Source organism: Adiantum capillus-veneris, chromosome 2 (assembly GCF_014529385.1).
Source record: "Adiantum capillus-veneris isolate H3 chromosome 2, ASM1452938v2, whole genome shotgun sequence".
Lineage (NCBI taxonomy): Eukaryota > Viridiplantae > Streptophyta > Polypodiopsida > Polypodiales > Pteridaceae > Adiantum > Adiantum capillus-veneris.
The window spans coordinates 81,554,139-81,698,317 of record NC_140932.1 but is presented as its reverse complement, the minus strand read 5'-3'; the positions used below and the strand labels follow the sequence as shown (position 1 = coordinate 81,698,317).

Here is a 144,179-nt window from a genome sequence, read left to right as displayed (position 1 = left end):
CCTCTCCCCACCTAGGAAAAGACTAGTTTTAGGATTCCGAGGGTTGTACGTAACCGAATGGGGAGCTGTAAAGCACGGCACGTCCCTCTAACCAAGACACTTGTTTTGAGCTATCGCACGCCATATTTTGTGGCTTGGTTAAAAAAAAGGGACCATAAATACAAAAAATTGGGTTGTAAACACCTAAAAAACTAGGTGAGCGGCCTTCATAGGCACTCACCAACACCTCTAGAGTGTTGAAGTCACATGCACCTATGCTATGGTCGTGTGCTAGAGGACGAGCACATTGAGAGTGTCTCCGTTTAAGTGGGCACTCATTATTCCTCTACCTTAGACTCTAGGCCCTCAATGGGAACCCAAGGTAGTACCACTCAAGACCCACATATTGTGTCTAGTGATTCTTGACTATGACATCATGGAGGGTTACTTGATGCCTAATCCCCATAGCTCAAGCCAAAACATGCATGCCATGGGCACATAGTCTGGGCCAAGCGTGCTTAGCCGCTTGAAGGAAACCTTTAGTAGAGCCACTTGTTCCAAACACGGGGCTAATGATGTAAAAGAGGGGGGTGGGGGAGTAAATTCGCCATTCATAACCAACGTAGAACCCATGCTCCTGGAGAGTGTGCACATGAATACTCCATTCGCTACACCCCCTGACTCTTTAGAGCTATTCCCCTACGAGGTTATGTTACCTGATGGTAGAAGCCTAGCCGAAGTACAAGAAGTTGAGCGGTATATCATTGTCGCTAGGGAAAAGGAAATTGAGAGCTTACACAAGGTGCATCAATGAAGAGAGCTAAAAGTGAAAGTCCCTATGTCAACATCACTGCTAGGAGAGCAATCGAGTACTCCTGAATTAGCGACCACTAAGGGTCAACCCATAGAGAGCCACATTGTATCTAGTTCAAAGGACACCCCTTGCACCTCAATCCTAGATAGAGCGTTCCTAAATGAGAATTGGGAGTACGAACTACAAATGAAAACTCTAACCGACCTATACACAGGTCACACCTATCACATGGCTTGGTTAGATGTCCTACAATCCACAATGGGTGCTACTAGTGTGGAGGATCAACAACAAAGAGTTTGTGAGGTCATCCATAGGGTTATTGAGCTAGAGAGACAGAACAAGGGAATCCACATGCCTTCAACGGGTCTCATGAGATTCTTGGATACAGGGAAGGCTAAACAACCAACCTTATTGCAAATGGAGACTCCCTAGGTAAGTCCGATGGATCCTCCATATGTTGTTTCACCAAGGGTCTCACTGCCATTTAAGCCCACAAGCGATAGCTTTACTTTTCCAAGTGTAGCTCATCTTTCCCTTGATGACACCCTGGCTACCATGCCTACCTCAATGATGGACATGCCAAGAAACACGCCATGGACCTCATTTGTTAGTAAAGCACCGCTACATGGTAGCTCAATGCCGACAACAGCCCCTACAAGTGTGAATCAATCGTATGCACCTATGGGTTCTCATGCTCATATACTCCTACCCCTCCCATTGTTTCAACAACTTATGCTCCACAACCACAACATCCAAGCTCTTATTTCCATGGGACCATACTGGCTACCATCAGCATGTCACATCCGATGCCTGCTATGCCTAGGGGCACACATATGAACTTTGGGCCGCCACATGATGGCACAACACCGTACCAAACCTGGAACCCAAGGGCTTCCTATGCGCCAAGCCCAATGCCAATACCTACTCCACATGTAGTCTCTAGAGCGCCTTCACCCATGGTGCCTGCTCACTTAGGTGACCTAGCAACATTTGCTCAAGCTATCGGTCGATCTATTGCTGAGAACATGCATAACATCCTGATAGAGAACCTAGAAGTAAGGCAATACAAATAGCCAAGCTCACATAAAAATTTAGTGGAAACGGGGATGTGAGAAAGCTATCGAAGTTTTTGAACAAATATGCGATTCTCTAGGAGAAAACAATGACCTGCATAAGAGTAATGCTTTAAGCCTAACCTTAAGTGGGAAGGCAAGGGATTGGTATAGAACCCTAAGGGTAGAACAAAAAACGATTTACCCTACTCTTAGGAGACTATTCTTGAAAGAATACATACAAGAGGGAGTGATTTGGGGTGTAGCCTCCCAGCTCCGGAAAGCCCAACGAGAGGAAGAAGAGTTGGTGAGAGACTTTATTAGTCGCTTGAAGCATTTGAATTCTCGTTGTAATCCAAATGAGCGCTTCAATAATAATCAATTGCTTGATAGATTCATTAGGGGATTACGACATGAGGATATCTACAATGGCCTAGTTATTAGAGGTATCACCACCAATGCAATCCAATTGGAGGATAATTTAATGATTCAAAGAGAAAGAGTGTCTATTGAGCCTAAATCTACCTGCTCGCAAGCATCGGGGCATCAATCAATGACCCTAAAGTCTATTGCTAAGGAGCCAAAGATATCTGAGATGACTTTAGCAGATCTCACCAAGGCCATTCAAGAGAGTCTTAGAGACAATCGTGGTCCACAAAACAATCATATGTATCCAAGAAGGGAACAACAATGGTGCTCAGTATGCTATGGTCCACATAGTACCAGTGAATGCCCTACTTTAGAGTAAAAATTCAATGGGAATTGCAATGCTTGTGGGAGGTATGGTCATCAAGCTAAGGATTGCATAGTATTTAAGGGTGCGATCACCAATAGACCAAGCTTAGCATGGACATACACACCTCAAGTGCCTACATTGGTGCCGGCTCCACCTCTTGAACAAATGTCACCACACATGGTCCCTAGGGCCCAAAATGTTGTTCAAACAACACCCTTACCACCTCCAGTGCTAGGAGTGCAACCACCACATCCGAGAGTCACTTATGTGAATCAAGTGGGTTGTGAGTCATCTATTGCTTGTTTGGAAGGTTGTGAGGAAGATATAGACCCTTATATTGCCTATGGGATGGATGTGCTTAAAGCAATTCCACAATACTACATGGAGAACTATTGGGGACAAGTTAAACATGTCTATCAAGTAGCTGCTCTTGCTGCAAGAGGCCAAAATATCAATTACACTACTAAGAGACCACCTCTTCAATGCTATGAGTGTGGAGGTCCACATCGTGTAGCCAAGTGTCCTATTAGGCTACAAAAGAATGCCACACTAATGCAAACCAATCAAGCGAGCACGTCTACAATGCCAATAATTATGTGTAATTGATGTGGCATAGATCATTTGATTGCCCAATATCCAAATAATCCAAATGTGCCGAAGATCACGCCATTAAACTTGATTGGATTACCGAGGAGCCATCACAAAGTACACATGTGGTACCAATAAACGTACTCATACGAACAATGCTCCAAAAACAAAATTATATTCTTGAATAAAGAGACACGGCATCAATTGACTAATCTCAAAAGAAGAAGAAAACACGAAGGAAGAGATTGCAAAAAGCAGCGAAGTCAAACCCCAATTCAAAGACCAACATAGGGACTGGTGACGACCCCGTATATATGAACGACGCTGAAGAGGATTCTGATTCAGGTGAAACCGTGGAGACCAAAACAACCACTAAGAAAGAAACCAGCAAGGAAGATCGTCATGAGCCACAATGGCCAAGATCCAAGAAGAAGATAGGAACTTATCCAAACCCTACAGAGGAGATCGAGCGGGTCAAGCGATTAAGGAGTTTGGTAAAAGATACCCAAAGGGATCTAGAGCCAGCACCTAGGCAGATCCAAATTACAGACACAGTGTTCCCTACGCAACAACAACCTCAGAAATTCCATAGACCCCTAGCCATACCTAGTGTCATCCAAGAAGAAAGTGACTTAAAGTCATGGAAAAGTGGGCGTACTCACTTCTTGTTGGAAAAAATGTTTACAGAGGGACTACCTGACCCTATCGAAGAAATAGAGATCCCATCTTCCCCACTTCAAGGGAATGAAGCCCAAAAGGTGCCGTTAAATATTGCCAAGTTGATGGATCTCATGGCTTTAGAGGTTAGAACCACCATCATGTCCAAATTATATGGAGACCCTGAGCTATTCTTAGCTCTTCAAGCTTTCCTCAATGGAGAACTGAAGGTCGGGCTACTACAATTTACACAGATGGATGGAGTTAGGGAGATGCCAATAGAGGAGGAACACTTAGATCCACAACCCAACCTAGATGAGAACCCTATTGTAGAAATACATGTTAACAAGTTGGGACAATACTTTGAGGAAGATGAATCCAATGCAACCATACCAATCACTACCAAGGGATTAACTGTGAAGGGAATCCTTGATGGTGGCGTTGGGGTTAGCATTGTGACTAAAAATTGCTCAGAAACTATGGGAAGACCTCACTTTGGAACCACAACCATAGTAGTAAAGATGGCCAATGGGTCTATTTTTAAACATATTGGGATGCTAGAAGATCTCAAGATCAAGGTCTTTGGACATAAAATAAGAATTACCTTCATTGTTATGGATTTCTCCAAGCACACTATGGCATCTGAGATGATCTTAGGACGTCATTTCATGAGGGAAGAAAAAATGGTGCATGACTGGTCTAAAAACCATGTCTGCATGCAGTTCCAAGATTCTGCCATTCGAGTGGTGGTCAAGCACAACCTCTAGGAAACAGGTTTATAATTGATCATAGATCTGACACCACAGTTCACTCGGCTCCATTGTAGTATTGTTACACGTGTAAAGCGGACACTGATGTTGGGGAAGATTCTCCTTATATGGATGTACTACCTGGGATGACTGAGTCGGACAATGTGGACTGGGTCCACCTAGCAGCAACCATAGACACTTGGGAAAACAGGGGGACGACTTGGGCAACACCTGACGGGGATGAAATGCCACCACTCGTACCCTTAAATATGCTAGAAGCAATGCATATAGCTTCCGATGACCTACAAGATGAAGGTCTGACTAACATTAAAACCAGTAGAGTCTCACAAGACTATAGCCCACACGATTTGGGGTCAGAATCATCAATTGAAATTGACTCCGAGGATGAAGAACCTGAGTTAAATCTTAGTGCAAATGTGGGGACAAACCATTCAGGGTTCAGTGGTACCCTAGATGACAATCTATCCAAGGGAGCAAAAGACACAAGTAGCAATTCATCTAGTGACTCTTCACTAGAGATCGGCCGTAATTGAAAATTAGACAAGAAGAGTAAGAGATATAAGAGGCGACAATTTCAAGCAAATGTGCATGCTAGAATAAAGGAAAAGAAATCTACCACAGAATGGCTTAATTATATTGGGGCATTTGAAATCACAGTCCACAGAACAACAGAACCCCACAGACTTACACACTGCATCTGCACACTTCAAGTCCTATACCACAGAGGAATGTAAATTTGTATATACAAAGGCTCATAGAAAACCTATCGATGGAAGAAATGGAGTTTATGACAGTCCCGCGATAGTTAAGGAAATAGAGTTAGCAGACCTAGGAGAAGAGTCCAAACCTGTCTTCATTGCCCAAGATCTGACAGAGACTGGGGAGTGTGTACTTAAAGAACTTCTCAAGGAATTTAGGGATATATTGGCTTGGACATATCATGATATGAAAGGTGTTCCACCTTCCGTGGTGCAGCACACAATCCCCATGAATAGCATGGCTAAACCACTTCAGCAACGACCCTAGCCAATGAATCCTAAATATGCAAAGATCATTCAAGAAGAGATTGAATAGCTTGTGAAATGCGGATTCATATACCCTATTGAGCACTCAAAATGGGTGTCTCCAATAGTGACTGTACCAAAAAAGACTGGGAAACTCAGAGTGTGTGTGGATCTCAAGAAGGTCAATGCTGCCACTAGGAGGGACCATTACCCCTTGCCATATTCAAAACATGTGCTTGAAAGAGTTGCAAGAAAGAAAGCTTATAGCTTTTTAGATGGGTACTCTGGATACAATCAAATCACAATTGTGCTAGAAGACCAAGCTAAAACAGCCTTTATAACCAAATTTGGAGTGTTCGCATTTTGTATTATGGCTTTTGGCTTAACCAATGCCCCTGCTACCTTTCAAAGATTAATAAACACTGCTTTTAGAGAATATTTGAGGGAGTTTTGCGAAGCTTTCTTAAATGACCTTTGTGTTTAATCCTCTTGGAAAGAACATCTATCATGCTTACGAAAAGTGTTTGAGAAGTGCAAATTATATAGCATCTCCTTAAACCCTTTCAAATGCCAATTTTGGGTTAAATATGGAGTCATTTTAGGGCATATAGTGTCCAAAAATGGGATTTCCACAAATGAGAGCAAAATTAAAGCCATTGTTGAATTGCCACCACCTACAAACTATAAAGGAGTTCAAAGGTTCATGGCCATGTTGGTTATTACCGACGGTTTATTTTAAACTTTGCCGAGATAGCTCATCCTTTGTGCAAGCTTCTTATTGAGTTCCACTGGACCCCAAAGTGTGACCATGCTTATGAGTCATTGAAAAAGACCTTGACAAGCACTCCCATTTTACGAGTGCCCGATTGGAATATAATTTTTCATGTGCATATTAATGCATCAAACTTTGCTATTGGGTGTGTTCTAACTCAACCAGGAGAACATAAATTGGACTACCCCATTGACTTTGCAAGTCGTCAATTGAATGATGTCAAGAGAAAATACACCACTACGGAGCGAGAAGGTTTAGCTATGATTTACACAGTGAAAAAATTTCACTACTACCTTCTTGCCCACAAGTTTGTTTTTTATGTAGATCATCAAGCCTTATTGTATCTAATAAATAAACCTTGTTCCACGGAAAGAATTACACGATGGTTGTTAATTCTCCTTGAGTTTGATTTTACCGTTGTGGTGAGACCTAGTAAAGACATGTCATGGTGAAGCCTCTACTAGATTCGATGATGAATTGCCTGATACTTCTCTATTCCTAGTCGAAACCATACCTGAATGGACTAAGAAGATTGTGAACTTTCTAGTTAATGGTTTTCCACCCAAAGAGCTTCGTAAGGACATAGCCCGAAAACTGTTCAAAGAATGTTAACCTTATCCTCTCATTGTTGGAACTCTCTACAGGCTAGGGAAGGATGATATTCTTAGACGTTGTGCCCGTGAGGATGAGTATTTATACATACTGCAAGAAGCCCACATGGGTATAGCCGGAGGCCATTTCTCAGGGGAACGAACATCTAGAAAGGTGTTGCAAGCAGGCTATCGGTGGCCTACCTTATTCAAAGATGCATCACTTTTTGCAAAAGGATATGATGAATGCCAACATTACAAGATCACGCAACAAAAGGATAAGATGTCCTTACATCCTGTTAAAGTGACTCAACCATTTGAAAAATGGGGGTTAGACTTTGTAGGCCAAATTAGTCCGACAGCTTGTAGCACTCAATCTCGGTATATTATCATTGCCACTGACTATATGATAAAGTGGACGGAAGTCAGGGCGACACGTAAGGCTGATGCAAGGTCAACTGCCAAGTTTCTCTTTGAGAACATTATTACAAGATTTGGTTGTTCCTTTGAGATTGTGAGTGACAATGGCACTCATTTTATAAATGGAGTGATAAAAGAACTCACTACCAACTTCATGATAGCTCACCATAAGTCCACACCTTATTATCCACAAGCAAATGGCCAAGCTAGAGCAACAAAAAGACCTTAATCTCTATCTTAACCAAAACAGTGGAAGCTCATCGCACAGATTGGGATTTGAAGCTGACTTCAGCCCTATGAGCTTATCATACTTATTACAAAGTGGCTATTAATTGTACACCATTCAAAATGGTATATGGCCAAGAAGCAATTATGCTATGGGAGTTTGTAATTCCTAGTCTGCGTGTAGCTTCACAAGAAGGTTGGGATGGTAACCCTTTAGTTGAGTGCTTATATATCCTTGAAAAATTAGATGAAGAAAGGCAATTGGTTGTGCAAAACGAACTTGTGGAGAAAGATAGGAGGAAGAAATGGTTTGACCATCATCTAAAGAACACGGATATCAATGTTGGTGATAAAGTCCTTATGTATGGAGTGTGTAACAAAAAGAAAACGTTGAAATATATGGGAAAAGGACCATATAGAGTATGTGAAATCACCCCACAAGGGACCATTCATGTGGAGACTCTTGATGGAGTTGAAACCATTGGAGTTTTTGGACCTGCCTAGTTTAGACTCTTTTAAGTTTTCCTCTTCTTCAAGAATTGTGTCCAATAGATGTACATGCCAAGGTTTTCTTGGGGACTCTAGTGTTGCCACTACCTTGAATATCCCCATCTCCATCATGTGTCTAAGAGGAGTTGTCTATGTTATCAATCTCTTTACCCTCAACCTTTCCCTCGACTCCCACTTGTATGATAGGATTTTCACCATGTAGAATGCTATTTTTGCATCCATATGGACTAGCCCCATGTCCTCTTGGGCAATCAAAGCAAGAACTATCTGCAACTAGCAACAAATCATGCTCCCGCTTGTCCGAATGATGATCACCATGTAATCATGTTATCCTTACATCCACATGGACTAGCTCCATGTCCTACTAGGGCAATGAAAGCAAGAACTATCCACATAGTAGTCAGTTGACAACTAGCAACAAAAACTCCTTAAATTATATTTCATGCTTCTTCTTCAAAGTTGTGGCAACCAATCTAAACTTGTACTTAGGCTTTGCACCATTGATGTGATCTTTAGCTTATAGACCCATCTACATGGCAAAGAATTGCTTCCCTTTTGATAAAGATACTAAAATCCAAGTCATATAATTTTACAAAGAACCCATTTTCTATTTCATAGCACTCTCCGACCCAAAGCTTGTCATCTTGTAAGATAGCCTCATCATAGCAAGAGGGCACCACACAATCTATCAACATAATAAATCTACGCTTGGCACAAACTGTTCATGTAGCCTAGTAGTTGTAGCTGACCTTCTCAAAGTAGTAGGTTTGGTGTGAGAAATTATTTTTCCCACTGGCATCTTAGCTCTACTTGAGGAACATCCACTACTTTGTGCATGGTTATAGGTACTAGGAGCATCTCTTTGCATGATTTCTTCAACTTACGGTGCATGGATGACATTGTCTTTGCTTATGAGCCATGGCCCTCTAGTGTAACATCATAAAAGGTAACCTTTCTCATATTAAAACGTACTCTTTAAATTGAAAGGGTATGGTGTACCATGACATAGAATCCACACACAAGATTGACAATGGTGTTAAAGCATGGAGGCATCTTACAAGAAAGGGGGGGGGGAGAGAGAGAGAGAGAGAGAGAGAGAGAGAGAGAGATCTACTCGGTAATAGAGGAAATACCTACTAGAAGAGTAGAAGCTCAAGAATCCATGGAAGGATTGATCTCTTGCTTTCTCTTATCTATCTTTCTCAACCACACACACACACACACCAATTTTTGCTTCATTTACGAATATGGAAAGAAACCCCCCTTATTTTCAAGTTACCTTTCATTAAGGATTTTTGGTAGTGTACAATATGAAGTGGCACGAACTATCATGCAATTAAGAAGGGTGGAAAATTCAAGGTACCACCTTACATCAGTCCACTAACCCACTATCTTGGCTCAAGCCCTACGTGGCAGGAGCTATCACAAAAAACCTCTTGCAAATGCACCACCTTCCCCACCTCTTCCACCTCCCCCACTCCCTCACCATTCTGAGTACTACGTGCCATAATCATGCCTATACTCTCTCTCATGGAGCATCTTCAGATTTATATGAAGGTGGTGGTCTTTGATCCCGATGCCTTAAACTTACAAGACTTCCTCATTGGGCCATATTGCGCTAGCTAGTCCTACATGGACCTTTCCACTCAGGTTATGGCCAATAAGAGTGGTTTGCCTTTGATTTGTGTATAGCATATAGTGGACATCAATAACAAGTGCCCCACTTATGAGACATTTGCAGTCTATGAGTTAAGTACTAACTTGTCCTTGTCTCATAATGGATGTAGGTATCATGTGTGGAGCTTTCTATATTCTACGAACAAATTCTCTTAGAATTACTCTATTGTAATTGTCAAACCATAATGGAAGTATCTTTGGTTTGAAGAATTCCTTTACTGTACTTGTAATAATGTGATGATACATGCTCCCTATATTGAAAGCTACCTACACACACTAATGGTCTTGGAATCTCACAAGCTGACCAAGATCCTTTGCCTAACAAGATGAGCTTATAATACTTTGGGCTCTTATCATGCACGATATTGTTGCTATTTGGCATAAAGATCTCATCTAGCTGGGGTTTATGATCAATTACCTATTGTAGCCTCCTTCATACAAGGCTTGTTAGTATGCATTAGGGTCCCCATCTTCCACAACACATCAATGAGCATGACCTTGCATGTGTCAATGTTGGGGTAGGATTTGATACTCTACTCGTAGCCATCATGGATATACCTACGTGGATGTGTATTTATGCTCTAGCTCAAGAAAACCCCTCACAAGCCATTGAGAAGGTTCGGGACATCATTACCAGCATCCCAAGTAGTCTCAGCGGAAGACACTCGAGAAATCAAGGAATGGTTGGAAAATCCTCCCTCCATCATCAGGAGATTTATGGAGATGCATGGCAAAAAGCTCCAAAATGACCCTCTAATTAGACAGAGGAGCAAACGTATGTTGCAAGTGGCCCCTATGTTTTCTTTTTCCCCACCAGCAGATCCCATGAGTACCCTCATCCCAGTTGACTCAAAGATGATGAGCAAGAAGCAATCAAGGAGGATTTTTTTGTTTTAGGTGCTCTCCTGGATAAGATTGTTAAACCTATGGAGGCTTACATTGACCCCTTCATCCCACACCAGTGGTTAGAACCTATGTTGTAGGACACCCATCAAAAGGTTTGGGGCTTTGTGAACTATGCTTTGCTAGGTCCCATTAATGAGAAGTTTCTTCTCACCTTGCTAAATGACAAGAATAAAGAAGTAGCAAGAATTGGTCTATAACACATTCTTGGGACCAACTCTTCCAATATTTTTGAGTCCTATCTCATTGGGTTCCCATTTACTATGGTGCATTTTGAGACACAGAGATGTTTTACCAACTTGGGATGTGTTCTTGGGGTAAAAGGTGGCATATACCTCGCTGACTGACATTCTAGCTACACTACACAACTATTGAATATTCACAAACCTTTTATCAAGTGTGGCTATGAGTTTAATAGCGAAGGTGACCAGTGTTGTGATGGCAATGTGCTCTAGTTTGATCATGCTTTACGAATGATGATTTTTAAAGTCACCCCCTTTTTTCTTGAAATAGAGCACTCTCAAGTTTCGAAAGTGGGTTTTAACTGAAGGACAAGAAGATATAAAAACGCTTCTCATTCACTATATGTACAGGGAGAGGATAAAGGTATTCATCAAACAATCTACCATATTCCAACAATTACCCTTGGATGTTCAATCTAATGAATTGAATTCATTCCTCCAAAAAGCTGTTTTACCCACCAGAGAATCCAACTCTAGTTCTAGGCATGGAAAGAGGTCTAGTGGCGGTGAATGAGAGAAGAGGAAAGCAAAAGAAAAGTCAATACCCACGGTATTGACTCAGCCAGCTACTCCACCTTCATGGAACCCTGTATTCTCCCCTTCTGAATCCTCTACTAGTCACTCCACTATCAATCGTCCTGCTACACAGGTTGCAAGGCAATCACCTTCCAACTCTTGCTTCAATAAAAATCGTACACCCACCTCTGAAACGTGCTCTAGAATTACACTTGCTTGTGCTCCTAGTGCCAATTTTCTAAAGATATGTTGTACTTTTGAATGGTTGTAGGACATTATCAAGGATGAAATCAGTAGAATATTGCTCTCCCAAACTTAGCCACCTAAGAACCGCATTATCTTTCATCTTACCTATTTGAATGCTTTCATAGACTTAAGGTGTGTTCAAGCATTTTTTGGGATATTTTTTGTATGGACTTGGCATCAGAATTAAGGAGATTTCGGAAAGCGCTCGACATACCTTGCATAGGAGGGGTTGTCATCAAACGTGGCATGTGGTTTGGATGGCCATAGGGGGAAACCATATTGGATGCAGGTGCTAACCCTAGTTGAAGAGCAAGACCAAGACTTTGCTATATTTATTGCAATCCCTTTAGGTAGTAGCAATCCTTGTCCTCATGACCAGACTTTTCATAGCACACACATAGACACACACACACACACACATAGACTTTTCATAGCACACACATAGACACACACACACACACACACACACACACACACACACACACACGCAAAGACACATGTTGACATCAAGGGATGCTTGATCCCTTGGTATTGTGGGAAATCACGCGCGCACATGTGTGTGTGCAAGTCTGTGGGTGGGTGGGTGTGTGTGGGTGGAGCATTCATGCAATCACTACGGTAGAGGACGTTGTTGTCGAGGAGTGAGTAGCTAGCCTTGCAACTACACCACCGCAACAACAGGTCCAACAACTGCTGGTTGTTGTTGCATGTGCAAGGGAGTAGGGTGGGTTGTTGTGGAGCAGATTCCAGAGTGAGCACCAAGGCTCCAGTGCATGACATCACCACGAGCAGCAGGTCTAGCCATCTAACTGTTGCTTGCCCAAGGGAATTGGAGGGGTGGCCTGAGTGTGTAGGGCTGCAGGGGTGTGGAGGGCCACAACACATCGACAAGGGGAGCAACAAAATGCGTTCTCTCTCTCTCTCTCTCTCTCTCTCTCTCTCTCTCTCTCTCTCTCTCTCTCTCTCTCTCTCTCTCTCTCTCTCTCTCTCTCTCTCTCTCTCTCACATCTGGGTAATGGTCATTATTCACTGGACGATGCACTTGGAGTAGTTGCATAGTTGCAATGAACATGGAGAAAGATGGACTCCAGCATAGCAAGGACAAAGGGTCCATGAGAGGCCGATGTGGGGTGAGGCCATTTTCTCGCAGATCAGTAGAACTCTCTCTCTCTCTCTCTCTCTCTCTCTCTCTCTCTCTCTCTCTCTCTCTCTCTCTCTCTCTCTCTCTCTCTATCTCTCTCTCTGCGCATCCACACACACACACACACACACACACACACACGCACACATAGAGAATGAATGAAAAAGCTGAAAGACCCTCTCTTCTATTCCTTGCAATTAATGATATTCGAGCCATGGGTACAGGAGCTTGAGTACTTTTCTAAAGGGTAAAGAGAAGCAGCAACTAGGGCTTGAAGTGCCAAAGTACACCTAAAAATATTAACACCTAAAATTTGTTAGAATGGCTGACAATAGTAAAGAGAGTGAAATTAATGTTGATAGCTTTGATTTTGCTAATGAGCAGGCTACTAATGATGCCCCTATGCTTGTTAACTACCTTGTTTCTAAGCGTCAACAAGCCATGGGCAATCCATCCCTCCAAAGTGAAGTGCAACGGCAACTTCGTGCTCACGGGATTCTCCAAGCTCCTCACCATGACGAGAGAGTACCTAGGAAGCCTCCTTGTGAGACTTCCAAAAGAGGCCTTTCTCTGATTCGGGAAGAAGAAGAGGATCCATACGAAGGGCTCAAAAATTTGCTTCTCAATGATGCATCTCCTTCCCAAAGGAGAACTCAAGAGTCCCCCACCCAAGGAACGAAAAAGAAGTGAGTCTCCTGTCACCTTGGCGAAGATGGGTCCACAAAGACGGAGGGCAAAACGCTCTCCATCACCTCCTAAATGGAGAAGACCATTGCACACTTCTCCACACCATAATTCAAAGAGGGATGACAGAAAACAAGAGATGAAAAAGGCAAGAAAGAGGTCACCCTCTTCTCCATCTTCTTCATCCTCTTCCTCTTATGAAGAAAGTGATGGTGCAGACAAAGAGGATCAAGGCAAGAAAGAGATCACCCTCTTCTCCATCTTCTGAAGAAAGCGATGGTGCAACTTTTGAACCATAAAAAAGAAGAGGCCATAGGAAATCCTATGCCGCGTGGAAGAGGTCGTCCAAGCTCAAGAAGTTCAAAGAGGGAGAAAAGAGCATCTCTTTGCTTACCGACGATGGCAGCTTTGGTGCTACGGACAAAGTCTTGGCCTTTATCCAACAATTCGATGCGGCGTTTGGAGGTGAGGGCTTCACGGATCCCTCTAAAATATGCCATGTAGCTATGCATTTTCAAAAGTCCGCCAGGCAATGGTGATCTAGCCTATAGGCAAACGGTGAAGCCCCACAAACATGGAAAGCTTTAAGAGCTTCCATTATGAAGCAGTTTTTGGCCACTGATGCCAAAGACAAAGTACTCACCGAATGGCGAAGCTTGAAGCTCTCTCCCTACTAATCCATTCATAAATATGTAGACAAGTTTTGGGATTTACATCTCAAAGCCACTGTCTTCAAAAAGATGGATTTTGGAGAGCAAAAACAACAAATTGTGCGGGCTTAACTGAAGAAATAGCGGAGTATGTCAAGTCCCAAAGACCACGCACTATATCTGCGGTCATACACCATACTATGGTGGATTCAAGAATCAGTTTCCAAACAGGGGCTAAGAGAAATCCTAAGCCCACGGAAAACAAGGGTTCTAATGAGCCTAAGGGGAAGGACAATGTCCAAAAGTCTCCTAAGGACAATTCCAATAACAACAAAGCTAAGGAGAAGGGAGTTTACAAAGGCAAAAAAAAAAACTCTCTCCTGAAGAGCTTGAGCGTTATCGCAAGGATAACCGTTGTTCCTAATGCGATGAGCAAGGGCATGTGTACCATGCTTGCCCCCAAAAGAACACCCGCCATGAGCCTCCTAGAATTACCTCAGTCGAAATCCAAGAAGAGGCTATTTGGGATGCTGGTAATGATGTCCCGAACCTTCTCAATGGTTTGTGAGGGGTTTTCTTGAGCCAGAGCATAAATACACAGTCACGTAGGTATATCGAGGATGGCTACGAGTAGAGTATCAAATCTTACCCCAACATTGACACATGCAAGGTCACGCTCATTGATGTGTTGTGGAAGATGGGGTCCCTAATGCATACTAACAAGCCTTGTATGAAGGAGGCTACAATAGGTAATTGATCATAATACCCCAGCCAAATGAGATCTTGATGCCAAATAGCAACAATATCGTGCATAATATGAGCCCAAAGTATTATAAGCTCATCTTGTTAGGCAAAGGATCTTGGTCAACTTGTGAGATTCCAAGACCATTAGTGCGTGTAGGTAGCTTTCAATATAGGGAGCATGTATCATCACATTATTACAAGTACAGTAAAGGAATTCTTCAAACAAAAGATACTTCCATTATGGTTTGGCAATTACGACAGAGTACTTCTAAGAGAATTTGTGTGTAGAATATAGAAAGCTCCACACATGATACCTGCATCCATTATGAGACAAAGACAAGTTAGTACTTAACTCATAGACTGCAAATGTCTCATAAGTGGGGCACTTGTTATTGATGTCCACTATATGCTATACACAAATCAAAGGAAAAACACTCTTATTGCCCATAACCTGAGTGGAAAGGTCCATGTAGAACTAGCTAGCGTAGTATGGCCCAATGAGGAAGTCTTGTAAGTTGAAGGCATCGGGATCAAAGACCACCACCTTCATATAAATCTGAAGATGCTCCATGAGAGAGAGTATAGGCATGATTATGGCACTTAGTACTCAGAGTGGTGAGGGAGTGGGGGAGGTGGAAGAGGTGGGGAAGGCGGTGCGTTTGCAAGAGGTTTTTTTTATAGCTCCTGCCACGTAGGGGTTGAGCCAAGATAGTGGGTTAGTGGACTCGTGTAAGGTGGTACCTTGAATTTTCCACCCTTCTTATTTGCATGATAGTTCGGGCCACTTCATATTGTACACTGCCAAAAATCCTTAATGAAAGCTAACTTGAAAATAAGGGGGGTTTCCTTCCATATTCTCAAATGAAGCAAAAATTGGTGTGTGTGTGTGTGGTTGAGAAAGATAGATAAGAGAAAGCAAGAGATCAGTCCTTCCATGGCTTCTTGAGCTTCTACTCTTCTATCAGGTATTTCCTCTATTACCGATTAGATCTCTCTCTCTCTCTCTCTCTCTCTCTCTCTCTCTCTCTCTCTCTCTCTCTCTCTCTCTCTCTCTCTCTCTCTCTCTCTCTCTCCCCCTTCTTGTAAGATGCCTCCATGCTTTAACACCATTGTCAATCTTGTGTATGGATTATATGTCATGGTACAGCATACCATTTCAATTTAAAGAGTACGTTTTAATATGAGAAAGGTTACCTTTTATGATGTTACACTAGAGGGCCATGGCTCATAAGCAAAGACAATGTCATCCATGCACCGTAAGTTGAAGAAATCATGCAAAGAGATGCTCCTAGTACCTATACCCATGCACAAAGTAGTGGATGTTCCTCAAGTAGAGCTAAGATGCCAGTGGGAAAAATAATTTCTCACACCAAACCTGCTACTTTGAGAAGGTCAGCTACAACTACTAGGCTACATGACCAATTTGTGCCAAGCGTAGATTTATTATGTTGATAGATTTTGTGGTGCCCTCTTGCTATGATGAGGCTATCTTACAAGATGACAAGCTTTGGGTCGGAGAGTGCTATGGAATAGAGAATGGGTTCTTTGTAAAATTATATGGCTTGGAAAGGGAAGCAATTCTTTGCCATGTAGATGGGTCTACAAGCTAAAGATCACATCAATGGTGCAAAGCCTAAGTACAAGTTTAGATTGGTTGCCACAACTTTGAAGAAGAAGCATGAAATATAATTTAAGGAGTTTTTGTTGCTAGTTGTCAAATGACTACTATGTGGATAGTTCTTGCTTTCATTGCCCTAGTAGGACATGGAGCTAGTCCATGTGGATGTAAGGATAACATTCTTCCATGGTGATCATCATTCGGACAAGCGGGAGAATGATTTGTTGCTAGTTGCGGATAGTTCTTGCTTTGATTGCCCAAGAGGACATGGAGCTAGTCCATATGGATGCAAAATTAGCATTCTTACATGGTGAAAATCCTATCATACAAGTGGGAGTCGAGGGAAAGATTGAGGGTAAAGAGCGGCAAGGACCTTTCATATCCTTTAAAAGCTTCCCTAGCAGATGCATGTGTGGAACTTGGTTGCATTACTTGTACAAGAACCAACTCTCATATAACAAATCTCAAGTGATGGAGCTAAAATCTTGGTTGATAGATTATATGTACATTCAATGTAATGGAGGAACATATCGGCAAGTCAATGGCATTCCTATGGGACTAGCTTGTTCCTCAATTTGGTGTAATCTTTATCTTCATGCATTAGAATATAACTACATTAACTCGTCTAAAAGTGTAAGATCCCCAAAATTTGTGTCTCTTTTAAAAATATAAATAAAAAATTCCAATGACCACCAAATTTTGGTTTAAAATGCTTTTTTGACGGTATTGTAAGGTTCTAAAGTGAAAAGCAAAGTCGTTTTGCATTTCCAGTAGGTCAAATGGATGTTTGGTTCAGTTTTGGAAAAAGCCATTTTTAAAAATAGATTTTTCATGCTTTTTATGCTTTTAAGTGTTTTTTTGCAAAAAGCAGGGCCGGATCCTTAATTTATTAGTTTTGGGGAAGCTATGGTTCAATTTTATAAAAATATGATTTTCGAGCGCTTTTCATGCTATTTTTAGCTTTTTATGTTTTTTAGTGCTTATTAGCAAAAAGCGAGTCCGCTTTCTTATTTCAGTGAACGAGGGAAATCCGTGGTTCAATTTTAGTTTTTTTTTGTGCTTTTTACACTATTTTTAGCTTTTCGTGCTTTTCAACATTTTTGAAAAGCAATGTGCTTTTTAGGATGACCTAAACATAAAAATATTATTTTTAGTCTTCATCGGATTTTAAAATGACCACCCGGAGAATAAAGGAGATTAAACGGAATTTTTTAATATAAAAAGCAATACCGTAAATACGTCGGGGCAGTACGAGAAAGCCATAATTATGTAGGGGTGTCACGGTGCAGCATAGTGTAGTCTTGGTTTCATTAATTGCCGGGATACTAGCCGGTTCATTGATGTTTACTACAAAAATTGAATGGTAAGTGGAAAAGTTGACCACTAAAAGCCAAACCATACTTTTAGAAAAGTTTCAAAAAGCAGGAAGCTAATCCAGGTTGAGAAGGGGGTGTTAGCTACTGGCTTGGGACTCACTCCAGCTTTTTACAGTGTTTATAACATCACCTGTAAGCCTCAATTTCCAGTGCTGTCAGTTGCGTCTACCACGGGAAGGCAATACGTACCTATCATACGGAGTGGTGCAGGTTCTATATCATCATCTCCATAAGCTCTTCTCTCTCATTTACGGGAAGAAGAAAACAAGAAGAATACTCTCTCTCTACTTGCTTACTATCTCCTCTCTCGTTTCACGGTGTACGCGCTCTCCAAAGACTCTCCATTACGTAGGCTTTTAGTAGATCAAGAATTATTAGGTTAGCTATTTCACTTTGGCCATCCGTTTGCGGGTGATAGGCCAAAGAGAATTTTAGCCTTGTCCCTAAATTCTCAAAGAGACCCTTCTAGAAATCAGTGGTCATTCTAGGATCTCTATCCGACACTATGGACATTGGCAAGCCATGGTACTTGAAGATTTGTGATATGAAGAGGTTTGCCATTTGATGGGCTTTGATAGTCTTTTTGACAGGTATAAAATGAGCTTGTTTGCTGAACCTGTCTACTATCGTCCATAATCCTGTATTCCCATGGATAGACTTAGGCAATCCAAAGATAAAATCCATGGATATGCTCTCCCATGGTGAATTAGGGATTGGCAACAGTTAAAGAAATCTAGGTTGCTTCCCTCTATCAAACTTTGTCTTTTGGCATACCACACATTTAGAAACATACTCTTGTGTGTTTGCTTTCATGGTAGGCCAATAGAAATATGTTTCAATCCCTTTTAGGGTAGACTGAATCCCTCTATGCCCCGCATAAGGAGGAGCATGAGATTCATACATTACTTTCTCACGTAGTGAGTTAGTAACACATAGTCTATTGCCATAGAGAAGATAACCATCTTGTAAAGTAAATGGTTCCTCTTTCTTCCCTAGTGCAAGGGCTGAAATCACATCTCTAAAATTGAGATCAATAGCATACTCATCTATCTTAGAAGATAGATCATTGTGAGTTGCTATGGCAACCGCATTTACTCTCGGCCGTCTTGAGAGTGGATTGGCTACTTGATTATGCTTTCCAGCAATGTGAGCAATATGAAAATGAAATTGTGAAAGGAAATTTGCCCACCTCATATGTGTGTCGGAGAGCTTGGTCTGCGTCATGAAGTACTTAAGGCTTTGGTGATCCGTTCACAAAATGAAAGGAGTCCCCAATAAATAGTGCTTCCATGAGTCTAAGGCATGTAGAACTGCGAGGAGTTCCTTTTCATATATGCCTAGGGCTTGCTCAACAGGGTCCAACCTTTGACTTTCATAAGCTATGGCGTGCCCTTCTTGGAGCAAAACAGCTCCAAGGCAATCACCACAAGCGTCACATTGGACCTCAAATGGATTTCTCAAATGGATTTGAGAGATCTGGCAGTGTAAGCACAGGTTGAGAGATAAGCTTTTCTTTAAGCTTTTTGAAAGCATTGTTCTCCTTGGTAGTCCATGTATACCTAATGTTTTTCTTTGTTAGGTCATGTAATGGTCGTGCTATTAGTGAGAACTTTTCTATGAAGCGTCTATAGTATGCACACATACCTATAAAGCTTCTTAGTTCATGAAGATTCCTTGGATTAGGCCATCCTTTTATTACCTCTAACTTTGATGAATCTATTTGGATGCCATCTTGAGAGATAATGTGACCTAAATATTGAATCTGTTGTAAGAAAAACTCACTTTTCTTTCGGTTAACATAAAGTTTATTCTCTCTTAAGACTTAAAATATTACCTGGAGGTGTTGCTTGTGTTCGTCTAATGAATTAGAGTAGATGATAATATCATCAAAGAACACTCGAGTAAAGGTTCGGTGAGGCCTAAATAGCTTCTTCATCAAGCGGTTGAATGTGGCTGGTGCATTGGTCAAGCCAAAAGGCATGACAATGTATTCGTAAACACCAAACGTAGTGCAAAATGCGGTCTTTACAATGTCTTGATCAACTATCCTTATTTGATGGTAGACAGTTTTTAGGTCAATCCTACTGAAGAAAGTCTAGCCTTGCAGCTTATCAAATAGATCTTCTACTCGTGAAACGGGAAACCTATTTTTGATAGCGATCCTATTTAGTGCTCTATAGTCGACACACATACGATATGTACCGTCTTTCTTTTGCACTAATAACGCGGGTGAGCAGAATGGAGATGAGATAGCCCTAACCATGCCCTTCTCAACTAACTCTGTTGGAATTAGGGTTGCAGAGAAATGCACACAGCTTGGAGAAGACGAAGGAAGCTCAAGACACACAATAGAGAGTGTATTACTTAGTGTGCAATGGAAAGATAGATAGCCCTAGAGTGATGGGCGTATATAGAATGCTCGGGGGAAAAAACCTCCTAAAGAGGGAAAAAATGCCCCGGCGGTCCTAATGTGTTCACACACATCACTACCACATGTATATGGTAACAAATCCCCCCTGGAGTGATGCGGTGAACGAGAGCTGGCACATGAGTAAAGGGAAGTGCCATGCCCTGAGGACATGATCAGTCCACAAAGGGGAGTAAGCCCAAAGCTTTGCGGAAAGCTTCAAGCTTCTCACGAGACAATGCCTTTGTGAAAAGATCTGCAAGGTTGTCCTGTGTTGGCATATAAGCCAAGATGATATCTCCTGCTGAGAACCTCTCCCTGACATAATGGTAATGCACCTCAATGTGCTTTGTGCGAGCATGAAAAACTGGGTTCCTCGCAACTGCCAATGCGCTCTGACTGTCAGTGTAGATAGTGTTGGCAGTGTCCTGTCCAAGACCCAAATCAGCCATAATGCATCTGAGCCATACACACTCAACCGTAGCTGTGAAGAGTGCCCTGTACTCAGCCTCACAACTCGAAGTGGCCACAGTAGGTTGGTTCTTGCTCAACCATGATATACATGAACTGCCAAGCATGAAACAAAAACCACTTGTGGACACTCGCGTGTCAAAACAACCAGCCAAATATGAGTCCAAAAAAGCATGTAAGTCTGGTGGCAATGATCCCCCCTTGGGATAAAACAAGCCAAGATGTAAAGTGCCACTAAGGTAGCGGAAAATCCTCTTGACATCCTAGCAATGCTTAGACCCTGGGCTATGCATAAATATGCTGACCTGTGAGACTGCAAACTGAATATCCGGCCTCGTGTTGCATACATAAATGAGGCAGCCAACAACAGTTTGGTAAAGAGTGACATCAAGAGGATCGCCAACATCATGTAGACTCAACCTCAAACCTCTTTCCATGGGAGTGGCAATAGGTTTGCAATCCTCAAGTCCAAACTTACATAGCAATGTCTCTATGTAACTTTTCTGACACAAGGCAATACCACCATCACACTGCTTAAACTGTATACCCAAGTAATGATGCAATAGCCCCAAATCTTTCATCTTGAAAGCAGCATTCAAATCATCCTTAAATTCAGCAATATGTCTCTCATTTGGTCCAGAGATCAGCAAATCATCAACGTAAAGAACCACAATGAGAAGTACATCATCCTCACGCTTTACATACAATGTGCTTTCAGTTGGACTATTACGAAAGCCTCGTTTCACCAAATGAGTGTCAGCTTTCTCATACCAAGCACGAGGAGATTGATTCAACCCATACAAAGCCTTCTTACATCTGCACACTTTGTCCTCTTGTCCTTTTATGACAAAACCACGAGGTTGCGTTACATAAACTTCCTCAAATATGTCACCATTGAAGAAAGCAGTAACAATGTCTGATTGATGTACATCCCAACCAAAATGAGCTGCCAATGCACATAGAAAACGCACAATAGTCATACGACACGTGGGAGAAAAAGTCTCTTCATAATCTATGCCTTTTTGCTGTGCATAACCTTTTGCAACAAGTCGAGCCTTATGGCGATCAATCTCACCATCCGGCTTGTGTTTCAACTTGTAAACCCATTTCGTATCAATGGCCTTTTTGCCAGGAGGCAAATCACATAAAGTCCATGTGTCATTTTCTATGAGTGCATCGTATTCTGATTGCATGGCAGCCATCCATTTTCCGGAATTCTGTGCTTCATCAAAAGACAGAGGCTCCTCAACATCATGTAAGCTAGACACAACCAAAGCATAACAATCTGATGCATAAGATGCATGGCGAGAGCCTGAACGAGTACGACTAGACAAAGGTGCATCCAATTTGCTGTCACGCAAAGTGTGCACCAGCCATTTTGGCATACCTCTAGCCTGCTCATTTTCAGCCCTTTCCTCATCAAGTACATCATGTACATCTGCATTAATAATAGGCTGATCTACAACATTTTTAGAAACCCCCATAGGCTATACATTTGCCTCATTGGAAACTTAGAACGCTGCATCTTACCCAAAATACAGCCTTCACAAACATGTTTGACACGTGCTTCAAGAGGTGGCAAAGAAGCAACCATATCAGATTTCTGCAAACGCAGCAAACTGGAAAAATTCAGATGACCAAAACGTGCATGCCAAAGTTTTGTATCTGAAATAGCCCTTGAATCTGCAACAGCATTTGCATAATTTTGTCCACACTTGTCATACAAAGTGAGCTTATACTGCCCACGACACAAAAGGCCAGATGCAACAATTTAATCACCAAAACTGAGATCATGAACTGTACATTTGTCATCTACAAATTTGACTACAAGTCCAAGTCTAGCAAGTGCGGATACAGACAAGAGATTCTTCTTGATCCCAGGTACATAAAGTGCATCAACAAGTGTGAAAGAACTGCCATTAGCAGTAGTAAGCACAATCTTTCCAACTCCTTGAACTGAATAAGAGGCATTGTTGGCACAAGTGACTGAATTCCCATGAGGGACAGACTCGAGAGAGGTAAACAATTCACGATGTGAGGTAATGTGCTTTGTAGCACCACTTTCGAAATACCACACATGTGAATCTGCAGCAACTGACAAGCATGCATCATGGACAGTAGGATTGTAAGTGCACTCTTCGCTAAAAGCCCATTCTGCATCAACATCAGCATTACAGTCTCCTTTCACAGAAGACTCAACAATGGTTGCATTTGTAGTGGAACCAGCATTTGCAGTGGAACCACCCTCTTTCTTCTTAGCCTCTTTGGCCTTCAACTTAGGACACGACTTGATCAAGTGATCATTAGCTTTACAATAATGGCAATGCATCTTCTTTTTGCCCTTGTCACCAGAATTGCCAGACGAAGTGCTGCCAGCCGAAGCATTAGGAACAGTATTTTTGCCGCTCGCAGCAGAACCATAAGAAGTGGCTGCATTGCTATTACCACCCTTTCTTTGAGAAGCAGTAAAAGCCTGTTCAATTGCACATTGCCTAGTCCTATTTTTTCTGGAAAGTGACTTTTGCAACAGCAATGTGCATAATGCATCAAACTTGACAACTTCAGGATTTCCTTGGGTCATAAGTCTCCAAGTACTAGGCAAAGTCTGGTAAGAATCTGGTAAGGCATCAAGAACAGTCTGCATAAGGGAACTGTTTGAAATGACTTCACCTGCAGAAATAAGTTGCTCATTGATATCCTTGACACTAGCAAGGAAAGTGTCCATATCATCTTCCTCATGCATAATCTTCGACTCCAGCTCTTTACGCAGCAAAGCAATTTTAGCCTCATTGTTACTTGCATAAAGACCAGCCAATATATCCCAAGCCTGTTTTGCAGATTTTGGTGAATGGATGTGAGGAACAATGGTGCGCTTCACAGATAATGCAATCAATGCATGAGCCTGCGCATCCTTAACACCCCAACGAGCTTGTTCTGCCGTAGGCAAAACAACTCTAACAGCAGCAATCCTTGCAGCAAGACCTGCAACATCCTCAACATCGCCTACATCCTCAGAACCAGGACGTACATCAATGCCCTGCACAATGTTCCAGACGCCCTTTGACACAAAAACATGTTGCATCATATAAGCCCACATAGGGTAGTTGTCCCTATCCAACCTGTCCTTAGTAGCAAACATCTTGAACACATCTGTGTTGTTGTTGTCAGCCATGGTAAATGCTGCACCTGATGTGAAAACCGCCCAAAAATAGGAGAAAAAGAGCGAGAACAACACATGCTATATAGCACAAACCGCAGAAGACTATAGGACACCTGTTATTCAGAAAATGGCACTGACGGAAATTCTGCACAAAATTATGAAATTGCCTGTGCAGACCTGCCTGTAGTGGAAACGGAGGCCGAAATGAGCCCGAAGTATTTGTCGACCTGCGAGCGCTCGCCAAAGCTCACTGAAATCGGAGAAAGTGAGCAGGTGTGTACTGGAGCAGCTAGCGACTAAGCCCGAGAGGACGCAACCTGCTCTGATACCAATTGTTGGAATTAGGGTTGCAGAGAAAGGCACACAGCTTGGAGAAGACGAAGGAAGCTCAAGGCACACAATAGAGAGTGTATTACTTAGTGTGCAATGGAAAGATAGATAGCCCTAGAGTGATGGGCGTATATACAATGCTCGGGGGAAAAAACCTCCTAAAGAGGGAAAAAATGCCCGAGCGGTCCTAGTGTGTTCACACACATCACTACCACATGTATATGGTAACAAATTCATGCACTTGCCGCATAATCTCCTCTTGTTGATCTTGAGAAACTCTATAAGGAGGTTTATTAGGCGGTGAACTTCCTGGAAGAAGTTCAATTGCATGGTCATCATTGCCTCGTTTAGGAGGTAGTCACAAGGGATGTAGTCAATAAAAACATCTTGAAATCTCTTGAGAAAATTGGATAACTCTAAATCCTTGTGATTGTTTATAATTTTGTTTTGCTAAATCATTAAGTTCATTTTGAGAATCTTTAACAAAAATCATGTATACGGAAATAGAGCTCTTTATTGACTTATTGAAAGCTTGTTTATGTACAATGGGTATGGTGTTACCAATTTCTTTGGCATCTATGTACATATCTTTTCCCCTGTACTTAAAGTAGATTTTCCTTTTAGGAAATTTAACATTGGCAGCCATGAGATCAAACCATGGTGCCTCTAGGATTACATCCTCATGCTTGAGAGGAGAGATAAAGAAGTCCTCTTTGTCCACATAGCTTTGAAAATGGATCCTCAATTTTTCGATTAAGGGAGGGACTGAAGCTTCTTGCCCGTTGAAAGCACCATCTTCGGGTAGGACATCTCCCATCTCATAGGCTTGGATGCCTAGCTTGGTGGCCAACTCTGTGGATATGAAATTGTGAGTAGAACCAGGGTCAAGAACCAGGGTCAAAGAGAATAAAAGCATCATGTTCTCTTACCTTTCCCCAAGCATGGCATAGAGGAGATCCTTTGTGATAAAGCAAGGAATGGTTGGAAAATCCTCCCTCCATCATCAGGAGATTTATGGAGATGCATGGCAAAAAGCTCCAAAATGACCCTCTAATTAGACAGAGGAGAAAAAGTATGTTGCAAGTGGCCCCTATGTTTTTATTTTCCCCACTAGCAGATCCCATGAGTACCCTCATCCCAGTTGACTCAAAGATGATGAGCAAGAAGCAATCAAGGAGGATTTTTTTGTTCTAGGTGCTATCCTGGATAAGATTGTAAAACCTATGGAGGCTTACATTGACCCCTTCATCCCACACCAGTGGTCAGAACCTATGTTGTAGGACACCTATCAAAAGGTTTGGGGCTTTGTGAACTATGCTTTGCTAGCTCCCATTAATGAGAAGTTTCTTCTCACCTTGCTAAATGACAAGGATAAAGAAGTAGCAAGAATTGGTCTATAACACATTCTTGGGACCAATTCTTCCAATATTATTGAGTCCTATCTCATTGGGTCCCATTTACTATGGTGCATTTTGAGACACAGAGATGTTCTAGCTACACTACACAACTATGGAATATTCACAAACCTTTTATCAAGTGTGGCTATGAGTTTAATAGCGAAGGTGATCAGTGTTGTGATGGCAATGTCAAGTCTTAAGAGAGAATAAACTTTATGCTAACCGAAAGAAAAGTTAAATTTTCTTACAACAGATTCAATATTTAGGTCACATTATCTCTCAAGATGGCATCCAAATGGATTCATCAAAGTTAGAGGTAATAAAAGGATGGCCTAAATCAAGGAATCTTCATGAACTAAGAAGCTTTATAGGTATGTGTGCATACTATAGACGCTTCATAAAAAAGTCCTCACTAATAGCACGACCATTACATGACTTAACAAAGAAAAACGTTAGGTATACATGGACTACCAAGGAGAACAATGCTTTCAAAAAGCTTATCTCTTAACCTGTGCTTACACTACCGGATCTCTCAAATCCATTTGAGGTCCAATGTGACGCTTGTGGTGATTGCCTTGGAGCTGTTTTGCTCCAGGAAGGACACGCCATAGCCTATGAAAGTCAAAGGTTGGACCCTGTTGAGCAAGCTCTAGGCATATATGAAAAGGAACTCCTCATAGTTCTACATGCCTTAGACTCATGGAAGCACTATTTATTGGGAATTCCTTTCATTTTGTGAATGGATCACCAAAGCCTTAAGTACTTCATGACGCAGACCAAGCTCTCCTACAAACAAATGAGGTTGGCAAATCTCCTTTCACAATTTCATTTTCATATTGCTCACATTGCTGGCAAGCATAATCAAGTAGTCGATGCACTCTCAAGACGGCCGAAAGTAAATGCGGTTTCCATAGAAACTCACAATGATCTATCTTCTAAGATAGATGAGTATGCTATTGATCTCAATTTTAGAGATGCGATTTCAGCCCTTGCACTAGGGAAGAAATTGGAACCATTTACTTTACAAGATGGTTATCTTCTCTATGGCAATAGACTATGCGTTACTAACTCACTACGTGAGAAAGTAATGTATGAATCTCATGCTCCTCCTTATGCGGGGCATAGAGGGGATTCATCTACCCTAAAAGGGATTGAAACATATTTCTATTGGCCTACCATGAAAGCAAACACACAAGAGTATATTTCTAAATGTGTGGTATGCCAAAAGACGAAGTTTGATAGAGGGAAGCAACCTGGATTGCTTCAACCGTTGCCAATCCCTAATTCACCATGGGAGAGCAGATCCATGGATTTTATCTTTGGATTGCCTACGTCTATCCATGGGAATACGGGAACATGGACGATAGTAGACAGGTTCAACAAACAAGCTCATTTTATACCTGTCAAAAAGACTATCAAAGCCCATCAAATGGCAACCCTCTTCATATCACAAATCTTCAAGTACCATGGCTTGCCAATGTCCATAGTGTCGAATAGAGATCCTAGAATGACCACTGATTTCTAGAAGGGTCTCTTTGAGAATTTAGGGACAAGGCTAAACTTCTCTTCGGCCTATCACCCGCAAACAGATGGCCAAAGTGAAATAGCTAACCTAACAGTTCTTGATCTACTAAAAGCCTACGTAATGGAAGCAAACCAAAGGTCCCAATGAGAGAAGTACTTACCCTTAGTGGAGAATGCTTACAATAACATTGTACATACTTCCACGGGAAAATCACCTTTTGAGGTAATCGAGGGAAGATAAAAAAGTCCCCTGCTACTTAAGGTAAACGGGAAGATCTTTGCTGCTGCAGATGAGTATAGCCGATACCTACAAGAATTTTTTCAAAAGATTAAGGATGCTATCTCTATCTCACAGCAAAGGCAAAAGGCTGTTGATGCTGATATGCACAGAAGAGCCCAAGCCTTTAAAGAAAATGATTGGGTCTTACTTAAATTTCCCAAGGCTCAATTAAGGCACACCACGGGCAAGAATTCTACAGGACACCAAAAGTACTATGGTAAGTTAGCAAAAAGGTACTATGGTACCTTCCAAATTCTTAGACCAATCAATGAGATGGCCTATCAACTCGAGTTGCCCAGCCATTGGCTCATACACAATGCTTTCCATGTGAGCCTACTAAAGCCTTACAAAGGAGAGCCACCTCAAGAACCAACTATTGAAGACCCACCGGAGATCGAGGACCAAGAAGAGGTGTTGCAGCCTGAGTCCATTCTCCGACATGAAGGCAAGGTATTAAGAGGCGGTAAGACTGACAGACGGTATCTTGTTAAGTTTAAGAATTATCCTTTGAAGATGCTAGATGGATGCAAGGCATACAATTAAAGGATAACCTAAACCTTGTCAATGCTTACAATGCTTCCCTAGAGTAAGAAAATGTACAAATGTTTAAAATGAACAAATATTTTGTCTTATAAGGCTCTCTTTTTCTTATTGTGCACAAATGTTAAGTAGTATGCATGCTTAGAATCAAGTTTGCGGAGATGACGTCTCCCAAACACCAAGTAGAGCTTGTCACTCTACTATGGAAGATTGATAGGACTAATGTGCAGACATGCTTGCGGTAGCTTAGGCTCTCAAATGCCAAATGGATTAGTCATCCATTCTGGAAGGATGTCGTAGGGTAAGATAGGGATCCTCTACCCGCTAGAAAAAGGACTAATGAATAGGCTTTATCTTCTCTACCCCATAGTCGAGGACGACTATGATTTCAAGAGAGAGGTAATGTCATAATAACTTATATCTAATTCTCCTAAATGATTTTCTCATGTTAAAATGATCATTTAATATGGGGAAGTGCCAGGGGAGAAAAAGCTAGAATATTGGTTAAGCTGGCAGACCAGCCACAATAGGGATCCAAAGGAGGGAAAATAGGTATCCAAAGGAGGGTCCATCTGCAAAAGAGCAATGTGAAACAATGGGCTTTAAAGACCCTAAGGTTCAGCCCATTAAGACTTCCACAATGCTAAGGTTCCAAAATTCAAAGGTTGTGTCCAATGGTCAAGCTTAGTGAAATTGGATGCTTTGTGAGTGTACCAAAAAGACTTCAAGACTCCTACAGAGGAGGGGGCGAGCCCTACAAGTAGGGAATGAGAGAGAAACACACACACACACACACACACACACACACACACACACACACACACACACACTCACAGACTCCCTTTACAAAAAGGGAATAAGGGACATATGTCAGCTCCCTAGCCCAATTGCCCACAAGGTGCAATAAAATCCTATTAAATGGCCATAGAGGTGGACCAATGAGAATTAGGCTAGAGTAAATCTAGTTTAATTCATTTTAAAACACTTAATAAAAGAACCAATAAGAATTAAGCTCTCTAGAAGACTATTTGGCGAGTCTCCCAAGGGGTCCAATGAGCATTCAACAGCCGAATGGCTTGCCTGATTCCTATTGGCTAGAAGACAAAGGGGTCCAATGAGAGTTCAATTGCATTATTTAATTACCTAAAGCTCTTACAAAAGGGGAAAGGGGGGCACATGTCACAAGACTATCACTTATGCTTCTTAAATCCTATTGGCTAAGCTTGGAGAGGTCCAATGGGAATCCATCAAGAGGATTTAGCAAGAGGGGTCGACCAAGAGAGAGGAAGGGGGCTGATTTTTCAAGGGCATTATCACACACACACTCACAAAATCTCATGTGTGAAGCAAGAAGACTCTCTCTCTCCTTCTCAAGCTTTAATGGAAAGCTCATCACCTACTCCAAGCTTGTGAGAAGGGAGGCCTACACCAACAACTCTTGGCTTTGTGATGCAAATCCAACCAAGAGCCAAGCTTCAATGCATGCTCGTCTCCTCTACCATGCTAATTACTAAGCTATGCTAAGCTTTTATGAGTGATTATGTGAGGATATATACTTCTTTCTCCTAAGATTACTCCTTCGTCCTCTCAATCTACTCTCATACCCCGCTAGCTCTCACCATCTTTGAAGGTGTGTGAGGTATTGGGTCTGAGACCGTGAAGGAATTGATGTTGTGTTTTACAAGTGTTTGCTTAGTGCTTGAAGCTTCCTCTTCATTGCACTAGCTAGTTATTGAAGGAACACAAAGAATTGTATTGTAAAATGTCTCCCTTGATGGGGGGAAACCTATAATACAAATCCTTTTGGAGGAAGGACCAGCTCCATGTAAATCCAGTCCTCAACTGTTGTCAATAGCTTAATTTCTCTCTCTCTTTTGAAGTATTTTTTAAGTATGGAGCCTGATTTACCCTTGTAATTTTCTGTGGTAAAAGCGCACATTTGTAAGGCCCCCATTATGAGGAGAAGCCATCGTGCGTGAAGGAAAATCACTCACCGGAAACCAAAATTTTCACGGACAAGAATCAAGGGCAACTTTAAAGGCCTCGGGGGCGGAGGCCCCCGAGACTTTTTTTTTCGCCGGAATATTATGGCCGGACGGTGGCCGGAAAGTGGTCGGAAAACAACCGGTCGGTTGGACGGTGGCCGGTAGTCAATGGCCGATGGCCGGTGGTCGGATCGTCAATGGCCGGTGGCCGGTGGTCGGAAGTCAATGGCCAGTGGCCGGTGGCCGAATTCAAAAGCGGACTTGTCTTCTCAAGGGCGGCCACACATGGGCGGATTGGAGGGTCCAATTTGGACTTATTCGCACAAGGGCGGCTACACATGGCTGTCTCTCATAAGAGAGGGCAGCCCTTTTGGCCTATAAAAGGAGGCCATTTCTACACACATTTCATAGTGTGAAGTTGATGCAACAAGGTGAGTGTGAGGTGGTGAGAGTGAAGCAAGGCGGGAGCTCCATTAAGGGTATAATCCCTTTGTAAACTACTTCTTGTTTTGAAGTACTAAAGCCATTGAGTGGCTGCTTTCCCGTGGACGTAGCCCACATTGGGTGAACCACGTATATCGTGTGTACTCTCTCTCTCTCTCTACTCTACTCTATAATCTCGTGTATATAAATCTGTCTCTCTCCATTAAGTAATCTACTCAATTATCTATTTAGCTACGTCTTATTTCCTAACAGTATTGTTCATGCCTATCTAACTAGGTGTTATGCTTTTTGTTGCTCTCTCCATCCAAGCACTCTTGCTATGCTCATTAGGAATCTATTCTAATGAAATGCTCACTATGTCTATGCTATTTTCCGCTACACACAAGTTACTAGGCCGTTAAAAGTTACAGGTGACATATCCTGGACCCTTCTGGCACCCCTCAAAATTGGCCAGTCTTGATATGGAGCTGATGTGAGGATGTGCGTATCTGACCAATAGCACATCATATCCCATGAGATAAGTGTGTATTCATGCATGCAGGACTAGTCACAAAACCATCCTTCGTGAGTTGGAGAAGATGCTCTCTATAGAAGGCCATCTTCGTGCCCAACTCCTGTGTCGGTTGTATCCATGTGCTCCTGGTATCTAGCTCAATCAGATCTTGGCGTATGAGTCTCGTGATATTTGTTCATGTGAGAGACACGGAGGGTGCATCTAGGGAGTATTGAAACGAGGGCAATCTATCCATGTTGAAACCATGTGACTGAAACCATGCTGTCATCTGTCTACACCAACATGTTGTATCGCCTTGTTGTGCTAGTTGTCGAGATGACTCCAGGGGAAGCCGAGCGTATCTGTCCCTGGGGAGATCCCATAAACCGTGTATAAAGGATATTGATCTAGTCAGTGTCTCCACTACGGGGGGGGGGGGGGACTAGCTCGGCTTGGATAATTACATGCGTCACTGAGGCCTTAGCCCAAATCATCCAAGCGATGATAGAGACCAGAGGCCTCTCCATCCATCAGTGTTGCCAGATCTCCCATGATGGTCTACTGAGGGTCCCCATATCTGAACCCCATAGAGCAGAGTTGAAGTCACTAGAGTGTCAAAAATCCAGAGCTTTGTTCACGGTTCCTGAAACTGAACATGCGAACACATCGTCTCCAGTCCTCCCAAGGCTGCATATGCTCTCGTTAGTCTAGTCTATGATGCTTTCCTCGGTGAAAACACCGGTTCACCAAAGACTACCCCAAGATAAGTATATGCATCTATGTACTCCACAGTCTCCTGGCCATACGTAAATGGGAGTTCTGACCTCCTGACCCATTGTGGTGTGGTGTTGAACACCATAACCTTGGTTCTCCTCAGGTTGACAAACAATCCACTGTCACAAGCAAATGTATGCAAAGTATCTAAATGACGCTACATCCCCTCTGGAGAGTCAGGAATCAATACAATATCATCAGCATATAGTAACAACAAAATCCATGTCCGTGCTAGTTGAGCCCCTCTGTCTCCCTAATGCTCTACATAGTCTGAAAACTCATCCACATACATCCCAAAAAGAGTCGAAGATAGGGGGACATCCCTGCTTCACTCCAATAGTGGAGTGGACATGTTAGGCATTCTCTCAGTAGTGCTTACCCGCCCCATCACCGTCCTCTATAAAGCCAGAATACCCCATATCATCTCTGTAGGCACACCCATGTCCTGTAGTCTGCGTATAAGTTTGTCTCTCAGCACTGTGTCAAAAGCTGTGTGAAAATCCACAAAGCTACAATAGATCCTCTTGCCATGGTGTCTACCCTCCTCGATAATAGCTCTGAGTGTCAGAATACGGTCAAGAGTGGAGAAACCTCTCATGAATCCTGCTTGCCCTGGTGCTCGTATGCCCTCTCGCTCTGCCCATCTACTCAGCTCCTGCTCAAGAACGGATGCGTACAACCTAGCTAATGTGTGACCAACCATGATGGTGCGATAATTCCAGGGAATCATGGGATCTCTTGACTTGAAAATAGGCACAATTGTAGACATACTCCAAGTCTCAGGGAAGCCTTCATACATAGCTCGATTAAACATCATAGCAAGGAGCTCTGCAAGCATATCTCTTACATGGATGAAGTGCTCTTCTACCAGACCATCATGATCATGTGCTCTCCTTGTCTTCATCCTGTCAACGACTTTCCATACCCTCTCGAAAATAAAGAAAGAACATGTCTCCAGGCATGTCTCTAGTGGGTCCACAAAGGTGGTTGCCCTCATGCTGTATAGAGATATGTGTCATATTCCCCCCATGTCTCTGTGGAGGTGACGACCAGTGGTGGTGGTGAATGCTTGTGGAATAGCCTCCATGCTTCGCCTGAGTCTTGACTCATAAATAACTGATACAAATCCCGCTCTAGCTGAGATAGATAAGCCCTTTTCTTTCATTGCACTAGGTGGCGAAAGATAATCTGTGACTGTCTGTGTGTGGTAATACCCATGAGCACTTCCCTTTGTAATTTGATCCTCGTCTCACAACACTCCTCACCATACCAACTATTCCCAGATCATCTCTGTGTAGGCTGGCTATGGGGGGTTATGCCTCCAATGCTGCATCATGGAGCATCTCTGTCAGTATTTGAGTGAGTTCAGCTAGTGGCCGTCCCGGCTCCTGAGTGCATAGCCGCCTGTATATCTCATCCATATACAGAGAATCCGTCTCCCTGATGGAGGTATACCAAGTGTGTGTGGGGAACTCTCCTAATGGAGCTGTGCTGAGTTGAAACATGAGGGTGAAAGACAAGATAGCTTGATCAATTGCTACTCCAACTGGCCTAGTGCCCACCATGAAATCCTGAAAGAATGGAATGAGACCTGGTTTGGGCCATAACATAATCCACTGTGCTAGCACCATGTCGGTGTGGAAAGGAAGTAAAACCTCCAGCTGTCGAAAATCTTTGTAGGCCATTCAAAATGGCCATTCTATGTGCAGTTCCCATATCTATCAAGTATCTGCCATATTCAGTGTACTCCTCATCTTGTGATAGTCTGGATAGGCCCATCTATGTAACATCCAGCTCCCTAAGCATCTCCTCGCAAGTATCATAAAATATTGTTTGGTGATGGGCAGTCCTAGCATTGAAGTCCCCTAGTATGATAATATCACCATCCTTGGAAAACTCCCATATGTCATTATCTAGAATAGGAAAGGGGGATTGTCCTCTAGGTGATGCATATACTCACGTACTAGGAGGAAAGTAACAAATAGCAATGTAGAGGTATCTGGTCGTCTCTGCCTTGAGCCTCACCCACATGTACCTAGCATGTTCATCCTTGCGTGCTAGATATGTCAATGGCTGCAACTCCTCCCTAAATAAAACTACCACTCCCCCTGAGCCTCATCCTCGATGTTCCGATCTGGTCTCTTGTCTGCAGGTTGTCTCCCATATATCTCTACTCAGTTGTGGCATGGATTTCCTAGGGGCTTGATGCATTTCAGAGTAGAAAATGATGTCTCTCCCTGTGAAACTATCCTCAAAGGCACCTACATCAAGAGGGAGTGACCCATTACAATTCCAGGTTGCCATCTTTAGTGTGGTCCCATAGGTCTTGCACCGTCATGCGGAGCGTCGCTCCAATATCACCACCCTTCCATCCCTATAAAAAGCAATCTTCCCTTTCTGCCTTGGTGCTCTAATTTTCGGCATTACTTCTTGCATATGAGCAATATGCGAGAGGGTGAGGTCATCTCGAAGAAAGATGCCAGTCTTCTTTAGAGTCGGTCTCTTCTTCAAGAAGTCCTTCTTCGCTTCCATGGAGGGGAAATGGAGGATGAGTGCCCTTTCTTTTAAGGTTCCTCCGTTGCTCCCACTTTTCTTATTGCCCACTCTCCAAGCCCTCGTATGTGTCTGCTCGTTAACCCCCACTAGAGTCATGAGTTCTTTCACCCCTTCATCCACATTATCTTGGTCTGTGAGGCCACGTATCCTTACATGTAAGGCCCGCACACGTATCCTTTGCTCCTCTTCTAGTGTCAAGTTAATGATGGTTGGTGTGGGGGTTATTTCCTTGCCCTTTCCTTTCTAACAATCTCGATCCATTCTTTGGCCTTTCTACTTTTTGTTGGGTCTTGTGATGACATCTACTCACGAGGTCGTCATTTCGTTTTGTTGCTCCTCACCTTCTTTGATGGCCCGCACTTGTTCTTTAATCATGTTAAGGTCTTCAATTACTGAGGGTTGAAGCTCTCTATCTTCAAGGAAATTGTGCAATCGCACCTCTGCAAGCTCTTTCTTGAGTTGTGCGATTTCCTCATCTTGGGCCTTTACATGATCCTCAAGGGTATGTATCGTGCTTTCCTGTGCCACCACACGCTCGTTGAGTGCGTTAATAGTACCTACGAGGTGGCGATTGATCTTGTTGTAAACTCACTCATTTCTTCTTTGCATTTTTGAATGGCATCCTCCATAGGGTCATCCTTGCCATTTTGTTTCCTCATGACTGAAAGCCGCAAAAAAGGGGGAGGGGGGGGGGGAGAAGAATCACCTGGGTATCCACTTTTTTTTTCTCTCTCTCTAGGCGTGCAAGTTTTCTCTCTCTATGCATGCAATTTTTTATTTCTCTCTCTCTCTCTAGTGCGCAGGTTTTCTCTCTCTATGCGTGTAGGTTTTCTCTCTCTATGCTTTAATTTCCTTTCTCTCTACGCTTGGAAATTCTCAGCTTTCTCTCTCTACGCTTGAAAACTTTCAGCATTCTCTCTCTACGCAATGGGGGGGGGTGCAGAGGGGGAGAGCGCGAGGCAGCAGGGCAGAGGTAGCGGGTGCAGAGGGGGAAGAGCGCGAGGCTGCAGAGCACACACACACACACACACACACACAGAAGAAAAAGACCACAGAGAATGAAAAGAAAGGGGAGAGAGAGAGAGAGAGAGAGAGAGAGAGAGAGAGAGAGAGAGAGAGAGAGAGAGAGAGAGAGAGAGAGATGAAAATGATTTGAATTTGACCTATGAGTCCATACATTCCAAAACGTATACACATACATAAGCGTAGATTTTAACGTTATAGAAATGGTCTTCAGAGGCCTCGGGCTTGATGTAAATGCTTAGAGCAATTCCAGTAGACCTTAAAAATCTTAGCTTAGTCTTGAAAATCAAGGCATGATAACTCAAAAGACAATCCCGAGAGACCAATTCCAATAGACCTTAAATATTTTTGATGAGTCTTGAAAATCAAGGCATGATACTCAAAAGGCAATCCCAAGAGACCTTGCACATCTATTGTATGGGCCTTGAACTCAATATTTTCTTCAAGAGGGCACTCAAAGGGTGTTCGAGTCCACACACAATTCCATTCCAGAACGTATACACATACATAAGCTAGATTTTAACGTCATAGAAATGGTCTTTAGAGGCCTCAGGCTTGATGTAAATGCCTACAACAATTCTAGTAGACCTTAAAAATCTTAGCTTAGTCATGAAAATCAAGGCAGGATAACTCAAAAGGCAATCACGAGAGAGAAATTCTAGTAGACCTTAAAGATTTTTTATGAGCCTTGAAAATCAAGGCATGAACTCAAAAGGCAATCCCAAGAGACCTTGCACAACTATTGTATGGTCCTTGACCTCGATATTTTCTTCAAGAGTACACTCAAATATCCAAGCTACTAGTCTTTTATGGTTTATGTGAGTACAATCTACTACACATGGGTGTCTTAAGTATGGGAATAATTCGAGAAATCTAAGATGGGATTGGTAGTTTTCTTCTTAAAAACCTCCTCCGGCGGTAGAAAGGAAGAGGTTTTGAGTGTGTTAGGAAAGATCTATTTAATAATAGGGCTTGAACTCCAGGTATGCTATTCAAGTCACAATTAACATAACCAATCTCCCCCACATACACACTCATTCGGACATGAGAAGATATGGTTGTTAATTTCATACGAATAGTTTCAAAAGACCTCAAGGATGTAAGTACCATGACCTTGCCAAGACTAATTCCATTAGTTATAAAGCACTCTGATGAGTATTGATGATACTCAAGAGGGCATTGCAATAATCAACCTCCTATCTTTGACAATAACCACTACACTTGGGTGTTCTATACATCATGCCACTTGGGGTTGAACTTAAAAGCCTAAAACAATCCAACAAATCTAAAAGTCGTATTGGGTTTGATAATTTTTGTCTCGTGAGGGAGTTTCAAGCTCACGAGGAGATGATGTTAGCATCATAGAAAGAGTCCCAAGAGACCTTGCACATCTATCCTATGAATCTTGAACTCAACCTTTTATTTGAGAGGGAACTCAGAGATCCAAACCTCATGGTCAAACTCAAGGCATGCTACTCAAGAGTCAATTGAGAAATTCCACACTTAGGGCCTAGAAGCAAGTTAGGGGTCATTCTTATCTTGAGAAACCTCATACTCTATCCGGTAATTTCAAGAAAGACCTCACATTCAAGACGGAAGGAGATCAATCAAATTACCACATTTGCGTGATAGTGAGGTTGTGTGAGTACTGAAAGAATGGAGTGTTTAATGTTATCTTTTTATACAAGCACAATATAGCGGAAGAAGAAGCCTTGCCATGTGGTGTGAACTGTTAGCAAAAGTCTACAGACAAAAAAAGGAGCCATCGGGTGAGCGAAGAGCTCGCACGCATTAACAAAAATTTCAAATGATTACCTTCATCTTGGTGATGGTCATGTCAGTGCTTTCAAGCTCATTTTCAAACTTGAGGAATTTTAGTCAAGATTCAATTGAGATAATCCCACACTTAGGGCCTAGAAGGAAGCTAGGGGGTCACTCAAGCTGCTGACATGGGCATCTCTCCAAACACAATCACTTATGCTTGCATCTTGGAGGCATGTGCCACCACTCAAGATGATGACATGGGCAAAAGAATTCAGGATGAGATTCTTAAATGTAGTAGGAGTAGTCCTAAGGACCTCAAAGATCTATGTAAGGATAAAAAGACAATTTATATCAAATGTTTTTGTATCACCACAAATGTACAATGACGAAAAGGGAATGTACACATTAACGAAAGGGCAAATGTACATATTAACCCCCCCCCCCCCCCCCCCTCTCTCTCTCTCTCTCTCTCTCTCTCTCTCTCTCTCTCTCTCTCTCTCTCTCTCTCTCTCTCTCTCTCTCTCTCTCTCTCTCTCCGACTCTCCGAAGACGGAGTGGGACAAATTAGCATTTGAGCATGGGTAAACATATCCGTAAGTTATTGGTGATAGTGTCCATTGTGTGTGTATCACACACACACACACACACATAGATACATGTAATAGTGGCAAAAGCGCGCGAGACCCACAAATTAATGGGTCACCCAAGCTAGTATGTATAATGGATAATAAAATTTTATATTAAAACACAACAAAAAATTCATGTGATTATAAGCACTCACTAGTACGGCCGATCGCCTTCGGCGGCCTCTCTCCCTCTTTATCGCATGCACAATAGCTTCTCTCATTTTTGGAATTTCAAGTGGTTGGGATTTCAAGTACTCTGCCATATTCTTCAAGGTACCATCGATCTTGCAATGCCTATGGTGGTCTCCAACTGCCATGCATATTCTTCAAGGTACCAAGGATCTTGCAAAGCCTGTGGTGGTCTCCAACTACTTGCATCAAAACCTTGACACAAATAGCATTGTTGAAATTTTACAAATAGTGGGCCCATTTGCCACAACTCAAATCTACCATTGTCGTCATTTTTGCTCTAAAGCGACATTTGGAGTTGGTCATTTGATCTTGATGCAAAGACTTAATTCTCAAGATCTCTCATTGTCGAAGCCTAATTTGCAAGCGTTTTTTGTTTTCAGAGTATGTTATATTTTGGCTCTTTTCTACCTCTTTTTTTCCCCTTTGTGATCATTGAATCAAGGGTCTTTTTTCATTCCTTCGTGTATGCCAAAAGAGATGGCTTATCATTATTTTCTGGATGTATTCTCATGTGCTGTAAGTTACCTTTGTATTACATAAACTCACACTCATGTCATCTTGTATTTGGGTTTTCATATTTTTCCAAAGCTTAAGGTATTTGGAATTTGGAAAGATAGGTTCTGTGCATTAGCGGATCTTCTAGTGAGCACTGAGTATTCACATGAGAGAGTGAGAGAAAGAGAGAGAGATTTGTGGCCACTATTCGGGAAAAATATTTTTTTCAAACATACAAAATTCCTTTTCTTGAACTTGCCAAGAATAAGTTTTAGAAAATTAAGTTTTTTTTAAAACAATATTTTCCTCTAATTTGGGACGAACGACACAATATTAAGTTGAGACACATTTTTCCCCAAACACTAGTGGCATTAATATTTTGCTATTGCAAGAGATGCCGCGATTAGCAGTTTCTGTGGACACTACCACTCACAGACACTACCACTCAATATTCAGCAAGCAACTCAAAACATTTTGCTTATGAGCTAGTACTCCGCCCGCGGCCTGCCCATCTCCTCTCTCTCTCTCTCTCTGTGACTATCCATGGCCAGCGCCAGCAGCTTTAAGCTGCCTCGTAACAGTCCCGTGCTATCATTTCATCGGGACTATAACAAAAATAATGCACATGGAAACCTTCTTGTTAACCTTTCAGTAAATACTACAGTGAAAGTAAATGGCAGTAGATTTGCATTTGACCAGTCCAACTTCCATAGCAGATTTGCATTTGACCATTTGAGTGAGTGTGAGAGAGAGAGAGAGAGAGAGAGAGAGAGAGAGAGAGAGAGAGAGAGAGAGAGAGAGAGAGAGAGAGAGAGAGAGAGAGAGAGAGAGAGAGAGAGAGAAGGAAGCCCTGCAGGCTGAAAGACGGATTTGGTTAGACGAAGGGCAGACTGAAAAAGAGAGTGCGAAGGCACTGCGAGAGAGAGAGAGAGAGAGAGAGAGAGAGAGAGAGAGAGAGAGAGAGAGAGAGAGAGAGAGAGAGAGAGAGAGAGAGAGAGAGAGAGAGAGAGAGAGAGAGAGAGAGCTCTTACCTGCTGTAGAAATACCTAGTTGAAGGCTTTGGCATTCTTATGCGGAAGGGAAAGCAGACCCCAAAGCTTGCTTATATAGAGGGGGGCTCAATCGAGCACCCATATGGAGGTGAGAAACGGTGCATGCCTTGAAATGGGGGAAGATCCCATCGTTCAAGGGGTTGAATTTGTCGTTCAGCTGCATGCCTCAAGTGTTGACACCATTCAAGGGCCATGCACGCAAGTCAAGCTCGCAGTGCACTATGTTGAGGGCTTCTTTGTTGGCAATGCCCACAAATCAAGGCAATGTATTTTTGATAGCCACGTTCGCAGTTCAATAGCCACGTCCAAAGGTCACCACAGGCTTTCGCAATAAGAGGGTAGAGCCACATCAAAGGGGCAGGGCCAAGAGGGCAGAGGAAGGGAAAAAGGCCAGGGTTTGATCATTGTGGCTGCAAATGCTTGCAGTCACGTGGATCAGACTCTTGTCTTTACGTTCGCAGTTCAATAGCCACGTCCAAAGGTCAACACAGGCTTTCGCAATAAGAGGGTAGAGCCACATCAAAGGGGCAAGGCCAAGAGGGCAGAGTAAGGGAAAAAGGCCAGGGTTTGATCATTGTGGCTGCAAGCATTTGCAGCCACGTGGATCAAACTTTTGTCTTTTTAATATAGATATAGATATAGATAGAATATTGTAGAATACGCAGAGACTAGACAGTTAACTCCTAAACCCTCTGCTGGTGAGGTCGCTCTTCTCCTATTTATCTGTGCTTTGTACAAAGGCAAGAACCAGTACAAAGGCAAGAACTAGTCGGTTAGTCGCGGCCCCTTGACTGCTTGACTGTTGGGCTACGCCACACCTCCCCCCTAAAAACAGAGGATATGCCTATCCAATAGTGGGACTGGGGAGTGTGCATGGTTTGATCCTTGTTACATGTGCTGTAGTGATGGACTGATTGGACAAGCGTTGCAGACGATATGTGTTGGTGCGAAGGTGCTGGAGGACTTTGTATGGACCAACCCATCGATGAAGGAGAGATTCACTTAGACCTTTGCGATAGGTAGCGAGATCGTTGCCCGTCAACTCCACCAATGTAGAATACGCAGAGACTAGACAGTTAACTCCTAAACCCTCTGCTGGTGAGGTCGCTCTTCTCCTATTATCTGTGCTCTGTACAAAGGCAAGAACCAATACAACAGCAAGAACTAGTCGGTTAGTCGCGGTCCCTTGACTGCTTGACTGTAGGGCTACGCCACAATATAGATATAGATTTAAACTTACTTTCCAAAAGTCTCATTCCCCCTTAATTTAGCGGGCCTTCTTACCTCTCCACCTTGTTTAGGCTAACTGATGTCGTTGCGGAAAAAGTTTCAAGTTCGAGTTTTGAAATTCATGATACAGACAATTAATTAACTCTCGAGTCCAACGAAGCCTAGATAGACATCTGCACCTCTCTTCTTCAGTTTGTGTCTGCGACCGAAGCAGTCAGGCAGCCCAAGCTCTCAAGGTATAGTGTGCTTTTTGATCGGGCTACTCATTCTGCATGCGCACGTCTAAGAATCTATGCGTTCCCACCACAGAAGAGCTAAGAGAAAAAAGCAGTAAGTTTCGGTTCTGGGATAATGGACGCCTTGGTGAACAGCTCATTCATCATGCCCAAAATAGAGAATAGAGGCCCTTTCATGCAATCTTGCAGAGAAAGCTCGTGGCTATGTGGAAATCATTCTTTACCGTGGTCACTAGTGTGCAAGCAGGGATTAAGAAAAGCCAAGCAGTTTAAGGTACAGGCTATTGATGCTGCCCAGCTATTTGACTTTGAGGGTAAGAAGCTGCAAGAAATGCAGGATCAGAAGAAGCTCAAAATAGGGCTGGTTGGCTTTGGAAACTATGGGCAATTCCTTGCAGAGACAATGGTAAAACAAGGGCACACTGTCCTTGCTCATTCTAGGTCTGATTACTCTGCAATTGGGCGCAAGATGAGAGTGCATTTCTTCAGGTACAAATTTTTAAGTTGCCTATCATATGCAGAGGTCCAATTTGTTTTTAGTTAACCAGCTAATTGCATAAGTGAAATGTCTCTTGTCGTATTCAATCTGTTCTAACCGTTATCCAAGAGTTGTACCAACCTTGAACTCCAAGTCAACATCAAAGTGTAACACATCAACAAGATGCAAGCAATGTTACAGCAGGCTCCTCATGCAAGGAGGTTGTTTAGCTCACAGGACATGGCCATATGTGTTGCAATCAAATATGTTCCTTTGGTCAAAAGGAACCTCTACTTAGATCTCTCTAGTAGTAGAGGCCACCTCAAACGAGACACTCTAATTGAGCAATACTTATTGTTGTCACTCGTTAACTTATAGCAGAGCATATCTCAAGCGGGATGCTCTAACTGAGCAAACTTATTGCTCTCATTTCTCTACAATTGTTATAAATTCTACTCGTCTTTGTGTAAGGTGCAACGGATGTGAATGTTGAACTTTGCTCAAGATAGTGCTCCGAACTGTGCTCAAGGGTTCCTTTTAATTACAAAAGAGAGAGCCTTTTGTTCCTTTAGTGAGAGAATGCAAATGATCACAAACAAAGTGGAAAACATTGTGAATGAAGGTGCTGAGACTGAGAGATAGAGAGAGAAGAATACGACATCAGAATGTTGTCAAACCCTCCTCCGAAGGCCCCACTTTCTATGGCGAGAGCAGTCTACTATTAATTGCACAAATCTCTACAATGCAATGGACTTGCCGACATGTCGACGACGCTGAGGACGACGACGAGACGAGCTGAAATATGAAAACGCTAAGGGCTGAAATCTGCAAATCTTGTATCTGATGAATTCTGACTCTATGTCGGTGACGACGGCGATGACGATGATGACGACGATGCGACGGGGACGCGCTGAAAACGTAGATGCTGAAATTTGCGTTTTCGGCTTGAATCTGCACGTTGGTTGATCTGACCGTGCGGCGAGGATCTGCTGCGGGAAGGTGAGATTTGCGAGGTTGGGGACTTGATCTGCGGTGTCTAGATGTTGAAAACTGGAAACGATGATGTAGAGAAGGTTATGACGTCGGAAATCTATAAAAAGGCTAGGGTGAAATTCTGGTCCAAAAATGCTAGGATTGAATTTGTATTTGCAGCAAAAACGCTGTGGAGTCTGCTATCGCCAGGTTGATCTGCAACTGTTTAAAACGCTAATGCTTCTTCTGTTGTTGATGAAAAACGCTGGCTGATCTTGGGTGGCTGAAAACGCTATGTCTCTTTGCTGGTCTTGCTGAGAAGGTCCACTTCAGTTGTGGACTCCTGCCTCTTCTACCAGAAAGTGCTAGCGTTAGGTTTTCTTATATACATCCTTAGTCATTTTGCCCTACCTAGTTTTCCAACAAAGTCACTTAATAATAATAAGTGAAAAATGACTAAAATAGGGAAAGTAGTTTTTGTGCACTATAAAATGCTCTTGATGAAATCTGATGGTAATGCTGATGATCATGATGTGTGCAACCAGATGATATGCATCTACTCTAAGTGTCTAGACATGCATGGTCTGCGAACAGACTCACAAAGGTGTCATAACACTTCCTAAGCTACGTTGACTGAACCCTTGTCATGAAGTAGCTTGTCCACATGCACATAGGGTTAGATGTGCACATGACATCCCCTCCTTTTTAAAGTGAGGTATTGGTACCGATTTGCATGGCTCCTTGTAGGCTACCAACATTTCGGGATAATCTTTGAAAAACTCTTCATCAACCGACACTGCTTCGTGGGTTCCGCGATCCTTGAACTTCAAAAAGTACTAACTTGCTTCTTTGAACCATGGTAAAACCGATGCAACAACACTTGCTCCGACGCCATGACTTCAGCTTCATCGATGATCTCTGGTTCTTCTTCTTCTAAAATGTCCTTTGGAGGTGTTCGTGAAACACTTTCAACCAAGAAACATGGAAAACGTTGTGCATTGACCATGAGTTAGGCAATTGCAATTTCATTGAAACCTCATTTATCTTTTTAATAACAGGAAATGGACCATACATTCGAAAAGACAACTTTGGACACTTCTTTCCAACTTGTTTAAGACGTTGCTTTATGATTCTTAAATACACCCAATCCCCTTCCTTGATCGAAACATTGTGACGATGCTTATTAGCCTGCTGTGAGTAAGACTCTTGAGCCTTGCTTAGTCGAAGCTTCACACTCTCAGAATTCTCATCCAACGACTGACTTTCAACATTGGCATCAGGTATTTGATTGACCGAGCGAGTCAAAAGTGATTGGAACGGACGGCCAAAACCTCCCTCATACGGAGTTCGATCAATGGCAGAGGAAAAAGAGTCGTTCAAAATAGTCCGAACCAATGGGAGATAGAGCTCCCAATGAGATTGTTCATCATGCACATATGACTTTAAAACATCAAAAGCCAACTGATTGTATATCTCTGTCTGACCATCTGACTGTGGATGAAAAGCTGATGAGAAATTCAACTTAGTGCCAAAATTTTCGAGTGTGCGCGCCAAAAATTGTACGTGAACTTAACATTCCTATCTGAAACAATCAGTTTTGGCAAACCACAGAGGGGGTACCGATGCTTTATGAATAACCGTACTACATCTTGTGCGATGACTGTGGCCTTACAAGGAATCAACATGCAAAACTTGCTGAAACGATCAACAATTGTCAAACATTGAGTGTTCCTTGAATGCAAACTAGGTGGAAGGTTAGTCACAAAATCCATGGAAATATCTTGAAAAGGTCCGTCAGGAATAGGCAGCGGAGGCAAGAGGCCTTGCTGTACCCTGAGGAGCTTTTACCTTTTGACATACAGTGCACTGTGTGACATAACGAAACACATCTTTTCGCATTTTACGCCAATAAAAGAATCTCTCTATTTTTTCCAAAGTGGTGTTCATTCCCCTGTGCCCACCCGTGAGAGAGTCATATGCATCATCCAATATGGTTGGCTGAGAGAGGGCAACACACATAGACGTTGACGAAAATACAACAAACCATCACGAATGAGATAGTTGCTTGGCCCTTGGGAAGCAAGAGCTTGCAACCATTGCTTACCAAACTCGGAATCCGCATACTGGTTCTTCATGTTGTCAAAAGATACACCTTGAAGAGAAACTGTGGACCTTGACTCAAGAGTCAGGATTTGTCCTTTGCGACTTAACGCATCTGCACAACAGGGTTAGCTTTTCCAGGCACATACTCAATCAAACCTCCAAATTGCTTAAGAAATTGTGACTACCATGCTTGGCGATCACTCCAATGTGCACTAGGCATAGGCTGGAGCCTCTCGAGGGCTTGGTGATCTGTGCGAATTGTGAACTCTTTACCATACAGAAAATGCTTCCAATGCTTAAGAGAGCGAATGATAGACAAAAGTTCTTTATCATAAACTGAATAGTTCTTTTCTGCACTATTGAGCTTCCGACTAAGGAAAGCTACTTGGCGACCATGCTGCTGAAGCACAGCGCCTATAGCGACATTGCTTGTATCCGTCCATACTTCAAAGGGGTCATCCCAAGAGGCAAGGATAAGATATGACGCTTCTCTCACCGCAACCTTGAGAGCTGCGAAAGCCTCAATAACTGCCTTGGGTAAATCCACGCATTGTCGGCGAGTCTTTACCCCTTTCAAAACATCTGTCATAGGTGCGGCAATGCGTGCAAAATTCTCTATGTGCGAACTATATGCTTGACATAAACCAAGAAAAGAACGCACATCATATGCAGTTTTGGGCAAATCCCAATTACGTACCTGTTCCACCTTCGCTGGGTCTAGCTTGATGTCTTCTACAGAAATGATATAACCTAGATAAGTAACTTCAGTGAGAAAAAAACTTAGATTTCTTAGCTGCAATGTACAATTGACACTCATCTAAACGGGTCAATACCCGTTCTACATCCTTTTCATGTTGTTCCCACAATGCAGAAAAAATGAGAATATCATCGAGAAATATGAACACATACACCAACCATATCGCCAAAACGGCCTACCATGAGACGGTTAAATGTACCCATGACACTTGTCAATCGAAAAGGCATAACCATATACTCCCATTGCCCTCGCTCTGTGCGAAAAGCGGTCTTGAAGATGTCGCCTTTGAATACCCTTACCTGATGGTATTCACTTTTGAGATCGACCTTACTGAAGACCTTTGCCCCATTGAGCCTATCAAGGATATACTCAATCCCACCAAAAGTCACTTAAAATTAATAAGTGAAAAATGGAAAAAAGAGGAAAAATAGGTTTCCTGCACTGTAAAATGCTCTTGATGGAATCTGATGGTAATGCTGATGATCATGTTGTGTGCAATCAGAGGAATATGCATCTACTCTAAGTGCCTGGTCATGCACGGTCTGCGAATAGACTCACAAAAGTGCAAGAACACTTCCTAAGCCAGGCTAACTGAACCCTTGTCATGAAGTAGCTTATCTACGTACACATAGGGTTGGATGTGTACGTGACATCCCCTCCTTTTTAAAGTGAGGTACTGGTATCGATCTGCATGGCTTCCTTGTAGGTTGCCACCAACTCGGGATAATCTTTGAAAAACTCTTCATCAACCCACACTGCCTCATAAATTCCTCGATCCTCGAACTTCAAAAAGTATTGTCTCACTTGCTTCTTTGAACCATGGCGAAACCGATGCAACAACACTTGCTTCGGCTCCATGACTTCTTCTTCATCGATGATCTCGGGCTCTTCTTCTTCCGAAATGTCCTTTGGAGGTGTTCCCTAAAACACTTTCAACCAAGAAACATGGAAACGTTGTGCATTGACCATGAGTTAAGCAATTACAATTTCATCGAAATCTCATTTATCTTTTTAATGACAGGAAATGGACCATACATTCTAAAAGACAACTTTGGACACTTCTTCCTAACTTGCTTAAGACGTTGCTTCATGATTCTTAAATACACCAAATCCCCTTCCTTGATCGTAACATCCCGACGATGCTTATTACCCTGCCGTGAATAAGACTTCTGAGCCTTGCTTAGCCGAAGCTTCACACTCTCAGAAATCTCATCCAATGATTGACTTTCAGCATCGGCATCAAGCACTTGACTGACCGAGCGAGTCAAGAGTGATGGAACGAACAACCAAAAGCTGCCTCATACGGAGTTCGACCAATTAGAGAGGAATAAGAGTCATTCAAAATAGCCTGAACCAATGGGAGATAGAGCTCTCAATGAGACTGCTGATCATGCACATATGACTTCAAAACATCAAAAGCCAACTGATTGTAAATCTCTATCTGACCATCTGGCTGTGGATGAAAAGCCGATGAAAAATTCAACTTAATGCCAAAATTTTCAGAGAGTGGCGCCAAAAATTGGACGTGAACTTAACATCCCTATCTGAAAGAATCGATTTTGGAAAACCACAGAGGGGGTACCAATGCTTTATGAACAACCGTGCCACATCTTGTGCGGTGGTCGTGGCCTTACAAGGAATCAACATGCAAAACTTGTTGAAACGATCAACAACTGTCAAACATTGAGTGTTCCTTGAATGCAAACTAGGTGGAAGGTTAGTCACAAAATCCATGTAAATATCTTGAAATGGGCCATCGGGAATAGGCAGCGGAAGCAAGAGGCCTTGTTGCTTACCCCGAGGAGCTTTTACCTTTTGACATATAGTGCACTGTGTGACATAACGAAACACATCTTTTCACATTTTAGGCCAATAAAAGAATCTTTCTATTTTTTTCAAAGTGTTGTTCATTCCCCTGTGCCCACCCGTGAGAGTCATGTGCATCATGCAATATGGTTGTCGTGAGAGAGGGCAACACACATAACTGGATGAAAATACAACAAACCATCACGAATGAGATAGTGCTTGGCCCTTAGGAAGCAAGAGCCTGCAACCATTGCTTACCAACCTCGGAGTCTGCATACTGGTTCTTCATGTTGTCGAAAGACACCCCCTGAAGAGAAACTGTGGATCTTGACTCAAGAGCCAAAATCTGTCCTTTGCGACTTAATGCATCTGCAACAGGGTTAGCTTTTCCTAGCACATACTCAATCAAACCTCCAAATTGCTCAAAAAATTGTGACCTCCGTGCTTGGCGATCACTCCAATGTGCACTAGGCATAGACCGGAGTGCATAGACCGGAGCCACTCAAGGACTTGGTGGTCTGTGCGAATTGTGAACTGTCTACCATACAGAAAATGCTTCCAATGCTTAAGAGAGTGAATGATAGACAAAAGTTCTTTATCATAAACTGAATAGTTCTTTTCTGCACTATTGAGCTTCCGACTAAGGAAATCTACTAGATGACCATGCTGCTGAAGCACACCGCCTATGGCGACATTGCTCGTATCCGTCCATACCTCAAAGGGGTCATCCCAAGAGGCAAGGATAAGACACGGTGCTTCTGTCACCGCAACCTTGAGAGCTGCGAGAGCCTCAATGGCTACTACGGGCAAGTCTACGCGGTGACGGCGAGTCTTTCTTTACCCCTTTCAAAACATCAGTCACAGGTGCGGCAATGGGGGCAAAATTCTCTATGTGCGAACTATATGCTCGACATAAACCAAGAAAAGAACGCACATCATATGCAGTTTTGGGTAAATCCTAATTACGTACCTGTTCCACCTTCGTGGGGTCTAGCTTGACGCTTTCTGCAGAAATGATATAACCCAGATAAGTAACTTCAGTGAGAAAAAATTTAGATTTCTTAGCTGCAATGTACAATTTACACTCATCTAAACGGGTCGATACCCTTTCTACATCCTTTTCATGTTGTTCCCATAATGCAAAAAAAATGAGAATATCATCCAGAAAGATGAACACATACACCAACCATATCGCCAAAACAGCCTACCAGAAGACGGTTAAATGTATCTACCGATCCGCGTTTTTTTTTTCCGCGGCACCTATGGCTTCAGGCAATGATCAGTCGACTCCCTCTGCATCTGGAGATGCGAGCTGGGATCACAACGAAGATTCAGACAGAGAGTATGGCCCGCCTCGGCCTACTCAGGCGGAGCAACGAGAGATGAAACGTCGTCAATTGATTGGCGATGCAACAAAGATGATACTCAATTTTGCCAAGGACCCGAAGATGGCAAAATATATGAACCAGACCTCTTTGGAAGAGGTACAGATGGAGTGGCAAAGAACCACAACACCACTCCCGAAACCCGCTCTCAAGAAACCTTCTGCCTCCAAGAAAATATACGGAGAAGGAACTGGAGAACGTGGTTGATGCACGGGTTGCTCAGCTTTTTGACGCGCAAAACAAAGGCAAAAAGCACGGCAAAAAAGCAGAAGAAAGGCACTGACTTTCCGGGATATTTGGGTCATCGGTCGACATTTGACAAGGCAAAGAAATTGAAGAAGCGCGTCAAGTTTGAAGACCTACCCAGTTCTTCTTCTTCTTCTTCTGATAGTTCTTCTAGCTCTTCAGACTCGAGCGAAGAAGACAGGAAAAGCAAAAAGCGAAGCAAGAAACAATGTGGCAGAAAAGGCAGATAGAAAAGCAGAACTGGTACCACATGGCGTGGGAACTACACCGAATCTAATGAATGAAAGTACAAACTTTGCCGCTTTTGGGGCAAAGTGAAGGATCAGGAAGCTCTTTTGAAGGAGCCAAGGCGAACTTCTTTTCACTTGGAATTGGCGGCTCGATTTGGAATTACGCCCGATAGACTGACGCCACAGGCGGAGGTAGTTCGACTGGCACCCGGATGGGATGTTGCCATTACACCGAGCATTGGCAAACTTTGTTTGCAATGACAGGGGTGTTCAGGGCACGCGAGTGACGTTCTACTAAGGATCCCTTGGTACCACAAGAACTACGCTGTGGTTGACTACCGGGCCGAGAAAGCGACTTTGATAAATGAAGGGCTTAGAGATTGTACTTGATGAACTTCAGTTTCATACTCATTCTGTTGGGAGAGAATTGAACGATGGATAAAGGTTTAATATATTTTGACGTGATCAAAAGAACGCCAAGAGTTTTCTCCACACTCATGCCGATTGCTTTTCAGAGGGCTTGAAGATCATACCATTGATTTGATACCTGGAAGCACGCCACCGAATCGGCCACCTTATCGTGTGAGCCGAGTACAGAATGAAAAGATTATGAGCCCAGTGAAAGACCTCTTGGAAAAGGGTCTTGTCCAGCCTAGTACTTCATCGTATTGCTCTCCAGTGTTGGTTTTGAAGACAGACGGATCTTGGAGAATGCGCATCGATTATAGCACTCTCAACGAAATCACCAACAAGAACAGATTTCCGATTCCTAGGATCGATGATATACTCGACAGGTTACAAGGATCCTCGTGCTTTAGCAGGATTGACTTGAAGAGTGGATATCATCAGATCAGGATAGTACCTAGAGATGTCTACAAGACAGCTTTTCGGACGACTTTTGGGTTATTTGAGTTTTTGGTGATGCCTTTTGGCTTAACCAATGCTCCTGCTATTTAACCGGATGATGGACAGGATTTTTCGAGAGTACAGGCTATTTTTCGGGACTTTCTTTGACGACATCATTGTTTTCTCCAAGAATGAGGCAGAACACAGAGATCATCTGCTTCAAGTCTTTCAGGCATTACGATATCACACGTTAGTGATTAATGCAAAGAAAAGTGAATTTTTTCTACCAGAGATACACTTTTTGAGACACATTGTGTCAGCACAACAGGAGTGCAAATCGACCCGGCCAAGATAGAGACTATCCGTGATTGGCCCGATTTGAGGAATGTCCATGAAGTTAGAAGCTTCTTGGGACTTTGTTCGTACTACAGGCGGTTGATACGAAAGTTGGCAGAGGTTGCTTCCCCTTTGTATACCTTGACACAGAAAGGAGTACCTTTTTCGTGGGGACCCACAAAGGTGACTGCCTTTCGGACATTGAACGAGAAATTGACTACGGGACCTATTTTGACTTTGCCGGACTTACAGAAGTCATTTGAAGTATATTGTGATGCTTGTGGTCGTAGTCTTGGTGCGGTCTTGATGCAAGAAGGCCATGTCATAGCTTACGAGAGCCGTTTGTTCTCTAGGCCGGAGATGATAGCACAGATCTATGAGAAAGAGCTTTTGGCGGTTATCCATGCTCTTACTCAGTGGCGGCATTACCTACTCGGAGCGGATTTACTGTCTTTACAGACCATCAGAGTTTGCGCTACTTCTTGTCACAGAAGCAGCTTTCGGAAAAGCAGATGCGGTGGGCGAACATCTTGTCACAGTTCCACTTCCAGATTGTCCATGTGCAAGGACAGAAGAATGTGGTGACAGATGCTTTGTCTCGGAAGCCGTTGGTTCTGGCTATTTCCGCGATACATCGTAGGAGCTTCGAGGATATGGTCGATCAGTATGCCACAGATATAGATTTTGCAGATGTTTTCACACGGATACGAGATAGGGAAACAGTAGCTCGATACTCCCTTCGGGAAGGCTACTTGATGAGAAAGACTATGTTGTGCGTTGCACAACCGTTGAGGGAAAATGTTATGATTGAATGCCACTGTCCACCTTTTACCAGTCACCGCGGCATTGCTATCACCATGAAGGGGGGTAGAGAGATACTTTTTTTTGGCCGAGACTCAAAAACGATGTGGAAGAGTTTGTGCGCAGTTGCTTAGTATGCCAGAAGGTCAATTTTGACAGGCATAAGGCACAGGGATTGTTAAAGCCTTTACCCATACCCACCCGCCCCTGGAAAAGTATTGAAATGGATTTCATTTTTGATCTCCCAAGAACACAGAATGATCACGATGATTTTCCGATTACATGGCACGTCTGAGACGATTGTCTCCGACAGAGACCCCAGATTTATGAGTTTGTTTTGGAAGGCAATTTGGGAGAACATTGGCACGCGGTTGCAGTTCTCGTTATCGTTCCACTTGCAGACTGACGGGCAATCTGAGATTGCCAATTCAGTGATTTTAGATTTATTGAAGTCTTGTATCTCGGATCAGAAGACTCAATGGGAAAAGAACCTACCTTTGGTGGAATTTGCCTACAATAACACGATACACTCTTCGACGGGGAAGACGCCATGTGAGATTGTTGAAAGTGCTGCGAAGGTTCCATCCTTCCTGAGCACGAAAGATTAGATATTTGAAGCGGATGAATATTCGCGAGAGATTTGGATACGGCTTTTGCCAAGGTTCGCGAGACTTTGCAGGAGTCTCAAGAACGACAGAAAAAGACAGCGGATCGCCATCGTCGCGACATGATTTTGAAGGAGGATGATTGGGTGCTCTTACGTTTTGAGAAGGCACGCCTACGAAAGAAAAAGGGAAAGGAGAGGCTTTTTCCAAAGCTTAGTATGCGATACTACGGACCATTCCAAATCGCTGACAAGATAAATGATGTCTCCTTCCGATTGAAACTGCCAGATACTTGGATTCACAATGCATTGCATGTGAGTCTCTTGAAACCTGTTAAGGGTGATGTGCCTGATGAGCAACCCGAAGTGGAAGAAACGAGGAGATCCTTGTTCTTGAACAGATTTTGGCACATAATGATACGAAGAAAGGTAAAGTCCGAAGGCGGTTCTTGGTTAAGTTCAAGAACTTTCCTGCATTTGATGCGAAGTGGATGGAGGAGGACCACCTAGCAGATACTCCTCGGATTGTGAAACTTTACCTCGATGTTTTGGTTTAGCATAGTCTACTCCAAACGGAACCCAGAATTCAGCTTGGCCGGAGATATGGTGCAGTGGGATGCACAAGAGGGGAGTCACTCCGCTCCCTTGTCAACAGATGCCTCGATTTCGATACTAAAGTCACCGATGTCTCTTTGAGCTTCAGGGATACTGAGAGCTGACAGTATTCTGCTGGATGACTTTATGAAATGGAATTCCTGATAATGATACTGATTTGTTCTTGACTTCTTGTGAGTGCAGGAACTGATAGCCGAAATGACTGTAGCATTTTGGTCTGATTGATGTCGAATAGACATGGTTGCGTTAGTCAATCGGACATCGACGAGGTCCCGATTGGACCTAGATGTGATTGCTAGCTACATTGCCGATAAATCATGGTCTAAGATCTGAATGAATGTTGAATGTCATGTGATGTCCTGTGATGTCTGGTGATGTCGTGTGATGTGATTGTCGATTTTGTACATGTGCTAGATGTGTGTTCCTAGTACGTAGGTACTAATAGTCAGTGTCTGCTAAGACGGTTTATGGCTTTTGTCGGTTTTGCAGGCGTAATCGCGGTCGATTACAATGCTTTCAAGAGGGGGGTATGTCACAAAGTGATGACGTGGCGGACAACAGAAACCCTAAAATTCTTGCAAACCCTAATTTCTACCAGAAACCCTAATTTTTGGAAATCGCGGAGGCTGGATTTTTTTAAATTTTCTTTTTGAAAATGATGAGCGACGCGAATTTTGCTTTTAAAAAAAAAAAAAGAGAAAAGACTCTCTAAGAGAGAGAGAGAACTGATGCTTTTTATTTTAAAAGCTTTTGGGGCTCTGCTTTTGGGCATCCCTTGTACCTTTAAATTAGTAGTGAGAGCCTTAGTTCTCAGAGCATCTGGACGCAGAGTCTGAGAGTGATACCCTAGCCACTCTCTTGTACTTTGATGTGATTAATATAAAAAGAAATACCGAAAGGGGCGCCAGTCTTTGGGGCCAATATCTCTAGGCACGGAACTCCGCTGGGCCAGTGCAAATCTATTGTGATCTATGAATTGTTTTGAAGTGGTTATTTGGTGCTGTCGCGATTGATTTTTGACTTGGAGTGTCCAAGTCTGTTACAGTCGCCAGGCTGATCTATAACTGCTGAAAACGCTATGCTTCTGCTGTTGATGAAAAACGCTGGCTGATCTTGGGTGGCTGAAAACGCTATGTCTTCTTGCCCGACTTGCTGAGAAGGTGCACTTCGGTTGTGAACTGTTGCCTCTTCTGTTTTCTTATATACATCCTTAGTCATTTTGTCTTACCTAGTTTCCTGACAAAGTCACTTAATTTATAAGTGAAAAATGACTAAAATACGAAAAATAGGTTTTCTGCATTGTAAAATGCTCCTTATGGTAATGTTGATGATCATGCTGTGTGCAACCAGAGGATATGCATCAGTGTCTGGACATTCACGGTCTGCGAACAGAGTCACAAAGGTGTCAGAACACTTCCTAAGCTAGGCTGACTGTGAAGTAGCTTGTCCACATGCACATAGGGTTAGATGTGCACGTGACACTTTGATCATTTTTGGGAGGCTTACGCCATTACTTAGAAGGTGCAATGTACTTTTACAACTTACTCAAAAGTCTGGCAATACAAAGGATCACAAGCTACATGAAAAAGACGCTGGATGACAGCTTCTTGTAGTAGCAACAAACCCTCTAATACAAAGATTGGCGATGAATAGGAGACCTTGAAGGTTTGATGGTATTGTAGCAAGAAGTGTTGTTATTACCGGAAGTGTCCTCTGTATTTGACGAGTCTTTAGCAGTAGCAAGGCCCATGTCTTTGTATAGGAGGTGATGCCTAAGGATTCACATCTTACGACCAAGAAGGTGAGACCCTAGTACCTACTATAAATGTTCAAGAGTAGAGAATAGGATTTGGGTAGATGAGAGAGGAGAGAAACTTTGAGAATTACAGAATAGAGAGAATTGAACTTTCTTACTATTAGGAAGCAGGGTACAACTTCCATATCATCCCACTAGAGGGACGTGGTGTGCTCTTGGGGATGCCTTGGTATCACAAGAACAATGTGTTGATTGATTCTAGGGCTAGGAAACTCCAATTAAAGAATAGCAAGGGCAAAGATATGGTTATAGATGCTAAACTGAAGGAGGGCGACTCAGCCTCTGTTTTATTTTCCCAAAATTAATGAGATCAAGTCTTTTTGCTTCATCAGTGAATCTGAGGATCCAATCTGGTCAGAGTTAGAGTTAGAGCATTTGAGTTTCATTCAGACTCATTCCAATTGTTTCTCAGAGGGCTTGCTTGGTGAGTTACCTCTAGAGCAACGAGAAGATCACGCCGTTGAGTTGATATCAGGGAGTACCAACCACCTTACAGTGTAAGTAAAGCTCAATAGGAAGAGATCATGAGCCAAGTCAATGACCTTTTGGAAAAGGCTCGAGTCACGGATATATCCCTTACCTCATGGAAAGTTAAGACCAAAAGATCTGACACTCAAGTAGTTTGGAGGTTGAGTCACTTCTTGCTAATCATGCCCTTGGTACTATCGGGCATAGTAACAGGGAATGGCCGTTTTCAGGTCTCCGTTCCCCGTTCCCATTCCGAATACCCGTTCCGTGATTCAAACGTGAGTACCCGTAACAGGGAATGGCATTTTGTGGCAGTTGTCGTTCCGCGTTCCCTGTTTCGGTTTCCCGTTCCTGGTAACTATGCTATCAAGATCAAGCAAGACCACATACTCATTGTTACCATGACCATATCTTTCATGGGTTTATTAGGTAGTCCCTCTTGCTCATCTTTAGGGATTGGGTCTCAAAGTCAGCGTGAGATGGAGTAATGGGAAATGCATGAGTATGAAGGTCATCCTCACCATTCAAAGACTGCATGGGTATGTGACATATAAAAACAACTTTCTTTCTTAACATGAAGCTACATGAGAGAGCCGCCAAACTATATTGTACCAAGCTTGCTTGAGTGTAGACTCGATAGATTGCAGATCCTAGAAACTAGGTAGTGGGTATTAACGAGTGGACAAAACACAATTTGAGAGTGCAAAGTGCAAGAACCCATATGAAGCACTGGATGCTCCAAACTGAGGGCAAAGTATGCAGATTTCAGCCCATAGCGTTTTTTGACAGCAGATAAAAGATTGCAGATTTCAGCCCTTAGGTCGGTGTCGCCATCCCCATCGTCGACATAGCCTAGATTTGCATTAGTCACATGCATTCACTTTGTACCAGATTGTGCAATCATAAGTAGACCACTCTCGCCGACGAGAGTGGGGCCTTCGGAGGAGGGTTTTACAATGTCTCTGGTGTCGTATCTCTCTTCTCTCTCTATCTCTCAGTCTCATACACTTGCATGCTGAAACGAATGCGGAGAATGGATCTCCCGGCTACACAGATCGCCTACAGATACGCGTCGAACGAACCTCCCGACCATAGCCACCATCCGGCAGCTCCCGCATGCTGGGGCCAGCGTCCGAGGACGTAGGCGTGCACTTGTAAGACCGAGCGTCCCATACCACCCGGCCTCACCTCCTCGAGGTGACCTCGCGCACTCCTAGCCTCGCGGGCTAACCACTGGCACTCTGCCAGTGGGGGTCGATAACTGTAAATGAGGCCTTGGCCTCCCTTTTATAATAATGGCCGGCCACACTAGCCGCGTTCACACTACGTCTGCCCGGACACTGGACGCCCATCCCGACGGCATTTGGGCTAGATCCCCTCTCCTGTGAGCGGGACATAACATACTTCCCCCCTTAAGAACCATTGATGTCCTCATCAATGAAGTGGGGATACTGAGCCTTCAAAGCTCTAACAGGTTCCCAAGTAGCAAACCTTTCAGATTGACTCTTCCATTTAATTAAGTACTCGTCATAAGCCTTTTGGCGCGAATGACGGGTACGATGATCTAAAACTGCTTCTGGTTCTCGAGGAATATACTCAGTTTGCATATCTTGCCATACATTTTCCTCGATAGGCACAACAACGTCGGCTTCGCCCAATTTCACTCTAAGGCGGCTGACATGAAACACCGGATGTACACTAACATCCGAAGGACGAGCCAGTTTGTAGGCAACTTGGCCAATCTTCTTTGTGATGAAGAATGGACCACAATATCTAGCTGAAAGCTTATAATGCTTTCCTGTTCGCATAGTCTTGGAATCCTTGGGTATTTTCATATAGACCCATTGTCCCACATCTAGAGTCCTTGGAGACCTCTTTTGATTAGCATAAGTAGTGACTCGGTCACGAGCCGTTCTTATACTATCCTTAGCCAATTCAAGCATTTCCTGCATGTCATACATGAAATCACGAGCTTGGCGTTCCTTGACTTTCTCTAAGCCAATAGCAATTGGGGATTTAGGCTCAAATCCATACATCAGCATGAACGGGCTAAATCCAATAGCAGAATGCTTGCTACTATTATAGGCAAACTCTAACCGTGGAAGATACCTTTCCCACTCAGATTGCCTATGAGAGACATAGGCTCTCAACATGTCCTTTAACGTCTGATTCATCCTCTCAGTTTGTCCGTCGGACTCAGGATGGTCAGAAGACGACATACTCAACTTCGTCTGAAGGTGAGCAAAGATATCTCGCCAAAATTGGCCAGTGAACTTAGTATCACGGTCACTGACGATATCTTCTTGGAGACCATATAGCTTATAAAGCTGATCGACAAATAAAACCGCCAACTCATGGCTTTTTACTGTCGACTTCGTTGGTATAAACTTTGCCATTTTTGTGAGTCTATCGACCACAACCCAAATAGCGTCATTGCTCCGACTAGTATTTGGCAAACCAACGATGAAGTCCATGGAAATACTCTGCCACTTGGTATCAGGGATTTCCAATGGATGTAGCAGGCCAGCTTTCCTAAGGCGCTCTGTCTTACTGACCTGACACTGAGCGCTTCTCTTCACATAGCTCTCTATGTAAGAGCGCATTCTTGGCCAATAGAAATATCGTTTGACCAAAGCCAAAGTTCTCTGGATGCCTGGGTGCCCAGCGCTAGGAACATCGTGGCATTCACACAAAATCCTTTGTTGAATCTCATTGATTTCCGGCACGCAGACTTTACCATTTCTGAACAATAGTCCACCTCTAATGGAATATTGTCGCTGTCTCGTCTCTCCAGCACGACTCACTTGGGTCTCCGGACCACCCAAGCGTGTATGCGAGTCATGCCCCGCTTTGACCTCGTTCCATATCTTGCCAAAATGGCCATCGGAACGACATAGCCCTCGGAGAGAGAGATAGAAATCCGTCGAGATTTCAGCCATAGACAAGGCATTGACCTGAGGAATCCTGTTGAGCGCATCGGCAACTCGATTGCTGGATCCTTTTCTATAACGGATCTCAAAGTCAAACTCTTGCATAAGCTCAACCCATCTAGCCTTCCGGCCTCTGAGATCACCCTGATCACAGATATAGCGCAAGGAATGATGATCTGTCTATGCAACAAACGTAGACCCATACAAGTAGTGCCGCCATTTTCTCAGGGCGTGGACTACGGCGTAAAGCTCCTTTTCATACGTTGGATAACGGATCTCAGCGTCAAAAAGCTTCTTACTTTCAAACGCGACAGGACGTCCATCTTGGTATAATGCCGCACCAATAGCATAATCACTAGCATCCGTTTCAACCACAAACGGTTTGCTAGGATCCACAATGTGTAATATTGGCGCAGTAGTCACCAAGTGCTTTAGTGTTCGAAAGCTCTCGTCGAGACGATCATTCCAGACAACAGGGGGATTACCTTTACAATGAGGACCCGAAGTCTTCGGCCCTTTCACCCCTCCTTTTAAAAGTTGCGTAAGCGGAGCAATAACTTTAGAGTAATCCTTGATAAACTTGCGAAAGAATCCAGTAAAGCCTAAAAAGGACTTTACCTGGCGTACATTCTTCAGAATGGGCCAATTTCGCACTTTATCCAACTTTTCAAGGTCGACGCGAATTCCATCGCGAGTAATGATGTGACCCAAGTACAGAAGCTCTTTCTTAAAGAATTCACACTTAAAAGCCTTAGCATAAAGCTTCTCAGTTCTCAGTACTTCGAGAACAGTGCGTATATGCACTAGGTGCTCAGACAAACTTCGGCTGTAGATCAAGATATCATCGAGAAATACAACAACGAAGTTGCCTAAAAATGGTCTCAGCAGATCATTCATCATCTGCTGGAACGTAGCTGGAGCATTGGTCAATCGAAAGGCAAGACCAAAAACTCGTAGTGACCATAATGCGTATGGAAGCCTGTCTTAGGAATATCTTCCAGTTTGATCCGTATCTGATGATAGCCTGATTGCAGGTCTATCTTCATAAAATACAACGCTCCATGGAGCCGATCTATCAGATCGTCCATGCGCGGGAGCGGATACTTGTTCTTGACAGTGAGCTTATTCAACCCCTTGTAATCCACGCAGAAGCGCATAGTGTTATCCTTCTTTCGAGAAAGTAACACTGGCGCTCTCCACGAGGACTTACCTGGCCAAAACCCCTGTCGAGATAATCTTTCAGCTGCCGTTGAATCTCGGCCTCTTCGGTTTTACTAAACCGGTAGGGTTGCTTTGAGAAGGGTTGGCTTCCAGCCACCAACTCAATGCCATGATCTACTCCTCTCGAAGGCGGCAAACCAGGAGGTAGATCATCAAGAAAAACACCTTTGAAATCAGTCATAATTTCTCGGATAAGGTTGGATTCATCGGAATCCCCAAGTTCAACAGAAGAACATGAAACATTTTTACGAAATTCAGTGACCGAAGTACCAAGCACTAATGAATCAAACCAAGTAGATGGTACACATTGATAAAAGTCAACATCAGAAGACTTTATTTTTTTATACATTTCCAAAGCAGTAACAACTGGTATTGCAAAACCATTATTTATAGACTTCTGATTACAAAGCGACAGATACATGAGGCATGTTCTGCTTAACAAAAACAAGAGAGTGATGTACACAGTCTATATACAATGAGTTTTGTTTATCATAAAACCATGGAATTCCTAAAATAACATCTGCTCTGTCCAGGCGCATGATGTGGAAATCCAGGTTCTCTTTGTAATCAGCTAGCTCGAGCGACAAGTCTGGAACCATCCGATTCCATACATCCGTATCCACGCCACGAGCCATCTTCACGCGATACTCATGGTCACTGTCCCGCGTCCGCAGGTTTAGTTTTTGCACAAATTTTTGCATCCACAAAATTGTGTGAGCTTCCATTATCAAGGAGTATTGTCACGTCGTGACCATTGATCTTCCCGGGAAAACGGAGAAGATCGTGCTTACCAAACACTTTGGTGCTAAAAGTCCAATTAGTGCATGAACTGTACGCTAAATGATGGATTTCAACTTGAACAACATCAGAGTTACCTGAGATCTCGTGAATCTGAACCGAAGGACGGCCTTGCAGTTTCTGCGTCTTCTTCTTCTTGGGGCAATCCTTGATTTGGTGACCCGTCTTGCCACATCCGAAGCAAGCCCCTTTCTTCACTACATCAACAACTGAAGCATTTCTGGCTTTCTTCTTCTCCTGAGAAGATCTCGGTGGTGATTTGGACTTTTACTGGAATCGGGGTCGCTTCCTCGAAGCACCCTCACCGGATTGACGGTCTGCAGTTTTTTTTTTTCTCATAATTTGCTCCATTTATCAAATGGAACGTCCGGGCCTTTGCCACTGCATCCTCGACGTCACTCAGGGCTTTATCCTTAATTAAGGCCCAACGGTAATCCTCATGCAATCCCAACAGATACATGTGCAGAGCGTGCGTAGAATCCACCTTGCAGAAGGTGAGCGCCTCTTTGAAAGCTGTCGTATATTTATCAAAAGACAGAGTTTTCATCGAAAGACTCTGCAGTTTGGCATAAGCTTTCAAAGGGTCCATTTTAGCGAAATCCCTCTTGAATTTCACACAAAAGTCAGCCCACGTCGTAGGCTTCTCTGTCATGTCACTCCACCAGGTAAGCGCCTTATTGCGCAGATAGAGAGGAATCGTCTGAATCCTCCGTTCATCATGCTCCCCATGGAGATCAAAGTATGTGGTCCATTGGTGCAGCCAATTATTTACAGCCAGTTCTGTACACTCCTTCTCTTCACCTAAGAAATTGGTAGTTTTGTATGTACTACGGAATTGTGGCAGTCGGACCACCCTGCGAACGCCCAATAGCAGCAATCTGCATCCGCAATTGCTAGAGATGGGTTTCGCCCCCCTCGGAAATACGCGCAGTCGTCGACTGAGCCATATTTTCGAGAGTAGAAAGTCGGGAACTGAGCCCCTGTACTACCCCTTCAAGAGAGGCCAAGCGAAGGTTCGTCTGAACATTCGCGTTTTCAAGAGCGGTAACACGTTGGTCGAAACTTTGGAAAGTACTTGTAATCCATGTGTAGAGAGTATGCGTGAATGGAATTTGGATGTTACCTGGTGCGTCGTCACGCTGCACATCTGAGCTAGAGGAATCCATGGCGAAGTGTGTGAAAAACTGGAAGTTTCATGCGAAACCGGGCCTTTTCTGCACTTTTCGGTCACGAAAAGTTGAAGTACGAGGAGTTGCACGCGTTTGCAGACGAGCAGGCAATGTCGGTAGCGCGGGAGTGCGAGCAGATGAGAGAGAGTAGGCTTTCGAGAGGAGCAGGAGAACCAAATTGGAGTTTTCTGTAAGCTCTGCAGGTTTGTGTAAGTGACTTTTTAATAAATTGCAGGTTTCAGACCAATACTTTGCAAAAAAAATCAAAGTGTCCAAGCCCCCCCCTTTTTAAAACGACTCAAGTGACCTTGGCCATTTAAATAAAAGGCCAGCAAAATAAACAAGGCATCGTAAAAAAAGTCGAACGTTGGCCTTCTGCAGATGCCGCGTGGGCTAAAAGAAAGCGCTGCACGCGCGTTCCTGGGATGCGCACACCCGTGCCCCACACACGCCCAAGCGTGTGGTTGCTCGTGGCCAGCACGCACAAGAGGCGCCAATTTGGAGCCAACGTGGAGGGGTGGCCAGCGTGGAGGATGCGCTCCTTTGCAAGCTCAAACTGCGCAACCCCTTGCTTGCAAGAGTACCTGCGCACCCCCTTGCTTGCAAGAGAGAGGTTCTCTCTCTCTCTCTCTCTCTCTCTCAGAGGAGCATGACAGAGGGAGATGTGAAAGAATACACTATGCTGAATTTAGTCTAAATTCAGTAAATTAACGAGCAATTCTCTGATTTTCATCAAAATTCAGTAAAATTTATCAAAAATCTTTCAATTTCCAGCACTCCCATTTGTTAATTTGCTGTTTTTTAAATTAAAAATCAGCAAAAGAGCGCTAATGCTCACCTGCAAACATGCTTACGAGAAAGAAAACAAGTAATTTCAGCAATCAATTACTAAAGATCACGCGAAACTGAGGTTTTCCGACCCGAACCAATCCGTAGGTGTGCACACGGTCCTTCGTGCAGCCAAGCTGGCTCTGATACCATGAAACGAACGCGGAGAATGGATCTCCCGGCTACACAGACCGCCTACAGATACGCGTCTGACGAACCACCCGACCATAGCCACCATCCGGCAGCTCCCCCGTGCTGGGGCCAGCGTCCGAGGACGTAGGCGTGCACCTGTAAGACCGAGCGTCCCATACCACCCGGCCTCACCTCCTCGAGGTGACCTCGCGCACTCCTAGCCTCGCGGGCTAACCACTGGCACTCTGCTAGTGGGGGTCGATAACTGTAAATGAGGCCTTGCCCTCCCTTTTATAATAATGGCTGGCCACACTGGCCGGGTTCACATTACGTCCGCCTGGACACTCGACGCCCATCCCGACGGCATCTGGGCTAGATCCCCTCTCCTGTGAGCGAGACATAACACATGCACAGTGTCCATTCACTTTCTTGTGATCATAGCATTCTCTAATTAAGAACAAAGGCTCTCCCTTCCATAAGAACAACAAGGAACCTTGAGCACAGTTCGGAGCACTTATCTTGAGCAAAGTTCAAACATTCATTCCGTTGTACCTTACATTGGTATCAGAGCTTTGGGAGTGTTCTGTATTACTCAAGGAAAGAACCACAAGAATCACAAGGATTTTTTTGCTTGTTGCGGTCACACGAACCCAAGTTCACTTGGGCGTGTCGATTCCCAATCGTGTTTTTGCAGAGTGACAGGAATCCCAGGAAAGAAGGGCTTCTCCAGCCTCCCCTTGTGTCTCTTTTCACTCATTGAGAGTGGACTGTCACGGGGACGTGGAAACTGTTAACTATGTCACGAGGACGTGGCAACTGCTAACTTTAGTTGTTGGTTTCTTTCAAAGGGGTTTTGTTTTATTTTTGAGACCCTCTTCTTGAAGTAGCAAAGGGTCGGACATTGTATGGCCAATGTGAACGGTAGTTTCACCCGCAGATGGGTAGTGGTCGGCACTGGAATTCGTATGGTAAGAGGATTCTAGGCTCAGAGCAAGATCATATAGGTTCCCCCGTCGCACTTAGCAAGTTGGTGGATACTAGGAAGTGAACTCAATAAAGGCATAAAGTCAAGGTGGGACTACCAACAGAAAGTATCCGACAGTTGGGCCACATTGCACTTTTGGATGCGGTCCCAATGAGGATAGATGGTCAGATGACCACAGGGAGCCCAACGGAATCATTTCCTAAAATTTAGGGAACTGCTATTTTGGGCCGTGAAATGTGTTTGCGTCATTACCTCCGGTATGACTAGGGGAACACTTTACAACTCTGCCGCGAAGTCAATTGGGCAACCGGTCAGGAGATTTTTAAGCGGCAGACCCGAAATGGGAAAATGCTTGTCAATGCGCCAAGTGGCAAAATTTCATGAACTTTGCCTCTTCCAAAAAAATGGGCGTTGAATTTTTAAGCTGGGAAGAGCCTCCTTTTGCATTTTGTCACAGGTTAAGAGCTATGGAGTGCTTCCTTTCCCTCTTATGTACAGTGCGGTGTCAGGAGTGATGCCCTGCACGCTACACACTGCTCTCTTTCTCCCCTACGAGCAGTATGTTATGCCCCACTAGTGGGCTTTTTATTTGACCAATGTACAATTATGTGGGTTCATGCGCGATTGCCGAGGCAAGAGCCTCTTGCAGAGGTACTGGATTAGCTAGCGGCTAATCCCTTGCAGGTACAGGTGAATTCGGAGAGGTTTCATGCCAGAAATCTCGTCCGATTCTAAGGGCAAGTAGCCCTACAGGTGCGGGAGCTCGAGGTCTTGCTACAGATGCGACCGGCACACGAAACGGAGCCCAAAACAGGGAATTGCAGCCTGCTGTGTATTTTTGCAGGTTTAGGGTTTCGGCCCTAAACGGACCCTAATACCCCCAGGAGGTTCGGGGACGCGAGGGGACCATTACAGGTGAACTGACACATTTTCGGGGCAGAAAACAGAGAATTCAGCTTGCTGCAGATTCTCGCCAGGTATTGCAAAGTGTCCGTATGCGTCGGGAAAGTCACCTATTGCGTGGGGATACTGACCGTGAAGCGTCCTAGTACAGTTATGTTGCCGGAATCGGGCCAGAACAGGTGTTTCTTAGCCTAGATTGTGCGGGGCAGCTTGTAGGAGATCACAGGTTTTATTCCCTCTGTTAAAGAATAAAGAAATACCAAAAGGGGCGCCAATTTTGGGGCCTACAGGTTGTCGGTGTCTGCTCGGAGCATTCTAGCTTTCGAGCCGTGCGTGTACTTAGGTGTTAATCCCCGTTACAGGTTACCTTTGCAAAGTACTCTGTGTGTGTCTAAAGTAAAGAATTTCGGGTGAAAGCCAACGCCTACTGTCCCACGGGCCGGTTTCATGGTTCCATTGCCGGGATATCAATCACTTTTTTCTTAAAGAGTGAGCCCGGATTGTTTTGGGTAAAGAGACAGAGTGCAGGAACGCGGGATTACACTATGGCCGACAAGGGGAAGGGCATTATGGAAGAGGGTTCCTCTTCAAAGGACCGGCAGGAGATCCCTATGGTTTTCGAGATTGGCGAGAGCTCACGGCCATGTCAGTCTGCACCTCCTGTCAACGTGAATGTCCCTCCAGTAGTACAGGGCTTTATGACTGGGCAACTTGAGGATGATGCATTCAAGACTTAGTTAGTTGCCGCGGTGAATGTCTTTTCGTAGCTGGTGCAGAATCCAAGGTTTATGGAGTTCTTGCAAGCGCCACCAGTGCAACAGCAAAATAGGCAACCCACGCCGTGTACGGAGCTTGTTGATGCTCAAGCCTAGGTACTTCATGCGGCTCAAGAGGAAAGGGAACACTCGCATGTTGCGGAGTCAGGGGCTCCAAAACAGGTTCCTCTTGTGCTTGAACAGGTGGCTAGAACACCTATTCCACAGGTTATACCAGTTCAGCCCGCCACCTTTTAGAGCCAGCATGCTGTCTTGAATGGACAGGGAACTGGATACCAGGCTATGCACTCAGTTTTTCAACCACCCACGGTACATCCTGGGTATTTCAGGGGTGGATAGTGTTCCAAAGTATGGCTGGTTATGCGTTTGGAAGTCAGCCGTACATGCCAGGAACAGTGTTCGGGGGTATGCAAGGCATCATGCCAAACCCCATGTATGGTAGTATCGGCATGCAACAAGGTTTTCACTGCAACCAGGGCCATTTTGGGGTGCCACAGGGTCATTTTGGCATGGCTGGTTTTTCTGGACAGCAGCCAGATATTGCACTTCTGATGCAAAATGTGAATGGCCAAGATGTGCCGATCATGCCCACTACAGTGCCCATGTTGCAGACCATCCCTTATGACAACTTGGGAACACTAGAGAAGCCGAAGGCTTACAAAGAAGATGGTGCAACTGTAAAGTTCAGTACCTTCAATGGTTTCGAGGATAAGACAAAGGCTCTTACCTTCCTCTAGCAGTTTGATACAGCTTATGCGGGAGGGAATTTTACAGAGGCCTCGAAGGTCAGGAAAGCTGCCACTTTCTTAAAGGACAATGCGCTTACAAGGTGGACGACATTGTTAATGCAAGGACAGGCACCCGCCACTTGGGTTTACTTCAAGCAAATGTTTGCATCTGTTTGGCTATCAAATGAATTTGAAGCCGACGTCATGACAGATTGGCACCAGCTTACTTCAGCTTCGTGCAAGAGCTTGCTGGAGTACAATAGGAGGTTTTGTAAAGCGTTACTCTCAATGACCTCCTACAGATTTGTGCCATTGACAGAGCAGATAGAGAAGTACTGTTGTGGGTTGCCTAAAGGGCTTCGCGATTACTGTACAAAGAACAAAGTGGCTACCCTCACTCAGCTTATGGAAGTTGCGAACACTGGTCTTGCCTTTTTGAAAGGAGAGGACAGTGGATTTCCGAGCAACGAAAAAGGAGGGCAGCAAAAGAAAAATTCAGCGAAGAAGCCCTTTGTGAAAACGGCTCCTGATGCGTCAGAGGGGTCAGAAAAGGCCACCAATGACAAGGATTCAGCCGGGACTTTTGGAGCGCAGGCAAAGAAACAGAAAAGGAAGCCTTTTGTGCGCAAGTCGCTCGAGGAAAAGAAGGTCCTAATGGTTGAGAACAAATGCTTTATATGCGAGCAGCCTGGTCACTTTTCTATCAATTGCCCACAAAGGAAAAGACCAGTTGACTCAGAGGATAAAGAAGACCAAAACGGCAAGAAGCCTAAACCCATGGCAGGTTTAGTGCCAGACATGGTGGGTGACATGCCTAGCACAGATGCCAGTGAGTTATGCAGGGCATGGGGTAAAGTTAGGGATCAAACGGCACTCATCTTCTTTGATCCAGGTGCCAAAGCCAACTTTATCTCACCAGAGTTAGCTATGAAGCTGGGCATCAGAGCTGAAGAGATGGGGTACACAGCAGAGGCAGGGTTGGCATGTCCTGGCCACTCAGAGTGTGTTACTCCCATCACTGGAAAACTGCGTTTGCATATTCAGTCGTATGTGGACACAAAAGAGTTTTACATCATGCCGCTGGAAGGTTGTGACGCCTTGTTGGGGATCCCGTGGATGTTCCGAGTGCATGGAGTCTTGGATGCCTACAACAAAAAGATCACTTTATAGCATAGGGGCAAAACTCACATCTTGGATGTAAAGCTTAAAGGAGAGTCAATCCCTATTGTATCTGCTTCTGCTATCACTTCTGTAATAAAGAATGTTCTTTCTGTGTACTTGATTTTTGCACGTGATGTCTCAGATAGTGACCAGTCAAATTTATCTGTGTTAGATAAAGAAAGGTCAGCATTTTTGCAAAAGTTTAGTGACTGTTTTTCTGATTCATTACTGTCGCAATTGCCGCTAGAGAGACCTGAGGGCCATCGGATAGATTTGGTGCCAGGGTGTAGCCCACCAAATAGACCTCCCTACAGCAGAAAGAGATTATGGGCTAGGTTGAGGAGTTATTAGAGAAGGGGCTGATTCAGCGTAGTTCTTCACCCTTTTGCTCCCCAGTGCTCCTAGTGCAGAAGAAGGATGGCTCATGGCGCATGTGTATTGATTACCGTGCGTTGAATAAGCATACCATCAAGAATAGGTTCCCTATTCCTAGAATTGATGATATTCTCGATCGTTTAGAGGGTGCTGCAATTTTCAGCTGGATAGACCTTAAGAGTGCGTACCATCAGATTCGTATAAGGCCAGAGAATGTGCACAAGACTGCGTCTGCGTTTAGAACGACATTTGGTCTTTATGAGTTTCTAGTGATGCCGTTTGGGCTAACAAATACTCCTGCCACGTTCAACAGAATGATGGACCGGATTTTCCGCTCGCATCAACAGTTTGTTGGGATGTTCTTCGATGACATGATAGTGTATTTGAAGAATGAAGAGGAGCATAGGCGTCACTTGACCATTGTGTTCGAAGAGCTGTGCAGTCAACAGGTTACTTGTCAATCCTAAGAAAAGTGAATTCTTCCTCGAGGAGATCCACTTTCTGGGCCACATAGTCTCAACGGATGGTGTTAGAATGGATCCCGCAAAGATCGAAGCTATCAATACATGGCGAGACTTGAAGACTGTGCATGATGTCAGAAGCTTCTTTGGATTGTGTTCCTACTATAGAAGGTTTATCAGAAATTTTGCAGAGATAGCATCGCCTCTTCACGCTTTGCAAAAGAAAGAGGTCACTTTCAGATGGACCCAAAAAGAGATTTCAGCTTTTAGTCTCTTAAAGGAAAAGTTGACTTCATATCCAATTATTGTTTTGCCAGATCTCAGGAAGTCATTTGTGGTCCAGTGTGACGCGTGTGGCAGTAGCATCGGAGCAGTGCTAATGCAAGATGGATGGGTAGTAGCTTATGAAAGCCGAATTTTGCAAGGGCCAGAGAGGACTATGCAAGTCTATGAGAAAGAGCTCTTGGCCGTGATTCATGCGCTTTCTAGTTGGAAGCACTACCTCTTAGGTGCTGATTTTGTTGTCCAAACAGATCATCAGACCTTGCGATACTTCTTGACACAGTCAAAGTTATCCGAAAAGCATATGCGATGGGCAAACATTCTTTCCATGTTCCACTTCTAGATTATGCATGTGGAAGGCAAGAAGAATGTCGTGGCTGATGCGTTATCAAGAAAGCCACAAATTTCAACTGTGTCAATTCCTTATCATCATGAGTTAGATGGCATGAAGGATAGTATACTCCTGATGAAGATTTTGCAAGGATCTTTGAACAGTTACAAGAGGGGCAATATGACGAGCACTACCTCCTCAGAGATGGTTTTATGATGATGCATGGCAGACTTTGTGTCACTAGGCCATTGCGACATAAGGTCATGGAAGAGAGTCATGTCCCACCGTATGCAGGGCATCGTGGCATTGATGCAACGGTTAAAGCGGTAGAGACATTCTTCTATCGGCCTCCCTTGAGGAGAGATGTGGATGCCTTTATGCGAGCATGCATAGTTTGCCAAAAGGTCAAGTTTGACAGGCAAAAGGCACCAGGGTTGTTACAACCACTGCCGATTCCGGATAAGCCATGGGAAAGCATTGCTATGGACTTTATCTTTGATCTTCCAAGAACGCCAACAGGGAATGATGGTATATGGACCATTATTTGCAGGTTCAGCAAGCAGGCCCATTTTATCCCTGTCAGGAAGAAGATAAAATCCGATCAGATGGCACGCTTGTTCATGTACAATGTGTTTAAGTACCATGGTAAGCCACAATCGATTATCAGTGACCGTGATCCTCGCATGACCAGTTTGTTCTGGAGAGGATTGTTTGAGAACATGGGCACTACGCTCAAGTTGTCGTCTTCGTTTCATCCACAAAGTGATGGACAGTCAGAAGAGGCTAATTCTACTGTCTTAGATCTGCTGAAATGCTATGTGTCAGATAATAAGGGCAAGTGGGAACAGTATTTGCCTATGCTTGAGTATGCGTACAATAATACGGTGCATTCGTCTACTGGCAAAGCACCTTTTGAGATTGTTGAAGGCGGCAAAAAGGTTCCTCCCATTTTGCATACAAAGGACAAGATCTTTGAGGCAGATCGATATGTTGAGAACATGGATGAGATGTATAAGAAAATTAAAGTTGCCTTGGAGAAGACTCAGGCAAAGCAGAAAAAGGCTACTGATCGTCACCGTCGTGAATTGCTACTATCACCTGGTGATTGGGTGCTCTTAAGATTCGAAAAGGCAAGGTTAAAGAAGATGAAGGGCAAGGAACGGCTGTTTCCTAAGCTCAGCATGCGTTACTATGGGCACTTTTCAAGCGCTTGACAAGATCAGCGATGTGGCTTACAGGCTGAAATTGCCTGATGCGTGGAAGATTCATAATGCGTTTCACGTGAGTCTTCTAAGACCCTTCGTGGGTGATGTGCCAGAAGATATGCCAGATGACGATCCGCTAGAAGTTGAGGAACTTGATGAGATCCTGGTACCTGAGCAAGTTTTGGCACACAAGGATAGAAAAGTTAAAGGACAAGTTGCAAGACGCTATTTGGTGAAGTTCAAGAACTATCCGCCTATGGATGCAGCTTTACCTTGAAGCCTTTGGGTTACAGCCTACTTATGCCCCAACCCAACATGTGCAAAGGAGGGGTAATGATAGAGCTAGTACATCAAATGTACATATGAATTCAGTGTAATAGATGGAAATGACAAAAGTATGAAGGCCTCATTAAGTCATTTGTATCTATGTGTTATGACCTTTCTTGCGGATACATGCGATGATAAAAGAGTGTTGATAGCACAAGATCATCAGTGGCATATATTTATGGTATGCAATCGATGACGTTTGCGATTTCAAGAGGGGGGTATGTCACGGGGACGTGGCAATTGTTAACTATGTCACGAGGACGTGGCAACTGCTAACTTTAGTTGTTGGTTTCTTTCAAACGGGTTTTGTTTTATTTTTGAGACCCTCTTCTTGAAGTAGCAAACGGTCGGACATTGTATGGCCAATGTGAACGGTAGTTTCACCCGCAGATGGGCTGTGGTCGGCACTGGAATTGGTATGGTAAGAAGATTCTAGGCTCAGAGCAAGATCATATAGGTCCCCCCGTCGCACTTAGCAAGTTGGTGGATACTAGGAAGTGAACTCAATAAAGGCATAAAGTCAAGGTGGGACTACCAACAAAAAGTATCCGACAGTTGGGCCACATTGCACTTTTGGATGCGGTCCCAATGAGGATAGATGGTCAGATGACCACAGGGAGCCCAACGGAATCATTTCCTAAAATTTAGGGAACTGCTATTTTGGGCCGTGAAATGTGTTTGCGTCATTACCTCCGGTATGACTAGGGGAACACTTTACAACTCTGCCGCGAAGTCAATTGGGCAACCGGTCAGGAGATTTTTAAGCGGCAGACCCGAAATGGGAAAATGCTTGTCAATGCGCCAAGTGGCAAAATTTCATGAACTTTGCCTCTTCCAAAAAAATGGGCGTTGAATTTTTAAGCTGGGAAGAGCCTCCTTTTGCATTTTGTCACAGGTTAAGAGCTATGGAGTGCTTCCTTTCCCTCTTATGTACAGTGCGGTGTCAGGAGTGATGCCCTGCACGCTACACACTGCTCTCTTTCTCCCCTACGAGCAGTATGTTATGCCCCACTAGTGGGCTTTTTATTTGACCAATGTACAATTATGTGGGTTCATGCGCGATTGCCGAGGCAAGAGCCTCTTGCAGAGGTACTGGATTAGCTAGCGGCTAATCCCTTGCAGGTACAGGTGAATTCGGAGAGGTTTCATGCCAGAAATCTCGTCCGATTCTAAGGGCAAGTAGCCCTACAGGTGCGGGAGCTCGAGGTCTTGCTACAGATGCGACCGGCACACGAAACGGAGCCCAAAACAGGGAATTGCAGCCTGCTGTGTATTTTTGCAGGTTTAGGGTTTCGGCCCTAAACGGACCCTAATACCCCCAGGAGGTTCGGGGACGCGAGGGGACCGCTGTACAGGTGAACTGGCACATTTTCGGGGCAGAAAACTGAGAATTCGGCGTGCTGCAGATTCTCGCCAGGTTTTGCAAAGTGTACGTATGTGTTGGGAAAGTCACCTATTGCGTGGGGATACTGACCGTGAAGCGTCTTAGTACAGTTATGTTGCCGGAATCGGGACAGAACAGGTGTTTCTTAGCCTAGATTGTGTGGGGCAGCTTGTAGGAGATGACAGGTTTTATTCCCTCTCGTAAAGAATAAAGAAATACCGAAAGGGGCGCCAATTTTGGGGCCTTCAGGTTGTTGGTGTCTGCTCGGAGCATTCTAGCTTTCGAGCCGTGTGTGTACTTAGGTGTTAATCCCCGTTACAGGTTACCTTTGCAAAGTACTCTGTGTGTGTCTAAAGTAAAGAATTTCGAGTGAAAGCCAACGCCTACCGCCCCACGGGCGGATTCAGAGAACCGTGCACTTAGCGGCCGGCCAATCGACGTGAGGTGGGAAAAAGCAACCTTGGTGTGAGCGCAGGGCCGCCAAGGGGTGCGGCTGCGGAAAAGAGCAGAACTCGGGTGAAGAGAAGATCCTTCTCAAACACGGTTTGCAAGCGAAAGAAAACCTCAAGAACCTCAAGAACCCGAAGACTCTCAAGAACCCAAGAACCCAAGTTTCTCGTGAACTTAAGAACCAAAGATCATAGTGCATAGTCCTCACCCGAAGCGGAATGGATACTTCGCATACAGGTGATGAGCATGGGAGTGGCGAAGAAGAGCTTTCCCCACCAGGAGACTTTCCCGACCCTCCCCCTTCCCCATCTACGCCACGAGTTGTACCAAATTATATGGAGGTGATGGTCAAGTCGATGATGGCACAACTAGAAAGAAAAGCAGAACGACACGAAGCCAAGGACTGCGAGCGCGAAGAACGAAACGCAAGAAATACAATACAACAAGAAGCGACTCGCATTGCCTTGGAACGCAAGCGTGAAGAACGCAACGAAAGAATTGCCATACACAAAGAAGCGACTCGCATTGCCTTGGAACGCGAGCGCGTTGAACGAAAAGAAAGGAAAGCACAAAGACAAGAGGAACCTGACGCAAGACGAGCGGCCTTGGAGGCCGAGCGTGAGGTTGAAAGAGAACTCCGCACTCAAGAATGGTTCGACAAGTACTTGCCTCGAAGTCCGAAACAGGCAAAGATCGTGGGAGTTCCTCAAGTGGCGCAAGCCACGATGCGGATTCCAACAACCTAGTCACAGAGAAGTTGACTTTCAGTAAGTATGATGGTAAGATGGATGCTACGGTTATTCATTCTTGGCTGCATCAATTTAATGCTTATTTTGCGACAACTAAGAAGACTGGGAATAGCAAGGTTTTGACGGTAGCTATGTACCTTGCCGGTGATGCCATCAATTGGTACCACGCATGGCAAGAGGCACAGCTAGCCGCGCACCTAGAGGAAGCCGACGAACTCACGCCTCTTTCCTTCAATTGGGCTGATTTCCAAGACAAGCTCAAGGCGCGGTTTATGCCACCTCAGTACCTCGCACGATTGAAGGACGATTGGCACGCTCTCAAGCAAAGTGGTATGCCGGTTATGCCTTTTTCTAATCGTGTTTTGCAGCTAGGTACTCAATTACGCAAGTCGGATGATGAGCGCAAGGAGGCATTCCTTTATGGATTGGACGAGTATATCAAGTACGATGTCAAGGTGCAAGGCGGTAGCGATTGCTCTCGCACAGGAGATAAAGTACAACAAGGGAAAGGCTAAGGAGAACAAGACTTCCACAAGTACCTCGCAGACTTCTCAGAACCCTTAGAACGGTAAGAATAGTAAGAATGGTAAGAACGGTAACTCTTCTAACCAATCTTCCAACAGTCTCTTAGAAAAGAATTCTTCCACTGAACCTAAGGCTAACACAATTGCTAAACCTAAGCTCACTCCAGATGAAAAGGTAGCACAAGGAATTGTAGGAGGATACATCACGTCGGAAGAGCAAAGCACTTATTCTAAGGAAGGTCGTTGTTTTCATTGTCACATTAAGGGTCACATAAAAAGAACATGTCCTAAGCTTGAATCGAATGAATCTAAAGAATCCACATAACCCACTTTCTCTGTCAATGCAATTATTGATAACACGAGTGTGCCCCAAGTTTCTCTTGACCTTCCCATTGATGATTCTCTCATTGAATGTTATGGTCATATGTCGAGGCAGCGTTTTGTCATATTGTTTGACCTAGGGAGTATGCATGATGTGATTAGTCTCTTTGTTGTTGAGAGAGCCCGCCTAGAAGCTAGTCAGAAATCTCCTCTCGAGGTCTCTGGCTTTGTTCCCGGTATGGACTCTCTCATCACGCAAGAGTGTCTTGGTGTTTTGTTTTCAATTCAACAAGCTACTTTCCGTAGAAGATTTTTTGTCTCTCCTCTCTCAGGATGTGATACGATTTTGGGCATTCGATGGTTTCGTGATCTTAACCCTCTCATTGATTGGGAGGCTAACACTTTCACTCTCAATGCCAAAAGTGACTCTCCCATTGTCATTCGTGGAGAGAACATTGTTCATTCTCTCTCTCTCTCATTGCTACTATGCAGGACAAGATTGAAATGATTCAGGAGAAGGAGACTCTCTCAGTCTCTTCTTCTCCAAAGCATGCAACACATGATTTGCATGATGATGATTTGAATGCCAATGATTTGCTTAATGATTTGAATGATAATGATAAGCATGATGATTTGGATGACAATGACAAGCATGATGATTTGCATGATCAAGATGTGATTTCTCTCAAGCATGATGAGTTGCATGAAGATGATGTGATTGTTTTTTTTTTTTTTTTTTCCGAGAAAAAGATCCTTCTATTAGTTAATGAAAACTGCCCATAGGGCTACAACCACCTCTGCAAGAGAGGGCTACAACAAGCATGATGGGGAGACACTCCCAATGAAAAAACAGCATATATACAATGGGGCTAAATCAAGAGATGGGAGGAGGGAAAAGCCACACAGGTGGACAGTAGTGCCATCTGAGCACCCCCTGGACTATGGTGTAGAAAGGCCCAGGGCGCCAGAGTCGAAGGAAAGCCTCGCCGCGCTCCCGCAAGCGGTCGGAGTTGCCCTGTAGTCCCTCAAGCTGTCCTCTGAGAGTATGGATCAGCTCTAGCCAAAAGTCACGAACAGTCTCTGCTGGTGGCACAGGGCGAGCCTCAAAGATGCGGAAACAACGGGCCCGCCAAATGAACCAAAGTGTCAGGCCACTAATGAGCTCCCAACACTCCTCTCTCTCACTGCACCACTCCAGTGGAGTAAGCTCTGTAGTAGGCTGAAGTGTAGGTCGCCCCCCCTGTATCACTATCATCCTGCTGGTGGAAGATAGCTCAAACTGAAGTGCCGGGCCCGTGAGGGTGGACCAAGCTGCTGCCCCCCAAGTGTACTGTTGAGCCGTGGAGAGAGCAGGCATCGGCTGAAGAACTCGTAGCCACACCTGCTGGGCCGAGGGACAGTCCCAAAGACAGTGAAGCTGACTCTCCACCAAATGGTCACAAGCTGCACATGTGGCCGAGAGACCACTATGCACAAGCCAGCTCCCTATTGCTGTGGCTCTATGTGCGACCAGCCACTGAAACAAGGTGACTCGCCTCGGCTGTCTGGAGTCCCACAGCCTCTGCCAAAAAGCTGCCAAGAACTCGACTGTGAGGCCCTCCTCCTACCAATGACGTGCTGCAGCGGGGCGGGCCTCTCTCTGTGCTGCAAGTATATGACGTCCAAGCCGAACAATGTATTGAAAGAAGGGGACTCCTGGGCGGTCTGCAGAAGAGAAGGGGTCCCTCCATAGCCACTCACCAGGATCCCACTGTACTCGTGCCAGTGGACAGCACTCCCAAGCCCATAGCCTCCAGTGTCCTGTCTCAAGAGCTGTTGGGTCAGGGTCTAAGACGCAAGTCCTCCCACAGATGCCCACAACTCGGATGCTCTGGAAACAACACTCTGCTACCTGCGGGGCCTCTACTGCAACTCGCTGTAAGCGTCCCCCACCCTGAAGCTCGAAGAACAGGGCTGGGACAGACTCTGAGCAAGCCCTGACTGAAATGAGAACCTCCAGTCATGTGAAGGCTCCCGTCCACCGGGGTGCTACTGGCTCGAGAGGCGTGAGCCACTGAGCTGGAACTGACTCTGAGATGTCCTGACACATGCTCTGCACCCCTCTGATGCCCTGTAGGTTGACAGCCTGCACCTCCTCCGACAAACCTGTGAACTCTAGCCAGTCACCTAGAGAGCGCGCTGGACCAGCTGCCATGGGACCCCAAGAAACATGAGGCCGACTCCCAACCAAGTGGCCTCTCTGAGTGCTAACCATGGGGTTCCAAATGAGGGGCTGCCGTAGGTGCTCCTCCGTGCACGTCGACGGACTCTGCTCTAGGCCACACCGTAAGAGCTCCCAAGATCGAAGCAAACTCATAGCAAATCGGTCCTCCAGTCTCCTGCTCAAACCAACTCGGCGTAGCTCTGTAAAGATCCATCTGGTCGAAGGTTGCCAAGGGCCTCCTGACTGAGGCATCCTGGCACAAAGCCTCTGCAGCAAGAACTCCTTCCAGGGCTCCTCGCCTGGAAGAATTCCTCTGACGACGAACTTCCCAAGAAGGGCTCTGCTCTACTGTGCTGGATCAATGATCCCAAGTCCTCCCTGAGAACAAGGAAGTGTGATGACCGACCAAGCCACCTTGGCTCGGGCAATCTGAGTGTCGCGACCTGACCAAAGGAAGTTCCTGATCAGCCTCTCTACCTGGCTGGTACACGAACTCGAGAAGATCCAGCAAGAAGTGATGTACCACATAGTCGCCAACAACACCTGGTTGGCAACTACTACTCTACCAGCCAGCGAAAGTCGTGCTGAGCTCCAATGTAACAGCTTTCTCCTGATGGACAGGAGAAGAGGAGCAATCTGCTGCTCGGGGGACAAGTCCAAACCAACCTGACAACCCACGTACCGAACTGCAGTCCCTGTAGGAATCCACCTGAAACCCTCTCTTGGCATCCAATCTGGCACAGGAGCACTGCCAACTGAGAAAGCCACTGTCTTTCTCCAGTTGATCAGTGCGCCCGATGCACAACAGAAGGTCTCCAAAGCCTGCTCTCATCTGTGTAAATTGGCCTCCTGGCCCTCTAAGTACAAGGCCAAGTCGTCGGCAAACTCAGCGTCCAGAAGCTCATCTCCCCGTATAGGGAGTGCTAAGCCCCTCAGACCAACCTGCTCTGACACCAAAAATCTGCTCATCGCCTCCGCACAGAACAGAAAGAGAAAGGGGGCAAGAGGACAACCCTGTCTGACCGATCGTGTGAGCATGAAGCGCTCACCTCTACCGCCTACCAAAAGCACCTGACTGTGAGCCTGTCTGTACAAAGCTGACACCCCTCTGATCCAAGCATCTGAGAAGCCCATCCTGCGTAGCGTGCCCTCTAGAAAGTCCCAGTCAACTCTGTCGTATGCCTTCTCAAAATCGAGAAGAAGAATCACAAGGTCCTCCCCACGGAGTCGTGCCAGGGCAGAAGCCTCCCAAAAGGTGAAGATGTTGTCAAGGATACTGCGTTCAAGATGATGTGATTGTTCACAAGGATGATGAGTTAGTTGACACTTTCTCTAGTGAAGCTAACCTCATTGCAGAGACGATCAATCATGAAGACCCGATCTTGGCTCTCGAGCCTAGGTCCAAAGAACCCCCTCAAGAAGAATTGATCTTGGCTCTTGAGCCTAGGTCCAAAGAACCCCTTCAAGAAGAACCGATCTTGGCTCTCGAGCCTCGGTCCAAAGAACCCTCACAGGAAGTATGATGTGTTCACATGATTCATATGCAGACATTGGTCGAGTATTTCATTCGTGATTGTTTCCTATATTTTAGTCAGCGTCTTTATGTGATCCCTTTTCCTAGGCATGATATATTGTACGTCGAGCAGATTTCACTCATGGATGAGCACGAATGTATGCGGATTTTTCATGAAAAGTTGAAAAATATGCATTCAAGGAAGTCACATTCCATGTCTCTTCCTTGGCACGACACAATGGTAGAAAGAGCACATGAAAGTATGAGCACCAAGCATGGGCATTTCCGTTGTGAATTGCCCCAGTTGATTGCTCTAGATCATAAGAGAAAGATTCGATCTCATTGTTTGCATATGTTTGATGAAATGTTTGTCACTCCGTCTCTATGTTCATCTACATTGCATACACAGTCTTTAGAGAAAACAAAATTTTTCCATTCACTTTACATAGAATGGGTATGTTCATGGTTTTGTGTTGAAAATGGTTTCAAGAATTTTCAGCCATGGAGATTCTTGAAGAAGAAAGAAGCATGACTAAAGACGAAGTTGAAGCATCGAAAGAGCCACAGAAGACTTTATGTCGCTTTTGGCACGGCCCAAAGAAGCAAGCGTTGCAGACCTTTATGAAGTTTAAGTACCGCACGACCCACACATCAGAGTGGGCCGGCAAAGAGTCCCTTCTAGGATTCCGGATGCTGTTGGCGATCTCCCTCGACGCCATACAGTTCGGTACCAGTACCTCATTTTGAAAAGGAGGGGATGTCACGTGACACATCCAACCCTTTGTGTTCGTGGACAAGCTACAACACGACAAAGGTTCAGTCAGTCCAGTCAGTCTAGATTTAGAAGTGATCTGGCACTTTTGTGAGTCTATTGGTAGACCGTGCATGCCCAGTCACTTAATATCCTTTGGTTGCACACAGCATGATCATAAGCATTCTCATCAGAATCCATCAGAATCCTTCAGGGGAATTTTCTAATGCATTTAGCCTATTTTTCCTATTTTTGACATTTTTTCACTTTTTATTTTTAAGTGACTTTTGTTGGAAAGTAGGTAGGGCAAATTGAGTGAGTTTGTATATAAGCAAACCTAGACTAGCACTAAATGGCAGAAGAGGCAGCAGGAGCCAAGCTCAATAGGCAACTTCTCAAGCAAGAACCTTGGTGGACTTTCCTCCAAGCAAACACATCATTGCCTAGCTTCCCTTCCCTAGCATTTTTGCATCAGATACTCATCGCCATCCACACCCTCAGCCTAGCGTTTTCAGCAAGAAGATCATCGCTAGCAAAAGCTTCCGCAAACCTAGCGTTTTTCCCAACCTAGCGTTTCCAGATTTGCACAATGAACCATGGCGATTTCTAGTAATGAAGAACTGCAGATTCAGCCCTAAAAGACCAACAGTTTCAGCCCTAAAGAACATCAGTTTTCAGCCCTAAGACCTGCAGAATTTCAGCGACAAAGGTCAGCAAATCAGCCCCAAAACCGGTGTTTTTGGATTTGTAGCAGATTTCAGCCCATAGCGTCTTTGGACAGCAGATAAATGATTGCAGATTTCAGCCCTTAGGTCGGTGTCGCCATCCCCGTCGTCATCGTCGACATAGCCTAGATTTGCATCAGTCACCTGCATTCACTTTGTACCAGATTGTGCAATCATAAGTAGACCACTCTCGTCGACGAGAGTGGGGCCTTCGGAGGAGGGTTTTACAACGTCTCTGGTGTCGTATCTCTCTTCTCTCTCTATCTCTCAGTCTCATACACTTGCACGCACAATGTCCATTCACTATGTTGTGATCATAGCATTCTCTCATTAAGAACGGAAGGCTCTCCCTTCTATAAGAACAAAAAAGAACCTTGAGCACAGTTCGGAGCACTCATCTTGAACAAAGTTCAAACATTCATTCCGCTGCACCTTACATCATGTGTGACTTCCGAGAGTAATTGCTAACACTCAAGTGTCATTTCCTTCAGGACTCAGAAACAGTCTGAGTTAGATTAGAATCTGTCAATCACTTTTTGTAGCTTGAGTTGTTGCCATGTACTAGTCATTAATGCCTGGATTGAGTCTTCTTCCTCTAGCAGTTAATTTTCTGTGCATTAAGCCTTACCTTTCTTGGCTGTTTGCTATGCACAGCCAGTCAAAGATTCTTACTGAATTTCAGTTTTTTCAACAGATATAAGGCTTATGTTCTTGAATCACCGGGCTTCATTTATGGTTCTTGTACTGTGTTTCTGGCTGTGGATATAAACCTGTTATCATGCACAGCTGGTTCATGTTCTATTCAAATTTTCAGCCTTAGATTTAATGCTTCTTTACAGAGAAAGTGGATGTGCTGTTCTGCATAATCCCACACAATGATTATGATAGTGTAGGAACATCCTATTTGCTAGTTTGTTATTGTGATAAAGTGGATGTGGTCTTCTTTTGGTAATTTCTGGACTCATGGGTGATCTTTCTTCATCGCAGACAGCTAGATCAATTTTTGTACTGTTTGAAATATATAATATTCTGCAACCCATAATTTGCAGGGATGCGGATGATTTTTGTGAGGAGCATCCTGAAGTTATTGTCCTATGCACCTCAATCTTGTCAACAGAAGGGGTCCTTCAGGCGCTACCACTGCAGCGTCTGCGCAGGAACACACTGTTCGTTGATGTCCTTTCTGTAAAAGAATTTCCCAAAAACCTCCTGTTACAGGTTTGTTGCTCAATCAATTTTTGTTAGTCAGAAAGTTCTACTTTGATTAAGGTGATCACGTACTCTCCATCATGCTTCTATACCTAGCGCGAGGAATCATTGGAGGGTAGCATTTCAGGTGCATCCAGGAAAAAGTTGTGTTGCATTACTGAAGGGCATGAAGTACTTTTTAACACGCTTGGGCCCTTTACTTGCAAAAATGTGGAACCTCACCAATTCAAGTGCATACATAAATAAGATTTTTGTAAAGTATCCAAATCTTTCACTGCGTAAGGAAAGCTCAGCCAATTTTGAAAAGAGTTTCCTTTATAGGTCAATGACTTACAGGAAAATTAAATATTGTGCGCTTATTCATAGAAATACAATAGATAAACATACAGTATATCCCAACTGCAGTTTGATTTATTATTAATAGTACATTGTCTGCTGCTGGGTGAGCAGTTGTGTGTGCTCGACAGTTTAAGTTTCTAACTTCATAGCTGAGCCCGCCATGATTTGGTATGTGGTGTCTTCGGCTGGAGGAACTTTTAGGGTCTGTAGGGCTGTTTACTTTGCTGAGAATTCCATATTCGTGGTAAATTGATAAATGCATTAGTTTTTGTAGACAGTACATCTCAGTCACCACACTCATGAGAGACCAAAAAGCCAGGCGTTTGGCTGGATAACAAGAGCTAGGCAATAGCTTACAAGACTGGTGCATATGGACCAAACCCTTGAAAACAGCTATGGGTTGCAAATGGAAATTGAAAAAGCGCTTTTTAGGTCTATGGGCAGTGATTGAGAATGGAGAGGGAAACGGCGGTTCCTTCTTATCTCTCTATACAGGTGGTCTGTAACTGGGAAGTCACTGACAAGGGGGTGAATCGACATCAACACTATGACTAAACAGAACACAGCAGATACTTGAACGTGAAAAGAGAAGAAGATCAACTGAAAGAACTTGACACGAGACACGGTGGAGCATAGTTCTAGCCCCTAAGTCAGATGTCCCTTGGGTTACTTATTTATTGCTTTTTTACTGAATGCCTTAAAGCTCTCCTAAGGTCAATATTGAACGGCACTGGCTTCAAAAGCAAGGGCCATGAAAAGCTGGCGCTCAAAAGCTCTTGATGCCCAGGAAGTCCACGCTTTTAGTAGTCGGCCCGGAAAGAAGCCTGGCATCCTGCGTGCATTTCAGTGCCATACAGTCCTGTGTTTCACATTGCGGTTTGCATGCGCTTGGCGTTAGGGACGGGTCCTCTCCTCTGGTTCGGGTCTTGCTCGGCGGTTTTTTTTTTCTCTCTCTCTCTCTCTCTCAGTCCGGTATGGTCATGACATGTCATCACTTTGTGGCGTACCCCCCCCCCCCCCCCCCCCCCCCCCCCCCCCCCCCCCTCCCCCCTCAAAAAAAACAAAAGAAAAAAGGGAAGAAGAGTAATCGCCCTTACGCCTGACAAACAGATTTTACTACCTCAGCAGACATTGACTTCACATAGACATGCATTTGACTGTTGTACACAAAACAATGCTCAAATCATACAATAGCACAAAGAACAATGAACACCTGAACAATCATCAATCACAGTCACATCCTTGGACCTTATCCCCGTCGAGATCTCAGACACGAATTGAGATAATAACAAATTATCTAGTCATCACATCTATATCTCATCGATCTCTTTGATACGTCTTGATGCACTAAATTCCTCATTTCAATCATCCATATCGCCGCACTTGTGGGAGATAGTGACAAAATGTTACTGACATTTCACCTCATATACTTGAACAAACACACATTTGCATGAGTACACATTTTCAATCATTTGGAATTCCAATGTGTACATGCCATCATCAAGATCATGATCATTATATAGCAGTCACCAAGCAAAATATTGTCAGCACATCAGCATCCCCAAAATGTTGAAGACAAATCTATCTCAATGTGTGGTCAATATATGACAATTTACAAAGGAATAGTGGCTCCTCTCTTGTGCAGCCAACACTGCATTAAGCTCAACCCACGGAATTGATGTACAAAGTTGAAATACTCACAAAAGCCTCAAGGTAAAGCTGTAAGAACTGTGCCACTCTAAGTCTTTCGAAAGATTGAACACAAAATCTGTAACTATGTCAGTTTTTGTAAATAATCACTTTATTTACTAGAAAATATTTTATTTAAATAGTTGTGTGCACACCAGGATAGAATTAGTGGTTCTAGGGCCTTAGCTGCGCCTAAACGTGGGCCAGAGCACCTAAGGGAGACCCTAGCAGAACGATACCCTGAAGCCCTAGTGATTGGGAAATCAGGCCTTCATATTATAGCCTCATATTATAGGCTCAGAAAATTATGCGCGTCAGTGCGAGCACAAGAATGAGATGGGGTCCTTAGAACAGTGATCTTGAGGCCTGTATTATTTTAATAAGGCCTTAGGACAAGACAATTAACTTAATTTTAATTATTTGTGTCCGGCCAAATGATCGAACAAGTGCAAACAGGTGATCTAGGAGCAATTCCGGTACGATATTGTGCCGGGGAGCATCTGATGTTTTCATAAGTAGCATTCATGTGACCAATTGTGAATTAATTGCACATTTTAATAGTGGCCTAGTGAACTTTTAAAGTTTAAAGTTGAATAATTTTTAAGTTATAAAGTTAAGTGTGCCACTTGGCACACTTACCCATGCAATCTCTCTCTCTCTCTCTCTCTCTCTCTCTCTCTCTCTCTCTCTCTCTCATTTCCTAGCGCCTCCTCTTCTAGCTGGAGTCTATTTAAGAGTAGCCCCCCTCTCATTTCAGGGGTTGGCAGTGCATCCACCCCCCTATTGAGAACGCGCTTTACGCACTCGAGCTCTCCATTGAAGCTTGAGGATCAGCCCTTGTGGTGTATGTGGAGACTTTGAGCTCCCGTCACCTAGAACAAGGTTTCTCTTGATCATAGGCTGCTGTGGGAGAATATTGGTCGCGAGAAGTGGAAGGAGACGCTCTTTCTCTCGCGATTAGCTGCTGTAAATTCTCTGTTTTCAGCCCCTAAACACCTCTATCTGCGGGAATTTCAATAGAGCATTCATAGAATCTCATCCTTCTCTACCTACCCTATGCATACACCAAATTTGGTGAAATTCCATCGCAAAAATGGCCTCCATTTCGGCATTGGAACGTGTCACAAACTGATGACGTGTCAAAGCCCCGATGAAGGGAGCCAACTCGCAGATGTCGGCCGAGGGGCCTAAACCCTAAGAAGAACAAGTAACAGAAGAAGAAGTCCTACCAACTTATGGGGACCCCGTCCGATGGGGCCCCAAGTGACATAAGGGACATAAAGCAAGACCCACACACACACACACACAAGAAATTGCGTAGTTGTTGATGACGTGGCAGATTTTCAAAAATTACGCTGGCTGATGACGTGGCAAGTTGTACGGATTTCTGTAAATTATGCTGGCAGCTTTTTGGCATTGCTTTTGGGACCAGAAGCTTTTGAGTTTGAAGGCTTTTTACTGTAAACTGCTTTTGGGGCCTAGGGCCTTTAAATATGAGGGTAGGGCTCATTGGCTGGCATGCTTCCTGGAGAAGGTGCAGAGTCTGGAGTACCGGCTTGTACTGTGTTGATGGAATATAAAGAAATACCGAAAGGGGCGCCAAGGTTTGGGACCAATACTCTCTGGGGTGGAATTCCACCACTCCGTGTCGCGTGTCGTCTCTCTCTCTCTCTCTCTCTCTCAGTTCAATTGTTATTGAAGTGCTAAAAGTTTGTTTCAGTCTGTTCTTTTCTATTGGCATGTGGTGCCCGTCTTGTGACAGAACGTGCACGGGTAACAATTTCAGGTTACAACAAGCATATGTTTGTGCGTTTTGCCTGTTTCTCCCTTGTGTTTATTACAGGAATGACTAAGTATGAAGGTGACCAATTAGCAGACGATAGACTCTCTTCTTTGAGAGCTTCCGAGGAGGTTTGTGGAAGATAGACTCTCGCTTACGAGAGCTTCCAAAAATCTCACAGAAGAGAGGAAGAATCCTCTTAGCAATTAGAGAGTAGTTCTCTCACTCTCTCAGTCAGAAGCAGAAAAAGGACAAGAAAGAATGTAGGACGGGTGTTTGCCGCGTTCCTTTGCTTGTAAAGATTCCCCCTTAGTAATAAAGATATTTTCTTTATGGGGGGGGGACCAACCCATCTTCTAGTCCCCAATGATGTGTCAAGCTTTCTCTCTCTCTCCCCCCAATTCTCTTGAGTATATGAATTGCATTTAAAAGCTAGTTTATGCTTCCGTCTTTTGTGACAAAATCCATAGCACTACTCTCCCATGGTCCATTCGGAATAGGCAAGGCAAAAGCTGAAGAGTCTTGTCGTTTTGTGTTTGTCATACTTCACTTTTGGACATACCATGTGTCACAAGCTGTTGACTTTTCAACCAGTGAAGACGAAGGGGGTTAGGACTCGTTGATCCTAACCATAGCCAACCTGCAGATTGCGGTCGAGGGGCCTAACAGAAGGAGCAGAAGAAGTTTTACTAACTTACTAAAGATGGCCGAGGGGCTAAAAGTTGAATTGGGCTAGGATTAAAGCTTTAATCCCGCCCAACTTAAACAGGAACCGGCTGAGGGGCCTAAAAACCATAGTCACAAGGGACGCATTCCGGGACGGGGAACGGGGGACGGGGCTCAAATGGATTTTTAGTGTAAAAAAGAGGGCGGGACGGAAAAGTGGGGACGGGAAGCCCGAAAAAGGGCGTCCCTTGTGACTATGCTAAAAACCCTAAAAGGACCTTCACCATATCAATTGCGTAAAAGATGATGATGTGGCAGTTTGTATGGAAAATTCCCAGAATTCACGCGTTTCACGCAAGTTGCTGTATGGATTTCGTGAATTGCATTGATAGTTATTTGGTGCAAGATTTTGGACCAACTGCTTTTGAATCAATTGTTTTTTATGTAACTGCTTTTGGGATGGGCCTAGGCCTTTGAGTACGTGGTGTGGGTTCTCTGTTTGGCATTCTACCCACGAGAGAAGCAGAGCAAAGCCATCGAGTTGTACCTCGTTGAAGCAATATAAAGAAATATCGAAAGGGGCGTCAGTGTTTGGGGCCAGTGCCATATGGGAGTGGAACTCCACTCCGTGTCTTGTGTGGATTCTCTCTGTGTAATAGACTTGAACACTCTAAATCAAAGATCAACTGCAACACACGTGAGGGAACTGCAAACAATCGAATAAACTTGAATAGATGGAGAGAGAAGAGGAAAGTAGACACAAGACAACAGAGTTCCGAGCCAAGGTGTACTGTGTCACAAATTGGTGACGTGTCATGCTTGGGCAGCATAGGACACATCCACACACACACCCCGATAGACAAATGCTGACGTCGCTGCGTGATCTCCGGTGGGACTGACACGTGGCACTGCCGTACGGAATCCCGTGATTTCCGGTGCTGATTGCGGCAGCAGCGGCATTGCTTTTTAGGCTACACAATTGCACGAGAGAGATATAGAGATCCCTTTTACTTTTTCTACGTCATTGAAGAGAGAGAGAGAGCTCTTCTGCTTTATTTTAAAAAAAGCTATTTTATGGATAGCCTTTGGAAACTTGCTTTACTTTACAAGCAAGAGAGAGAAAGAGCCTTTGCTTTATTTTTGGGCTTTTGATTGTCAGCTTTTGGGGCTCTGCTTTTGGCATCCCTTGTACTCTTTAAATAAGCAGGCAGGGCCTCACAACTCAGAGCATCTAGACGCACAGTCTGAGTGTGAGCGCCTGCCCGCACTCTTGTACTTTGAACACAGATTAATATAAAAAGAAATAACGAAAGGGGCGCCAAACTTTGGGGCCAATATGTCTAGGCACGGAACTCCGCCGGGCCAGTGTCGAATCAATTGTGAACTATGAATTGTTTTGAAGTGGTTATTTGTGCTGTCGCGGTAGATTCTTGACTTGGAGTGTCCAATCTGTTACATACTGTTACATTCTTGACTTTGCCGGACTTGCAGAAGTCATTTGAAGTAAATTGCGATGCTTGTGGTCGTAGTCTAGGTGCGGTCTTAATGCAAGAAGGCCATGTCATTGCTTACTAGAGCCGATTATTCTCAAGGCCGGAATTGACAACACATATTTATGAGAAAGAGCTTTTGGCGGTTATCCATGCTCTTACTCAGTGGCGGCACTACCTACTCGGAGCGGATTTTACTGTCTTCACAGACCATTAGAGTTTACGATACTTCTTGTCACAGAAGCAGCTATCGAACAAGCAGATGCGGTGGGCGAACGTCTTGCCACAGTTTCACTTCCAGATTGTCCATGTGCAAGGACAAAAGAATTTGGTGGCAGATGTTTTGTCTCGGAAGCCGTTGGTTCTGGCTATTTCCGCGATACACCATAGGAGCTTCGAGGATATGGTCGATCAGTATGCCACAGATACAGATTTTGTAGACATTTTCACATGGATACAGGATGGGGAAACAGTAGCGGGATATTCCATTCGGGATGGCTACTTGATGAGAAAAACGATATTGTGCGTTACATAGCCGTTGAGGGAAAAGGTTATAACTGAATGCCACTATCCGCCTTTTATGGGTCATCGCGGCATTGCTACCACCATGAAAGGGGTAGAGAGATACTTCTTTTGGCCAAGACTCAAGAAGGATGTGGACGAGTTTGTGCGCAGTTGCTTGATATGCCAGAAGGTCAAGTTTGACAGGCATAAAGTACATGGATTGTTACAGCCTTTGCCCATACCCACCCGCCCCTGGGAAAGTATTGCGATGGATTTCGTTTTTGATCTCCCGAGAACACAGAGTGGTCACGATGGTATCTGGACTGTTATTGACAGATTTAGCAAGCAGACTCATTTCATTCCAGTAAAGAAAACAGTCAAGCCGGATCACTTAGCGAGACTGTTTGTGGCCCAGATTTTCAGATTACATGCCATGCCCGAGACGATTGTCTCTGACAGGGACCCCAGATTTACGAGTTTGTTTTGGAAGGCAATTTGGAAGAACATTGCCACGCGGTTGTAGTTCTCCTCATCTTTCCACCTGCAGACTGACGGGCAATCTGAGATTGCCAATTCAATGGTTTTAGATTTATTGGTCTTATATCTTGGATCAGAAGACTCAATGGGAAAAGTATCTACCTTTGGTGGAGTTTGCCTACAACAACACGATACACTCTTCGACGGGGAAGGCGCCATTTGAGATTATTGAAGGTGCTGTGAAGGTTCCACCCTTCCTAAGCACGAAAGATAAGATTTTTGAAGCTGATGAGTACACGCGCGACTTAGACACGGCTATTGCCAAGGTCCGTGAGGCTTTGCAGAAATCTGAGGAAAGACAGAAAAAGGCAGCGGATCATCGTCGCGATTTGAAATTGAAGGAGGATGATTGGGTGCTCTTATGTTTTGAGAAGGCATGCCTGAGAAAGATAAAGAGAATGGAGAGGCTTTTTCCAAAGCTTAGTATGCGATACTACGGACCTTTCTAGATCTCTGAAAAGATCAATGATGTCTCCTTCCGACTGAACTGCCTGACACTTGGAGGATTCACAATGCATTTCATGTGAGTCTCTTGAAACCTTTCAAAGGTGATGTGCCTGAAGATGGGGAGTCCGATGAGCAACCCGAAGTGGAGGAAAACGAGGAGATCCTTGTTTTTGAACAGATTTTGACACATAAGGATACAAAGAATAAGGGTAATGTAAGAAGGCGGTTCTTGGTTAAATTCAAGAACTATCCTCCATTGGATGTGAAGTGTAGCAGATACTCCTCATATTGTGAACCTCTACCTTGAAGCTTTTGGTTTAGCATAGTCTATTCCAAATGGAACCCAGAATTTAGCTTGGCCGCAGATCTGGTGCAGTGGGATGGACAAGAGGGGAGTTACTCCGCTCCTTTGTCAACAGATGCCTCGATTTTAGAATACTAGAGTCACTGATGTCTCTTTGGGCTTGAGGGATACTCAGAGCTGACAGTATTCTGCTGTATGACTTTATCAAATGGAATTTTGAATATGAAACTAATTTGTTCTCGACTTGTTTTCAAGTGCAGGATCTAATAGAGAAAATGACTGCAACATTTTGGTATGAATGATCTCGAATAGACATGATTGCAATAGGGGTTAGTCAATCGGGCATCTATGAGGTTCTGAGTGGATCTAGATGTGATTGCTAATTGTATTGTTGATAAATCATGGTCTAAGATCCGAATGAATGTTGAATGTGATTTGTCATGTGATGTCCTGTGATGTCAAGTGATGTCCTATGATGTCGTGTGATGTGACTGTCGGTTGATACATATGCTAAATGTGTGTTCCTAGTGCGTCGGTACTAACAGTTAGTGTCTGCTAAGGCAGTTTATGGCTTCTGTTTGTTTTGCAGGCGTAATCGAGGGCGATTACAATGCTTTCAAGAGGGGGGTATGTCACAAATTGGTGACGTGTCATGCTTGGGCAGCAGAGGACACATCCACACACACACCCCGGTAGACAAGTGCTGACGTGGTTGCGTGATCTCCGGCAGGATTGACACGTAGCACTGCCATACGGAATCCCGTGATTTTCGGCGCTGATTGCAGCAGCAGCGTTCAACTTTTGGGCATTGCTTTTTAGGCTACGCAATTGCAAGAGAGATATAGAGAGCCCTTTTGCTTTTTCTACGTCATTGAAGAGAGAGAGAGAGAGAGAGAGAGAGAGAGAGAGAGAGAGAGAGAGAGAGAGAGAGAGCGCTCTTCTGCTTTATTTAAAAAAAAGCTATTTTATGGACAGCTTTTGGAAACTTACTTTATTTTACAAGCAAGAGAGAGAGAGAGCCTTTGCTTTTTTTTTTTTTGGGCTTTTGATTTTCAGCTTTTGGGGCTCTGCTTTTGGCATCCCTTGTACTCTTTAAATAAGTAGGCAGGGCCTCACAACTAAGAGCATATAGACGCAGAGTCTGAGTGTGAGCGCTTGCCCGCACTCTTGTACTTTGAACACAGATTAATATAAAAAGAAATACTGAAAGGGGCGCCAGACTTTGGGGCCAATATCTCTAGGCACAGAACTCCGCCGGGCCAATGTCGAATCAATTGTGAACTGTGAACTGTTTTGAAGTGGTTATTTGTGTTGATGCGGTAGATTCTTGACTTGGAGTGTCCAAGTCTGTTACATATTGGCCCCAAAGATCGGCGCCTCTATAGGTATTCCTTTATTATTACCTTGCAAGAGTAGAAAGTCCGAGTGCCCTCTCTCTCACAGTGCTCCCAAGCCAATCTGCCAAGAGAAGAGGCAGTGGCACGCTTATAAAGGTCCTTGGCCTATCCCAAAAGCAAGTACATGAAAAGCATCAGTTCTAAAAGCAACGAGACCAAAAACTGGTGCCCCAAAAGATGTAGTGCAATTTGCGGAAATCCGTACAGCTACCACGTCAAGGGTCAGCGTGGAATGCAAAAATCGGTATAGCGTTGCCATGTTATCAACCTTTGTAAATTGTTTTTGGATGGTCAAGGGTCTTTTAATATGTACAAGGGCTCACTCTCTGGCATTCTACCCACGGGAGATGCGGAACCGAGTTGCTAGCGTTGTACCTCGTTGAAGCAGTATAAAGAAATACCAAAAGGGGCACCATAGTTTGGGGCCAATGCACTTTGGGGGTGGAACTACACCACTCCGTGCCTTGTGTGAAATCTCCTTTTTTTGTTCAATTTTTTGAAATGTTGAATGTTTGTCTTAGTCTGTTCTTTTCAGTTGGTACGTGGTGCCCGCCGACCCGTACGTGATGTTAGAGCTTTAGTCGTGTGCTTTTTTGAAAGCGTAATGGTCCTCCCAAGAATAGACAAAGCAAGATGGCGTTTCTGGATTCTATAGAGTACTTGCAGTTTCTCCTCGACGAGCTCCACAACATACTTTCGTGGCATCCTAAGCAGAATCTCCCGGTTATGCAAAGTTTTCAGGAGTTCCATTACATGTTAACCCTTGGGTTGCCTCAGGCAGTACCATCTCCTCCGGCCCTAGAAAGTACAAGAGCCTCTACCCGACAACCTACTCAATCTTTTATTCCAGTTGGGGGAGTTTTCACGAACATGGTACAATCGTCTGACCTTGCTCCGATGCAACCCCCTCTCCCACTGCCGTTGCTGCCACCGCCACCAGCTCTTGGGTACAATGGTTGGAGCCCTTGTGGATATCCCTATTATCCACATCCGAGGTTTGCATCAAATCAACTAAAACATTTCAAGAATGGGGAACTAGAATAGAATTTTCACTTTTTCTAGAGTGAAAGATAGGAAGAAAGCCTTGTAGTTCCTACGATAGTTCAACATCTATACCTTGGGGAACTACACAAAAGAATCAAAGATATCTCGAGCCACAAGATTTCTCAAAGATAATGCTATGCAATGGTGGAGCTCCATTGCTACCCAGCCGCATGCTCCAAGGACTTATTAGGCTTTCGAGACTATTTTTGCACAAAGCTACATGACCTCCCCGTTTGAGGTACAAATTCTGTCAGAAATTGGAAACTTGAAAATGCTTGCCATGGAGACTATGGAAGACTACAACCAGAGGTTCCTTGATGTTTCCGGTGTCTTTCTTCAAGTTGATTCCCTTGGAGGACTATAACAGACTTGGACACTCCAAGTCGAGATTCTAGCACGACACCACAAGAATTCACTTCAAAACAGTTCATAGTTCACAATTGATTCGACACTGGCCTCGGTAGAGTTCCGTGCCTAGAGATATTGGCCCCAAAGACTGGCGCCCCTTTCGGTATTTCTTTTTGTATTAATCTGCAACTCAAAGTACAAGGGAGTGGAAGGCTCTCACTCTCGGACTCTGCGTCCAGATGCTATGAGAAGTGGGAAGCCTGCCGACTTATTTATTCATTACAAGGGATGCCAAAAGTAGAGCCCCTAAAAGCTGAAAACTCAAAAGCCTCTTAAAATAAAGCAAAAGTCTCTCTCTCTCTCTCTCTCTCTCTCTCTCTCTCTCTCTCTCTCTCTCTCTCTCTCTCGTAACCCTCAACACCAGCGCGCAACAACAGCTATCCACGCAGGTCTCATGGCAGCAGGGCAGTAGAGCGTGGGCTCTTAGACAAATGTGCGTGCGAACAGCAAACAGCGTGCGGGTCAGCACCTTAATTACGAGAGCATCAGAACCTTTGATGACGTGGCAACTCTCTTTCTCTCTCTAGCGTCCAGCCATCAGCCAACGATACCAGTTGGGAGTTGATCGCCATCAGAACCTAGCAGCCCAGCATTGAGTTGTTGCAGTTCCAGCGTTGAGAGAATTCAGCCCTAGCGTTGGCAGCAGCAGTACCCTCAGCATAGCAGACAAGCATCATCAGCAGTAGTACCGACAACGTAGCATCAGCATTCAGCAGTCAGCCATTGCATCAGCATCCAACATCATTTTGAGCAAATTGCAGCGCTGATGGCCACTTGTTGCGAAGAGCGTGCGCAGAATGCTCTGGACAGCCAGCTCGCGAAGGTTTCAGTGACACGCAGGTGCTGAAAACCGCGCAGGTCTAAAGTTTACACAGGTCAGAGGGAGAGCAGGAGCAGTTCGGACACAAGGAAGTGAAACAAACAAGCAAGAAAGATGGTGGCGCACTTCATGGTCACAAGCAAGAGGATGACAGCCATTGAAAGAGAGTTGAAAGAATGCAAAGTTCACATGGAAGAGTGGAAGAAAGAGAAGAGCTCACTCCTTGAATGGAAAAAGTGGGAGGAAAAGGCGAGGGAGCTAGAGCGCATAGAGTTCCGGGCTAAAATTCAAGCTCTAAAAGGTAACATCTCAGCCCTTCGGAAGTAACTTGCCGAAACTAAAGAGAGAGGACGCCTTGAAGATGGAGAAATTCAGCCATCAATGATAGATGAGCTGAATATTATACGAGCGCAAGTCAAAGAGATAAAGGAGGAGGGAGAAAAGAAGGTGGAAGAGGCTGAAAAGTGGATTGAAGTTGTCAAGAAGGGGAAGGGCAAGGACATTCCGGCTACACCCGACATCATTAACAAGACACTTGAAGAGGAACAACGAAGAAGGGTACGCACTCTACACGTGAGAGTGACCGGCCTAAAAGATTCAAATAAGGTGGACCAAGAGGTGAAGAGCCTCATGTCAATGATGGGGGTGGAGAAGCCCTCACACACACAAGCTTGGAGAGTGGGCAAGAAGAATGAAGGTAATGGGAGCTCAAAAGAACGGGCTCTCATTTTGCGCTTTCCCTCCATGGAAGAAAATAAAAGAAGAGGTCAATCCTCAAGAAAACAGGTATCTTTTTAGGAGATGACCTTACCCTCTCACAACTTGCACATATGAGAGAGGTCATGCCGGAGATTACAGCAACAAGGGAGAAGGGAAAGTTAGCCTTTTACAGAGATGGGCCAGTAGTGATTACAGAGCGCCGCTCTACATGACAGTGCGAGACCTATGGGACCACTCTCAGGATGGCGGTTTGGAACTGTAATGGTTCGTATAGACTTGATGTGGGGGCCTTTGAGGACAGCTTCAGAGACAGAGACATTGTTTTCTACTCAGAGATTCATCAGGCTCCAGGACAGTTGATGCCGCATATATCAGGATACAGATGGGAGACAGCTTACCGGACATGCACCAAATTTGAGCATGGGACTAGAGGATCAGGAGGTGTAGCAATTTTTTTCAGAGAGGAGCTCCAACCACTGTTGCACATAGTTTGGAGAGATGATCAGGCCAGATACATGTGGGTGAGGTTGAGGGCAGAGATTGGACGTTTCTTGTACATTGCCATTTGCTATTTTCCTCCTAGCACTTCAGTATATGCTTCACCCAGAGGACAGTCTCCTTACTCTGTACTCGATGATGATATTTGGGAGTTCTCCAAGGATGGAGACATTATACTATTGGGAGACTTCAATGCCCGTCCAAGCAGTTCACAGACGGTTTTCTATGACACCTCAGAGGAGATGCTCAGAGAGCTAGAGCCAGAGGAGATGGGGCTTGAGAGATGCTCACACGACAAAGTGCATACAGAGTATGGGAGATACCTCAGGGAGATGACGACTACTCACAGTTTAGCCATACTGAATGGCTTACCGACCTTCCCATCATCTACAAGTTTTACTTGTTTTCCACACAGACATGGCGCCAGTACTGTAGACTATGTTCTGATACATCCGAGCTTTATCTCTCACATTTAGGATTTTACAGTGGGACCCAAGCCTATTGGGATAGCAGTAGATCATGCACTTTTGACATTATCAGTCTCCTTTGAGTACAATACATCTTAGGCCTCATGGGGTGGTAGACGTCCACGCTATACTTTTACACCAGAGACTGACTCAGTCTATGCAAAGGATATACATAGACTTTTATGCACATCAAAGCCAGTATACACAGTGGAGGAGATCACGTCTATGCTGACAGTGACATTACATGGGGCAGCGACAGAGGCATACCCACACACTTAGCCTGGTCAGAGACGTCGTTCTGGGCACATGCCTCAGAACAGCTGGTATGATGAGGAGTGTCGACAGGAAGAGCTCAGATCCAGCGGGAGCTTGCATTGGGAGTGATCACCTATAGACAGTCTTATATTGCTACACGACGACTAGTACGACGGCAGAAGCGAGCTTTATTGGTCTAGATGGAGCAGTATTTATATCAGCTCTTTCTTAGTAGAGATTCAGGAGAGGCTTGGCGTCTATTCCATGAGCAGTCTCCCTCACCAATAATTACTTCTACGGAGATATGGGGGTGATATGCAACATCATTATACATTGTACCTGGACAGCCACCACTACCAGATCCACCACAGCCATGTCTGGCTACGAGCACCTTCTTTACCACTGAGATGGTAAAGGAGGCCATTGACAGGATGAAGACCAAACGCGCACAGGATCATGAGGATTTGGTAGCAGAGCACATTATACATGCTGGGGACTTGTTGGCAGAGATGCTTGCAAGGTTGTTCAACCGTGTCATGTGTGAGGGCTTTCGTGAGTCTTGGAGATTGTCTACTATTGTACCTATCTTCAAGACAGGAGACCCCACAATGCCGGGGAATTACCGTACTATCATGGTAGGACACACATTGGCACGGTTGTATGCATCCATCCTTGAGCATAGGCTGAGCAGTTGGGTAGAGACTATGGGCATACGGGCACTGGTTTCAGGAGGGGTTTCTCCACACTGGATCATGTCTTTACACTCAGAGCTATCATTGAGGAGGGTCGAGCACATGGTAGACGGATATATTGCAGCTTTGTGGACTTCCGCAAAGCTTTTGACACAGTACCGAGGGCCAGATTGATGTGCCGACTCATGGAATTGGGGGTACTCACAGAGCTGATATGGGGGATTATGGCATTGTACACTTCAGTGATGGGTCATGTACGCACCCTAGAGGGGATATCTGACATAGTTCACTCCACTATTGGAGTGAAACAGGGATGCCCATTGTCCTCTACTTTATTTGGTATGTATGTTGATGAGGTCTCTGATTATATTGACATAGGAGGAGATAGAGGTGCTCGGGATAGTGGATTGTCTGTCAACCTTGGTAAAACCAAGGTCATGGTATTTAATACCACGCCACAGTGGGTCAGGAGATCAGCACCTACATTCACATATGGTCAAGACAGTATGGAGTACATTGATGCATACACATATCTTGGGGTGGTCTTTAGTGGACCGAGGTTCACATTGAGAGTGGCAGCAGACACTAGATTGACTCGTGCTAATGCAGCCCTAGGCAGTTTAGAGAGGATTTGTTCGCAGGTTCAGTTCCAGAACCTCGAACAAAGCGTTGGCTCCTCGACACTTTGGTCGCTTCAATTATGCACTACGGGGTTCAGGTTTGGGGACCATCTGTTGACAATGCTGGATAGAGTAATATGGAGAGGCCCTTGGTATCTATGATTTGTAGGCTGATTAGAGCCAAGGCCTCAATTCCACATGACATCATAAGAGCGGAGCTGGCTGCCCCATCTATGGAGATTGAGGCACTTACTAGATCAATATCATTTGTACATAGCTTATGGGACACCACGAGGGACAGATATGCTTGGCTTGCTCTTGAGTCGTCCAGACAACTGGCATTACAGGGAGATACATCATGTTGGTATGCACAAATGAGCTCATGGCTTTAGAGGCATGGTTTCAGCATGGACAGGCTTCCCCCTTTCCAGTATTCTCTTGATGCACCATCTTTGGCTCTTAAACGGATGGAGATTACTAGACTCATTCAACAGGATCTTATCCAACTTGATCCCAGGAGGACATGGATAGAGCCATCATGGGAGTTGGGTACGAAGAGGGCCTTCTATAGAGAGCATCTTCTCCAACTCACGACAGACGGATTTGTCACACGGCCCAGCTACATGGACACACATCTATCTCATGGGTTACGATGTGCCATAGGCCAGATACGCACATCTTCACACCAGCTTGGGATTGAGACAGGTAGATTCAGAGGCAGACAGTAGGATATGTCAGTTATGCCATGTAGAGCCAGAGGTAGAGCTTCACTACATATGTCACTGCACAATCTACTATGAGATACAGGGACGCTTTCACTGCTTATTCAGAGATGGTTTTGACTCGTTAGATAGAGTCATGAGATATCAAGATTAGAGATGTCTCGGATTATTTCTACTTGAGATACAAAAATATAGAGACTCTCTATTGAGACGGCATAGACGGAGGCAATCCCAGAGACGCATCTCAAATTTCTTCAGTCCGAGTACCACAGAGGCAGAGGGGAGAGGCAGAGGGGCCACCACCACCACAGAGCTCGGTTCCCACCCATACACACCAGTGGTACTCTCATTGACCGAGCTATAGAGCTGGGGAGATCGAGACGACCACGACTTAGGAGGAGAGCCACGCAGCATTGACAAAGATTGGGGTAGAGGATCCACAGTATTCTAGCACGACACCCAGAGTGTTGATAAATATAGACTTCATGCTAGTGCTATATTGTATCATGGTGACACTTATCCCCATTTTGTACCTTTGTGGCATTATACCATTGCTCAGCTTACCAGCCACCCATAGGAGTCGGTAGCACTCCTATCTCAGTTTCTAGTTTGTAGTTTTCTTTGTTTGTACCCAGACTTGGTACTAGACTCACCATTGTAATCAATTTGGTCTCATAGGTCATTTTGGCCTTTTGTAGACGTTAATATATCATATCATCTCTCTCTCTCTCTCTCTCTCTCTCTCAACTGCCTCGCGTAGCCAAAAGCTGGTCCAACACTGCTTTTCCGTACGCTGCTTCCGCGAATGGCGCCGCAAAACGCGGGCTTCCCTACAGCAGGCCATGTCAGCAGCTTTCCGTATCTCCCGGATCCGTACAATGCAACCACGTCATCATTTCTGCCCGCCAGGAACTGTTCCATGCCAAGAGAGAGAGTGTGTGTGTGTGTGTCGGGTAGCCACGTCACCAGTTTGTGACATACCCCCCTCTTGAAAGCATTGTAATCGCTCTCGATTACGCCTGCAAAACAGACAAAAGCCATAAATTGTCTTAGCAGACATTGATTGTTAGTACCGACGCACTAGGAACACACATCTAGCACATGTACCAATCTACAGTCACATCACTTGACATCACATGACATCACATGACAAATCACATTCAACATTCATTTGGATCTCAGACCATGATTTATCGGCAATGCAATTAGCAATCGCATCTAGATCCACTCAGGACCTTAGAGATGTCCGATTGACTAATCCCTATTGCAACCATGTCTATCGAGATCATTCAGACCAAAATGCTGCAGTCATTTCGTCTATCAGTTCCTGCACTTAAACAAGTCAAGAACAAATCAGTATCATATCATCGGGAATTCCAGTTCATAAAGTCATTACAGTAGAATATTGTCAGCTCTCAGTATCCGTGAAGCTCAAAGAGACATCAATGACTCTAGTCTCAAAAATCGAGACATCTGTTGACAAAGGAGAGCGGAGTAACTCCCCTCTTGTGCATACCCGTTGCACCAGATATCCGGCCAAGCTGAATTCGGGGTTTCATTTGGAATAGACTATGCTAAACCAAAAGCTTCAAGGTAAAGATTCACAATCTGACGACTCACGAGTATCTGCTAGGTCCTCCTCCTCCATCCACTTCGCATCCAATGCAGGATAGTTCTTCAATTTAACCAAGAACCGCCTTATCACTTTACCCTTAATCTTTCTGTCTTTATGTGCCAATATTTGTTCGGGAACAAGGATCTCCTCGTTTTCTTCCACTTCGGGTTGCTCATCAGGCTCCCCATCTTCGGGCACATTGCGTTTAAAAGGCTTTAGGAGACTCACATGAAAAGCATTGTGAATCCTCCAAGTGACGGGCAGCTTCAGTTGGAAGGAGGCATCATTTATCTTTTCGGAGATCTGGAAAGGTCTGTCGTATCGCATACTAAGCTTTGGAAAAAGCCTCTCCTTTCCCTTTTCCTTTCTCAGGTGTGCCTTCTCAAAACGTAAGAGCATTCAATCGTTCTCCTTCAATTTCAAATCGCGACGATGGCGATCTGCTGTCTTTTTTTGTCTTTCTTGAGATTTCTGCAAAGCCTTGCAGACCTTGGCAAAAGCCGTGTCCAAGTTGCGCGTGTACTCATCGGCTTCAAAAATCTCATCTTTCGTGCTTAGGAAGGGTGGAACCTTTGTAGCACCAGCTTCAGTTGGAAGGAGGCATCATTTATCTTTTCGGAGATTTGGAAAGGTCTGTCGTATCGCATACTAAGCTTTGGAAAAAGCCTCTCCTTTCCCTTTTCCTTTCTCAAGCGTGCCTTCTCAAAACGTAAGAGCATTCAATCGTTCTCCTTCAATTTCAAATCGCGACGATGGCGATCTGCTGCCTTTTTTTGTCTTTCTTGAGATTTCTGCAAAGCCTTGCAGACCTTGGCAAAAGCCGTGTCCAAGTTGCGCGTGTACTCATCGGCTTCAAAAATCTCATCTTTCGTGCTTAGGAAGGGTGGAACCTTTGTAGCACCTTAAATAATCTCAAATGGCGCCTTCTCCGTCGAAGTGTGTATCGTGTTATTGTAGGCAAATTCCACCAAAGGTAAATACTTTTCCCATTGAGTCTTCTGATCCGAGATGTAAGACTTCAATAAATCTAGTACCACAGAATTGGCAATCTTAGATTGCCCGTCAGTCTGTGGGTGGAAAGATGACGAGAACTTCAACCGCGTGCCAATGTTCTCCCAAATTGCCTTCCAAAACAAACTCGTGAATCTGGGGTCCTTGTCGGAGACAATCGTCTCGGGCATGCCATGTAATTTGAAGATCTGGGCCACAAACAGTCTCGCTAAGTGATCTAGCTTGAGTGTTTTCTTCACTGGAATGAAATGAGCTTGCTTGTTAAATCTGTCAATAACAGTCCAGATACCATCGTGACCACTCTATGTTCTCGGGAGATAAAAAATGAAATCCATTGCAATAGTTTCCCAAGGGCGGTTGGGTATAGGCAAAGGCTTTATGCTTGTCAAACTTTAACTTCTGGCATACCAAGCGACTGCGCACAACTGCGCACAAACTCGTCCACATCCTTCTTGAGTATCGGCCAAAAGAAGTCTCTCTCTACCCCTTTCAAGGTGGTAGCAATGCCGCGGTGACCCGTTAAAGGTGGACAGTGGTATTCGGTCATAACCTTTTCCCTCAACGGGTGTGTAACGCACAACATGGCTTTCCTCATCAAGTAGCCATCCCTAATGAAATATCCTGCTACTAACTCCCCACTCCGTATCCGGACGAAAATATCTGCAAAATCTATATCTGCGGCATACTGATCGACCATATCCTCGAAGCTCCTATGATATATCACGGAAATAGCCAGAACCAACGGCTTCCGAGACAAAGCATCTGCCACCAAATTCTTCTGTCCCTGCACATGGACAATCTAGAAGTGAAACTGTGACAAGATGTTCGTCCAGCGCATCTGCTTTTCCGATAGCTGCTTCTGTGACAAGAAGTAGCGTAAACTCTGATGGTCTGTGAAGACAGTAAAATCTGCTCCGAGTAGGTAATGTCGCCACTGAGTAAGAGCATGGATAACCGTCAATAGCTCTTTCTCATAAATATGTGTTGTCAATTCCGGCCTTGAGAACAATCGGCTCTCATAGGCAATGACACGGCCTTCTTGCATTAAGAATACCCAGACTACAAGCACAAGCATCACAATATACTTCAAATGACTTCTGCAAGTCCGACAATCCGACAAAGTCAAAACTGGTCCTGTAGTCAATTCTTCTTTCAATGTCTGAAAGGCAGTCACCTATGTGGGTCCCCACGAGAAATGGACTCCTGTCTATGTCAAAATATGCAAAGGGGAAGCAACCTCTGCAAACTTTCTAATGAACTGCATGTAGTACGAACACAATCCCAAGAAGCTTCTAACTTTATGGACATTCTTCAAATTGGACCAATCACAGATAGTCTCTATCTTGGCCGGGTCCATTTGCACTCCTGCTGCTGCTGAGACAATATGTCTCAAAAAGTGTCTCTCTGGTATGAAAAATTCACTTTTCTTTGCATTAATCACCAACTGTGATCTCGTAATGCCTGAAAGACCTGTAGCAGATGTTCTCTATGTTCTGCCTCATCCTTGGAGAAAACAATGATGTCGTGAAAGAAAGTGCCAACAAATAGTCAGTACTCTCGAAAAATCCTGTCCATCATCCGGTTGAATGTTGCAGGAGCATTGGTTAGGCCAAATGGCATCACCAAAAACTCAAATAACCCAAAAGTCATCCGAAAAGCTGTCTTCTAGACGTCTTTCGGCGCGATTCGGATCTGATGATATCCACTCTTCAAGTCGATCCTGCTAAAGCACGAGGATCCTTGTAGTCGGTCAAGTATATCATCGATTCTCTTGATGGTGATTTTGTTGAGAGCTCTATAATCGATGCACATTCTCCAAGATCCATCTTTCTTCAAAACCAACAATATTGGAGAGCAATACGGTGAAGTAGTAGGCTGGACAAGACCCTTTTCCAAGTGGTCTTTTACTTGGTTCATAATTTCTTTGTTCTGGGCCCGGCTCACACGGTAAGGTGGCCAGTTTTGTGGTGTGCTTCCAGGTATCAGATCAATGGTATGATCCTCGGGACGAGCGGGTGGTAACTCGCCTGGCAGGCCCTCTGAAAAGCAATCGGCATGAGTGTGGAGAAAATCTTATCGTTCTTTATCAAGTTCTTACATATTTGTCCTATCCTCATCATTCAACTCTTTAAAAAAGATCGAGTAAACAAACAGACTGGGTTTCATTAATATCGAAACGACTGAAGTCGATACAATAAGGACAGACTTTCCCTCAAGTTTCACATCAAGTACAATGGTTCTTCCCTTTTCTGTAGTCAAAGTCGCTTTTCTCACCCGATAGTCGACCATGACGTTGTTCTTGTGGTACCAAGGAATTCCCAAGAGGACATTACAATCTTCCAAGGGCATTATGCAGAAGTCCTCATGCCCCAAATACCCCTGACAATGCAATCGAAGTTCGCCAATGACAGGCGTAATGGCTACATCCCTGTCGGGTGCTGCTAGAACTGCCTCTGCCAGTGGTCCTATCTGATCGGGTGTGATCTCGAGCCGCCCGCCAATTCAGGTGAAATGAAGTTGGCCTTGGCTCCTCCATCAAAGAAAATCAGGGCTTCTCGGTCTTGCACTTTGTCCCATGCTCGGCAAAATTTTGTACTCTCGTCCATCGCGCTTGGGTCAATACCCATGCAGTCTGGAACCAGTCTTGTTTTCATCTTGCCTTTTCATCCACGTTCCTCAGTTGCTTTCGAACCCTCGGGCCTATCTTCATCCTTGTCATTCTGTTCTTTCGGTGCCTTCTTAGGGCACTTTGCCGAGATGTGCCCAGTTTCTCCTTATCCAAAGCACTTCCCCTGTTTGATGTAAAGGGCTCTCTCTCGAGGAGTGAGTTTGGGTCGTGCATTCTTTTCTTTCTTTTCTGGGTTGCTCTTCCTCTTTCCACTTTCATTGTTCGAAGTATGTTCGGTCCTTTGCGGCATGATTTCATCTGTGGGGTAGGTCAAACTGCCTGAATGAATGGCAAAACTCCGTTCCTCATGACTCATTAGTTCCTGAATGGAATCTGACTTTTGCTCTAAGCAGTGATCTCGGATCTCTGTAGGAAGTCCCAAGGTAAACCGCTCAATCTGCTCTTTGAATGAGATCTTCTTAAATGAAGAGGTTGGTAGAAAAGTGTCACGTGCACATATAACCCTATGTGTACGTGGACAAGCTACTTCATGACATGGGTTCAATTCACTTAGATTAGGAGTGTTCTGGCACTTTTGTGAGTCTGTTCGTAGGCTGTGCATGTCCTCTGGTTGCACACATCATGCATGTTTGGATATCCTCTGGTTGCACACATCATGATCATCATCATTACCATCAGATTCCATCAGGAGCATTTTATAGTACAAAAAACCTATTTTCCCTATTTTAGCCATTTTCACTTATTATTTTAAAGTGACTTTTGTTGGGAACTGGGTAGGGCAAAATAGCAGAGCTTGTATAAAAGAAAACCTAGCGCTAGTGCATTCTGGTAGGAGGAGGAAGGAGAGCACAGGCACCGAGTGCAGCAGGCCCTCTGGATAGCTTCTCAAGCAAGAAACCTCCACAGAACCCCCAACGTTTTCAGCCCTTGAACCCTAGCGTTTTCAGCCTTGAAGGGCTAGCATTTTCAGCCCTTAAACCTCAGTGTTTTCAGCCTGGACTATTAGCGTTTTTCAGCAATACAAACCAGCGACTCAAAGCCAGCAGTTCAGCGTTTTTGCACCTGCAGAACTCAGCGTTTTTCAACCAGCAAATCAGCGTTTTTCAGCCATCCAAACCAGCGTTTTGGACAGCAAGAAATCAGCGTTTTTGGACAGCATGCAATCAGCGTTTTCAGCAGTTAGAGAAACAAACAACAGATAGCAATTCAGCCATACGTCGTCGCCGCTCTCGTCGTCGCCGTCGTCTCCCAACTTAGATCCACATTGCATCATAGCCTCTCGAACTTGCATTAGCATCTTGTACTAGACCTGTGCAATCAATAGCATAGACCTCTCTCGCCATCAAGAGAGGGGCCCTTGGAGGAGGGGTTTGACAACTTGTCTGGTGTCGTATTCTTCTCTCTCTATCTCTCAATCTCAGCACCTTCATTCACAGTGTTCACCACTTTGTTTGTGTCCATTGCACTCTCGCACTGAAGGAACGGAAGGCTCTCCCTTCCGTAAGTAAAAGGAACCCTTGAGCACAGTTCGGAGTACTCATCTTGAGCAAAGTTCAACATTCACTTCCGTTGCACCTTACAAAAAGAGCTCGAGAATCTCTTGCAATATGCGTCCAATGTATCCTTCTTGGTCATCCGAAGATGGTTCCAAGCAGTTCGTATGTCGCGTTCGTACTCTCGAGTCAGCCAAGAAGAAATAAAAAGCCCTCCAAATTCTAGCCATTTAACTGGCGCCGTCTTGTTTAATAGAAGCATGGACCACCAAGTGCGAGCATTTCCCTTAAAGTAAGAGGTAGCCCCTCCGAATCTTGGAGTGCTCTGAGTAACGCCCTCTAGAGAAAGCTATGTCAAACTGTTGAATGAAGGCCAAAGCCTTTGAAGCATCTCTATATCCAGAAAATGTGTCAAATTTAATTGACTGTCCACCTTCCTTGAACTCTCGGACTTTCTTGCTTTTATCTTCCAGAAAGTCATACTGGTTGGCTTTATAAACATTCTTCTTCTTTGCATAAAAGCTGATGTAGTCATAGTCCGAACTATCCGAAGACTAGTTCTCTGTAGAACTATCAACAACTCGGCGAGATTTAGACTTCTTTGCCTTTTTCTTGCCCTTTCCGAAGCTTTGCTTTTTGCTTCGCTTTTTCCCTTTTCTGTCTTCTTCGCTCAAGTCAGAGGAGCTAGAAGAACTCGAAGAAGAAGAAGAAGAAGAAGAAGAAGAAGAACCAGGTACTCCTTCAAATCGAACACACTTTTTCTGCTTTCTTGCCGATGCAAATGAAGATTGACGACCCAAATAATCCGGGAAGTCAGTTCCTTTCTTTTGCTTCTTGTCGTGCTTTTCTGCTTTGTTCTTCGTGTCAAAAAGCTGAGAAATTCGTGCATCAACCACCTCTTCTAATTCTTGCTCTGTATACATCCTTGGAGTAGGAGGTTTCTTGAGTGCTGGTTTGAGGGGTTTTGTGGTTTGCCGCCACTCTGAATGCACCTCGTTGAAGGAGGTCTGGCTTATAAATTTTGCAAATTTGGGGTCCTTCGCAAAATTTAGCATTATCTTTGTTGCATCATCGATCAATCGTTGACGCTCCATCTCTTCGAGCTCTGCCTGAGTAGGCCAAGGCCGGCCATACTCCTCGTGTGAATCCTCTTCGTGATCTCTTTCTGCATCTCCAGATGCAGAGGAAGTCGACTGATCTTTGTCTGAAGCCATAAGTGCCGCGTAAAAAGGATCGGATGTCCCGGTAGAAGAGAAATCGGCCATGCTTTGATAGCACTGTAACAGACTTGGACACTCCAAGTCGAGATTCTACCGCAACACCACAAGAATTCACTTCAAAACAGTTCACAATTCACAATTGATTCGACACTGGCCCCGGTGGAGTTCCGTGCCTAGAAATACTGGCCCCAAAGACAGGCACCCCTTTCGGTATTTCTTTTTGTATTAATCTGCAACTCAAAGTACAAGGGAGTGGGAGGCTCTCACTCTCAGACTCTGCGTCCAGATGCTCTGAGAAGTGGGAAGCTTGCCCACTTATTTATTCATTACAAGGGATGCCAAAAGTAGAAGCCCTAAAAGATGAAACTCAAAATTCTCTTAAAATAAAGCAAAAGTCTCTCTCTCTCTCTCTCTCTCTCTCTCTCTCTCTCTCTCTCTCTCTCTCTCTCTCTCTCTCTCTCTCTCTCAACTGCCTTGCGTAGCCAAAAGCTGGTCCAACACTGCTTTTCCGTATGTTTCTTCCACGAATGGTGTCGCAAAACGCGGGCATCCGTACAACAGGCCACATCAGCAGCTTTTCGTATTTCTCGGATCCGTTTAGTGCAGTCACATCATCATTTCTACCCGCCAGGGATTGTTCCATGCCAAGAGAGGGTGTGTGTGTGTGTGTACCGTGCAGCCACATCACCAATTTGTGACAAGGACCACTGCGAGTGCTATACAATTGGACTGCCATCACCGTTACAGAAATGTTGTCTCTCTAAACAAGCAACTACTATGCAAGAACTCATGGACCATGCTGCGGTCGGATAGAAGCTTATGGAAGGAAGACCAGAGTTTACTACAAAGGACCAACCGACAACCAATAAGAATCCTCGGCCACAACGAACAAATTCTTGGGATTCTTGTGAAAATCCAACACAAAGGGCTCGTTTGACGCCACAACAACGAGAAACTTTATTACAAGAAGGCTGATGTTTTGGATATTTTCAATCAAGACATAATGTTTATAATTGTCCCCGAAGAGCAGATAGACCCTTAGAGCCCACTCCTGCTCAGACAGCCTATAGACCCTCAGGCCAACCTCCAGCCAAAAGAGCTAGAACTGCGATTGGACTTGTTCTTGACATTTATGGAATTAATCTTGAAAGTTTCAATGAATTATGGAGAGCCTATGGAAAATTCAATGGCTTAAAAGCACTTATCTTCTTTGACCCGAGAGCCACCAAGAATTTTATCCATTCACAGTTCCTCAAGCAAATGGACTTCGAGTGTGACCAATTTGCTTGAGAAATTGAAGCTTAGTTAGCCATAGGGTAAACTCAAAAGATTGTACCTCTCATTGGTTCTCTCTCGATCCTTATCTAAGGATACCATGGAAAGGCATATTTTCACATTATGAAGTTTGGCAAATGCGATGCTCTCTTGGGCATGGCTTGACATGACAAGAATGATGCCACCATCCAAATCCAGAATCGTACCGTCACTTTGATGCAAAAAGACAAGCGAGTCGTCCTTAAAGTTCGACTATTGAAAGCAAACCCAAAATGAATTTTACACTTGTTTTGTATTTAGATACTTTTTGAACTTTGTTTGAGAATGTTGTTTTTTGTTTGAAATGGATATTATTGTTTGGACTTGTCTTGGTGCCAATTTGCGATTGCTTGATTTTGGTTTTGATACTCGTTTCAATGTTTTTGGGAACAATTTTGGATACTCATGGCTCGGGCTTTCCTTGGAGGAGTATTCAGGAGGAAATTGTGATTGCAAAGTTGTGTTTTACTCATGGCTTGGGCTTTCCTGAGAGGAGTATTGAAAAGAAAATCGGCTAAAGTCTGAGAAGTATATACTCTTGGAACCTCCAAGCGACGTAGGTTACAGTCTGGGGAGCGTTTGGTTGTAAAAGGCCTCTATATCTCACGGCCCAGACCTTTTTAGGTTGTTTACGGGAGGAGTGATGAGGAGTCCTTGAATAGCTCATAGCCCGACCTTGTTGGTTATTTGCGGGTGGAGTGTTCATCGGCGACTGTATGTTTCTATGTCCTATAACATGCATTTGTAATCAATCAGCTGTGTTGCATCATGATGTGTCAACCACTGAATATTCCTAATTGGGTGAGATTGCCTAGGTATGTAACTTTTGTGGATCGAGACACCTTCTAAAGATCAATGTGGTCTGGGTGTGATGGCTAATTTGGCTACGCCGGAATATCAAGAGCTTTGATATGGAATGAGAAAACTGAATGACCCTTGGGATTGACCCTCAGGATGACCCTTAGATATCTTTGATCTGACTTGATTTGTTTTGCATATATAATCGCGGACCATTACTCTTCTTTCAAGAAGGGGGATGTCACAAACCACTGATGTGTCAAGTCACTGAAGACTCTAGCCAACGTGTAGATCCCAGCCAAGGGGCCTAAACCTTACTAGAAGCAGAAGAACTAGAAGGATTAACCAACATACAGATTCTCACCAAGTGGCCCAAATAACAAATTGGGTTAGGATTAAAAATCCTAACTCCCAAACAACTTATGGAATTGGCGGAGCGGCCTAAACCCCTAAAAATAGAGCAGGAGATCTCTCTCTCTCTCTCTCTCTCTCTCTCTCTCTCTCTCTCTCTCTCTCTCTCTCTCTCTCTCTCTCTCTCTCTCTCACACACACACACACACACACACACACACACATACACACACACACACACAATAGTATACTGGTCATAAGTTCTTTAAAAAAACCCCCAAAACAACCCCCCCCCCCCCATGGTTGCATAATAATGATACCCTTTTGCCATGCCAATGGAAACTGCCATATAATGGGACTTTACCCCCGCTTCATCAAAGCGTGAAGAAACGAGTGATATCATCACACGGGGTAGGCGGCCCCTGTCCACTCTCGATCGCCTTCCCCAGGCAATGGCACTTGTAGGCTCGCGCAGTTGAGGGCGGCCGAATGCATCCAACCTACTAGCTCTGGGAGCGTGCATGCCATCTTATATAAACTGAGGTGAGGGCATACTCTGGCCCTCACTTAGCCCTGGAGTAGGTCTTTTTTTTGCTCATTTTCGCCACTGTCTGAACTTGCTAAAATGGAGCTTGCAGCTCAAGTAACACAGGTGTCATATTCTACCTTACTACAAGCTTCGGTTTTTTGTTGTTGCAGTACTATGCATGGTTGGTAAAGAGAGATGCCGTCTGAGTTATACACTGTGTATTTGTCATAAGCATAAAAAAGACAAACTTTTCAGCCATGGCATAAATGGCTTAGGATTTGAGACGATTAATGGTCTTTCTGTTAAAGGAAATGCTTGCATGTAATCTAGGGGTCGGCTCTGTAAAAAGCCGTTGCAGAACTTCACTCCTGCATACAAGGTAGTTTTCGTACGCCGAACGGAACCTCTCGTTCTGTCCGGCCGGACCCGTCCCGTCCTGTGCGTTCCGTTCGTTCCGTCCGGTCACTTTTTTTCGGCAGTTTATGACCGTTGGCAGGTTTTTGACCGTTTGCAACGTCCACTTTGTAGGCCTTTTGGAGCCGTTTACGGGCAGTTTTGAAGCCAAATGCAAGCCCATGGCCCATGGGCCATTGCCATGCTTATTGCCCAAGGGCCAATGTCCATTGCTCAAGAGTCAAGCCTCACATGCTCTTCCTCTCCTATTTAAGCAACCCTTCCCCTTTGTTATCCAACACAACCTACAACTACAAGCTACAAGCTTTAGCCCTAAGCCTCTCAATGCTCTACCCTCTCATCTCCATGTGCTTCCATTGAAGCTATCAAGTGGGCTCAAGCTCTCGAGTCTCCATTGGGTCTACCATCTCTCTCCTTCAAGCTCCCTTGGGTGACGGGTCTCTCCTTCAAGCTTCCTTGGGTCTCTCTCTCTCTCTCTCTCTCTCTCTCTCTCTCTCTCTCTCTCTCTCTCTCTCTCTCTCTCTCTCTCTCTAGCCATGCCAACCCGCCACCTTCCTCGCCAGCGCCACCCCACCGCGCAGCCCCTACACCCCCTGTAGCTGCCCACGCGCCACCCCTGTGGTTGCCTATGCGCTGCTGCTGCTCTCACCCGCTGCTGCTGTTTCATCCCCTGCACACGCTACTGCTGCGGCTGTTGCTGCACCCGTTGTGGCTGCCCTGCTGCGATTGCACAGTGCCAAGAGTGTAGCACCTGCCGTTGCCTCACTGCACCAGGCCCGCTGTCTCACTGCTGCATGTAGCCACTGCCGCATGTTTCCCCACCTATGCAATCAACGCACATTAATCAAAGGGTATCCAGAAGCGGTCGAACAGTGAGCTCATCGCCTTTTAAATCAATGCCGAAGGACACGCCCCCCAAGGATTCAAGGGACACGACGATCACATGTACTACACAGGACATTTGGGGACTGCTCTTGTCTATCCAAGAACAGGTACGACAACAGAATGAGGTTATTTCACGCCAAAATGAAGACCTCAAGAACCTGACACTACGCAACCAAGAGTTGGATCATACCATTGCACTGCAAGCTCTGAAGCTTCAACAACAAGAAGACACCCTGAAAACATTGCAAACTCAAGTGCTGGAACAAGGCAGTCACATAACACAGGTCACCAATAATGTAACCGATGCACCGGAGGGGTCTCCTCCATCTTGGGCACAAATAGTGAAACAAGAGAGGACAATGGGACACAAGACAGGAGAGATGTATACGTATGAGAGTATGTATACGCATGAGGATTCTACAGAATACAAGGAAAGGGAGAAAAGATCCCAAAACATTGTGATACGAGGCATGCCAGAACCTGAGGGGGAAACAGTCATGTCATTGAACGTAGACGTTACCACCTTGTTAGCAGAAAATCTTGATATGCAAGATGCAGGGGTATATGGGGCACATAGAGTGGGTCAGAAGAAGACTGATGCTCATAGGGCAGTTGTATGCACAATGTTGGATGCTCGCAAAAGGGCCATAATTTTGGAAACTGCACGCTTCTACTTGAAAGGCACTCGGTACTATGTAAGTGAAGATAGAACACCGACACAACAGGCAGCAAGAAGGAACGTCTCAAGGAGAAAAAACCAGCATCACCGCCTAAAAATGCATAGGGGCACTCGACCCATGGGATCACGACCATACAGGTAACAAGCTGGAATTGTAGAGGTTTCCCATGGCATAAGGGAGAAGGGCTGGTGGATATTCTACCACAAGCTGACATACTCTTCCTATTGGAAACATGGGAACAAAACACATGCAGGCTGCCGGACATTAGTGGATATATCAAGCACTCCGTATGGTGGAATGGTACCAAAATGCGAGGACAAGGAGGTGTAGCTGTAATGTATAAGGAAGAGCTTCAAAAGATGGTTGAGGTATGCAAGATCGATGACCACAAGCGCTATATATGGGTTAAGGTTTGCTTATCAAAAGGATTGATCTTTGTTGCAGGATGCTATATCCCGCATCGAGAGTCACCTTTTTATGACACAAATGAGCTATCCAAAAATGACCCCTTTGCTGACCTATGTACAGACATTGCAATATATGCACAAGAGGGAGCAGTTGTCCTTCTTGGGGATTTGAATGCCCGGATTGGAAACACACAGGTACAATTGACAGACCATTCAATGCATCCTGCGGATAAGAATGGGGAACTTATACTTGGTTCTATGTGGGATAGATGTTCAAGTGATAACATCATGAATGCACAGGGGTCAGCCATGATAAGTATGATGAACTCAATGCAGCTTGAAGCCATGAATGGTGCGGATAAGTTCGTACACCCTGGATCATACACTTGCTACACGGCAAATCATGGGAGGAGTACAAATGATTATGCCTTGGTGAGATACGATGCATTGGAATTGGTCCATAGTTTTGAAGTGGGTAGCAGGCTACCAACCTCCGACCATACCCCAATTCATATATGCCTACACATGCCCAGTATGCCTATTGTCAACACAATGAATACACCAAATTGGTCATACAAAATGCAACTCACGAAGAAAGAGGACTATGCTAGTCTCTTAGATAGCTTACTGTTTAACCGGAACATGCCTTGTGACATTGAAGAGACGTGGAAGATCTTCCGACATGCAATGGAGGAAGCGGAAAAAATTACTATGGGCAAGTATCAAAATGGTAAACAGACCAGGAAGGGTTTACCTCATAATCCTTGGTTTGATGCAGAATGCAAGGAGGCCAAACGCAAGATGAGAGGCTTAGCACAACACTCAACTGAATGGGAATGGGCTTCTAGAGAATACAATACACTCAAGAGGAAAAAGAGACGCATGTATGAACTCTCAAAAGAACAACAAGACCTCAGCAGGTTCAAGAAAGAGCCAAAGAAGGCTTGGCGTAACATGAAGGGGAAGAAAGGGGATGTGATGGGAGATTTCAGCCTAAATGAAATGTATGCTTATGTACAAACTTTGTATGCCCCGTCGGGGACTCACGAGGCGATATACACGGGGGCTCATGCCGAACATCCAAAGCCCATCACCTTCCAGGCAGTCATTAAAGGCCTCAAAAGCCTGGCGAATGGGAAAGCAGTTGACACATTACATCTTACCTCTTAAATGCTGAAATGGTCAGGTATTGAGGCTAAGAAATGGATACACCATATGATGAATCAAGCAATCAACCAATACTTACCCCAAGATTGGCAAGAAAACTGGGTGAAAGCGCTCTTTGAAGGAGGTGACCGCAGTTTGCTCACTAATTATCGCACCATCATGGTGAGCTCATGTATGGCAAAACTATTTGGAAGCATTATTGAGAAAGATCTTAGCACATGGGCTGAAAATAACGGGAAACGTGCCATTGGACAAGCAGGATTTAGAGCCCGCCACAGCACGATAGACCACCTTATCACACTCCGGGTCTTGATGGATGAAACCAGGCTAAAAGGCAAAACCCTGTATTGTTGTTTTGTGGACTTCACGAAAGCGTTTGACACAGTACCCCGTCAAGGGCTATGGTCACGTATGGAAACTTTGGGAGTTCCTATGCATCTCAGGGCAGCAGTGGGACGTCTCTACCAAGAGGTCAGATGTAAACTCAAGACAAACACAGGTTTCTCACAAGAGTTCAGGAGCACTATGGGAGTTGCCCTTTGTCACCTACGCTTTTTGGACTATGCATAGATGAGCTTGATGATTTCATTAACAAGGCTATGGGAGAGGGGGGAGATCACCCTAGCATTGGTACTTTCATGCTTCTGCTCCTCATATATGCCGATGATGTGGTTCTCTTTGCCTACAAGGCACTCCTTCTACAGAAACTTTTGGATGCAGTACATGCATTTTGCAATGCAATGGGCTTGTCAGTCAATGTAGCCAAAACAAAGGTTATGTCAGTCCACACATGTAGAAATGAGAATCAGCCCATCATCACGTATGACGGGCAAGCACTCCAAGCGGTTGAGAGGTTCAAGTACTTGGGCATCTATGTACCTTCAAACCATGCATGGGGAAGTTGCGCGCAAAACAGAATTGATGCAGGACAAGCGAAATACTATGAATTTGAGAACATGTGCAAGCAAAGTGTCACAAGGCGATGGGAAATCAAGTCTCTAGCATTTGATGTATGCGTGGTCCAAAAAGTACTTCACGGTGTAGAGGTATGGGGGGGGAGTATCCCTGCTAGCACTTGGAATGACATTGAAAAGATACAGAAAAAATTCCTATGTAGACACATGGGGATCAAAACTACCACCCCATACTAAGTGATGCTTTTGGAGACAGGAAAGAGACCCTTGGAAATGCAAGCCTTACAGAGGGTACACAGATACCTCATGAAAGTTAAGATGATGCCGGAGAGCCGTCTACCCCACATGGCATGGCAAGCCGGATGTAAACCGCAAAAGAATTACAAGAGTAAATTTCTCACATCCAGTCTCGTAGAAGACATACGGAAATGGTTCTCTAGATGGAATGTGGGAGACCATGTGGACATGCACATAGAGGAAGGCACTGAAAATGAGCATGGGCTGAATTTTGAGAGAAGCATACTTGAAGCCCTACACACTAGATGGAGTACAGCAGTACACAGGTCCAAATTTGAATACTACGGCAAACACATCAATACACGATATTGGGAGACCTACAAGACTGGGGACACCCAGATGCATATCAGGACACCTATGTCCCACCGGGCAAGACGGGCCATTACTTTGATGCGGACGCGATCACACATGCTCAAGATTGAAACGGGAGGGTGGCTGAATATTAAGGAAAATAGAAGGACATGCACACAATGCAATTTAAACAAAGTGGAAAGCGAGGCCCATGTCACCATCGAGTGCCCAGCATACGCACACATCCGTGCTGATTTCCCATTGCTATTGCAAGGAGATGTCACCTTTGAGGAGCTTCTCTCTCGGACATACCCCCTCCCCAGTAGCTTTAGGCATCTACTTTGCCAAAGTATTGGATCATCACACAACACTAACACACAAGAAAGCTACTAGCCCACTACCCTCTCTACACACATGAGGGGAGCCTCTTGTAGATTTTTTTTTTTTTGTGGTCCCATGGGTCATTTTGGCCCCCCCGAGGACGTAAATACAACATCATGATCATCATCTCTCTCTCTCTCTCTCTCTCTCTAATCTATTGATACATCATACATCATACTAGTAGCTACTAGCTACATACTACATAATGCCGCCTCCTCTTCATAAAGCCTTTGAGAAGCATTGCCGATATTTTGAGCGGGTGGGGGGCAAGCAAAACTCTTGCAAGTGGTGGTGCAAATATTGCCCAAAAGCTATGACCTCTTCCGTCACCCGTCTCATCATCCACTTGACAAAGATGGGAGGACAAGCGGGGCCATGTCCTAATATCCCCGAAGATATCCTTGCGGAATGCAAGAGAAAGTATCTTCCATTGAAGACACGCAAGGGTAGAGTCACCTCGGATGAGTTCGTGTCGCCGGATGTTGATAGCTCCGATTCGGAGGAAGAGGCCTCTCCAATTATGTCCATGGCTACCGGTGCCACCGCGGCCTCATGTGATGGTAGTGCCTCCTCCAAGAAGTCCAAGAAGTCCAAGGGGTCTTCAAGTGATGGTGGCCGGCCTCTGAAGATGGCAAAGCAAACTTCTCTTGCAAAATCGGTGGGTGGATGCTCCGGCCCCTTGTCTTTCCTCAAGGAGAGACAAAGAATCGCGGAAATAGAGATTGCCCGCACGGTGATTGAATGCAATCTCTCCTTCAACATTCTTCGGTTGGAGCGGTTGGGGCAACTATTGGGCTTCTATGGCACTTCATGGAGGAAGCTTACAAGGAGATTGAGAAGTCTACAATCTTAGATGGGGCTCCCGATGGAACACGGTATAACTACATATTTATTATTACATATGTCATTCTCTATATATCTAAATTCTACATACTTGTTTCTCTACTTAGTACATTTCCTCTCTCTTCTTGTAGTGATTACCTCGAGGACTCTCCCAAGAGAGACGACATTCTCCTCCTAATCACAAAGCGGTGGGATTGGATGAAGAGACCTATCCATTACTTTGCGGCTCTCTTGCATCCGGCTTACAAGAAGTCTGAACTCTTTGCAAATCAAGAGCTTATTGAGGAGCGCAACAATTACCTCTTTAAGGTGCTAAAAGAAGAGGACATTGGAGCATTTCTCCAAGAGGTAATCAACTATAGCGACCAATGAGGCACCGCATTTACTTCCAACTTGTGTTGGAAGCGGCAATCCTTGGTGAAGCCTTTATTTTGGTGGGAGAGCTTTGGCTATCAATTGCCTACTCTCAAACGACTTGCTTTGAGGGTTCTTGGCCAAGTAAGTGACAAGCCTCAAACTTTTACATTTTGTGCTTAATCTCTTCAACTATAGTCTCTTATAGCTTATGTCTCTCTTGATGTGTTTTAGGATTGCTCATCGGGAGCATGTGAGCATAATTGGTCCGCATACTCCCTCATCCACACCAAAATCCGAAACAAGCTCTCAACGAAGCAATTAGAGCGACTTATCTATTGTCGCTCCAATTTACGCATGTTGCGCTCTATGCATGAGATGCCTATGGCTCGACAGGTATAAATTATAAATTATAATCACTACTCACTCCATTTTCTATACTCTAGAGTCTAGTCTTTAATTAGTTTGAATATACTAATTATGTTTTCATTGTCCAATGTTGTAAATGTGATATAGGTCAACGTGGATGAGCTCACACTTACGATTGACACTCTAAAGAGTGTCAATAAAGAGCAAGACCCTGAGGAGCAAATGATTTTTCGTGAGCTCTACTTGGAGCTTGAGGAGATTGATCGCCGGGTTTCTTGCACACGATCACGCAAGAAGGTCATCATCCATGGAGTTACATCGGCTACAAGAGGCAGAGGTGCCAGGGCTACAAGAGGTAGAGGCAAAGCATCAACACCCACGGAGGCTCCTAGGACCTATGTGCGGCGAGGCTCCGGAAGCGGCTCTTGTGCGGTGGCCATCACTTCCGAGGATAGAGAGCCTCGAGAGCCAGAGTATGATGATGAAGGCAACCTCATTAGTGATGGAGATTATGAGCCGTCATCCTTCGACTCTTGTGAGGAAGAGGATGATGTTGATGAGCAAGGCTCAGAAGAGGAAGATGAGGAAGATGATGAGAGCGTTAGTGACTAGTGACTTTACTATTTAGTCTCTCTATTATGGTGTGCCACTTTTTGAGTACTTTGTAGCCCTTGCCACTTGGGTCCCCCACTTTTTTGTATCCCTTGCCACTTTTTGAGTACTTTGTAGCCCTTGCCACTTGGTCTCTACTTATCAAATTTCAATGATCATTTTGGTTTATGTAATGCTCATTCTCTTTAGTCTTTGAGTCTTGACTCTTTACATTGTACTATGTAGTATTGTAACTACTAACTTGTAATCTATACAAATGTCAAGTTTCTATAAGTAAGTATTAAGGCCTAAGCCTTAGGCCCTTAGACTTGAGAATTATTTGTTTTTTTAAATGTGAACGTACATAACGTCATCGTACATCATAATTTTTTTTAGTTCGTTTAGTACCGCACATCATCGTACGCGTACAAAACGTACGGGACCGTACGAGACTACTATGCCTGCATAGTTTGGTATATAGTTGTGTGTAAGTGTATGTAGGTGTGTATATGTGTGTATAGGTATGCGTGAATATGATGGTTTGGCTTGGCTTGATGGCCGTTCTCAACATTTGCTACATCTGGACATGAATATTGCTTGACGGGGAACTGGTGTTCTGTCCGACTGTGTAAATGGAAGCAACATTTTGTGATGGAAGCATGATTAGAAATGAGGTCGTCTTATTCATTGGGGTTCGTTACTTGCGAACACAATTGGTTTTTTTCAACAGTTGATACACCAAGGCTCTTGTACATTATACAAGTGGGGTGATTTGTTGGTTAAAGAGATTGACTATTGGGGATTTCTGTCGACTGGTTTTCTGAGGAAAAACTGCGCACCAACTGGCATCTCTCGTGGGGTGATTTGTTGGTTAAAGAGATTGACTATTGGGGATTTCTGTCGACTGGTTTTTCTGAGGAAAAACTGCGCACCAACTGGCATCTCTCGGATTCTTTTGGCTTTGTTCAAGCCGCTGTAGGTCTTGGCGACTGCCGACTTAACTAGGTTTTCAAAAAAAAAAAGGGGGGGGAGGAGTTTATTCTTTGAAGTAGTAACATTCAAGATCAACTTTTTTTGGCTCTGTTTTAGCCATTACAGGACTTTGCAGGCTTAGCTTAGTTGGACACTACAGTTCTTTGTGTGATACTAATAAATTGGGATTCTGAAGGTAAGTATATAGCTAAATACATTCGGCTTTGGCGTGAAGCTATGGCTGGTGATCTATGAGTGCACTTGGTATAAATGGAATCTTGGGTATTGAAACCTCGTTTTTGCATTAAAAATGGTGATGATCTCTGTCGAACACTTGCACGGAAACTTTTGGTTTTTCTTTGGTGAACTATGGCCAGACTTGGACTTGTGTACGGTACTTTCCCTCACGATTTCATATGAGGCGAAGGTTTTGGGGTTTTTTAGCTCATCTAGTACCTATGGCTGTTGAAACATTAAGGCATATTAACTCAAGCAGGGCCGAACACTACCGTTCTTTATGGGATGCTAATGACTTAATAGAAATCTTGGGAGTTGGAAGGTAAGAAGATGGCTGTTACTCTCAGCTTTGGCATAAATACTGAGCTATGGCTCGTGACATGAGGTTCCACTTGGTAAAGATGGAGTTTTTCGATACTCTATTGATTGGTAAGTATATGGTTGCTACTGTGGGTTTAAGCATAGCTACCGAGCTATGGCTAAACAAGTAAACCTCACTATTTTAAAATTTTCTAAAGAAAACTCTTGATGTTTGGATTCTTGGTGGACTTCACCACTCAGATTAGAAGGTAGATTGTACCACTCATTTTGGAAGGAATATGTAAAGACTGCTAAACATACAAATTCTAATAAATGACCTAGCTTGTCTAAAGTAATTAAATTCTGTAAGATGGACATGGATAACAATTGATATGGTCCATTGATACCTGTAAAACACATCCAAGGCTAACTGAATTGTTGTCTTGTTTGGATGGATGCAGGTAAGGACTCTATCTTATCTTGGAGGGTTTTATTTTCTTTGGCAAGCAACCTTACTTTAATGAAGTACTCACTGAGGAACGGGGAAGTTCTTTTATTACTGGTCTTACTGAAAGAGGATCTCTTTCCTACAATCATTGCACCTAAATAATTCTGATACCGAGTTATTTTTGTACATATCAGTTCATTATTCCTTGGCCGGTTGTCTTTTGAATGTAAAAATTCAATTATGTCTTATTAGTTAAGATTTAAACAGCTACACACACCAACTTGCATAGAGACGATGACGTGGCAGTTGTATGGACCTTCCGCGAATTGCACTGACTGTTGCTGACGTGGCAGCGTTGTACGGACAGCCCTCTGGGCGCTTGCTTTGGACCAACAGCTTTTAAACTCGATGTTTTTCGTGTAAATTGCTTTTGGATGGCCAAGGGCCTTTAAATATGTACAAGGACTCACTCTTGAGCATTCTACCCGCGGGAGATGCACAACATAGCGGTTAGTGTTGCACCTCGTTGAAGCAATATAAACAAATACCGAAAGGGGCGCCACACTTTGGGGGTAGTGCACTCTGGGGTGGAACTAAGCCACTCCGTGTCTCGTGTGAAGTCTGTTTGAAGTGTTAAACATATGTCTCAATGTGTTCTCTTCAGTTGGATGTGGTGCCTGACCGGTTACATGCATCCTAGCTAAAGTGCCTGGACATGCATGTCCTACGATCAGGCTCACAAAGGTTGCTGGACAGAGTCACATGGGAACGCTGTTCCATTAGCGTGGAACGTGGAAACATCATTTGTTAGACTTTAGGAAGGAGGGAACATCTAGGAATGGAGTTGTTTATTCTTTATTACATGCATTTCTGCAACTACTCTTTTCCCCAAGGCAATCGTGTATGTATGTTTTACAGCATGTATTCTGAATTTCTGACCAAGTCTCAAGAGCCAGATCTCATGGTTGTATTGTTAGATGAAAAATCAGCATTCATTGTAGCTAGCTTCCCTTTCTTTTTTGCAAGGCAATCAGAGTATGTATGTGTCTTTACTTCAATTTTGAGCATATATTCTGATCTTGTCTCAGAATGTCAAGAGTCAAGGCTCATAGTTATATAAATAACTACAATGCTTCGTATGTGAATCCCAGATGCAGATTTACGACCATTGAAACAACATAGATTCTATTTTCATTTTAAATCAAAGCTTGTACTTCTATTTTCTTTGTCACAAACTGGTGAAGTGGCTGCCCATGTGTACACACACTGGCATGGATAAGCTGGGGAATGCAGTCTGTTGAAAGTAGGCATTGGAATTTTGCGCAGCCTGCTGACGCGGAACTGCCGTACGGAATCCCGCGATTTATGGCGGATTTTCCGGGCTGTTGACGTGGCACTTTTTGCGGCAGCTTTTACTGCTTTTTGGCTACGCAATTGCACAGAGAGAGAGAGAGAGAGAGAGAGAGAGAGAGAGAGAGAGAGAGAGAGAGAGAGAAAGAAATGAAATGAAATGTTATATTAACGTCTTCAAAAGGCCAAAGTGACCTATGAGACCAGAAAGTTACAAGGTGGTGGATCTGATACAAAGTCAGAGTAACAAAATAACAACAGTACAAAACAAAGATATATACTATGGGATCCTAGACTGGTCGATGTGAACTAAAAATGGGCGGCTTGCTCGGATAGCTGAATCACAGGAGATCTAGCATCGGTCGTTGGAGGATCTCATCAATCTCCTCCATGGTTAGTAGTCTGACCGGGCGTCGTGCATGCCTGGCCAGAGTGCTCCGAATCTTCTGACGTAGCCTCCGTTGATGCTGTGTAGTCCTCCACAGTCGTGGGTGCCTGGATTTCCCCAGTTCAGTCGCTCGGTCGATTAGTGTGCCTCTGGTGTGAGAGAGAGAGAGAGAGAGAGAGAGAGAGAGAGAGAGAGAGCCCTTTTGCTTTATTCCATGCAAGAGGTTCAGAGAGAGAGAGAAGCCTCTTTTGCTTTATTATTGAAGAGCTTTTGATTTTCAGCTTTTGGGGCTCTGCTTTTAGCATCCCTTGTAAAACCTTTAGAGATGCTCTCACAACTCAGAGCATCTGGACGCAGAGTCTGAGAGTGAGCGCCTGCCTGCACTCTTGTACTTTGAACACAGATTAATACAAAAAGAAATACTGAAAGGGGCGCCAGTCTTTGGGGCCAATATCTCTAGGCACGGAACTCCGCCGGGCCAGTGTCGAATAAATTGTGAACTGTGAACTGTTTTGAAGTGATTATTTGTGCTGTCGCTGTAGATTTTCGACTTGGAGTGTCCAAGTCTGTTACATCTTTGGCATGTATCTACTTGTGAATGCAGAGTCTGTTCTCGTTCCCTTTCATTTCCCCCCTTGCTACCATTCCATACCAATGCTCATTCCGAAACCCGTTCCCGTTCCCACATGACTATGTTACCAGAACACTTCCTAGACTGTCGTAAACCCTAGAAGTAGGAGTTACAGCTTGACCACACGCACATAGGGTTAGATGTGCACGTGCCATTATGTTTCAACCAGGCTAATGTGCAAGGCATTCAAACTGTGGAGTGTGCAATTGTATGAGGTAATAAAATATGGAAGCCAAACTGAACAAACCGTCCCTTTTTTTGTTCTGGAAATAGCTTTTCATGTTTTTAGATTCAGTTTTTTCATGATTTGGATGTCGACTATGAACCCTTCCATAGACCAGAAAAATATATTGGTGTAACAAAGCATTAGAAACTCTCTTTTAAGGGCTTAAAGGTTCTTCTTTCACACAATATATTCTGGGCAGTCTACATTAAAAAAGCTGAAGCATTATATGGATAAGAAAGGGGTTTCAATGAGTTATTTAGCAGTGACACAGACATTTTCTAGACTCAGGGAATTTGGAGATGATCTTAGTATAGTGCATTTTATTAAAAATCTTGATAACATAAGTTACGAGCTCATTCTACCTAAGGTTGTCACATGGTCATACCTAACGAACAGCTGTGCGCTCACATGCATACATAAAAATGTTATGCTCACTTTTTAAAGTACTATGCTCGAATGGTTGCTCTTGCATATGATGTTGACCGTGTAGGTTGGTTTATGGTAACAAAAATCCCCTGTTGAATCTTGTGTTTTGTCCATTCAATTCATTTTATTTCTTGTGTCCAGTTTAAAGTCCACTACAGAACTTGCCGTGCTCTTATGAGGCATTGCCGCTGGGCTTACAGGTGCTTCCAACAGAGTTTGATGTGCTTTGTACCCATCCAATGTTTGGGCCGCAAAGTGGAAGAGGAAGCTGGAGGAACCTGCCATTTGTATATGATAGAGTTCGCATCGGTAAAGGAACAAGAGACCAGCGATGCGAAAAATTCTTAGATATCTTCTGCAGTGAGGTACATCATTTTCTTTGAATTGCTTGCACGAGGGTCCTCATATTTAGGTGTGAACTATATCACGTTTCCCCAGAGCCATTCCTGTGTTTTTTTAATGGTTAAATTCATGTTGCAACTTCATAAATCAGGTTAGGGTTTGATTGGCAGGGATGCCGCATGGTAGAGATGTCGTGCGAAGAGCATGATCGACATGCTGCCAGTAGTCAGTTTATCACTCACACTGTAGGCAGGTTTGTCTTTTCCTCTGCTCAACATGACTTGCAAATAACCTTGTATTCTTGTCTACCATGAGTGGAAATTTGAAATTGAAAGGGTCCTCTGCAAATTGGGTTTGAACTCGACACCTATCAACACCAAGGGTTACGAAACACTGCTCGATTTGGTGAGTAAACCTTCTTTGATTTCAGAATTATATTGGTCCCTACAAGTGATTGCTGTTTTTTAATGCTCTGTTTTTCTATTCTAAAATTTAACTACACCAAGGCAGGTGGAGAATACAGGCGGTGACAGTTTTGACCTCTACTATGGTTTATTCATGTACAACATCAATGCCACGGAGGAGGTTTGTGAATTTTTGGCACTAAGTGGTTTTGCATGCTCCACTCACTGAAGATTTCAGCATCAAATTTATTTACTTATGGACTCTTTTGTCCCATTTTGGATACAATAAGGATCGAAACTTATGTTAACATCGTCAAAGGCCTTAATTACTACACTACTACGACTATCACATTATCAATAACTCAAGATCTTGTTTCTGGGCGGGACATTGTAGTATTTGATGACATCATTCTGTTATGCAGTTAGATCGGCTAGAGCTTGCATTTGATTCAGTGAAGAAACAGCTGTTTAGCCAGCTGCATAATGTCTTGAGAAGTCAATTGTTTGAGCGAGTTTCTACAGAGGAGATAATTCCGGCTCCAATTCGCACTGTTGAGAACACAGCAGTCGTCTCTACACAATTGGCCAAATCAAAGCAAACTGCCAGCATTTTAGATGTCGAAAATTACAGTGAATCATTGAATTCAACATCTCACAAGTGAAATGTGCATGTATGGAGGTGCTCAAAAAAGCACAGAGAAGAAGTCAAATGCTTCGGACAGGTAATGCCTATTTGAGTTTTCTGCTAACAATTTAATGTTAATTAATGTGCAAAAATTGAGCCGACATAGTCTATTCCTTTTCTAACCTGTGCTTGGAAAAACCTAAGTTTAGTGCAATGATACCTAAAGTTTTAACTACAAAATTAAAATCAAAGGTGAGGGATTCACAAATACTGAAGAACATGGGTACAAAAGCTTCAGCATAATGGCTAAATTTTTTTCTATTTAAACTTGTGTAATTTTTTCCCAAGTTCTTTTAACATGGTTCTAACTTGTTTCTGCCTTGTGTCAGGGGTGTAAAAGAAGTGTGAAAATTCGCTTGGGATGTAGGATGCACTTCTCTTCCACAACTTGTTTAGAATGGCAAAGGGGTGGATCTAGGATGCACCTGCTCTTCGAGATGTTATGACTTCAACCTTAACTGATTGTTCATGGTCAGCTGGGCTGCATTTATGAGTATAGGGATTTGTGTGGAACCTTTTTGAAAGATTCGTTTAGGTTCTCATGTAACAATTTTGGAAAGCCTGAAGTACTCTGAGAATTAGCAATTTTGGAAAGCATTTGAATGCTTTTCAGAATAGCTGTGGGGGACTGGTATCGTCCATCTTTTAATAACATGCTTGTGCTGTATTTAATTAAGTCAAATAAAACATTGGGTCTCTTAGGCCTGATAATGTACAAGTCTGACTTGTTGCCAACAACTGGCATCCTTTAATAAGGCGATGAATTGGGGTTTTGAACATACGAACCACGTGCTTCGATTCTATTAGCTAAGATGAGGCAACCACGAGCTTCACGAGGCCATGCGCCTGCCCCCTCCTATTTTGAAGCTCTCTTTATTGAAAGCTCACCATGGCACCTTACCACAGCCCACGAGATGGCTTCCACAAGGGTATGGTAGCAACGGATCAGTGCCTGTTTGGAAGTGCATATGCGACAAGCTTGACATCTTGAAGTGTGGTGGTCTCTCGTTTTTGGCTAAGGGGGACAATTCTGAGAAGATACGTGAAGTGCCATGATGAGTCAAGTACGCACACAACTTACAGTGGTGCAACAATTGCTTGCTCTTGTCAGATGTTCAACGAGTTGTGGATGCTCTCAAGAAGCCCCCAGAAAAGGATGCTGGCGAGCATTAAGAATTTGCTCTTAAAGATGCCAATGGGCAAGGAGGAAACACTGACCCAGGTGGCCCTGAGTTAAGAGGATTCTGAGAGCGCAATGCTTGAGATGACTACGACATCGACACCCAAATGGAAGGGAAGTCCATGGAGAAGGATGAAAGTCAAAAGCTTGGAGACAATGATGAAGAACCCTTCTCCAAGGCTAGAAGCAGGAAAAGGCACACAAAAGGCCACGTTAAATTATGCAACGAGAAAACTCAGCTGAGTGCTTTCATGAGCTCTTGCGGGACGCTTATGCACTAGGACGATGTTCCATGCAAATTGCAGGATTGTCATAGGAAGGCTCAGATACCTACATGATATGGGGGAGGAAAGTGGCGTGATTGTGCTATTATTGATGGCAATTTCTCATAAGGACAGGCAACCTATGAGGGAGTTTGAAGCAGCCGACTTGCATATTATTTTTCTGATGGAGATGCATGGAAATTAAGTGGGGCTCGTTGTGGGTGTTTGGATACACGTGGGGTCTGTTTTGACAAGGCATAAAAGTATTGAGAGGTAGCAATGCTTTGCAAACTTTGAACTGGAGTCTAATCTCAAGGGCATGATAACTCCTCAATCAACAAGTAGTATGCATAGTAATATGCTTATGGCACCATATTGATTAGAGTTTAGCACAGGCAAATGCAAGACACATAAGCTAGGTGATGTAGATAATGGGGATTTGGAGAACAATGGTCTTCGCTCCTTTAGATCGTTGGGAGAAGTATTACTAATTAGAGTTGGGATACCATCAGCACAATACGCTTCGATTCTGGCCTGATCATCTACCGACATACAATCCTTAGGAGATCGATTCATTTGAGTCCTTGCTTGGTGGTTGTGTACTCCAGAGGGGGCCTTGACTTGTGGATTGCTTTGGACACACTTGCACACTTATAAGAGGGCACTCAAGATATGGCCGGGACATCTTTGCTCTCTTAGTAATGCTTCTAGTAGAACTTTAGAAGGGGTTGGATGTGGTGGATGGGAGTACCAAAAGCACGTAGTGAAATCCAATGGATGGGACATAGATGCGTGGCTTAAGTGGAGGTGAGTAATGGTGAGGTGGGAGGTGGGTAACATGAATGAAGTGGAGATGGGTAATGAGTGAACCAATAGTAATGTTAGATGAAGTGGTGCGTGCTAGAAGAGTGGTAGGCGTAAAAAACGCAACGGCCCATGTGGAATGTGGAACAATGTTGCATGTGACAAGTGGGGTAGTGGTGGATACTATCCACTAGTGCTAAAAGCATGAGTGAGTGTAAGATGCAAATGCAATAGATGCACTAGAGCAAGAAGGTGCATATGCCAATGAGACTTGATGACAAGGCGCAACTCGACTCTCAAGGAATGGCAATACATGTAGAGAGGCAAGCAAATCACGCAGCGTAGGTGAAATATCGTGACTACAAGACAGAGAACCCGAATTTGAGGGATTTTTGAGTAGGATACTCTGGCACACGAAGAGCTTTAAATGACAAGGGCACACGGAGAGCTTTGAGTGAAGGCAAGGAAAGCCCTTTCGGATGGTTTTCCATGAACTTGACCATTTGTACCACACGTCTCAATCATGGTTCATCACAATCTCACTGGATTATCGAGCAATGACCATGATAGGATAAATTTCACCATGAAAGTCTCTAGAGGTGCACACACACACACACACACACACACACACACACACACAAGTGTGGTAGAGACCAACTTTCTTACCCTTAGAGGATATATGCATTGCACTTATTATGTTTAGGGGTGCAACCTATGGTAACTCTTCCCAATTCCTTCTTGGATAATAGGTATTGAGTTAAGACTTGTCGACGGATAGTTCTTGGAGGTCTCTTGGGATTGTTCCAACATCAATAACCCCCCCCCCCCCCCCCCCCAAATTTGTTAATTGGCCCAAGTCTTGTCATGCTTTGATCTTCAACCATTCACACTAGCGAGTGTATTGCTAGATCAGTATAGTTTTGATCCCTGATGATAGCTAGCTCTTGAAGAAGAGCAAAAGAGTTTGATTCTTGTAACGCAACAAAATTACATTGAGAAGTAGGAGCACATGGAGGGAGCTTATGAAAGCTTGAAGAAGAGTTTGGGTTTTAGAGCGACGACGTCTAGAATTCATCAAACCCCTCTAGGATTGAGCAGATTACATGCGGCTTTAATTCATGGGGTTTAATGATGAGAATTTAACATTCTAAGAACACTATGGATGCTTGCTATGGTCGTAAGGCAACTGAGAAGCCATGGAGGTAGTAGGTGGGTATGCAAAAACTCGAGAATGCTTTTATTAATGAGTTTCACGCTATGAGAGTTTTTGGAGTTAAGATGGATAATCTTGAAAACATTCAGGTTCACAAGACAAACCTAGATTGTGCTAACTTGAAAATGTGTGTACAAAGGTTCCTCTTATATAGTTCTAGAATCGGGTAGTGTCATAGGATACATCACAAGATGTTATATAATTAAAGGCATCACTTATTTTTAAGTTGATAGTGCATATGGCTTTCCATGGATTTACACATTTGAGGACTAGATTGCTTGTGTGGTGAGAGAGAATACACACCTAGCTAGATAAGTTTAATATTACCCAACAACTCCCCCGTCAAGCTTAGCTTGGATTGATGATTGTGTGTATCCTCTCAGGCTCTACACCTTTATTCTTGTCTTACATTGATCAATGTACAAAAGAAGGCTTCTGTCTTACTCCTAGGCACTACCATTGCTAATATTCTCTGGTAGACCTAAACTGGAGTATGCCAACTTTTACTTGATACTTGGAGGTGGCCTTACCTCTTGCGAATTTGGTGCCTCATATAACATGTATGAGAGTCCAAATTTGATGTCCTCTTGCAACCAAACTATTTTGTTGATACCTCTAACTAGTCATCTTCTAGTAAGCTCTCTCTCCTAATCGTTCCTTAATTACCTACACTTTGGGCATGTTCTATGGCACTCGGACTATTTTTTGACTTTACTATTGTCAAGTGCTCCACTTATTTTTTGCAACGTTCTATAGCACCTTCATAGCCGATAAATGCTTGTTGGCTATGATTCGAGCACAAGCATTGGCTAGCATGGACACCATCTCTCCATAACTTTAGCAAGATTCCATTCTTACCGACAATGTGCACACACATTCTCACAGAAGACCCGATGAGTGCGCAGTGTGCAAAGCGTGCGAGTGTGCGCGTGAGAGAGTGCGTGCAAGGAAGAGGGAGACACCAGATGTGGGTGGAGTGGAGAGCAACCAACTCTACACCCCTTATTCTGTATATGTACAAAGAATAAAGATCAGTGGTCAGTGTCAGTGGGCGGCCGGCCCGACGTGAGGCACACTGCCTTTATCCCAACATACTCCCACTTAAAGGCGACTGTGCTGATAACTGGACCCTACTAGCTATCTACTAGTATATACAAGGTGATAGGTGAGAGACTCTCTCAACCTACACTCACTGGATCACTCACTCGATCTACATGCAGTGGCATCGTCTCTAGGCGAGCGTGCGAATCCATGCTAGAGCGTGCATGCAAATCTTGCAGACATCTCTATAAAGTCTGCATAGCTCCACGAAGCGTCATGCTAGCATTAGTCATAATGGAACTAGCAATCCCAGCTGCAAATGCTCCCACTGCAGCTGCTAAGTCGGGCCTCGACACTAACAAGTCGAACATGAGACACCCGAACCTTGATGACATCTGCACAATCCTGGCTCTGTCGGCCTCCTCAGTGCTATATGCATACACTGCATCATCAGGAACACTCATCACGTATGGGTGTGTCTCGTCTGACACAAGAACCTGCATGTCGCTTTCATCCATAGGTGGGGTACCCTCTGTCCTGGCAACTCATCATCAAGCTCTAGCATAAGCATATCAAAAGACTCCATATCCGTCATCTCGACATGTGCCTCTAAAGAGTAGACCCGCTCTACCTCTGTTTGCACAAACTCGGATGACTCCTGCTGTGTCTCACTGGAGCAAACCTACTCCACCTTTGCTGCTACAGAGTCTACTGACATGTCCTGCATAATTGAATGCTCTGTCTCCGGAGCATATTGGAGCTCACTCGCGAATGAGACTTGCCTGGTCTCTCACACATCACACATCAGTGTAGTAACTGAAACTCTACCGTCTCGCACATCAGAAACATGCAGTGGGTAAACAACATAAGGCCTAGCTCCTCGACTAGGTGACCCAACTCCAGCTGGATTGACTGCTCTCGAAGCAGTACCTGACAGCCATGCTGTCTCAAGCATGTACTGAGATCAAACTCTGCGCAATACCAAGAACATAGCGAACATGTGTAAGCGTATAAGATGCACCACTGGGTAGTAATAGACATATATCTCCTGTCATACGTTGAACCATCAGTCAGATGAACACGACCATAACTCCCACTAGCAAATTTGTTTAACCAATCACAACATGGTGTGACATGAAATGCTACAGACTCATCTAGTAGCAATCGGGAGCAAGTGTCATCTCTGTCAGACATATAACGTGGGTGAAGGCTAGAGGTAAGTGACATCACCATCATTGGCATACGTAGTCGTCTCTGTAGCCTCTGTCATCATAACTGTCTATGCATCACGTAGTTGCCTTCGCTGTTGTCTCATACGTCTAAAACAACAGCGCCTAATGTGTCCTGTGTGACCACAATACCAACATCGCATATGTCGGGAAGATCGAGACCTACGTTTCTCATGAGTCGTCACTGTGTCACACATTATGTTAATGCATACACGTCAAAAGTGTAAGATCACTCGACCACTTTGCTAAAGTAGCTCAATAGTGAATACCTGTGACCTGCATGCTGTAGTCTCACGCTTGGGATATGCGTCGATATGAGAACATGAGGCAAAATCAAAGGAAACTTGTAACCACTACAAGCATGCATAAATCCTCACTCCGGCGAGAGTGGATACAAGAACACCAAAGTGTGTTCAAAACTGACAAGAACTTGTCAAAGTGAGAGTAGAACTCGATCACTATCAATGGAAGTGGGAAAATCAACCATGTCGGTCAAAACAATGGCGAGAACCTGGAGAAGATCTGGCAAAGTTTGTCCTGTAAACTGAGTGTAATCTCAACTCAAATCTCGGCAGCTTTTCCATGAATTAGAGGCAAATGAGGAGGAAAGGCGACACCAAGAGGATTTATTGAGAATTGAAAATGTTGTTTGAAAATTTTTGGTTTTGTAGCACAAGTATTCAGAATGTACAAAATCCATCTAGGATCAATCAGTACTTTGTTTGATGATGGCAACTATTCTTAAGTTCTTGGAGAATTGAAGAATTGTTGAGAGCATGGAGCAAATAAGAGAAATACTTAGCGGGCGATTGACGCTAATGGAGGATTGGGAGTATGTGTTAACCTACAAGCAAGCGAGTACAATGGAGATGGTAACTCTAGCTGTTCTGTCTAGCCAAATACATTTTTCTAGGGTCTTATTTCACAAGTTCTTGATCTTAAAGTAGTGGCAGCAGCATTCATTGAGATTTTCTCTCAATAGATAATTGTTTGTAGCCAACATGACCCCTCTGTCTCTAGTTGCACCAAATTTTTGTGCTCATTTCATAAGGGCTTGCAAAGGCTCCATAGATGCTTCAACTACCTCCTATTTTTAGGCAATCATTTCACCAATTCATAGAGATGTAGTGTTAACAAAGCTAGATGAGGATAAACATAGAGTTTATGCGTTCGTTTGTGTGAGTTACAAACTTGAACACAAGAATAAGGGCTAAATATAATTGATCAATAAAAGCGTTGAACTTTAGCACAAACAAAATAAGGTGTGTAAACTAACATAAACTACCAAAATTTGTTGCTCTAATTTAAACTTAAAGACATTCGCAATTTCTTTTAAAGTTGTTATCTCACACTACCTAATATTACTAGGACAAATCCAAAAGTTTGGGACTGAATGCGATTTGGAAGATTTTCATTGACACATTTTTCAATAGGGAAAGCTTTGACCAAAACAAGGTGCAAAGTCACAATGGCCTACATAAGATGATGGGAACGAGTGTGTTTGACATATGACTCAATGCTGCCGCTCTTTATTAGGAAAAGAGATGTCAGCTATCTTTAACAATGGCCAACATATACAATAGACACTTAATTCCCGTCTTACAAGAAATAGGAAGAAAGAAAGCTTTCCATGATTGACTTGCCATAAGGCACTAATCGACAAGCTTTATCAAATGTTCCACAATTGTACGAAGGCCTCATGTAGGCCAAAAACCTTTTATCAAAACTTGTTTGATTAGAATACCCAAAATTAAAGAAAAACATGATGTGTCCATGTGCTTTTCCTCACAAGTACGGCCGGCCGCCTTCGGCGGCCTCTCTCTCTCCCCCTCTTTCCGCTCTTTATCGCGTGAAAGGGGTTTTTTTTAGTTTTGGACTTTAGCCTTCAGGTCGTAGATTGCGACACGTGTAAAGGGCTCCCCCTTCTGCCATATTATGTTAGTAGATAATTAGAATAATATAAACATTCAAATTTGTTCTAACTAAAAAAATTGACACAAGGAAAGTGTTGTTGCAATGAAGGAGAAGAATGGGATGCTTAGCATTTCCAAAATTTTATGTCTATAGGTAAACGGTAAGCATTAAAATATGCATTTTGCTTGAGATTGAATGGGGAGAAGTATATTGCTTTGTTGAGTGGAAAATTCAAAGGTAGATTGTATGTAGTAGTACACCTTAACAAACTGGTTGCAGAGGTGGCACTATTGAGAAGACTATGCTTGATTATTATTTTTACAACCCTAATACGCATCATGTCATAAAATCTAATATCTAACCAACCCAAATGATTTTCTCATATTAAACTGATCATTTAATATGGGAGAATAAACGGGAAGAATGGTTAGAATATAGACATGTGCTTATGGATCTATTTCAAAACGGGACCAAAGTCAATAGGTCCAAATGGGAGATGGTCTGTCAAAGAGCAATGCTAGCTAATGGAGCTTGAAAGACCTTAGGGTTAGCTTCATTAAAGACCTTCAAAGGTTAGTGTTAGTAGTCCTTAGACCTAGGGCCTTAGGTTAAGCTAGGCCCATGCATTTGGCCCATGCATTTGGTGTTTAATAATTAAGATGCTAGGGATGCTTGATGACTAAGGTCCTTGGCCAAGCTGGCCCTGTGCTTAAGGTGTTTCAAAGTCCACAAGAAATTCTAATGGGGGGGAGGGAGAGCCTACAAGCTAGGGGCATGAGAGAGAGTGAACCCATGCTCATGCTAAGCCTATACTTGCTGACTAAGGTACTTGAGAAGCTTCCCATGCTTAGACGGTAAGGTACTTGAGAGGCTTGAGTCAAAGAGATGCCCTACAAAGAAGAGGGGCCAGCCCCCCCAAAGCTAGGGGAAAGTCTAACCAACCTCTCACTCACCCAAAGGGCATACCTTCCTCAAGGGACACAAGGATTGTAATGTAGCAAGTCACAATTGCATCACCTAGGTCACAAGGAACACAAAGATTGTATTGTACCAAATCTCTCTTTATGGGAGAATCTATAATACAAAAGCCTATTGGAGGGGGGACCGGCTCAAAATAAATCCATTCCTCAAATGTTGTCAAGTTCTCTAATTCTCTCTCTTGCAAAGGTATTGTTCATACCAAGTTAATTAAGTATAATGGTTATGTTGCTACCACTAATTAAGCTCACCCTCTATGATCTCAAAGTTGTCTAAAAAAAATGCTCACTCTAGTTCTCTTAATTTCACTATTCTCAAAGTTCATAGGCCATTTCCATTACATTGGTATAAGAGCTATTGGCTTCTCTTTTCTTGCTTAAGAAGAGAGGTCCTTAAGTTGTCCATGAAAGGCTGGACCTGTTTATTGCAATAGGTTGAGTGGGATAGGGATCTATTATCTTGGTTGAAAAGGACTTAGTTCGAGGTACACCGTTGGGAACTATAGTCTTAATAATGGAGTCTATTGGGGCTTAACCATTATTGAGCTACTAGCAAGCTCAACAGAAACCATAATCAACCAAGCAATGTTAGAACTTGTCCACTAGTCTTTGCAATCAACAGTCTCTAAACCACAGGTGTGGCTACTTGAGAACTAATTTTTAAAGGTAAAGAAGAGTAGTGACTAAGGTTTTTGAGGGTACCAAAGCACAAATTAATTTATACATAAGATTATTTAGCATGGCTGACGATAACCAAGAGAGTAAATGAATATTGACAACTTTGATTATGCACATGAAGGTGCTAATGATGATGCCCCCATGTTTGTTGATTATCTTGTTACTAGGTCACAACAAGCTATGGGCAACCCTGCTTTGCAAGCCGAAGTTACTCAACAACTTCATGCTTATGGGATTTCCCTTCCTCTCCAAGAGGACAAAGAGCTTAGGAGGCCTCTTGATGAGACTCCAGAAGAAGACTCTCTCCCATAAGAGAGGAGGAATTCGCAGAGCAAGAAAGAAGTGAATCACTAAGTTCCTCTGAAGATGTGTCTCTACGAAGACGGCGGTCTAAACGATCGCCAACTCCTCCCAAGAGGAAATGGTCAACCCATAGTTCTTCTCCTCGTCTCTCCAAAAGGGAAGAGAGGAAACAAAGGAAGAAAAAGACAAGAAATAGGCCACCCTCTTCTCCTTCTTCTTCACCTTCCTCCTCTTCCGACGAAAGCAAAAACTTTTCTCCTAGAGAATACAAGAGGAGAGGACATCGCAAATCATACCCTGCGTGGCGAAGGTCCCAAAAACTTAAGAAGTTCATGGAGGGAGGAAAGAGTATTTATTTTCTTACCTATGATGGCACCTTTGGTGCTACTGACAAAGTATTGGCCTTTATCCAACAATTTGATGCGGCCTTTGGAGATGAGGGCTTCACAGAGTCCTCCAAGCTACGTCATGTAGCTATGCACTTCCAAAAATCTGCTCATCAATGGTGGGCTAGCCTTCGTGGCAACGACAAAGCCCCAAAGACATGGAAAACTCTACGAGTTTCCATCATGAAGCAATTCCTTGCAAGAGATGCAAAGGACAAAGTGCTTACTGAATGGTGGAGTTTGAAGCTACTCTCCAAGGAGTCTATCCACAAATATGTGGACAAGTATTGGGATTTACATCTTAAGGTTACTGTCTTTCAAAAGATAGACTTCACTGAGCAAAAGAAACAGTTTTGTGCGGGATTACCGAAAGAAATGGTCGAGTATGTCAATTCCCAACGGCCTTGTTATATCACAAAAATAATGCACCACACTATGGTTGTTTCACGCATCAATTTCCAACAAGGGGCTAAAAGGAATGCCAAGTCCATGGAAAACAAAGATCGAAATGATGCAAAGGGAAAGAACAATGCCCAAAACTCTTCCCAAGGCAATTCCAACAACAACAACAACAATCGGTCCAAGGAGAAGAGAGTTTACAAAGGTAAAAGTAAACTCTCTCCTGAAGAGCTAGAAGCTTTTCATAAGGACCACAAATGCTTTAAGTGTGGGAAGCAAGGACATGGCTATCGTTCTTGTCCCAAAAGAAATGCCAGCAATGAGACTACTAGAGTTATTACAATCAAAGCTCCAAAAAAGGATACTCATTGCAAAGGATCACCTCTCTCCTATGCTTGGGGAAAGGTAAGGGAGCATGATGCCTTCATCTTGTTTGACCCTGGCTCTACTCACAACTTCATATCAACGGAGTTGGCCACCAAGTTAGGCATTCAAGCTCGAGAGATGGGAGATGTTGTTGTAGCCGATGGAGCCTTCAAGGGGCAAGAAGCCACAATTACTCCCTTGATTGGGAAATTGAGGCTACATGTCCAAGGCTATGTTGATAAAGAAGATTTCTTCATCTCTCCTCTCAAACATGAAGATGTCATCCTAGGGGCACCATGGTTTGACCGTATGGTTGTTAATGTAAAGTTTCCTGAATGAAGGTTGTATTTCAAGTACAGGGAAAATAACACGTACATAGATGCTAATGAGCCTAGTCGTACCATACCCCTTGTAAATTCTCCTGCTTTTGATAAATCAATGAAAAGCTCAGTTTTTGCGTACATGATTTTTGTTAAACAATCTATAAAAGGTCCCAATTTTTTATCAAATGAAGATGGGAGGAATCAAGAAGAGTTAGACTTGTCTAATTTTCTAAACGGATTCCAAGATGTTTTTATCGATGATATCCCTAGGGACTTACCTTTAAAACGAGGGGATGATGACCATCGAATTGAGCTCCTACCAGGAAGCTCACCACCTAACAAGCCTCATGATCGAGTTTCCCAAGCTCAACAAGAGGATATCATGAGGCAAGTACAAGAATTGGTAGACAAAGGGATGGTGAGGCCTAGCTCCTCTCCCTTTTGTTCTCTAGTCCTTTTAGTGAAAAATAAAGATGGTACATACCGTATGTGTGTGGACTATGGAGCGCTAAACCATATCACTATCAAAAACATATTTCTCAAACCGCGGGTAGAATATCTGTTTCATAAGCTACAAGGTTCAACCTACTTTAGTAGGATTGAACTTAAAAGTGGCTATCATCAAATAAGGATATGGAATGAAGATATTGTAAAGACCATATTTTGTACAATGTTTGGTCTTTATGAATATCTTGTCATGCCTTGTGGTTTGACAAATGCTCCAACCACTTTCTATTATTAAATGTAGAAAATTTTTAGACCCTATCACAAATTCATTGGAGTGTTCTTTGATGATATCATCATCTACTCCAAATCCTCGGAGTAGCACAAGCAACATCTCCAGGTGATTTTTCAAGCTTTGAGGGAGAACAAGCTTTTTATCAATCAAAAGGAGAGTGAATTTTTCCTTCAAGAGATTTAATACTTAGGTCATATTATCTCTCAAGATGGTATCCATATGGATCCATCTAAGCTAGAGGTAACAAAGACATGGCCTAATTCAAGGAATCTACATGAGCTAAGAAGCTTTATTGTTATGCGTGCATACTAGACTCTTCATAGCAAAATTCTCTCAAATAGAAGGACCATTACAAGATTTAACAAAGAAGAACGTAAAGTTCTCATGGACTGCTAAAGAGAAAAATGCTTTTGACAAGCTCAAAGAGATGCTTACCTCCCAACCAATCCTTATGCTTCCGGATCTCTCAAAGCCATTTGAGGTCCAATGTGATATTTGTGGTGATTGCCTTGGAGCAGTCTTGCTTCAAGAAGGGCATGCCATAGCATATGAGCGCCAAAGGCTCAATACGGATGAACGGGTCTTGGGCATATATGAAAAAGAGCTTTTAGCTGTTCTACATGCCCTAGACACATAGAAGCACTATCTATTGGGAACTCCATTTATTTTGCAAACGGACCACCAAAGTCTCAAGTACCTCATGACACAAACCAAGCTTTCCGACAAACAAATGAGGTGGAAAAACTTTCTTTTGTAATTTTATATTCATATTGCTCACATTGTTGGTAAGCATAATCAAGTGGAGGATGCACCGCATTGACTCCCATAGCAACTCACAATGATCTATCTTCTATGATAGATGAGTATGCTATTGACCTTGCTAGCCCTTGCATTGGGGAAGAAAGAAGAACCATTCACCTTGCAGGATGGTTATCTTCTCCATGGAAATAGGCTATGTGTTACTCACTCCCTTCGTGAGAAATTCATGTATGAATCCCATGCTCCTCCCTATGCGGGGCATAGAGGCATTCAACCTATCTTTGAGGATTAGAGACGTACTTCTATTGGCCTACTATGAAATTAGACACACAAGAGTATGTTTCAAAATGTGTGGTATGCCAAAAGACAAAGTATGATATAGGGAAGCAACCTAAATTACTCCAGCCATTGCCAATCCTTAATTCACCATGGGAGAGTATATCCATGGATTTTATCTTTGGATTACCCAAGTCTATCCATGGGAATACAGGAATATGGACAATAGTCGCCAACAGGTTTAGCAAGCAAGCACACTTTATTCCTGTAAAAAATACTATTAACGCACACCAAATGGCAACCCTCTTCATATCTCAGATTTTCAAACATTATGGATTACCAACATCCATCGTGTCAGATAGAGATTCTAGAGTGAGCAATAATTTTGGAGACCTTGAAAATCTACGTACAAGATTGAATTTTTCTTTGGCCTATCACCCACAAACGGATGGCCAAAGTGAGATACCCAATCTTACGATTCTTGATCAACTAAAAAACTTATGTTACAAAGTAGATCAACTCTCACAATGACTTACCCCTTGTAGAGTATGCGTACAATAATACTATCCATACTACTACAGGAAAGGCACCTTTTGAGATCATAGAGGGAAGACCTAAAAGTCCCTTGCTACGTAAAGTACATGGGAAGATCTTCGCTGTTGATGAGTACAGCCGTGATCTACAAGAATCTTTCCAAAAGATTAAGGAGGCTATATCCATCTCTCAACAAATGAAAAAGGCTGCTGTTGATAAGCACAGAAGGGCCTTAACGTTCAAAGAAAATGTGGGGTCTTAATCAAGTTCCCACAGCTCGATTAAGGCAAACGACGGGCAAAAATCCTACGGGCCACCAAAAGTATTATGCTAAATTAGAAAAAAGATACTATGGTCCTTTTTAAATCTTGAAGCCAATCAATGACATGGATTTTCAACTCAAGTTTCCCAACCATTGGCTCATACACAATGATTTTCATGTGAGCCTACTTAATCCCTACAAAGGATAGCCACCAAGAGAACCAGTTATTGAAGACCCCCCAGAAATCAAAGACCAAGAAGAGGTGCTACAACCCGAATCTATCCTTCGGCATGAAGACAAGGTGCACGGCATGGTAAGATTATCTGACGATATCTTATTTAGCTCAAAAGTTATCCTTTTGAAGATGCTAGATGGATGCAAGGAGTACAACTTAAGGATACTATGAACCTTGTCAATGCTTACAATGCTACATTAGGGTAAGAAAATGTAAATGTTTCCTTTAAATGATCAATGTTTTTTTCTTATAAGACTAATTCTCTTTTTATTATGCACAAATTTAAGTAGTATGAATGCTTAGAATCATGTTTGTGTTGACGACGTCTCTCAAACACCAAGTAGAAATTGTCACTCTACTTTGGAACTATGATATGGACTAAAGAGAAAATATGCTTGTGGCAGCTACGTCTGCCAAGCACCAAATGGATTAGTCATCCATCTGGGAATGATGTCGTAGAGTAAAAAGGGACCCTCTACCCGCTAAGAAACATCGATAATGACTAAGGCTTTATCTCTTCTACCTCATCATAGTCGAGGACGACTATGATTTCAAGAGAGAGGTAATGTTACAAAATCTAATATCTAACCAACCCAAAAAAAATTCTCATATTAAACTAATCATTTAATGTGAGAGGATAAACAAAAACAAGGGTTAGATTATAGACATGTGCTTATGGATCTATCTTAGCAAGCACTAAAATATGCACTGTGCTTGAGATTGAATGGGGAGAAGAATATTTCTTTGTTGAGTGAAAAATTCAAAGGTAGATTTTATGTAGTAGTACACCTTAACAAACTGGTTGCAGAGGTGGCACAATTGAGAAGGCATGCTTGATTATTATTTTTACAACCCTAATACACATCATGTCATAAAATCTAATATCTAACCAACCCAAATGATTTTCTCATATTAAACTGATCATTTAATATGGGAGAATAAACGGGAAGAATGGTTAGAATATAGACATGTGCTTATGGATCTATTTCAAAACGGGACCAAAGTCAATAGGTCCAAATGGGAGATGGTGTGTCAAAGAGCAATGCTAGCTAATGGAGCTTAAAAGACCTTAGGGTTAGCTTCATTAAAGACCTCCAAAGGTTAGTGTTAAACGTCCTTAGACCTAGGGCCTTAGGTTAAGCTAGACCCATGCATTTGGTGTTTAATAATTTAGATGCTAGGGATGCTTGATGACTAAGGTCCTTGGCCAAGCTGGCCCTGTGCTTAAGATGTTCCAAAGTCAACAAGCAACCCTAAAAGGGGGGGGAGCCTACAAGCTAGGGGCATGAGAGAGAGTGAACCCATGCTCATGCTAAGCCTATACTCGCTGACTAAGGTACTTGAGACGCATCCCATGCTTGGAGGGTAAGGTACTTGAGAGGCTTGAGTCAAAGAGATTCCCTACAAAGGAGGGGCCGAGTCCCAAAGCTAGAGGAAAGTTTGACTAACCTCTCACTCACCCAAAGGGCACCCCTTCCTCAAGAGGGACAAGGACACATGTCAAGTTCTCCCTATGCTTAGCCACATGGGGTGCTTGAATCCTATTGGCTAGGCTAAAGAGGGGTCCAATGAGAATTTATTTATTTATTTAATTGTCTAAATCATTTTCCAAGCCCTCTATCTCAAAGGGGAAAGGAGGTCACTTGTCCAAATGCTACCATGGTTGCTTGATATGCACTATGCATGTGATTGGCTAGGATTGCAGGCTCCAATCAAATCCAGGCATTAGCTACAATGAGGGATCGACCAAAGCAAGCTGGGGGTGTGCTTGGGGGGTATACTCTCTCTCACACACTCTCACAAGCTCATTCTCACTTGGGCAAAGTGCAAGAACTCCATCTCCTTCTTTAAGCTTGTTGAGAAGTTGAGAGCCTACACCAACACTCTTGGCTATGGAATGCAAATCCAACCAAGAGCCATGCTTCAATGCTTAAGCTTGCCATCTTCTCCAACTTCATTACTATGCTATTATGCTATGCTAAGCAAGAAGAGTGATGATAAGTGAGGAATTATTTCTTTCTCATATGAATGCTTCTTCTTCCTCTTCCCTACCCTCATTCCCTTCTAGCTCTCCACCTTTGAAGGTGTTTGAGGCCTTGGGACTGAGGCCGGGGATGGTTAATGCTTTTACAAAGTTTATGCTATGCTCATGATGCACGAAACTTTCCATTTTCATTGCATCACCTAGTGTTAACCACCAATGTCCACTTCTAGTAGTCATGGGCCGGGCTTGTCAGTCCAATAGGAAAAGGGTAAGAGTGATCGCCGATGAGAGGTGCACTCTAATTGGAACATTCAAGGGTTAGTTGGCTAAGCATGGGCACCCAAGTATACATGGGCGAGCTCAAATAAAAGTCACCTAAACCTAAAAATCACTCATTCTCTCGTTTGTGCAATTGAAGAGTGCTCTTGCTCCATCTCCATCTTCTTCTTCATCTCCTTGTGTGTGTGTGTGTGTGTGTATACGTGAGTGAGAGAGAGAGAGAGAGAGAGAGAGAGAGAGAGAGAGAGAGAGAGAGAGAGAGAGCATTGCGGTGAGGCGGTTGAGCACGGCACAGTGGTAGCTTCCTCTTCTTCACGGCGAGGAATCCTCCACGAAGGCGAGCGTAGGGTAGTGAGTGACACACCCTTGCTCCGTTGAGCTTGCTAGATTAGTTTGGTTGTGTGCTTGCAGCCATTTGTGGCTCGCACACAGTGTACGAAAAGTCCCTTGCATTGACACGTGGGACAAACGTGCACATTTTTGGCGCCGTTATCGGGGAAATGCCCTACACTAAGCTCAAATAGCACTCTATGCTGCTTTGTGGTGCATTATGAAATGTAGGAAAGGTAGAGAAATAAGGTGTGTGGCTTGTTGAGAAGGATTTGTGACCTTTATTTTGCTGCAATGTACTATTTTTATTAATAAGGTGTTGCAATGTACTGTGTTTTCTGTTCATAAGGTATTAGAATTAAGGTAGTACATCTATAATGCTAGCTCTATAAGGTACAGTAAGTAGATCTGTTAGTTAATTAGTTGCTGTAGTACTGTGTTAGTGTGTAACAATAGATCTGTTAGTTACAAGTAGGTAGGTTAGGTGTGTGTGTGCTCGCGCGCACAGCACGGTGACCTTATCTCAATATATATATATATATAAGGTAGGACCGGGATCAGGAATATTTCCCAGGCCCAAGTCCAAGCCCAAGCCCAAGTCCACGCTCAAGCTCAGGACTCAGCCACCCTTTAGAATTACTTATTTTAGCCTCACGCGTAAGTAAAAATCGACCCTTTTGAGGACCAACGGGGCTTCGGATAACCGAATGCTATGCTGCAAAGCACACCATGACCCCCTAAACGATACACTCGTTTTGAGCTATCACATGCTCTAATCCAAAAACCGATCGTAGAAAGACATTAAAACATCAAAATTCGAGTGAAAACGGGGTGCAAAATGCCTAAAAACTCAAGCGGCTAACCTTCGAGGGTATTGAAAGACGCTTGTAGGGTGCAAAAGGCACATGCATCTGCGCTCTGGTTGTGCGCTAGAGGATGAGCAACTAGCGAGAACTTTGACTTACGCGAGTTCTCAATACCCACCTACCTTAGGTTCCGGGCCCTCAACGGGGACCCAAGGTAGTACCACTCATGACCCGCATATTGCGTCCAGTGACTCTTCCTCTGACTACGAGATCATGGAGGATTACCCAATGCCTAATCTTGATAGAAGACATGCACGCCATGGGCCCACGGTCCGGGCCGAGCGTGCTTAGCCGCTTGAAGGAAACCTTTAGTAGAGCCACTTGCTCCGAACATGGAGCTAACGATGTAAATGAGGGGGTGAGGAAGTAAATTTGCCATTCATGACCAACGTAAACCCCATGCTTTTGGAGAGTGTTCACATGAAAAATCCATTCACTACACCCCCTAACTCTTCATAGCTATTCCCCTCCGAGGTCATATTACCTAATGGTAGAAACCTTGCTGAAGTACAAGAGGTTGAGCGATATATCATTGCCGCTAGGGAAAAGAAAATCGAGAGTTCGCCTGGTCGGCTGAAGGCTGAAGAGGCTACCGGTTCTTACCTTTGGTGGTGTATTTCTCTAAATAACTTTTATGGACTTTGCAAAACCTAGCACTATCTCAAGGGATAGAGCTTCCTATTGTGCCTCTTTCTAAAGCATTGCTTCAGGTACTTAGATGCATACATGACCCTATGGAATCTGAATTGATAGCAAGGGCTTCAACTGATCTAGCCAACTCTTTGGTTCAAACCATGTTGTTTAATAAATGTGTCCATACCCTTGCCCAACTTGTCAACAACTCTAAGGAAGGGGTGGCAGAGTTATCTGAATTCATTGAAAATATTCTTGCCCTGACACTTGCTCACAAAGGGGAGTTAGCCAAGTTCTCTTCTGATGATTTCAGGAGCATGTTACTTTCAAACAAACTACACATTTGAGGATTCCTTTTGCTCCTTTGGGATCAGAAGAAAAAGCATTAGATATATCGTTGATAGACTATGAATGACAACCATATTTTTTTCAAACTGGCTGCCAAAGCCTTAAAACTCCTACAGGAGTAATGTCTTCCAATATCAGATACTGTGTGCTCTTCAAGGTATTTTGACTTGGCACATCTCTACTAATGCTTCATACTTGACTTTTTGTTACTCTCATCTACTTCACAAGGCAATCGGCTCATACATTTTATTGCCAACCCATTGTGTATGGCACCTGGGCTAGGGCAGGTACACACACACACACACACACAGTACTGGTACTAGTATTGGTACTGGTTCTACTACTGATACTAGTAGTACCGATACTGATACTAGTGGTACAGTTAATGCTATATTGCTCTACTAGTATTGGTAGTACTGGTACAATATACACTGGTACTACTAGATGATACTATTACTGATACTGGCACTATACACTACTGTTACTGATACTCCTATACTACTACTGGTAGTACTGGTACAATATATATTGGTATTGGTACTTGTACTTGCTGGTACTAAAAGACTATGGGGAAGGGTACAAAGCGAGCTTTTTGAGTGAGCTTTTTGTCCATGGAGCGAGCTTCTTTCTATGGCCTGACAAAAATAGCTCGCTTGGCTAGCATTTTTCTTGAGCTCTTTGTCCATTGAGCGAGCTTTTTTCTATGTATTCTTCAAAAGAGCTCTTTGACCAGCCTAATACTTTGAAAACATGCACTCCATGGGATTTGTTCGCCAAGGGAACCACTCCTTGCTTGTCTCTGAAAGGAATGCACATTGTCTCTGAAATGGAAGAGACAATTTCAGGAGACGTGTTTAGTGTCAAGGTTGGGATGCCCAGAATCCTGAGATGTTGGTCAAAGAGAGACAAATGGAGTGCGATTCAGAGGGAGTTAAGTGAGTTTGCTTCGGCATTACAGGGAGAACCGGTCTTGGAAAGTGGATTTGGATCCCATGGTGTGAGCAATACGCACCAAGATGTGGCTGCGTTTGGGTCGTCATAGCTGTAGGAGGGACAAATACAGTGTGTTTTAGATGGAGGAATACACATTCTCTCTGAAATCCGTTGTTTTTCCATTGCCGCCGAATCTTGTAGCAAAGGCCACCCAAACGTAGCCAGATCATTGTTGTGTGCTACTCACTCCATGGGTATACGGGATCCAAACCCACTTGCCAATACCGGCTCTCTATATAGGCCGACGTAGCCTCACTCAACTCCCTTTGAAACGCACTCCATCTGTCCCTCTTTGACCAACATCTGAGAGTTCCGAGCGTCCGACCACATTGACACTAAACATGCCTCCTCAATACTCTGGAAACATGCAATCCATGTGCTTCATTTGCCAAGGGAATCAATCCTGGCTCGACTATGAAAGGAATTCGCATTTCCTCTAAAGTCCGCTGCGTTTTTCCGTCGAATCTTGTAGCAAAGGCGACCCAAACGCAGCCAGATCTTTGTTGTGTGATACTCACTCCATGGGTATACGGGATCCAAACCCACTTGCCAAGACCGGCTCTCTGTATAGGCCGACGTAGCCTCACTCAACTCCCTATGAAACGCACTCCATCTATTCCTCTTTGACCAACATCTGAGAGTTTCGAGCGTCCGACCACATTGACACTAAACATGCCTCCTAAATACTCTGGAAACATGCAATCCATGTGCTTCATTTTCCAAGGGAATCAATCCTGGCTCGACTATGAAAGGAATTCACATTTCCTCTAAAGTCCGTTGCGTTTTTCCGTCGCCGTCGAATCTTGTAGCAAAGGCGACCCAAACGTAGCCAGATCTTTGTTGTGTGCTACTCACTCCATGGGTATACGGGATCCAAACCCACTTGCCAAGACCGGCTCTCTGTATAGGCCGACGTAGCCTCACTCAACTCCCTCTGAAACACACTCCATCTATCCTTCTTTGACCAACATCTGAGTGTTCCGAGCGTCCGACCACATTGACACTAAACATGCATCCTCAATACTCGGGAAACATGGAATCCGTGTGCTTCGTGTGCCAAGGGAATCACTCCTGGCTCGACTATGAAAGGAATTCGCATTTCCTTTAAAATCCGCTGCGTTTTCTCGTCGCCGTCCAATCTTGTAGCTAAGGTGACCCAAACGCAACTAGATCATTGTTGTGTGCTACTCACTCATGACGGGCTCTCCATATAGGCCGACGCAGCCTCACTCAACTCTCTCTGAAACACACTCCATCTGTCCCTCTTTGACCAACATTTGAGTGTTCCGAAAGTCTGACCACCTTGACACTAAACATGCCTCGTGAATACTTTGGAAACATGCAATCCATGTGCTTCGTTTGCCAAGGGAATCACTCCTGGCTCCACTATGAGAGGAATTCGCATTTCCTCTGAAATTTGCTGCGATTTCTCGTCGTCGTCAAATGTTTTAGCTAAGGTGACCCAAATGTAGCTAGATCATTGTTGTTTGCTACTTACTCAAGCCCAGCTCTTTGTATAGGCTGATGCAACCTCACTCAACTCTCTCTGAAATGCACTCAACTCTCTCTGAAATGCACACCATCTGTCTACTGCGTTTTTTTATCGCCGTCGAATCTTCTAGTCAAGGCGACCCAAATGCAACTAGATCAGTGGTGTGTATTGCTCATGCCATGGGTATACGTGATCTAAACCCACTTGCCTAGGCTATCTCTCCGTATATAGGCCGTCGCAGCCTCACTCAACTCCCTTTGCAACGCACTCCATCTGTCCCTCTTTGACCAACAACTTAGTGTTTTGAGTGTTCGATCACACTGACACTAAACATGCATCCTCAATACTATGGAAACATGGAATCCATGTGCTTCGTTTGCCTCGACTATGAAAGGAATTTGCATTTCCTTTGAAATCCGCTACGTTTTCTCGTCACCGTCCAATCTTGTAGCTAAGGTGACCCAAACGCAGCTAGATCATTGTTGTATGCTACTCACTCGTGACCGGCTCTCCGAATAGGCCGACGTAGGCTCACTCAACTCTCTCTGAAACACACTCCATCTGCCCCTCTTTGACCAACATTTGAGTGTTCCGAGCGTCTGACCACCTTGACACTTAACATGCCTCCTGAATACTTTGGAAACATGCAATCCATGTGCTTTGTTTGCCAAGGGAATCACTCCTGGCTCCACTATGAGAGAAATTTGCATTTCCTCTGAAATCTGCTGCGATTTCTCGTCGTCGTCGAATGTTTTAGCTAAGGTGACCCAAACGTAGCTAGATCATTTTTGTTTGCTACTTACTCAAGACTGGCTCTTCGTATAGGCTGATGCAACCTCACTCAACTCTCTCTGAAACGCACACCATCTGTCTGCTGCATTTTTTTATCGCCGTCAAATCTTCTAGTCAAGGCGACCCAAATGCAACTAGATCAGTGGTGTGTATTGCTCATGCCATGGGTATACGTGATCTAAACCCACTTGCCAATGCTGGCTCTCCGTATATAGGCCGTCACAGCCTCACTCAACTCCCTTTAAAACGCACTCCATCTGTCCCTCTTTGACCAACATCTGAGTGTTCCGAGCATCCAACCACATTGACACTAAACATGCCTCCTCAATACTCTGGAAACATGCAATCCATGTGCTTCATTTTCCAAGGGAATCAATCCTGGCTCGACTATGAAAGGAATTCGCATTTCCTCTAAAGTCCGCTGCATTTTTCCGTCGCCGTCGAATCTTGTAGCAAAGGTGACCCAAACGCAGCCAGATCTTTGTTGTGTGCTACTCACTCCATGGGTATACGGGATTCAAACCCACTTGCCAAGACCGGCTCTCTGTATAGGCCGACGTAGCCTCACTCAACTCCCTATGAAACGCACTCCATCTGTTCCTCTTTGACCAACATCTAAGAGTTTCGAGCGTCCGACCACATTGACACTAAACATGCCTCCTAAATACTCTGGAAACATGCAATCCATGTGCTTCATTTTCCAAGGGAATCAATCCTGGCTCGACTATGAAAGGAATTCGCATTTCCTCTAAAGTCCGCTGGGTTTTTCCATCGCCGTCGAATCTTGTAGCAAAGGCGACCCAAACACAGCCAGATCTTTGTTGTGTGCTACTCACTCCATGGGTATACGGGATCCAAACCCACTTGCCAATGTTGGCTCTCTGTATAGGCCGACGTAGCCTCACTCAACTCCCTTTAAAACGCACTCCATCTGTCCCTCTTTGACCAACATCTGAGTGTTCTGAGCGTCCGACCACATTGACACTAAACATGCATCCTCAATACTGTGGAAACATGGAATCCATGTGCTTCATTTGCCAAGGGAGTCAATCCTGGCTCGACTATGAAAGGAATTTGCATTTCCTCCGAAATCTGCTGCGTTTTCTCGTCGCCGTCCAATCTTGTAGCTAAGGTGACCCAAACGCAGCTAGATCATTGTTGTGTGCTACTCACTCGTGAACGGCTCTCCGTATAGGCCGACACAGCCTCACTCAACTCTCTCTGAAACACACTCCATCTATCCCTCTTTGACCAACATTTGAGTGTTCCGAAGGTCCGACCACCTTGACACTAAACATGCCCCCTGAATACTCTGGAAACATGCAATCCATGTGCTTCGTTTGCGTTTTTCCGTCGCCGTCAAATCTTGTAGCCAAGGCAACCCAAGTGCATCAAGATTAGAGATGTATGTTGCTAATGCCGACGCAACCTCACTGAGCTCCCTCTAAAACGCACTACATCTGTCCCTCTCTTAACAACATCCGAGTGTTTCGAGCGTCCGAACAACTTGATACTAAAAATGTCTCCTCAATGCCATTCTCGCGCCAATTAGAGGATTGTACAGTGTCTCTGGAATCCACTACGTTTATCTGTCTTTGTTCAACACATTATCACATTGTTTCACATTACAATATCATGATACGAAGGAAGAAAACATTTTACATACAAAACTTCAATTCAAGTTTCATGGCACCAAGTTAATTTAATAAAAGTCTCTCAATACTCTGGGATGCATATCGCCCTTGGAAACCTTCAACAAGATGCTTACGCACTTCAAGTAGCTTATTGGAGATGAGTTGCTTAGCGCCGTGGATGAAAAGGAAGTTCCACTACAATTAGCAATAGTTTGTTTATTTACTATTAAAGGGCAAAGATGCCACGAGTGGGATGCGCTGCAATACTATAGTGTATGGGGTAGAAAGGAGCTAGAGTAGGATAAAAACTGGGGTAAAAAAGGGGTAAAAACTGGTTGATAGAAAGGGGTAAAAAAGCCTCATGTTGTCTATTAAGATGCAACCTATTTGTCTATAAATAGAGCATTAATCTATCCTAAATATCACTGGTTTATCAACAAGTCTCGTGTTATGACTTCTCCTCATATGGTGAGTTTATTTTTGGGCTCTACTGCTTCACAACCTATTGCTATTGATTGTTCACAGAGATATGCTATGCTCAACCCAAAAGATCATGGAGGGTCAAGCAACTCTGAGGTGTTTGCTCTTGAGCCTGCTCCTGAGGGTGAGATTCAAACTCGTGTCACGGATGGTGTCATGATAGGGGGGGATTTCCACTTTGTGCTGGATTTGACTTTTGCAAAGAAGTTCTTGATCATTCAAAACAAAGGATCCTCAAGTAATATGACACCTGACATTTTTCAGAAAAAGAACAAAGAGCCTATTATCGATATATCATCAAGTTCTTCGGATGCACTTGATGAAAAACCAATTCGTCCATCCTTTGAATATGATGTTTTGAGTGACAGTTGCAATGAAGAAATAGTAAAGGACTTTTGCTTCCTTGGTTGCCATGGCAAACATGGATGGATCAAAAAATGGAGAATTTTGAGAGTATTGCACCTGATTTTGCTGGTGCAGAAAGCACTATGCAGTGCATTCTTCTTTCTAAGATCACAGATTGAGCAGAATTATTTTAAGCTGTGAAATTATTGAACAAGTTGATGAGATTCCACAGCACTGCAATGAAAATTGCGTATATGAATTGCCCCCTGTTCGTGATGGAGGCTCAACTATGGTGGGGATGGAACAAAAATATGATGGTCATTGTTGGGTGAAGCCGGTGCAAACTAGAATGAAGTTTCCTGCTGTGGTGAGGAGAAATAAATGTGGCGGACATCTGATGTGCAATAACCCCATGTGTCCCATTAGAGCCCATAGTGGTGTACCAAATGAGACAGCATGGATTGGAAAACTTTTGCATGTCATCCCATCAATTGGTATGAAAAGCAATGCAAATGGTTCTCTCGCTTGCTTTCATTGCGATGAAGCACCGATAATGTTACAAGATTGCCCATGCTATGTATATTATGTGTTAACAGATAGCAACAAGACTCGTTTGTTCATTCATCAAGGTACACACAATCCTCCAGTGGCCAAAGGAGTGCTGAGGTCTGCTATTATAAGAACACGTGAGCTTGTGTCCTGTGTCATTTCCAATGTACCCTCAGCATGACCAAGATAGATGCAATTGAATCTTGCTAAACAAATGGTGATGGGAGCTGTCATACGAGAGGATGGTGGTGAATTAAATAGCAATGAGCTCTTGTCAATTTTGGAAGAGATGAGACCCTTGGTGCATATTCAAAGGTTTTTCCTGTAACTAGTTTAACTATAAACATATTTCCTGTTCATTTTTAGGCACTTACACATTTTGTTTAATTTAGATTCAAACAAATGATGAAGGAGG

General features: G+C 43.9%; 2 protein-coding genes across 3 annotated transcripts; both read left to right on the top strand.

Moving 5' to 3' along the window:
* The first annotated feature begins 40,717 nt into the window (after nucleotides 1-40,717).
* On the top strand, nucleotides 40,718-119,869 carry LOC147463071 (arogenate dehydrogenase 2, chloroplastic-like). Its single transcript, XM_086487073.1, has 9 exons — nucleotides 40,718-40,893; nucleotides 40,967-41,382; nucleotides 78,638-78,806; nucleotides 117,928-118,092; nucleotides 118,240-118,322; nucleotides 118,405-118,474; nucleotides 118,580-118,654; nucleotides 118,896-119,195; nucleotides 119,488-119,869. The coding sequence occupies exons 2-8, from the start codon at nucleotides 41,009-41,011 to the stop codon at nucleotides 119,133-119,135; spliced, it is 1,176 nt and encodes a 391-aa protein (XP_086343199.1). The 5' UTR covers nucleotides 40,718-40,893; nucleotides 40,967-41,008; the 3' UTR covers nucleotides 119,136-119,195; nucleotides 119,488-119,869.
* LOC147463072 (uncharacterized) lies at nucleotides 105,017-113,101 on the top strand. 2 transcript variants are annotated; one of them, XM_086487062.1, is made up of 2 exons: nucleotides 105,017-112,185; nucleotides 112,306-113,101. In XM_086487062.1, the coding sequence occupies exon 1, from the start codon at nucleotides 106,395-106,397 to the stop codon at nucleotides 107,274-107,276; it is 882 nt and encodes a 293-aa protein (XP_086343188.1). In that variant the 5' UTR covers nucleotides 105,017-106,394; the 3' UTR covers nucleotides 107,277-112,185; nucleotides 112,306-113,101. The 2 variants fall into 2 exon arrangements, with proteins under 2 accessions (XP_086343188.1, XP_086343179.1); XM_086487053.1 differs by having other exon boundaries at nucleotides 107,294-112,185.
* Nucleotides 119,870-144,179: the final 24,310 nt, after the last annotated feature.

Bases quoted from the DNA above. Each gene is read 5' to 3' on its own strand.
- LOC147463072 (XM_086487053.1), top strand. From the start codon at position 107,444: ATGCGAGGACAAGGAGGTGTAGCTGTAATGTATAAGGAAGAGCTTCAA.
- LOC147463071 (XM_086487073.1), top strand. From the start codon at position 41,009: ATGGACGCCTTGGTGAACAGCTCATTCATCATGCCCAAAATAGAGAAT. The intron at 118,323-118,404 runs GTTTGTCTTTTC...TGAAATTGAAAG, and splicing joins ATCACTCACACTGTAGGCAG to GGTCCTCTGCAAATTGGGTT. The intron at 118,655-118,895 runs GTTTGTGAATTT...TCTGTTATGCAG, and splicing joins ACATCAATGCCACGGAGGAG to TTAGATCGGCTAGAGCTTGC.